This window comes from Oncorhynchus tshawytscha, linkage group LG28 (assembly GCF_018296145.1).
Source record: "Oncorhynchus tshawytscha isolate Ot180627B linkage group LG28, Otsh_v2.0, whole genome shotgun sequence".
In the NCBI taxonomy this organism is placed as follows: domain Eukaryota; kingdom Metazoa; phylum Chordata; class Actinopteri; order Salmoniformes; family Salmonidae; genus Oncorhynchus; species Oncorhynchus tshawytscha.
Genome location: NC_056456.1, coordinates 15,248,583 through 15,361,458, shown reverse-complemented (window position 1 = coordinate 15,361,458; position 112,876 = coordinate 15,248,583). Strand labels below are relative to the sequence as shown.

The 112,876-nt window shown below is 40.7% G+C and overlaps 3 protein-coding genes across 11 annotated transcripts; all 3 read right to left on the bottom strand.

Annotated features, from left to right (window-relative positions):
• Window positions 1-1,669: 1,669 nt before the first annotated feature.
• Window positions 1,670-26,626, bottom strand: LOC112226807 (protein-L-isoaspartate O-methyltransferase domain-containing protein 1). The gene is made up of 7 exons (XM_024391377.2): window positions 26,446-26,626; window positions 7,524-7,839; window positions 7,202-7,368; window positions 6,855-6,957; window positions 6,409-6,580; window positions 5,508-5,631; window positions 1,670-4,811 (listed from the first exon to the last, which is right to left on the bottom strand). The coding sequence occupies exons 2-7, from the start codon at window positions 7,661-7,663 to the stop codon at window positions 4,432-4,434; spliced, it is 1,086 nt and encodes a 361-aa protein (XP_024247145.1). The 5' UTR covers window positions 7,664-7,839; window positions 26,446-26,626; the 3' UTR covers window positions 1,670-4,431.
• Window positions 26,627-34,555: 7,929 nt separating this feature from the next.
• Window positions 34,556-75,749, bottom strand: LOC112226806 (suppression of tumorigenicity 18 protein). 7 transcript variants are annotated; one of them, XM_024391374.1, is made up of 23 exons: window positions 75,331-75,398; window positions 62,093-62,114; window positions 61,091-61,209; window positions 57,882-57,933; window positions 56,954-56,984; window positions 56,301-56,494; window positions 52,045-52,842; window positions 50,805-50,939; window positions 49,212-49,302; window positions 49,013-49,105; window positions 46,408-46,697; window positions 45,601-45,815; window positions 43,179-43,421; window positions 42,595-42,707; window positions 41,789-41,851; window positions 41,347-41,415; window positions 40,481-40,543; window positions 40,118-40,198; window positions 37,992-38,216; window positions 37,716-37,804; window positions 37,435-37,538; window positions 37,202-37,348; window positions 34,556-36,911 (listed from the first exon to the last, which is right to left on the bottom strand). In XM_024391374.1, the coding sequence occupies exons 4-23, from the start codon at window positions 57,931-57,933 to the stop codon at window positions 36,771-36,773; spliced, it is 3,237 nt and encodes a 1,078-aa protein (XP_024247142.1). In that variant the 5' UTR covers window positions 61,091-61,209; window positions 62,093-62,114; window positions 75,331-75,398; the 3' UTR covers window positions 34,556-36,770. The 7 variants fall into 7 exon arrangements, with proteins under 7 accessions (XP_024247142.1, XP_024247136.1, XP_024247137.1 ...); XM_024391368.1 differs by lacking the exon at window positions 62,093-62,114 and having other exon boundaries at window positions 75,331-75,749; XM_024391369.1 differs by lacking the exon at window positions 62,093-62,114 and having other exon boundaries at window positions 37,202-37,345; window positions 75,331-75,749.
• An 18,914-nt stretch (window positions 75,750-94,663) lies between these two features.
• On the bottom strand, window positions 94,664-112,293 carry rb1cc1 (RB1-inducible coiled-coil 1). 3 transcript variants are annotated; one of them, XM_024391365.2, is made up of 23 exons: window positions 111,932-112,293; window positions 110,546-110,678; window positions 110,280-110,406; window positions 109,911-110,081; window positions 109,507-109,709; window positions 108,728-109,133; window positions 108,326-108,496; window positions 107,966-108,150; window positions 107,586-107,772; window positions 107,308-107,389; window positions 107,129-107,193; window positions 106,920-107,023; window positions 105,810-105,942; window positions 103,772-105,696; window positions 101,723-101,915; window positions 99,789-99,897; window positions 99,065-99,380; window positions 98,419-98,473; window positions 98,280-98,327; window positions 96,410-96,468; window positions 96,143-96,270; window positions 95,754-95,842; window positions 94,664-95,576 (listed from the first exon to the last, which is right to left on the bottom strand). In XM_024391365.2, the coding sequence occupies exons 2-23, from the start codon at window positions 110,614-110,616 to the stop codon at window positions 95,499-95,501; spliced, it is 4,905 nt and encodes a 1,634-aa protein (XP_024247133.1). In that variant the 5' UTR covers window positions 110,617-110,678; window positions 111,932-112,293; the 3' UTR covers window positions 94,664-95,498. The 3 variants fall into 3 exon arrangements, with proteins under 3 accessions (XP_024247133.1, XP_024247135.1, XP_024247134.1); XM_024391367.2 differs by having other exon boundaries at window positions 95,754-95,824; XM_024391366.2 differs by lacking the exon at window positions 111,932-112,293 and adding an exon at window positions 111,478-111,565.
• Window positions 112,294-112,876: the final 583 nt, after the last annotated feature.

Here is a 112,876-nt window from a genome sequence, read left to right as displayed (position 1 = left end):
CAAGTTTTGAGGGAGCGTGCAATTGGCATGCTGACTGCAGGAATGTCCACCAGAGATGTTGCAAGAAAATCTAATGTTAATTTCTCTACCATAAGTTGCCTCCAACGTTGTTTTAGAGAATTTGGCAGTACGTCCAACCGGCCTCACAACCGCAGACCACTTGTAACCGCGCCAGCCCAGGACCTCCACATCCGGCTTCTTCACCTGCGGGATCGTCTGAGACCAGCCACCCGGATAGCTGATGAAACTGTGGGTTTGCAAAGTTTGAGTTTGAGTTTATTTTTACAGGGACAGTGCACATTAATCAACGTTTCAGTAAAAGTGCCGGTTTTAGCCAGCCAGCTAATTTTCAACCGCAGTCCCTGGGCAGGTTATTAAAAACAATTACAATATATATGACAATAGCAACATAGAACAAGCAAGACATAGCATACAGACATAGCAACATTGGACAAGCAAGACATAGCATACAGACAGAGCAACATAGGACAAGCAAGACATAGCATACAGACAGAGCAACATTGGACAAGCAAGACATAGCATACAGACAGAGCAACATAGGACAAGCAAGACATAGCATACAGACAGAGCAACATAGAACAAAAAGCAGCAAGACAAAATTCATAAAAGCAACAAAGTGTTTCCACACCTCACAAGCTACAGACAACAGACAACATGGAGAGCGGCAACACACAGCTAGGGACCATGTTCACAAATCTGATTGACCTTTAGCCATGTCTTCAAGCATTTTGTGAAAGTGTGATATGTGGTGCAGTTATGTGTGTCTGATGGCAGTGTATTCCAGACATGGGAAGCTCTCACAGAGAATGCAGATTTACTAAAGGTGCTTTTCCTTAGGGGAACTATACAGTCACCTCTCATGGCAGACCTTGTGGATCTGCTGCCATATGTCTGGGTTTTCTGTTTAACAAAAATATTGAGTGGAGGGGGAGCCAGGCCATTAAGGATCTTGAATACAAGACATGCGTCGGTGTATTGCGCAAGATTTTCCCAACTCAAGAGCTCATGCTTTCTAAGGATGTGACAATGATGATGGCTATTGGGCTTCCTATCAAGCACTTTGAGAGCCTGTTTGTAGACAGACTGAATAGGTATTTCTGCACAAACTGTCACAAACCGTCTCAGGGAAGCTCATCTGCGTGCTCGTCGTCTTCACCAGGGTCTTGACCTGACTGCAGTTCGGCGTCGTAACTTATCTCTTTCACATACCCTTTGGCTTGGAACACTTCAAAACAAGAGATTGAAGGGGTGGCTATTTAAAAAAAAAAAAAAAATTATAAAACATTTTATAACATGTGGCCGACTTGTGAATAACATTTTGATCCTAACTTGAGCTAATAGACACATTGTTTGACAGTGAAGTCAAAGATGTAAAGCCACATACCTGTGAATAATGTATTTTATGACCACAATTGACTATCTTTTGGGTTACAGTCAGTGCTGGGCTAGTGCTGGGTTAAGGCTGTTGCTATGCTACTTTTTGTAGACAGAAATTAGACAAAGATTAAACCCCGACTCACTGAGTCCTTGGCAAAGAGGAAGAATTGAAACTGAAATAGTTGGGGTGAGAAAAGCATGGCGCTACAGAAGTAGCTGTGGGACTCTATGACAGTGGGAAGGCATTAATGATTTAAACAGAGGCAAAATATGAAGTCTGTGACCTTTATTTTGTGTATGCTGAAACATGTACAGAGGGAACAACTGACACCATTTCAACAATGAACTGCCATCAATCACACTTTGAGATATCAACAAGAGCCTGATAAGGAGAGAAAAAAACAGAACAATAGTTCTGCCTTACTACAAATAAATTGAGGGCAAGACCAAAACATAGGCTTGGAATTGGGTCTTTACTGTGGGGACCATTTGGGGAACCAAACAATCCTATCAAGTATTACTGTACATATGATAACGCATCACCTCTGGTACATGGGGGTAATATGACTCCTGAACTATGTCCACCATAACTTTTCCGTTTTACCAATTGTAAACAATGATTTCAACAGTTTCATGTGTACATAATTTAGCATCTCTGCATTTTTCAGAAATTTGATTTTTCAAAATGATGACTATAAAAAAGTGTTGTTTTTGCCAATCAGAGCCATACGGTTCTGCTGCTTCTTTTTTTGTAGTTAGTCATTTATGTATTATTGCTTACAATTCAAAACGTTTTCCTGGCAATACGAACACTGCTCAGGTCATGATGGAAAAAGGTCTACAGGATCTTCACAAAATACAATAACCAATATATAGAAATCAACTAACCCCATGTTAAACCCAAATAGTATACACTACACCAGAACCAGATGGAAAGCTTTGCGCACATGCCTGTTTAGCCATAGAACTAACACAAGTGGAGTTTGGATCTACATACAAGAAGACTCCGCAGTGCCTTGTGACAGCAAGAAGGCGCTACAACAACAAACAAAGCAAACCTAATCCAAATGATTTTATAACCCAACGTATCATAACCAGCTACTGTACTGTTGTCATGTTCAGACAGCATTTCACCTCAATAATAAATCAACAACTATCATTTCAGCTATTGAAATATAAAAAATGCTTTCAAAGCCAGATCAATCAGGAATTTCCAAGTAATGTGACACAACTGTCAAATATGAATGCAAACGTGACATCTACCAATGGGTATTGAGCATGCTATTCTTTTTCAAGCATTTCTGGAATGCACTGTAGAAGCACCCCATCATTCTTAGATGCACGCCACTGTGGTCAGAATGTCCCCTTTTTACTTTGCCATAAAACAAGAATCACTTGAGAAGGAGCGGATATGATGGGGTGTTTTGGCATTTTAAAAGCCATCTCTTAAACTGGGAGCCTCACAATAAAATGGTAATTGATGCACGTACAGCTACCTGACTCAAATACCATGTGTCTTGTCATTTGCTCCAGTCCTACAGTAAAAACACATACATCAACCCAAGGATGACAACTCTCTTTTCATGATTTAGGACAACAGAATAAAGGTGCTTGCTATGTTGAATACACCAACAGTACAGAGAAAGGATGACAAAAATCTCCCATCTTTGCGATTTTGCGCTACTGCAAATAGAAAATACAGTACAATACAACGTATTGTGAGTTTTTGTGCCATGACCCGCCTCGGGTCATTCTTTGTGGTTTAAAAACACACCACCTCTTTTAATATAGAAAGTAATAGTACATCTTTGATCATGTTGGACATCACCTCCAAATGATCATGAGTGGATGTCTTGTGGGCCAAAGATGACAAACATGACCTTTAAGAGAAGCCATACCACTTATCACTGCACAATATTATTATATGACTCATATACCCCTGTGAGTTCAAAGCGGGTTCTTGTTTGTTCTGAAGTACTGTAAGTGTTAAAGGTCATGATAAAGAACTAGAGATGCTGTGCCGGGGGGAAAAATAGATTCTCGGATCAAGACATTTATGAGAAGGCCATTTTCATTCACCATTAGAGAAATGTTCATTAATTAGATTCCCCAGTAGCCTAACCACTGGCATGATGATTATAAACCCTTCTGCAAGTCAGCAAAAAAAGATGGGAAAAGAAGTCTGCCGGACAAATCACTCAAGGCCATAAAAATGTATCACCAAATGAAAATGGCTAGTCATATAAAAGCCTAATGTATGTTACTTAAGAGCAAAGTGAGATAAAATATGAGGATATAACCAATTCTAGAAGTAACACTTCTGATAGATTTACGAATGCCCTCTAGGTGAAATCACAAAGCAATCTAGTCCGAGTCCCACTGATCTCTCATCGTCACGCAGCATTAAAAAAATAAAAAAATCACTCTACTCAAACATAACAGTGTGAGGAAAGAACAATGAAAGAATTGCCCCTTCAAAGATTCATGAGAAAAATGTTTCATAAAATGTTCCATAATAGTCTTTGATTCAAATAATATGAGGTGTACATGCATTTGTCTCTGGTTCTTCCATTCAGCAATTGTACATCTTTATTCCGTAATAAGTTCTTTAAAGCTTCTAGAAAAAGTTGCAGTAAAATTATGGATCTTTTCATTATCATATTCTTAACAAATATAGTTAGCATTTTTTATTTGATACAATTTCATTTAGTGACAATTTGCTGGAATATTAACATGTGATAAAATCTACATCCTCAAAATATAATCTTTGAAAAACGTTCAGTAGGCTTTTAAATAAAGCTTTGATATACAAATCCAAAAATCCAAAACAATAGACAACATTAAAAAAAACAGATCATAGTATCCAAGACAAGCAGGAAGTCTCTCGGTCTCCATTCCAGGTTCACCTTTAAGAGAAATTAAAAATAATGCTACATCATTCTGCACTGAAAAAAAGAACACAGGAAAGTGAGGAAAAGCATCTCAGCAGGCATTGCATCCATTAGAATGGATGCCAGCAGGTTGAGCCATCAGTCATTTGTCTCGGTAGTGTAACAGATAGGCCTTCAGCGATTCAGGCAGAGGTAAAGTCATGATTTTATCTCGCAGTACATTTACTGCCTTCAGTATCTCAATGCTGCCAATGTCTCTCTCCTCCTCCTTCTCCTGCACCTCCTTGTGCTGCTCCTCCTCGATCCGTTCGTCCTCCTCGCTCTCCACGGCTTGGGGGATCAGCTGGTTGCCCACAAAGACGTAAGTGTTAATACGTCGCCGCCGGCAACGCCTGCGCTTGCGTTTCTGGGGCGCCCTCTGCACCAGGCCTTTATCAGGGCTCTCCTCATTGGTCAGATCTCGGAGGGTGCGGCGGATGTAGATGCGAGACAGGTCCTGAAGACTCCTGACCGTCACCGGGGCTGAGGAGACGAGGGGAAAAGATGGCAGGTCAAATCCCATTAACCAAAATATAATTCTCTATTACGATTCAGCACACAAGAGCTCCAGATATTGTCCGGTCATTTGGGGACAATACTTATTTAACCTTTATTTCGACAGGGAATCATGGTGAGACCAAAGTCAGGTTCTCAAAAGAGCCCTGCATTCACAACAATAAACACAAAAAAAACCAAATATAAACATCAATAATACACATCAATGCACAAACTTCATCTTCATTTACAGAAAAATAAGTAATGGAAAAATCCATTAGTGCTTGAAATTTGTAGTATTATGTATCCAACCTGCAGGGCAGTGAGGCCTCTAGAGTCAAAGCAAAGATATTATTATTATTAATTAATTTCTTTTTTGAAACATCCATCTTTTAACTTTAAATAAATTACTTTACACTTCAAAAGATAGACAGAAAAATAAACAAAGGGGGAATTGTTCTAATGTGGCTTTTCACAGGGAACAGAACAGAAAATAACAGGTTCATATTCACTAATGCACACCGTAGCAAAATGTGGCAAAGGGAAAATGAAAACAAGTAATTTTTTTTTTTGGGGGGACGAATTCAGGTACTCTGTCCCCGTTTCAGTTCTTTTCCTTTTGGTGCCTAGTGAATAAGACCCGGGGGTTAGAGTAGAGAACGGGGGATAGGGTAGAGGACTCACGCAGTTCTACTGCATCAGGCTTGCTTCCCTCAGCTCTGTTCTGCTGGACCAGAGGAGCGAACGACACAGCCAGGATATTCTTACTCTCCCAGGAACACTGACCAGTCCTGGTGATCTGGGTCAGCTGCAACAAGAGACAAAAGAGTGACAGTTACTGTATAGCGACCACGATAACAACAGCATCAGTCCATTGAGACAACAGAGAAGTTATACCAACCACAATAACACCACCATTCCACAAGCTAATGGGGAACTTATACCAGCCATGATAACAACACAGTTGATAACCATGACAGAGGGACAACATCACATGTATTATATGCATTTTTAGTTCCACACCAGAAAGGGACATTGGTGCTTTCAAATCAAATGTCTAATTGACAAAAAGCTGGTTTTGGCTGTGATGTAGAGGCGTTGATCCAGAGGAACTGTGGTGGACCTAAGCTTCTTAAGCTGCCACAGCCCTTTGGCCTCAATTTCTCCTCATCAAAACCTTGTATATCCTTATTGAGCCACCAAACCAACCTGGCAACGTAGGAGTTTCAGCCGTTTTCAGAAAAACAACATAAGCAGCTTGCCTTTTCAATTCACAGGATGGAAGACTGTGTGGGCTTCTGCAAGCCCTTAAAAATGTTTTGGGTTCCCTTCCCTGCTTGAGTGCCACACAACGTCATTCTTTTTCAAGTGTTGTTGCTATTTACCAATTTCACTTCATCTGCGTCCGAAACGGCACACTAGTGCAAATAGTGCACTTCTTTTGAACAGGGCTCTGGTCAAAAATAGTACACTACAGTGAATAAGTTGCCATTTCGGATGCAGATGAAGTGATTCCCGATGGGGGCGGCATCATCATCATCATCATCATCATCTGCAATATTCAGAGGCGTTCTCTACCGCTTACCTGATCTTCTATAGGCATCACTAGAATACCCCCCACTTTGAGCAGGATCTTCATGTAATTTTCATGATCCTTCTGCACCCCCGCACCACAGTAGATACGGTCGTATTGGCGACTGTCTGACGAGATCTCCAGACAGTTGCCCACTATGAAGATGGGTTCACAGAACTCAAACCTGACAAAAACAAAATAAAAAAGTAATACAAGTAAGCCAACTCATTTTTCTATCAGTCTGAGAAGAAATGTAAAAATAAACAAACAGATTTGAACACTTTCAAATGCATTCCATTTGCAAGACACAATCTTAAGGCGGCAATTTCCATGTCTGGGAATTGGCAGGCACATAAATACTAACTGAACTGCAGCTAGTTATTTAACTAGAGTTTGACTGCATGCACCATTACACGCTACATAACATTTGTAACACTTTGATTAAGCATCCAACTCACTTATCAAAGCTGTCATTATTCTTGATGAAGTTATCCAGTTTCTCCTTGGCGTAATCCACCACATCCCTGTGGAGCTCAACTCCATGGTTCACTCCAAATGGACCTACACATTTAAAAAAAATAATAATAATAATTTTTAAATTTCATTATCAGTAATTACATATCATTTATGAAAGAAGATGAGAGTCTGTGTTTGACTTCATATGCTGTTCATGTGTGTTATTTAAGCATAGGTTAACTCATTAGTGCTAGAGCATCAATGTATATCATCACTATATAATAATCAAATCAAGATTTCCCTGAAAGCATAGGTTAAATTTGGGGGGGGGAGACAGCAGCGTCATTACCTATGATGAGTCCCACCATGGTGCTGAGGTACCCAGTCCCACTGCCCAGGTTGAGGAAGGACAGTCCCTGCTGCAGCTTCAGCGCCTCCATCACCTCAGAGTAGATACAGGGGGCAGACAGGTGAATGTTGCCATGCTTCCAAGCCAGGTCCTTGTAGGCATTGTCCCTGCAGTATTGATAAAGTGTTAGCTTCAGGAACATCTTTACTAAGAGGCAAATCGTAACTTCCACTCATTCTTCAATGTACATCAATGCAAGTTAGGATTCTCCCCCAAGACAAAACTGAATATGCTGTGCAGAGCATTATGGGTACTGTGGTACCTGTAGCCAACCAGGTAGTAGTCCCCGCGGTCGATGGCCCTGAAGGCCTGCTCCACGTAGCCCGAACGGATGTACTGTGCCTCCTTCAGGTTGTCAATCAGATCATCGTTGTCCTCCCCGGCACTCACCGCACCCCCCATGGCGAGAAAGAAACAGTAGAACAAAAAGCGGGTGCAAAACTCTTCTTTCCACAAGTGGAGCGCTGGGTTGTTGTCTTAATGTGGCATGGAAAGATGAAGAGGACACCTGAGGGATTGTGTTCTTCTTCTTCCCTTGGGGCCACTTCACACCATTGTCATTTGAAGACAGGCTAACTCTAGAGAATTGAGAGAGAGGGAGACAATGTTGAGAGGTGGAAGATTAGAAGTATAGCAGGGGATGTCAGTCTGTGGAGAGACCCAGAAGGAATGATCCATGTAGTTACAGATGGAGACTACGCAGAGAAATGCATAGGCATCCTATTCAACTGGTCAATACCCGGAAGAAACAATCCTTTTTAAATGCACTTTTGGGACAGAACCATATGTGCATAGAGATTTATTCAAGCAATATCAAAGCTCTCTTGCTAAATGTTGATGTGGAGTGGTCCCTTTCGCTATTGAGACTGGTCGATACACAAACATTCCTCTAGATAAATGTGTCTGTACCTTTTGTAACAATGCATCCATTTTAACTGTAGAAGTGGAGGGAGAGAGAGAGACATAGCTGCATGTGAGCTCACATTATTCAACATGTTTTTTTTACAAAAAGATAGATCAACTTGGATTCTTCGGCAGGGACATATACAGGATGCTACCCTCCACAGCATAACCTTCACTCCAGGTCTAAACTGCAAAACTACAACCTCATTTTGGAAAAAATGACTTGGAATGATTAATACACCATCCAACCTGGAACTGAGACAGACCAAATACAACTTCAAATGTCGAACCCAAATCCGGAGGCCTTGAAGCCCCCCTCCTGCTGTTCAGAGATCATCTACTGTAATAAAAGCTTCTCCCAAGTGGGAGTGACACCTACTCCCGTTGCCTGCTGCACTGCTGCTTGGATTCCACCTGGTGATCTGTCCACTGTCTGCCCTGGTTGTCTCCCCCTGTCTGGTACAGGTACCCCCACCACACTCCCCCCTCTCTGCCAAGCACACAGACACTGTTGGGGCGAGTGACTCTGAACTTACAATGGCTAGCCCCAAGTCGTTATATTTTTTTTCCTTGTGCATTTTGCCTCATAACTCCTGCATGCTTTGTTGACTATGAACTATCTTGTTTACCCAACCGTGGGACAGGCGGTTCCCACACTCGGGATTCTGACTCTCAATTACACTGACCTCTTTTTCCACTGCCCTGCTACTAAGTTTCTCACTGTCTTCTTTAAGGTTGCTGCCCCTATAATCGCCAAGCCTGTATCTCCGGGGAGGTTCCCATTGTTTGGAAGGCAGCCACGGTTCATCCGAAATTTAAAAGGGGGGAGAACAAGCTGATCCTAACTATTAAAAGGCCTATTTCTATTTTGCCCTTTTTATCAAAAGTGTTGGAAAAACATGTCAATAATAAACTGACTGGCTTTCTCTCTGGTATGCAATCTGGTCTACACTCAGGTTATGGATGTGTCACTGCAACCTTAAAGGTCCTCAATGATGTCACCATCACCCTTGATTCTAAGCAATGTTGTGCTGCTATTTTTATTGACTTGGCCCAAGCTTTTGCTACGGTAGAACATTCCATTCTTGTGGGCCGGCTAAGGAGTATTGGTGTTTCTGAGGGGTCTTTGACCTGGTTTGCTAACTACCTCTCTCAAAGAGTGCAGTGTATAAAGACAGAACATCTGCGGTCTCAGCCACTGCCTGTCACCAAGGGTGTACACCAAGGCTCAAACTTACACCCCACGCTCTTCTCAATTTACAGTAACAACATAGAACAGGCAGTAGGAAGCTCTCTCATCCATTTATATGCAGATGATACAGTCTTATACTCAGCTGGCCCCTCCCCAGATTTTGTGTTAAACACTCTACAATAAAGCTTTCTTAGGGTGTGCAACAAGATGTTCTCTACCCTTAACCTTGTTCTGAACACCTCCAAAACAAAGGTCATGTGGTTTGGTAAGAAGAATGCCCCTCTCCCCACAGGTGTGATTACTACCTCTGGGGGTTTAGAGCTTGAGGTAGTCACCTCATACAACTACGTGGGAGTATGGCTAGACAGTACACTGTCCTCACAGCACATATCAAAGCCGCAGGCTAAAGTTAAATCTAGACTTGGTTTCCTCTATCGTAATCGCTCCTCTTTCACCCCAGGTGCCAAACTAACCCTGATTCAGATGACTATCCTACCCATGCTAGATTACGGAGACGTAATTAATAGATCGGCAGGTAAGGGTGCTCTTGAGCGGCTAGATGTTCTTTACCATTCGGCCATCAGATTTGCCACCAATGCTCCTTATACGACACATCAATGCATTCTGTACTCCTCTATAAACTGGTCATCTCTGTATACCTGTCGCAAGACCCACTGGTTGATGCTTATTTATAAAATCCTCTTAGGCCTCACTCCCCCTTATCTGAGATATTTACTGCAGCCCTCATCCTCCACATACAACACCCATTCTGCCAGTCACATTATGTTAAAAGTCCCCAAAGCACACACATCCCTGGGTCGCTTGTCTTTTCAGTTCGCTGCTGCTAACGACTGGAACGAGCTTCAACAAAACACTCAAACTGGACAGTTTAATCTCAATCTCTTCATTCAAAGACTCAATCATGGAACACTCTTACTGACAGTTGTGGCTGCTTTGCATGATGTATTGTTGTCTCTAACTTCTTGTGCGGTTGTCTGTGCCCAATAATGTTTGTACCCTGTTTTGTGCTGCTACCATGTGTTGTCGTCTTAGGTCTCTCTTTATGTAGTGTTGTCTCTCTTGTCGTGAAGTGTGTTTTGTCGTATATTTTTTTATTAAAAATGTATTTTTAACCCAACCCCTGTCCCCACAGGAGGCCTTTTCGCCTTTTGGTAGGCCATCATTGTAAATAAGAATTTGTTCTTAACTGACTTGCCATGTTAAATAAAATGATAAATAAAATGTATTGGAAAGCCCATGCCTTGCTTTACTGTGGGTTATACAATGACATTAGGGAATGTATTTTTCATCAGCTGCCCAGACAAAACAATCATTTTAACAGTCTAGATTAAAACAAAGTGCGGCATTTCATCAGGTAACAATACCCTTTCTTTTTAAAGTGCCTAAATATCTTTTCATCTACTGTACTTTGTTTATGCATACTGTACTTTGTTTATACATACTGTACTTTGTTTATACATACTGTACTTTGTTTATGCATACTGTACTTTGTTTATGCATACATGTGCATTGAGGTGAGTTTTACAGATGATGCCAAAGGAAATACTGTACCATGTTTGACAGATTTTTGTGTGCGTTTCAAAACCCTATTTGAGTGGTCCACAATGTGTGTGTTAACTGTATTTTGTATTGTCAATTATTGTGGAGTGACACTTATATACGTTTTTTGAACTCTACTACAATTCACATATCGTCAGTTATGTCCCTTTGGTGCTCAGTCCCTGATATCTAGTGAACTACCTCGTAAGCACATTAAACGGTAGAGGCAAAATGTATCCAAAATCCTCATGAGTTCATGCATGTTAACCACAATGAGATATTCATTCATAATACCATAAAACGTAAGTATAGTCTTATGATGAAGCATGAAAATCACTGCAGGACAGGCAGCAACTAATAATTGAAGTTATAATGCCCATTTATGAGAGATGCAGCAGAGGAAGAAGAAACGTCTTGAATTCTCTACTTGCTTTCTCAGCATCTCCACCTGACATATCCAGAGTCAGCTAATAAAGATTACATTCGGAGGTGACATTGTAGAAGTAGCAGCTAGCAGGCTAGGCCTTGTGGAGAGGTCATTTTCCATTGGCTATTCGTTCACACACTGGAAAAATAAATAATTGCTTCATTCTCACCGACGTGTGATCGTTCCATACGGTGTTACAGAAGCAGCTTTTTGTCCTTGCTCTTTAAACCCTCCCTGAAATGCATAGCCATGCAGGGTGCACCACAAAGAGTAAGAGTGGTGCTGCGCCACCTTGTGGACTGGCTGCGGAACTATGTAAACATTCAGTTGTGGACTATAACAGGTAGAAGAAGTTAATAGTCAGCTCTATTAAAATACATTTCTAAAATCGGCAAAACTCTAACATTTGCCTACATAACGTGACCCAGATTTACCGACAAATCGTGATCATTTGACATGGTTAAACAGAATGTGTGCCTGAGTTGACCTACTGGGCTTATAGTGAAGTCAAGAGAGCCAGTGGCGTCATTAGGCCTGGGCTTCAGCCCTACATGTTTTTGATTCAGCCTTGAACCTTTAAATATATAGATATATCATACATATGATAGAGATATCTCTAAGTATATAGACATCACTTCAAATGAGTGGATTTGGCTATTTCAGCCACACCGGTTGCTGACAGGTGTATAAAATAAAGCACACTGCCATGCAAATCTCCATAGACAAACATTGGCAGTAGAATGGCCTTACTGAAGAGCTCAGTGGCTTTCAAAGGGGCACCGTCATAGGATGCCACCTTTCCAACAAGTCAGTTTGTCAAATTTCCTCCCTGCTAGAGTAGGGCTGGGCGATATGGTCAAAATATCATAGAATGGTATTTTTCAAATTTGGTCTTACGTTTTGATTAATAAAAGTTCTACATTTGCTTTTAAAGTAGTGCATGACTCTAGGGTGGCAACATATATTCTAAACTATTTCAATGGGTCTTTCTCCATTCTGATTGCTTAATACTGTTCAATTCAACTTCAACCTAAAAATATTTCCTGTATTTCCATCAATTTCTGCATTTCCTGCACTCATTTCAGATAATTTCCACACTGCCAAGATATGGGCAAAAATACTAGGCTTTATTTTTTGCGATTTAGATCAAAACACTTGGGTGAACTTTTGAAATCATGGAAATAGAATGTTTATTCCGATTCTATACTTAGAATGTAAATAATAGTGGGCACTTTGAATAGTGTTATTCAATGACGAGTTATTGTGACAGGATAGGAACCAAAGTGATGTTCAGTGTTTCCTAGGGGACCCTATAATCTTTGGCTACATTAACTAGCCAGCTAACTAGCGCTGTTATTGTGAAGTGGAAACATCTAGGAGCAACAATGGCTCAGCCACGAAGTGGTAGACCACACAAGCTCACAGAATGGGACCACCGAGTGCTGAAGTGCGTAGCGCGTAAAAATCGTCTGTCCTCGGTTCCAACACTCAATACAGAGTTCCAAACTGCCTCTGGAAGCAACGTCAGCACAAGAACTGTTCATCTGGAGCTTCATGAAATGGGTTTCCATGGCCGAGCAGTCGCACACAAGCGTAACATGCTGACTAGACCGGGCGAGCATGTGGATTTTGTTCACCCACATCAGACGCGATCAGGACACGCAGGTTGAAATATCAAAACGAACTCTGAACCAGCCATATTTATATTTGTTTTATTTAACCTTTATTTAAGTCAGTCAGTTAAGAACAAATTCTTATTTACAATGACGGCCTAGGAACAGTGGGTTAACTGCCTTGTTTAGGGGACAGGTCAAAAAGCATTAAACATTTATGGCAATTTAGCTAGTTAGCTTTCTGTTGCTAGATCATTTGTCCTGGAGATATAAACATTGGGTTGTTATTTCACCTGAAATGCACAAGGTCCTCTACTCTGACAATTAAACCACAGATAGAAGGGTAAATGTTTGTTTTCTAGTAATCTCTCATCCTTCAGGTTTATTCTTCTTTGGACTTAATATGGCAGTTGGCAACAACTTTAAAAGGTGCATTACCACAACTGGAGTGTGGACCATCTTTCAAATCACCCACGTGGGTATATGCTCCTAAAAACCAATGAGGAGAAGGGAGAAGCAGGCTTAGCAGAAACAAGATCTATTTTAGCGCCTGGCTACTCAGACGCTTGTTGACATGGGCGAGCAGTGTGGGTGCAATGATTGAATAACATGTATGTGTAAAAAAAAATTGCAACACACACACACAACACAGGTGGTGTGTTCAGCATGTTAGATCACCATGTGCAATACCAAGCACCAGCTGGAGAGTTGTAAAGCCATTGTATTCTGGAGCAGTGGAAACGCGTTCTCTGGAGTGATGAATCACGCTTCACCTGCTGGTAGTCCGACAGACGAATCTGGGTTTGGCGGATGCCAGGAGAACACTACCTGCCCCATTATATAGTGCCAACTGTAAAGATTGGTGGAGAAGGAATAATGCTCTGGGGCTGTTTTTCATGGTTCGGGCTAGGCCCCTTAGTTCCAGTGAAGGGAAATCTTAACGCTACAGCATACAATTACATTCTAGACGATTTTATGCTTCCAACTTTGTGACAAGAGCTTGGAGAAGGCCCTTTCCTGTTTCAGCATGACAATGCCCCTGTGAGCAAAGCAAAGTCCATACAGAAATGGTTTGGTGAGATTGGTGTGAAAGAACTTGACAGGCCTGCAGAGCCCTGACCTCAACCCCATCGAATACCTTTGGGACGAATTGGAACACCAAACGGACCTAATCATCCATCATCAGTGCCCGACCTCACTAATGCTCTTGTGGCTGAATGGAAGCAAGTCCCCCAAGCAACATTCCAACATCTAGCGGAAAGCCTTCCCAGAAGAGTGCAGGCAGCAAAGGGGGACCAACTCCATATTAATGCCCATGATTTTGGAATGAGATGTTCTATGAGCAGGTGTCCACATGCACTACATGACCAAAAGTATGTTCCGACAGTGCCACTGTGCCCCCCTGTGGACTGAAGCTGAACTTTACCACACACACACACACACACACACACAATATTTAACCCAGTTTAAAATTAGCTATGTTGAGGTGGTAGAACTAACCAAATTAAATGAATCATAACCTATTCCATTCTACATGTAAACATGCTTGGCTCATGTCTGATATTTTTTTATATAGGCTGTCACTACTTGAGTGTTTATTTCTCTTTATTCACTTAGCTACTTACATGTTCTATTGTTTTGCATTGTCGAGAGGTTAATCTGCAAGTAAACATTTCACTGTACTATATACTCCATGTATTTATGACAAATAAACTTTGAACAGCTTTGTGGTTAGATTGTAGGTGAACAAAACATTGAAAATGCATAGTCCCTTAGAGGGGCACTTTTACATCCATTTTTGGACTTATAAATTAATGATATGTACCTATTGATTCTTGAAGAATAGCTTAGTCAGTCATGTTTGGAGTTGTGTTGTGCAGACACTTGCATTTAAAAAAAAAAAAGTTTAACCCCCTTTTCGTGGTATCCAATTGTTAGAAGTTACCATCTTGTTTCACTGCTACAACTCCCGTACGGGCTCGGGAGAGGCGAAGGTCGAAAGCCATGCGTCCTCCGAACGACAACCCAACCGCACTGCTTCTTAACACAGCGTGCATACAACCCTGAAGCCAGCCGCACCAATGTGTCGGAGGAAACACCGTGCACCTGGTGACCTGCTTAGAGTGCACTGCGCCCGGCCCGCCACAGGAGTCACTAGAGCGCAATGAGACAAGGATATTCCTACCGGCCAAACCCTCCCTAACCCGGACGACGCTAGCCCAATTGTGCGTCGCCCGACGGACCTCCCGGTCGCGGCGGGCTGCAACAGAGCCTGGGCGTGAACCCAGTCTCTGGTGGCACAGCTAGCACTGCGATGCAGTGCCCTAGACCACTGCGCCACCCGGGAGGCACCGACACTTGAATTTTTACCGTTTGAGCACACAGTAGGGCTGGGCGATATATGAACAAAATATATCACAATATTTGATATTTTATTTTGTGTTTTGGGATAATAAAAGTTCTAAAATATGTCTTATGAGTAGTTCATGACACTAGGGTAGCAACACAAAGGATATGCGATTTCAATTGGGCTTTCTCCATTTATACTGTTAAATCCCCCCCAAAAAAAAAAAAATATATATATATATATATACACACACACACACACACATACATAAAATAAAATCTGCATTCATCAATTTATGCACTTTTATTAATTGTAACACTGTGCCACGCAGCGGTCCAAAGGAATATAGCCTTAGTTAATTAGTGAACTGTTGAAATTAGAGGTCGACCGACTGATTTTTCAACGCCGATACTGATTATTGGAGGACCAAAAAAAGCCGATACCGATTAATCAACCGATTTTTTTATTTTATTTATTTGTAATAATGACAATTACAACAATACTGAATGAACACTTATTTTAACTTAATATAATACATCAATAAAAATCCATTTAGCCTCATAATAATGAAACATGTTTAATTTGGTTTAAAAAAATGCAAAAACAAAGTGTCGGAGAAGTAAAAGTGCAATATGTGCCATGTAAAAAAAGCTAACGATTGAGTTCCTTGCTCAGAACATGAGAACATATGAAAGTTGGTGGCTCCTTTTAACATGAGACTTGAGACATGAGACAATATTCCAAGGAAAGAGGTGTTAGGTTGTAGTTAATATAGTATTTATAGGACTATTTCTCTCCATACCATTTGTACTTCATATACCTTTGACTATTGGATGTTCTTATAGGCACTATAGTATTGCCAGTGTAACAGTATAGCTTCCATCCCTCTCCTCGCCCCTAACTGGGCTCGAACCAGGAACACATCAACAACAGCCACACTCGAAGCAGCGTTGCCCATGCAGAGCAAGGGGAACAACTACTCCAAGTCTCAGAGCGAGTGACGTTTGAAACGCTATTAGCGCGCACTCCGCTAACTAGCTAGCCATTTCACATCAGTTACACCAGCCATTAGGCTGATAGGCTGAAGTCATAAACAGCGCTGTGCTTGCGAAGAGCTGCTGGCATAACGCACGAAAGTGCTGTGTGAATGAATGCTTACGAGCCTGCTGCTGCCTACCATCGCTTAGTCAGACTGCTCTATCAAAGCATAGACTTAATTATAACATAACACACAGAAATACGAGCCTTTGGTCATTAATATGGTCGAATCCGGAAACTATCATTTCGAAAACAAAACATTTATTATTTCAGTGAAATACGGAACCTTTCGGTATTTTATCTAATGGGTGGCATCCCTAAGTCTAAATATTCTTGTTACATTGCACAACCTTCAATGTTATGTCATAATTACGTAAAATTCTGGCAAATTAGTTCACAATGAGCCAGGCTGCCCAAACTGTTGCATATACCCTGACTCTGCGTGCAACGAACGCAAGAGAAACGACACAATTTCACCTGGTTAATATTGCCTGCTAAAGTGGATTTCTTTTAGCTAAATAAGCAGGTTTAAAAATATATACTTCTGTGTATTGATTTTAAGAAAGGCATTGGTGTTTATGGTTAGGTACAGTCATCCAACGATTGTGCTTTTTTCGCAAATGCGCTTTTCTTAAATCATCCCACAGCGTTACATCGATTATACGCAGGACACGCTAAATAAACCAGTAATATCATCAACCATGTGTAGTTATAACGTGATTATGATTGATTGTTTTTTATAAGATAAGTTTAATGCTAGCTAGCAACTTACCGTGGCTTCTACTGCATTCGAGTAACAGGCAGGCTCCTCGTGGAGTGCAATGAGAGGCAGGTGGTTAGAGCGTTGGACTAGTTAACTGTAAGGTTGCAAGATTGGGTCCCCCGAGCAGACAAGGTGAAAATCTGTCATTCTGCCCCTGAACAAGGCAGTTAACCCACCGTTCCTAGGCCATCATTGAAAATAAGAATGTGTTCTTAACTGACTTGCCTAGTTAAAAAAAAAGGTATAAAAAAATATATACACTGCTCAAAAAAATAAAGGGAACACTAAAATAACACATCCTAGATCTGAATTAATGAAATATTCTTATTAAATACTTTTTTCTTTACATCGTTGAATGTGTTGACAACAAAATCACACAAAAATTATCAATAAAAATCCAATTTATCAACCCATGGAGGTCTGGATTTGGAGTCACACCCAAAATTAAAGTGGAAAACCACACTACAGGCTGATCCAACTTTGATATAATGTCCTTAAGTCAAAATGAAGCTCAGTAGTGTGTGTGGCCTCCACGTGCCTGTATGACCTCCCTACAACGCCTGGGCATGCTCCTGAAGAGGTGGCGGAAGGTCTCCTGAGGGATCTCTCTTCCCAGACCTGGACTAAAGCATCCGCCAACTCCTGGACAGTCTGTGGTGCAGCGAGACATGATGTCCCAGATGTGCTCAATTGGATTCAGGTCTGGGGAACGGGCGGGCCAGTCCATAGCATCAATGCCTTCCTCTTGCAGGAACTGCCGACACACTCCAGCCACATGAGGTCTAGCATTGTCTTGCATTAGGAGGAACCCAGGGCCAACCGCACCAGCATATGGTCTCACAAGGTGTCTGAGGATCTCATCTCGGTACCTAATGGCAGTCAGGCTACCTCTGGCGAGCACATGGAGGGCTGTGCGGCCCCCCAAAGAAATGCCACCCCACACCATGACTGACCCACCGCCAAACCGGTCATGCTGGAGGATGTTGCAGGCAGCAGAACGTTCTCCACGGCGTCTCATGACTGTCACATGTGCTCAGTGTGAACCTGCTTTCATCTGTGAAGAGCACAGGGCGCCAGTGACGAATTTGCCAATCTTGGTGTTCTCTGGCAAATGCCAAGCGTCCTGCACGGTGTTGGGCTGTGAGCACAACCCCCACCTGTGGACGTCGGGCCCTCATACCACCCTCATGGAGTCTGTTTCTGACCGTTTGAGCAGACACATGCACATTTGTGGCCTGCTGGAGGTCATTTTGCAGGGCTCTGGCAGTGCTCCTCCCTGCACAAAGGCGGAGGTAGCGGTCCTGCTGCTGGGTTGTTGCCCTCCTCCACGTCTCCTGATGTACTGGCCTGTCTCCTGGTAGCGCCTCCATGCTCTGGACACTACGCTGACTGACACCGCAAACCTTCTTGCCACAGCTCGCATTGATGTCCCATCCTGGATGAGCTGCACTACCTGAGCCACTTGTGTGGGTTGTAGACTCCATCTCATGCTACCACTAGAGTGAAAGCACCGCCAGCATTCAAAAGTGACCAAAGCATCAGCCAGGAAGCATATTAACTGAGAAGTGGTTTGTGGTCACCACCTGCAGAACCACTCCTTTATTGGGGGCATCTTGCTAATTGCCTATAATTTCCACCTGTTGTCTATACCATTTGCACAACAGCATGTGAAATTTATTGTCAGTGTTGCTTCCTAAGTGGACAGTTTGATTTCACAGAAGTGTGATTGACTTGGAGTTACATTGTGTTGTTTAAGTGTTCCCTTTAGTTTTTTGAGCAGTGTATGTTTTTTTTTAAATTGGCAAAATCGGCGCCCAAAAACACCGATTTCTGTTTGTTATGTAAACTTGAAATCGGCCCTAATTATTCGGCCATTCCAATTAATCGGTCAACCTCTAGTTGGAATCATGGAAATATTGATTATTCTAATTGTAGAGTTGGAATATAGCGGGCAGCACCTTCAATAGATTGTTGTTTTGACATGACAACAAAGGAATTAACCAGGGAGTAATTATTAACAGGGTATGAACCAAAGTGTTGTTCAGTGTTTCCAGGTGACACTAATTAGATGCTACACTACTATTACTTTTTTTTTTTTAACTTCATGTAGCTAGCTAGCCAACATGTTCATACTTCGCCTATTCCTCTCTGATAAGATAACATTGCTCAAACATGCGTATCTAGTTAAAAAGCAGTTAAAAAATACCAACAAAACAAAAAAAGTTAAGAATAACAAATAATTAAAGAGCAGCAGTAAATAACAATAGCGGGGCTATATACAGGTGGTACCGGTAGAGAGTCAATGTGCGGGGGCACAGGTGTTGAGGTAATATGTACATGTAGGTAGTTATTAAAGTGACTTGGCACTCGGGTATCACTTTCCGTTCGGCAGCAGAGAGAACAATCTATGACTAGGGTGTTTGGAGTCTTTGACAATTTTTAGGGACTTCCTCTGACACCGCCTGGTATAGAGGTCCTTGATGGCAGGAAGCTTGGCCCAAGTGATATACTGGGCTGTACTCACTAGATTCTGTAGTGCCTTGCGGTCGGAGGCTGAGCAGTTGCCATACCAGGCAGTGACGCAACCCGTCAGGATGCTCTCGATGGTTCAGCTGTAGAACTTTGAGGATCTGAGGACCCATGCCAAATATTTTCAGTCTCCTGAGGGGGAGTAGATTTTGTCGTGCCCTCTTCACGGTTGTCTTGGTGTGTTGGACCATGTTAGTTTGTTGGTGATGTGGAGGCCAAGGAACTTGAAGCTCTCAACCTGCTCCACTACAGACCCGTCGAAGAGAATGGGCGAGTGCTTGGTTCTCTTTTTCCTGTAGTCCACAATCATCTCCTTTGTCTTGATCATGTTGAGGTGGATGTTGTTGTCCTTGCACCACACAGTCAGGTATCTGACCTCCTCCCTATAGGCGGTCTCATCGTTGTCGGTGATCAGGCCTACTACCACTGTTGTGTCATCAGCAAACTTAATGATGGTGTTGGAGTCATGCCTGGTCGTGCAGTCATGAGTGAACAGGAGGGGACTGAGCACGCACCCCTGAGGGGCCCCCGTGTTTAGGATCAGCGTGGCGGATGTGTTGTTACCTCCCCTTACCACCTGGGGGAGGCCTGTCAGGAATACCAGGATCCAGTTGCAGAGGGAGGTGTTCAGTGTCAAGGTCCTTAGCGATGAGCTTCGAGGGCACTATGGTGTTGAACACTGAGCTGTAATCAATAAACAGCATTCTCACGTAGGTGTTCCTTTTGTACAGATGTGAAAGGGCAGTGTGGAGTGCAATAGAGATTGCATCATCTGTGGATCTGTTGGTGCGATATGGAAATTGGAGTGGGTCTAGGGTTTCTGGAATAATGGTGTTGATGTGAGCCATGACCAGCCTTTCAAAGCACTTCATGGCCTCAGATGTGAGTGCTACGGGCCGATAGTCATTTAGGCAGGTTACCTTAGTGTTCTTGGGCACAGGAACTATGGGTCTGCTTGATAAATGTTGCTATTACAGACTCAGACAGGGAGAGGTTGAAAATGTCAGTGAAGACACTTGCCAGTTGGTCAGTTCATGCTCGCAGTACACATCCTAGTAATCTGTCTGGCCCTGCAGCCTTGTGTATGTTGACCTCTTTAAAGGTCTTACATCGGCTGCGGAGAGCGTGATCACACAGTCGTCCGGAACAGCTGATACACTCATGCATGTTTCAGTGTTACTTGCCTCGAAGCGAGCATAGAAGTTAATTTGCTCGTCTGGTAGGCTTGTGTCACTGGGCAGCTCTCGGCTGTGCTTCCTTTTGTAGTCAGTAATAGTTTGCAAGCCATGCCACATCCGACGAGCGTCGGATCCGGTGTAGTATGATTCGATCTTAGTCCTGTGTTGACGCTTTTCCTGTTTGATGGTTCTTCGGGGGGCATAGCGGGGTTTCTCATAAGCTTCTGGGTTAGAGTCCCGCTCCTTGAAAGCGGCAGCTCTAACCTCTAGCTCAGTGTGAATGTTGCCTGTAATCCATGGCTTCTGGTTGGGGTATGTACGTACAGTCACTGTGGGGATGACGTCCTCGATGCACTTATTGATGAAGCCAGTGACTGATTTGGTGTACTCCTCAATGCCATTGGAAGAATCCCAGAACATATTCCAGTCTGTGCTAGCAATCCCTCATTGAGTGCGGTTTTAGTTTCAGCATCGGTCTGAGGTGGTATGTGGACCGCTACAAAAAAAATACAGATGAAAACTCTCTAGGTAGATAGTGTGGTCTCCAGTTTATCATGAGATACTCTACCTCAGGCGAGCAAAATCTTGAGACTTCCTTATAGAGATTGTGCACCAGCTGTTGTTTACATATATGCATAGGCCCCTGCCCTGTGTCTTACCAGAGGCTGCTGTTCTATCCTGCCGATAGAGTGTATAACCAGCCAGCTGTATGTTCTTAATGTTGTCATTCAGCCACGACTCGGTGAAACACAAGCCATTACAGTATTTATTGTCCCATTGGTAGGATATAAGTGCTTTCAGTTCATCCCATTTATCTTTCAGCGATTGAACGTTAGCTAGCAGGACAGAAGGCAAAGGCAGATTAGCCACTCGTCGCCTGATCCTGCCAAGGCACCCTGATCTTTTTCCTCAGTTTCCAGCGAGGATCTGGCCCCAGTCGGGTGTCTGTAGTATATCCCTCCCGTCCGACTCATTGAAGAAAAACTCTTTGTCTAACCTGAGATGAGTAATCTCAGTTCTGATGTCCAGAAGCTCTTTTCGGTCATAAGAGACGGTAGCAGAAACATTATGTACAAAACAAGTTACGAACAACGCGAAAAAACAAACAAAATAGCATGGTTGCTAAGAAAATAAACTAGCAGATTGTATATCTTACAGTCTGCAAACTAACAAATAGTGTATAGAACGCTTGTGAAATAGAGGTCGACCGATTATGATTTTTCGACGCCGATACCAATACCGATTATTGGCGGACCAAAAAAGCCGATACCGATTAATCGGCCGATGTATAATTTTTTTATTTTATATATTTGTAATAATGACAATTACAACAATACTGCTATTATCATTGCGTTTACTTGATAGCTACCTACACAAATAGCTAGCTAGAACAAAGTGTTAAGATAAATTCATTTAAAAAGATTAAAAGCTATACAAATAAACTTAATATAATACATCAATAAATCAATTTATCCTCAAGTAGATAATGAAACATGTTCAATTTGGTTTAAATAATGCAAAAACAAAGTGTTGGAGAAGAACGTAAAAGTGCAATATGTGCTATGTAAGAAAGCTAACGTTTCAGTTCCTTACTCAGAACATGAGAACATATGAAAGCTGGTGGTTCCTTTTAACATGAGTCTTCAATATTCCCAGGTGAGAAGTTTTAGGTTGTAGTTATTATAGGACTATTTCCCTCTATACCATTTGTATTTCATTAACCTTTGACTATTGGATATTCTTATAGGCACTTTAGTATTGCCAGTAGCTTCCGTCCCTCTCCTCGCTCCTCCCTGGGCTCGAACCAGCAACACAACGACAACAGCCACCACATCAAAGCAGCGTTACCCATGCAGAGCAAGGGAAACAACCACCTCAAACTCAGATCAAGTGAAGTTTGAAACCTTATTAGCGCGTGCTAACTAGCCTGCCATTTCACTTCGGTTACACGAGCCTCATCTCGGGAGTTGATAGGTTTGAAGTCATAAACAGTGCAATGCTTGACACACAACGAAGAGCTGCTGGCAAAACGCACGAAAGTGCTGTTTGAATGAATGTTTACGCGCCTGCTTCTGCCTACCACCGCTCAGTCGGATACTTGTATGCTTGTATGCTCAGTCAGATTATATGCAACACAGGACACGCTAGATAATATCTAGTAATATCATCAACCATGTGTAGTTAACTAGTGATTATGATTGATTGTTTTTTATAAGATATGTTTAATGCTAGCTAGCAACTTACATTGGCTAACTGCATTTGCGTAACAGGCAGTAAACAATTATTTATTTATTTATTTATTATTTTAAATCGGCGCCCAAAAATACAGATTTCCGATTGTTATGAAAACTTGAAATCGGCCCTAATTAATAGGCCATTACGATTAATCGGTCGACCTCTATTGTGAAATAATACAGGTCACCAAAATTATTGCAGCCATCTGACCATGCAGGGTTAAAGGCAAGAAAGTACTCGTAACTCCATGGTTGAGCAACTGCTCTCTCCTTGAGTGACAGGGGGCCGGGCTTGGTGTGGTTAGCTGCATGCAGCCGCAGGGGGGAGAGAGAGAGAGAGAGAGATGACTCAAGTAGAAAACGGAGTGAACTATAAAAACAGACATTATAAGAGACAGCGGAGGGCAGACAACAGAGGAGGGCTGACAAGAGACAGCAACAGACACAGAGAATGCGATGGAGAAAGGCAGAGGAGGGTGTATTACCTAAAGCTGCTCTATGAATTCTAATTACTTCACAGAGAGAGACTCATTGGACAGGTCAGAGTCTGTTTGAAGTTGAAGGGTTTTGGGCAATACACTGTTGATGTACAGCACATTCGGAAAGTATTCAGACCCCTTGAATTTTTCCACATTTTGTTACGTTAATGCCTTATTATAAGATGTATTAAATCGTTTTTTCCCCCTCATCAATCTATACACAACACCCCATAAGAACTTTAACCCGATTAGAAATGTTAGCAAATTTATGGCACCTTTGGCAGCGATAACAGCCTCAAGTATTCTTGGGTATGATGCTACAAGCTTGGCACACCTGTATTTGGGGAGTTTCTACCATTCTTCTCTGCAGATCCTCTCAAGCTCTGTCAGGTTGAATGGGGAGTGTCGCTGCACAGCTATTTTCAGGTCTCCCCAGAGATGTTCGATGGGTTCAAATCCTGGCTCTGGCTGGGACACTCAAGGACATTCAGAGGCTTAGACGAAGCCACTCCTACGTTGTCTTGGCTGTGTGCTTAGGGTCGTTGTCCTGTTGGAAGGTCATCCTTCACCCCAGTCTGAGGTCCTGAGCACTCTGGAGCAGGTTTTCATCAAGGATCTCTCTGCACTTTGCTCTGTTAATCTTTCCCTTGATCCTGAGTAGTCTCCCAGTCCTTTTGGCAAACTTCAAGCAGGCTGTCATGTAACTTTTACCGAGGAGTGGCTTCAGCCTGGCCACGCTACCACAAAGGCCAGATTGGTGGAGTTCTGCAGAGATGGTTGTCCTTCTGGAAGGTTTTCCCATCTCCACAGAGGAACTTTGGAGCTCTGTTATCGGGTTCTTGGTCACCTCCCTCTGACCAAGGCCCTATTCCCCCGATTGCTTAGTTTGGCCGTGTGGCCAGCTCTAGGAAGAGTCTTGGTGGTTCCAAACTTCTTCCATTTAAGAATGATGGAGGCCACTGTCTTCTTGGGGACCTTCAATGCTGCAGAATTTTTTTGGTACCCTTCCCCAGATCTGTGCCTGAACGCAATCCTGTCTCGGAGCTCTATGGACAATCCTTCAACATCATGGCTTGGTTTTTGCTCTGACATGCACTGTTCTAAAAACCTATTTTCGCTTTGTCATTATGGGGTATTGTGTAGTGTATAGATCAATGAGAGATTTTAAAAAAATATTTAAAAAATGATACATTTTAGAATAAGGCTGTAACGTAACAAAATGTGGAAAAAGTAAAGGGGTATGAATACTTTCCGAATGCACTGTATGTGTTCCAAAGTAGAGAGTGTTCCAGAGTCTCACAGTTGCTACTGTAATTGAGTATTGGCAGTGTCTGCTTTGGGAGGAGGGAAGATCTAATCTCTCAATGTTCATCTCCAAGTGCCCTAAATTCATGCATTTAGCTGTTGAAATTCATTTTTTTTCTGGGGAAGAATGCCCCCAGACCCCCCTACTGGCTTTGGGTTAAGCCCCAAATGTCTTCAAATCGAGAACCACCCCTGGAGAGAGCATGCAGTGACATGTCATTTGCCTATCTAAGAACGAGACAGGGACAACCGGCTGAGCAGGGTGATGAAACATGTAACCGATCCTGGGACAACCCAATAACATGCTCAGTGAAACTATCTATACACAATGCCATGCTCTATCTGGACGGGGCCAAGATGTAGGCTAGGCCACTAGGTTGTACAGTGTTACTGAAAGTGCGGATGGGGGAAAATAGTAAATAAATTATGATTCACAGATAAGTCAGGGGTCATTCAGGGACAGTAGACATTTAAATATACTTTTATTTCCCCTGGTACTACAGAGTAATTTGTCAATGAACACTTGACAGTAGGCTGTCCACTACCCTAATGTTAGTTTGTTCACTTAGCTCTCCAAACTAGCTATGGATTTTGCTAAAACGAATATGCCTAGCTACATCTAGAGGGGGAAAAAACTCCGCGAGTTTTTGTCAGATACATTACAATTTAGCCTCTGTATGCAGCTACTGTACAACCTAGCTACTGTAGTCTGATGATAGAATGTATTCATTGGCTAGTTCGCATCCATGACTGACATAACTATTTGAAACCAATCAGCCGCTTTCTAGTACAGACACAGGGTGAACGTTTTCTAGCCAATCATCTTACGAGTGTACCATGTTAGCTATATCTGCACTGTGTGTGGTGGGGGCGAAAAACAATAACAGGAAATGGGCAGGATATCATTTTTTATGGTTAATAACTATCACATTGATAACATTGAATTTAGCTTCATAATGTAGCCCGCCGACTATCTAAGTTGCATCTGCTAACGACGCGTTACCCAACGTTAGGTTAAACCTACTGTACGTGTTGTTGTGATGCGTTATTTTAATCATGCATGAAAGACAGACAACACATTTTAGTTACCCTAACTAACATTTCAGGTTAGTACTTGTTATGTAAGCAAAGTGTGACAAAACACATTTCACACAACGTTAGGGCCATAGCTAATATCTACCAGCATTGCAGGTTAACGTTAGAAAATGTGGACCAAATAGCATGTCACATCGTGAACGTTGCCAACGCTAGCTAGCTTGCTCGATGGCTGCTTTTCAGTCGAATGATGGCCATGATCAACTAACTTAGTTAACTAAAATAGCTAGCTAAATCTTGACGAAATAATAGGGGGAAAAAATGCATTGCGATTCATGGTGGAAGGGTTGGTTAAGTCGAGGTGACAGCTAGGCATTGTTGTAAAAAGATGTCAACAGTCTCTTGAAATTAGGTTTAGCACATTGCTAATTATGCGGGCCCAAACAAAGTCTGTGCGTCACCAACTCAGACAAAGCAGTGGTAGCTAACGAGCTAGAGCTGGTCAGCTCCCATTTTCGAGTAGCCACTTTCTAACAACATACAAAACGTTGACATTGCACTTTAGATTGGAAAATACTCACAGCGCCGAGTCAAATGAATCAACTCAGTCCCGGGGGTGGATGCACTTCAAAGGAAAAAAAAAACAAGGTCGGTTAGTTTAACGAGCTGTAGTATGTGAAGTGGTGACTAGCCTACCAGCAGGTTCTTCACTCCGAAGGAACACAGCTGAGAGGATGTAAACACATGTCACGTGCTGTAGGCAGACAGACGTGTGTTTTGCGCTGCAACAGCCTAATGATTGCCCCAAGGGGAAACTTTGAACCAGGGTAAAACATCTAAGACATATCCCCCTGAGACCCAGCAATACATTGCTGTCCTCTCTAGTGGACATTAGTTATCGGTCTTTATCTCTGAGGGCATAAAAGCCACTGTATGAAGTCCTGTTCTACCTTTGAGAGGACATTCCGGGCTTTTCAATTATACTGAACAAAAATATAAACGTAACATGTAGTTGGTCCCATGTTTCATGAGCTGAAATTAAATATCCCAGAAAGCTTATTTCTCTCAAATTTTGTACACTAATTTTTTACATCCCTGTTAGTGACCATTTCTTGTTTGCCAAGATAATCCATCCACCTGACAGGTGTGGCATATCAAGAAGGTGATTAAACAGCATGATACTTACACAGGTCCACCTTGTGCTGGGGATAATATAAAGCCACTCTAAAATGTGATTTTTTTTTCACACAACATAATGCCACAGATGTCTCAAGTTTTGAGGGAGTGTGCAATTGGCATGCTGACTGCAGGAATGTTCACCAGAGCTGTTGCCAGAGAATTTAATGTTAATTTCTCTACTATAAGACGCCAACTTTTAGAGAAGGCGGCAAACCTAATGGGCAATGTTGTCACTGGGAGAATTTCAGGTCTGTTGAGCGAAAACTTGAAAATTGTGAAAGTTCTGTGCAACTTCCAGCGCTTGTCTACTGTGGGCACTGAGGCTGTATCCGCTTTAAGTTATAGTTTTACCAGTGGCCAAGTATGTTACTGTGGCTATTTGATCCTAATGTACAGTGGATTTGGAAATTATTCAGACACCTTGACTTTTTCCACATTTTCTACACACAATACCCCATAATGACAAATCAACAACAGGTTTTTAGAAATGTCTGCTAATTTATATATATATATATATATAAAAAGGAAATATTACCTTTACATAAGTATTCATGGTGGAGGCTCAATCAAGGCTCATTAAAGCTAGCAGGCTTGATTACTTTCTTATGCCATTTTTGTTGGCACCAAAAGTTAGAGTGTTGATAGGGGTTCGGACCATCAAATAATTACAGAATTTCAGTGAGGGCGAGGATATTGGAAATTTAATCAAAGCGTACTGGATGACAACTTGTTTTTAACAAATAATTTATAACTGATATTTTCCAACATTAAACATAGGTACAGCAGGTCCTCTACTTGTATGGGACACTTTTAAATGCGCCCTTAGAGGCCATGCAATGCAATACTCATCTTTAAAACAAACAATAGGTCAATAGAGTTCATTTTAACAAAGGAAATAGAGGAACTAACAGTACAGATAGATATCAATAAAAACTGTAACATAGAGGCACAGAATAAGTTAGAGGAAAAACAAAAAGAAGAGGAATTTATTATTAAAGTGTAATAAATTATAAAAATAAAGTGAACTGGAAGGAGTATGGGGCAAAATGCACAAAAATTATCTTTTCATCTTCAACATAGAAATGCTACCATTTTTTTTTTTACAGAAACTTGTTACAAATAACAGAGTCATCCAAAACAATATTTTGAAAGAGGAAACAAAATACTTTAAGCTAATTTTGTATTTCAGTCTCATCCATCTCCACTAACAAGTGAATTGTAAGGCTTTTTCTATTAATGGTGTAAAATTAACAGCTGTACAGAAATACTAATGGGAAGGCCTAATTACAGAGGAGGAACTTCTAGATGCAATTAAGGCCTTCAAGTCCAGGATAAACTCCAGGGATGTATGGCATACCAGTTGAGGTATATCAAATCTTTTTGATGTACTCAAAGGTCCATTATTAATATATTTTAACCACTCCTAGAAATATGGTAGACTATCAGATACTCGGCAAGAATATCTGATTTCACTATTACTGAAACAGGACCCAGGTGGTAAATATACAGTTCCAGTCCACCTGAAAAACTGGATACCCCTTACACTTCAGTTTTGTGAGGCGTTATTCTAGCAAAATACATAGCGTATAGAGTTTTAAAAAGATATTGTCAGATATTTTTCATCGTAATAAAAAAAAGAACAATACATTGGAGATAATATAAGACATGTACTGGAAGCAATAGAACACTGAAAAATCTGGGAAACCAGGCCTGGTATTCATGGCTGACTTTGAAAAGGCCTTTGATAAAGTACAACTGGAATTTATACATAAATGCATGGACTATTTTAATTTAGGAGAATGAGTTAAAGTTATGTACAGTAACCCCAGGTGTAAAATAGTAAATAATGGCTACTTCTCAGAAAGTATTAAATTGTCAAGAGGAGTAAAACAAGGTTGTCCACTATCGGCATATCTATTTATTATGACCATTGAAATGTTAGCTATTAAAATTAGATTCAACAATAATATCAAGGGGCAAAAGATCCAGGACAAAGGTATCATTGTACGCTGACGATTAATGTTTTCTTTTAAATCTGCAATTTGGATCCCTGCACAGACTCATAGATTATCTAGATAATGTATCTGACCTCTCTGGATTACAACAAAATTATGATAAATGCAGTATATTACGCATTGGATAGCTAAAGAATTAAACTTTTGCATTACAGTGTAGTTTACCAATAAAATGGTCTGACGGTGAAGTGGACATACTCTGTACTCTGTACATACTCTCACTACAATACATTTTAATAGAAAGTCAGCCAAATTAGATAAAATATTGCTACCATGGAAAGGACAACACCTGTCTATATGTGAAATAATCCCCCTGATTCAGTATTTAGTCATATCCCAGTTTACCTATTTACTTATGGCCCTTGCTATACTTAACAACTTGTTTTGGTAATTATATGAGCAACAAATATTCCACTTCATTTGGAACAGCAAGCTCAACAAAATTAAACTAAACACACCTATTTATATAATAAATATGAATTTGAAGGGCAGAAATGATTAAATATTAAGCATGGAACCTCTCACGTAAGGCTTCAATCATACAAAAACTATACTTAAATCCGAACTGGTTCTCTAGAAGATTAGGAAGGATGTCTCACGCCGTGTTCAAGAATGGCCTTTTTCCCTTCATTCAGATTACAACCTCTCACTTTTGGTTATTTGAAAATGAAATAATCTCCAAAATATTACTTTTTAAAACAAGCCATAGACAGCTGGTTGCAATTTCACATTAATCCAGCAGAAAAGCCAGAACAAATATTACAACAAATATTATTTATTTTATTTATTTAAAAAATTGTATAACCGTTGAAAATTATATCAGAAATTGGACTGGTGGAGTTATGTCACACATGCAGTTAACAAAAATATATGGAAATGTGTGTTCTATCCAAAATTACAACATACTGATTGCAGCATTACCGCAAAAATAGAGGAGGCAACGTGGAAGGGGGAGAGGGTAAGGAGCGTCTGTCGGCCTTGCATTAAAACCAAAATTGTCTAAAGAAAATTGTGATAAATAAAAAAGTATACCAGCTTAATTTAAGGCCCAAAAAATGGACAATGCCACAATGCAGGTTGCAAAATAGTTGGGAGTAGATATTCGCGATATACTGATTCCATGGCACATGGTTTATGAACTGATACACAAAATGACACCCAGATTCAAAAACGTTTCAATTTAAATGATTATACAATTCTTGCAAACAATAGGATGTTATATATAGAGAGTTGAAGTCGGGGGTGGCAGCCGTTATACCGTTAAGCACGGGCGTGGCAGCATCATGTTGTGGGGGGTGCTTTGCTGCAGGAGGGACTGGTGCACTTCACAAAATAGATGGCATCATGAGGTAGGGAAATTATGTGGATATATTGAAGCAACATCTCAAGGCATCAGTCAGGAAGTTAAAGCTTGGTCGCAAATGGGTCACCCAAATGGACAATGACCCCAAGCATACTTCCAAAGTTGTGGCAAAATCGCTTAAGGACAACAAAGTCAAGGTATTGGAGTGGCCATCACAAAGCCCTGACCACAATCCTATAGAAGATATGTTGGCAGAACTGAAAAAGCGTGTGCGAGCATGGATGCCTACAAACCTGACTCAGTTACACCAGCTCTGTCAGGAGGAATGGGCTAAATTCACCCAACTTATTGTGGGAAGCTTGTGGAAGGCTACCCAAAACGTTTGACTCAAGTTAAACAATTTAAAGGCAATGCTACCAAATACTAATTGAGTGCATGTAAACTTCTGACCCACTGGGAATGTGATGAAAGAAATAAAAACGGAAATAAATCATTTTCTCTACTATTATTCTGACATTTCACATTCTTAAAGTAATGTGGTGATCCTAACTGACCTAAGAAAGGGAATTTTTACTAGGACTAAATGTCAGGAATTGTGAAAAACTGAGTTTAAATCTATTTGGCTAAGGTGTATGTAAACGTCTGACTTCAACCGTATATATACATATATATATATATATATATATATATATATAGGGGTTACCACCATCCCAGCTCTGCAGATTGTGCTGCGAAGAGACAGAATCATTAGAGAATTTTATTGGTAAACTACACGGTAATGTAAAAGTTGCATTTTTTAGCTATCCAATGTGTAATATACTGCATTTATCATAATTCGGTTGTAATCCAGAGAGGATAGATACATTATCTAGATAATCTATGAGGCTGTGCAGGGATCCAAATTGCAGATTTAAAAGAAAACATTAATCATCAGCGTACAATGACACCTTTGTCCTGGATCTTTTGCCCTGGATATTATTGTTGAATCTCATTTTAATAGCTAACATATCAATGGTCATAATAAATAGATATGCCGATAGTGGACAACCTTGTTTTACTCCTCTTGACAATTTAATACTTTCTGAGAAGTAGCCATTATTTACTATTTTACACCTGGGGTTACTGTACATAACTTTAACTCATTCTCCTAAATTAAAATAGTCCATGCATTTATGTATAAATTCCAGTTGTACTTTATCAAAGGCCTTTCAAAGTCAGCCATGAATACCAGGCCTGGTTTCCCAGATTTTTCATAGTGTTCTACTGCTTCCAGTACATGTCTTATATTATCTCCAATGTATTGTTCTTTTTTTTGATTAGGATGAAAAATATCTGACAATACCTTTTTTAAATTCTATACGCTATGTATTTTGCTAGAATAACGGCTCACAAAACTGAAGTGTAAGGGGTATCCAGTTTTTCAGGTGGACTGGAACTTTATATTTACCACCTGGGTCCTGTTTCAGTAATAGTGAAATCAGATATTCTTGCCGAGTATCTGATAGTCTACCATATTTATAGAGTGGTTAAAATATGTTAATAATGGACCTTTGAGTACATCAAAAAGATTTGATATACCTCAACTGGTATGCCATACATCCCTGGAGTTTATCCTGGACTTGAAGGCCTTAATTGCATCTAGAAGTTCCTCCTCTGTAATTAGGCCTTCCCATTAGTATTTCTGTACAGCTGTTAATTTTACACCATTAATAGAAAAAGCCTTACAATTCACTTGTTAGTGGAGATGGATGAGACTGAAATACAAAATGTGCTTAAAGTATTTTGTTTCCTCTTTCAAAATATTGTTTTGGATGACTCTGTTATTTGTAACAAGTTTCTGTAAAAAAAAAAATTGGTAGCATTTCTATGTTGAAGATGAAAAGATAATTTTTGTGCATTTTGCCCCATACTCCTTCCAGTTCACTTTATTTTTATAATTTATTACACTTTTATAATAAATTCCTCTTCTTTTTGTTTTTCCTCTAACTTATTCTGTGCCTCTATGTTACAGTTTTTATTGATATCTATCTGTACTGTTAGTTCCTCTATTTCCTTTGTTAAAATGAACTCTATTGACCTAAATTGTTTTTGTTTTAAAGATGTATTGCATTGCATGGCCTCTAAAGGCATATTTAAAAGGGTCCCATACAAGTAGAGGATCTGCTGTACCTATGTTTTATGTAGGAAAATATCAGTTATAAATTATTGGTTGAAAACAAGTTGTCATCCAGTACGCTTTGATTACATTTCCAATATCCTCGCTCTCACTGAAATTCTGTAAGAGTAATGTGTACACCAATTATTTGATGGTCCGACCACATCCTACCCCCTATCAACACTCCTCTAACTTTTGGTGCCAACAAAAATGACATAAGAAAGTAGTCAAGCCGGCTAGCTTGAATGAGCCTTGATTGAGCCTCCGCCATGAATACTTATGTAAAGGTAATATTTCCTGGTTTTTTTTGTTATAAATTAGCAGACATTTCTAAAAACCTGTTGTTGATTTGTCATTATGGGGTATTGTGTGTAGAAAATGTGGAAAAAGTCAAGGTGTCTGAATAATTTCCAAATGCACTGTACATTAGGATCAAATAGCCACAGTAATATACTTGGCCACTGGTAAAACTATAACTTAAAGCGGGTACAGCCTTAGTGCTCACAGTAGACAAGCGCTGGAAGTTGCACAGAACTTTCAAGTTTTCGCTCAACAGACCCCAAATTCTCCCAGTGACAAAAGAAATTAGAGGGAACATTGCCCACTTGGTTTGCCTCCAAAAAGACAAACTAAAAGAAAAATCCACACAAACATATGATAGAGAAGCAAAAAGAATATGCAGCAAAACAAAACTGGGGAAACACCAAAACTCAGGCTTCTTTCATACTAAAGTGGTTGAGCTGGAAATCGCACGTCAGCTGAAATGAGGTGTAGCTGGGGGCTCGTCTGGGATAAACCTACATCTATCTCAACATCAAAAGGATATGTGTAAAGCCAGTGATAAGTGTATAGAAAATATTCAGTGCAATGTCTAAAACATAAAATTATGATTTTAGCCACAGACACAGTTGAGGCAGTTTGAACTAGAACTAAAACTCTATATTTTAGTTTAAAAGCAGCAAAACAATTGTCATAATAACTAATATTCTGAGTTGTGGATATAAACACAATTACTGATATGGTTGGCATAACATAATAATACCGATGTGATAATAATGGTAATCTCAAGGATGATGGAAACCTGATGCACCTGAGCTCAATTTCGAGTCTCAAAGCAAAAGGTCTGAATACTTATGTAAATGCGGTATTTCTGTTTTTTTATTTTGAATACATTTGCAAACATTTCTAAAAACCTGTTTTCGCTTTGTCATTATGGGGTATCGTGTGTAGATTGCTGAGGATTTTTTTTCATTTAATACATTTTAGAATAAGGCTCTAATGTAACTCAATTTTAAAAAGTTAAGAGGTCTGAATACTTTCCGAAGGCACTGTAAAGTGCTTTCATGTCCAAACGCTGAAATAAAAGTTGACATTATGTACTTTGCCTAATATGAATTTAAAAAAATCTCAAATCAAATCAAAATTCTGGAGTATAGAGACAAATATCTTTTTAGGTTTTACTGTCCGAATACGTATGGAGTGGAGTGTAGCTGGCCTATACTTAGTTTTGATGAGGTGTGCTGAGATGAAAACTGCTAATCTGCTAACTATATCTGGATGTTATGTAGTTTTAGCTAGAAAGCAACCTCATCATGAGGTGACAAGTTCAAATGGGTTGATTTGTAGTGCTTTCTGCTCTTGTACTGTCTCTTTGAAATCGATCACTGTTGTAGTCCCCCGGCTGCTTGGCAAGGCCTGCTCACTCACTTTATTTGGTCTCTGGTTTCATTCTGAATGAACATACTGCTACACAATTCTATGAGGATTGTGAATTGAATGAATGGGTTTCAATTAATATACATATCAGCAACCAAATTGTCAGCAATGAACAAAGAATAGGCCTATATACCTGTATTTGCCTACTTTCTCATCTGAGATGCCTTGTCTTATTGCTACTCACCACCAGGTGGCACAGACTTGTCATCCTCAGGTATTGACTTCATGAAGCTACAGTGACAGTATGGGGAGGAAAGTGATCCAATGCACCAATATGGCAACACCAATATACTGTACTATATTAGGTCTGAGAATCACACACAACCATTTAAAAAGTTTTATTTCTACCATACACAAACTGTACAACACAGCGCATATCTGCTTATGAAATAGCAAAAGTAATACTTTCGATTTACAAACTACTTGAACTGAAAAAGCATAACATTTGAATGAAAAAGGAAAGAAAACACATTACAGTTTCATCATACTAATATCATTCCACAAAAATCCAGTTCACATTACAAAACATCAAATACTAACAGGGAAAAATAAATATTCTTCACAAAACTTCCTGAGCAAACAATGTGTGGTATATTAATTAAATATTACGAATTATAAATAAATTAACACAATTATTAAGTTAAAATGTTAAATGATTACATTTTTCAAGATTACAATTCTTTACAATGTGTTGAGTATTTGAATAAAAGAAAGTATTTTTCTCAACAAGGGTCCTTAATTTGGCTATGTTTTGCAGATATGCACCTCTTCGAATTCTTCCTCAGGACATGTGTAGTAGGCCTAGTCAAACTCCATTTATTGTAACTTGATAGGACTGTCAACCCATGCAAACTGCAAAATAATAACGTTGTACTGCGACATCAAGAGCAATGCTCACAAACAAAGAAAGCGTCATCTTTCTCTGGAACCCCAGGGCAATAGAACTCAACTGAAATACAACAGGAAAAAAAGTGAAAGTGCAACTGATTCACAACTCAATTTAAGAATAAATAAAACATAAACAATTGAAAACAAACAGTTAAGAACTAGCAATACCATTGTTTGTTTGTCCCCTTTTGCTTCAAGTAATAGTGATGAACTGAAAATCAAAATGATTGACAGTTTGCAAAATTGATTGACAGGATGAAAATACATGCTGGCCCTAAAGAACCGGCAGTGATATTTATGCCACCAAGTGCCTTTTGGGGGATATTTTGAAATTAATGTGACTACTGAAACCGAAATGCCACCGACCATCATTAAGTAATAATGAGCATACATTTTAAAAGGTGTCATAATAGTTGAACTATTAAATGTTTGTATGGTGGTGGTTCATTTCTTCTAATACCATCCACGCCATTTTGTCCCATGCTGAAAATAAGTCAAATGTTTAAAAAAGCACTAACACTTCTTAACCTGTGAAACTTCAAGACCTGACTTTGAGATTACAGCTACTGAGACGATGCTTAAATATTTGAAATGGCATATAAACAGTCATTAAGAACATGTTCACCTTTGAAAATAAGTGTACTGTATAATAAATTACACACCATCCACATAATACTGTCCTACCACAAAACAGAGAACTGTATATTTTATGTATTCATTTACATGTAGGCACATATATGCACACACAGTGTGTGCACAGAAGGCAGTTTAATATCTATATTATTTAAGAAAAAGAAAGACAATATCTTGTCAAAGTGGATTTATCAATTGTCTTAGTGCTGTCAGTTGCTCTATTCTAGCAACACACTCAACGTTGAATTTGACATTCAGTTAATTGAATGAAATAAAACAATGTTGCATTTTGCTAAGAGCCAAACGCAACTCCCCAATTGCAGTCAACTTTGAACATATTGTTGAATTATGAGTGTACAGTACAGTAGCATTGCATTTTTGAGTCTTCATTTTGTCTTACCATACATTCAGGGTTGAATATTAAATAGAAATCGAAAGCAACAATTTAAAAAAAATGTTGATTCTGGATTATTCTAGGAGAGTTCTCTACCTTCGTTGGAGATCCAAATTGTTTTATTAGAATCTGATCTGACATAAATAAACCACCACTAGACGGCAAAAGAGAGCTATGATTAAAACTGGAATGTGCATCAATGTAATATACAATTAGTCAAAGGATTTCAAATATTTAGCATTTTACAATCATAGAAATACAATTTAAAAAATGTTTAAATACATTGATGAATAAAGATGATAAATAGCAATAACATAACGAATGACAAAAACATAACAAATACAGAGTTAAATCAAGCAAACCATACAAAATAATTAAGTGCAAGGGGGGTAGAAATCTCACCAGAAATAACATGTGAATACAGAAGCTTTAAAAAACATGAAAAATTATTTTCAGCTGGTAATTGTCTCAGTGCAATGTATTCAACTGTGAAATGTTGACACATTTCCCAAAGCTTTGTCTTATACATGCAACTAAGCCAGCACTGCACTCTCCAGGAAAAACACAGTCATCCAATACCATTATCCCAACTCAAAGATACCTCCTCTTGGTGGCTTGACAGCTTAAACGTGGATTCCCTTTATAGCCTGTTTGATATTATCCAAGAGAGCCTTACACTCGGGAGAGTAGTCGTGCTCCGAGTTGTTGTACATATCTGTTAATGTGTTCACATAGGCTTCGAAATTATGCTCACTTATGGGCCCCTGGAACACAAACATGTTCTAATATTAGTTCAAAAACTGAAGCATATAGTGAGAATAGGAATTTAATACCACTATAGCGGGGTTTACCAAACTCGGTCCTCAAGGGGTGTACGTTTTGGGTTTTCCCCTAGCACTACACAGCTAATTCAAAACTGTGTAGTGTTCGGGCAAAAACCAAAACGTGCACCCCTCCCAAGAACCGAGTTTGGAAAATGCTGCACTATAGATAGAAATATGGTTAAAAAATGCTACAAGTGCAAGTGGGGAGGTTCGGATGAGGCCTACTGTACCATTTGAGGCAGTTGGATGTCTGTGAGACTGTTGATGAGAGCTTGGCTGAGGCGAGCTAACTCCTTCAGAAGGCTGTCGTTGTGCTGTTCAATCATCTTGTTCTCCTCCTCAATTGTCTTCAGGTTACATTCCATCGACGAAATCTGCTTTCAGGGAAGAGGAAAACTTGTCAACCTGAATTAAGCCTGAGTCCTTTGAAAACCATCATATCATCACAGATGTGGATATTTACCTGGGTCTGCAGTTGCATCATGTCAGCTTCTATTTTCAGGTTGGATTCATTCAGTTCCTTGATTTCATGATCCAAGTGTTGCATGTCATCGTCGTTGTCGACTCCTGTTTGAAAATGGAGAATACTCTTATGAAGTTCAAACTAAACCTGCTACTGTGCTTCAGTGAATCAACTAGGAGGGGGTCTACACATACTTTGATGGTACTAAGATGAACATTTCCATGAAATATATTATCCTGCCAAAGCATATACTGTATGTACAGTACAGCACCGAGACTTACCACTGCTGGCTTTCAGTTTAATAGTCACCATCTCCTCTCCTGACATCTTCTTCTTGATACTTTGAGCATTAAGTGGGCATCCCGACAAACTATATAGAAATAAAATTCAAATTACAAAAATATTACCAACTCACAACTGTCAATCTCAAAGCTATTTAGTTGTTCAAGGAGTGCACCTTTAATTCAGGGTCGGTGGTCAAGGATAGTAGTATCAATAGAAATTATAAACATTTCACTGGAATCGTACGGGACAAAATTGACGCAATGCAACCTCACCTTCTATGGGTGACAAACACGTTATTGGCGTGTCCAAGGCCATTGCAGCCGGGCAGGGGACAGTGGGGCAGTTCCTGTTTGCAGGCCTTATTCCAGGGGAAGGGGAGGCTATTGATGGATGACTCGTTCTGCCTCTTGGCAGTGAGGGGGCAGCTCCCTGCACTGCGGTGAGATGTGTACTTCCCCGATGTGTGGCCCTGCCCATCACAACCTATCACTGGACACCTAGAAGGGAGACAAACAAGGAGGATTTTACGTTACAAAAACATTCAGCTAGAAATGCATCGCATAGAACAGATATGATTATCTGTCAGATAGAATATGGAACAGTGTCAGGTCTATTAATTATATATCTACAGCGTTCAGAATACACCCAGGAGTCTGTTACTATCTGATGTCCTCTCCTTATACTGCTAGTGGAGAGATTCACGTTGTCACACAGACTGTTGACAATGTACGGAGTGTCGCTGTGAGAGACGTCTATTCTCATTCCGATGAGGCAGAGGAGAAAGATTATTGTCATCAGTAAGCTGTTTTTCCCTCAGAATACTTTGGCAGTTCAGGCCATTTGATATGACAGATGTTGTAAATACAGTATGATCTGAGATATGTAAATCTATCGCTGTGTAGAGTTTAGGTACAATGGAAATGTAAGTAGATCAAAATGCTGTCAACTGAGTTGCGACGACTTTACTTAACCTGTTAACCTGTTAAACCACACATAATACATACATACATACATACATACATACATACATACATACATACATACATACATACATACATACATACATACATACATACATACATACATACATACATACATACATACATACATACATACTCAAACAAATCATTTGCACAGTTCATAAATATCCCTCACTAACTAGACCGGAAGAGTTGTCAAACCATTACATTGATTAATCCAGTCAAATGCTGATTAAAAATGTAGTCAACAAAACTGACAACAGGCTCAAATAATCGTATCAGCCAAGTTGCTGATCCAGAAAAACTTTGGAATAATAAACACATTCAGATTGATATAGCCTACATATACAATACTAGGTAGGTTATTGGTGTTTGTAACCGAAAAACATAAGCACAAGTCTGGCTGAATATTATTAAGAGTTATAAGGGTAATTACATTTTTTCCAGCTCTCTTTTCTACAGGTCAGTAATGGAGTGACATGAATTACACATAATTGTCATGTATCCCGTCATGTGAAAGAATGTAATTTTGAGGGTTGCTGAACTCTTCCCTTATTGGTAAAGGTGAAAGGCAGGCTGAGATGGTACAAATGGAACACAGAGCTAGCGTGCAAACAGAGTACTACTGTAACAAAGCTTGTTGTTGCACTTCGTTGTTCAGAGTACTGCTAGCACTTAGAGGACAAAACAACCCCATTACGTCCTTCCATCCACACACCACAGATGTAAGGCACCAGGACAATAGAATCATGCCATATGGCCGACAATTTACAATCATCTAGTAACATTACAGATGCACTACATGTAGGTAGATTCGAACTAGCAACCTTTCGGTGATTGGCCCAACGCTCTTACCGCTAGGCTACCTGTCGCTCCCCCGCCCTCTCTTAATGTGTATGCGATTTATTCCAGTCTAATTCCTAAGCTCTTGGCCCTGCATTAGTAATTTAAAAAGAATGGGAAATCTGTGTCTGTCCAGATGTAGAAGTAAACAAAGTCTCATACATTTGGACTTTGGATTTAAGCAGCAGCAATCAATTAAATGTTTTTGTTTGTTTTAAAGACCAATATCAGTTTTTCCAGAGACAACTGCATCTAGAATAATTCTGCTTTACATCAGTGAATCAAAGCTTTGTACCCATACAGTAGTATACACCCATACACCTGTAATAAACAACACACCATGATAAGGAAAACACTCACAAGAGAGTGATAAGACAGATATTCTATTAAGACAACTCAAAAATATTACAGTGTTTGAAACATGTATTATACACATGTTGTTAATCATTGTAAACAATTTCCTTTTCATTTTTCTGGTATAATGACCTCTTAACCACCGGATACAAGTACTTTCATTCATTGAGACAGCAATCATGTAGTCATGAAAAACAACAATCATAAGAATAATCTCTTACTTCATTTCTTGGTCGTCTTTTTCATCTTTGTTTGGTGTAAGCTTCAAGCCTCCCTTTCTGGCACGTGGACATCCTGACAAACTACAAATGTTTAGAGACAATACGGTTTAACAATAATGAACACTAATTTAGGGCTAAAATCAAGCAAACTCTTCCATCAGTGATTCTCACAAAGCATGTCATTGAAAACAACATTCTAAAAAACAAAATCAGTTTTCAAGAATCAGTCGTCAGAATCACATCTTCTTGGATGTAAAAACAGTTTACCAACAGTCAAAGATGAATAAATTCAGAAAGATAAACAACAAGATTCAAACACATTTCTAATCAATTCAGTCATTCGTGTCATCCAGTCTAGACTACCTTCTGTGTGAAGCATAATTCCCAGTCACGTGTCCAGATCCATCACATCCAAGTGTTGGGCACCTGCAGGTGGAGAGACAGACAAAACAGGTGAAACTCTGGAACAATTATATAATATTTAAATGCATAAAAAAAAGGAAGGCAAATGACCTTTATGAGGTCAGGAGATATACAGTACATTGTTTTATGTACCCTGAGTGTACAAAACATTAGGAACACAGGCTCTTTACATGACACAGACTGAACAGGTGAAAGCTATAATCCCTTATTGATGTCACCTGTTAAATCCATTTCAATCAGTGTAGATGAAGGGGAGGAGGCAGGTTAAAGAAGGATTTCTAAGCCATTCAGAGGGTGAATGGGCAAAACAAAAGATTTAAGTGCCTTTGAACGGGGTATGGTAGTTGGTACCAGGCGCTCCGGTTCGAGTGTGTCAAGAACTGCAACGCTGCTGGGTTTTTCATGCTAAACAATTTCCCATTGTGTGTCTAGAATGGTCCACCACCCAAAGGACATCCAGCCAACGTGACACAACTGTGGAAAGAATTCAAGTCAACATCCCTATGGAACACTTTTGACACCTTGTGGAGTCCATGCCACAACGAATTGAGGCTGTCCTGAGGGCAAAAGGGGCTGCAACTCAATATTAGGAAGGTGTTCTTAATGATTTGTACACTCAGTGTATACAGCCTGATCACACAACGTGGATAAAAGCCCAGATTCAATGTAGTCAATGTATTTTATGACTAAAACAGCATGAGACCAAGTAGAATGGATAATGTAATCCAATAAAATAGCACAAAGTTGAATGAGTGGATACAAACAGGTTAGAAACAGTTGATAATGACTGACAGGACAACGCATACTTTAGTTCCTGAGAGTTGGCTGCCATCAGTGATTTGAGAGTCTTGTCAGCCAGGGGACACCCAGATACACTACAGACAGAGGATCCACACCAGAGAGTTATTACAATGAACCCTTTGATCATAGTTCAATTCAATTGAAGTCTGACAGTGATTGATATAGTGTACAGTGCAATGTGGCAGAGAGGTCATCCTCTCCCAAACCATATGATAACCATTTGCATTATCATCTTCAGTTTGTACAGTTGTTTTCTGTCCGACGTTTCAATACATTTACAAGTCCGTTGTAAATGACTTAAATTCCACAGCGACAATAAGGTTGCAAAAACAATAGTTTCCTTTTCAGCAGTGTATTAATGCTGATCAACATGAAACAATCAACAATAGTTCCTCTGAACCAGGCCTTGCGGTGTTAACTAGCTGGTGTTAACGAGTGTGTAATTACCTTCGATGTGACGCATAATTTCCTGTTACATGGCCACTACCGTCACAGCCGGGGGTAGGACAGCTGCAGAGAGCACAACACTTAGTTAAGACCATACTCTAGAATGCACGGACTTTCAACACAGTGTATTAACCTCGGTAACATGACATTGACTTGTTATTAGTGGAATTGGAAGTGTGAAGTGTTAGTGGCAGCAGGAAATCTAGTAGGACTTATTTTGCTCCCCGAACACATTCACCACAACAGCGTCTCTTGAAGGTGTTTATTTGGAGTGGCAGAAAGTTGTTCATTAAAAGGTGCTCACTTGGAAGATCTACTTGTTTTCCTGTAAACTACTCAATCGTGTCGAGCCATAAAGTGAATCAAATCCCCAGAGCCAAACTCAAGAGAACATACAGAGTCTAACTACAAAGTCAAGAGTGGTAAAGCTGAGGACATACGGACATGTAAAAACTCACTTTTAACAAGATACATTTCCTCTCCACATGAACCTGCAGACATACCAGTCACAACGATATGTAATATATAATAGGTAACAATATAAGAGCTAATAATAGGATAGATCATGTCCCGTGCATTTCACCGAGTGTGTATTCAGTCACCCCACTTATAATATACTGCCCCATTTAAAAGGTCTGGTCGGGAATTACACTTTTGTTATTAAGACTGACCATCTGTCAGCTGACCTTTTTAGAGGGAAATGCACATTATACACAGATGACTGAGCAAAGAAGCCTCAATATGTCAATTTCTCCCCTCATTGGACCCCCAGAATGAGCAGACCCGCCATGTTTAACATGATATACCTCATCAGCTCTTTCTTAGCATCTCTTAAGAGCATCTTGGTCTTGGGGCTTAACATGCTTGCGTCTCCGGAGTAGCTCTGGTTCTCCAGAGAAGCGTCGTCAAAATCCTCCTGCTGAGAGACATATGTACGCTTGAAATGGACCCTTTTCACAATATAGTGCAATACTTTTGAAGAAATAGGGTGCCATTTCGGATGCAGTCTAAATAATAAAGTGTCTTTAAAAATCTGCTTAACCTCCTGACTTCCTGTCTCAGTCTTGAGTTTTGAACATTATCAATGAAAACATCCCACTTATTACTCTTAAAACACAAGCCTAGGGGTTAGGCGGTAAGGCTGAGGTATTACGCTTAAGGATACTTACTGTAAACCACACATCTATTTAAAGTCACATTTAATCCACACGGACAGTATTTATGACGTATATACTTGTGATGTGAAACATTTACTTCTCAAAGATTCTGTGTTCAGCACCAGATGTTGTCGTCGGTGAGTTAATAACAGTACGAATGTCATGGCCTTTTAAATCAACAACAACCAGGAACACCAGCTGTGAGGAACACTCTCTTTAACAAGAGCTTGTACCTCTCTGTCGTGCATCATTTGTTGTGCTTTGCTGAAGTTGAGAGGTGTGTCCCAGGCGTCTCTCTCACACAGGGAATGGTAGAAGGCAGGGCTGATGTGCACACTGCCGGCCTGCTTGAGAGTGGACTCAGGAGGGGACAGGGCAACGTCTCCCAAAGGCACCTTGGGTGGGGCATTCACCTCCCGACTTTTCTTCATACTCAGGTCCAGAGTGCCGTTCTCATCCACCTCTATGGGCGTGTCCTTAACGAGAAGAAGTTCACAAGTCAGACTCTGTAACAGTCAGCAGGTAATGAACTTTTTGGAAATAGTCAACTGTCTTTAACAAAAACATACAGGTACGCCAGTTTCATGGGAAATAACGATATGTGGGTTATGAAGATTGAAATTCCTATATTTCCATGACATGCCTTAGCACCAACTGCCATGCTTTAAGTGTGCGCCACTCTGAAAATGACAACAATAATTCCTGCGAGAAATAACTTGAATTGCACCTCAAATACACATTTACATGAAAATAAGACGCTGAGTGATTATCTAACACCGGGGTAAAAGTGTGGTGTTAAGCCAGCATTAATTCTGTTGAACAAAATAATAATCGTTGCTTGGTGTGTAGTTTTTTTTTTTTGTGACAGCTGTGTAATCTATCTGTTTTCTAGGACATACAACTAAGATGGCAGCTGGGGGGTGCTGGTTTTAGGTCATCACCATTAAAAGAAAAATTAAAAAGCTTCATGCAGCATACGTTTTCTCACTGACAGATGTGTTACTCATTCTGTGTTATGTGAAATACTGGGCTGTGTGCTTCAGCTTTATAGGTTTTATAGTATTAAAAGTTTTCCCTCATTAAATGCCGAAATACGGCCTATAAATGAAACCAATTATTCAACGCATATGTCCCCCATTATTTTTGTAACAAAAGAGAGCCTTTCAAATTAATTAAAGGGGATCATTTTCATGGACATTGCAAGCGTGTGTGGCTGTCCATTTTAATTATGTCTGTGATGGTGACATGTCTGTAGCTAATCTCAATAGCATGAACTTTTCACATTGAGTTGTGATGCATTTTTGTTGCATTTGCATCACTGGTAACCTACAGAGATATAACAAACATATGAGTTACATGGCCCTATATAGTGTACTGTATGCTACATAAGTCCAACGCAGAAGAGCACAAATGATTAAGTTGCTAACACTGTTTTATTCATTCAGTGGGTTGGCACCTGGTACAGGACCACATTCTCAGCTCACCAAGCTGGGTTCTGTACTGTGTAGGTGTTGGAAACCTTGAATCATTTATCTATCAATATTATCTGTCATAAATTACATAATGTAGAGACAGGCCTTGTTTGGGTTTTGAGACATTCGTTGTTATGCTCAACCGTAATGCATAGGAAGGCCAAGTTTAGGTTCAGTTGAGAGTATCATGGTTTTCCACGTAGTGGACAGGGCAGTTGTTTTTTTTCCCCTCTAGAGATTATGCACAAATGGGTCAAGTTTTAAACTAAACTGGTGCACATTTAATAAATCACTGAGATTTTGGTTTTGTGTGAATAAAAGATTTCAGCTAATGAGTCCTTCAGCTGATTGGTTTAATCCACTGAACTAGTTTTATAGGCCATCTGATAGAGACACAGTTGATCCTGGATAATATATTACTAAGCAAAATATATTCCGCCATCTGCAAGACACACTTTCATACAGTTATTCATTTTTCCTTTTTTCTTTTTTTGTCCATTAATAAAATCATATGCATGACCACATGTTTTACATAAACTACAGAGTCTAGTTGTAATTGAGAAATAAGGGTGTTTGTAACCGCTAGGAAGAGTTTGTGCATGTATTATGACGTCATTTTGTGACTTTAAGGTTTCTGTTGGTTGTTCAGGCACACAAAATTGTTTCTTGAGGCAAGCCGAAGTCAGTAACCGAAGCCTATGGCCCTTCGTCAGTGATTGGTCAACAGTAGGGATTCTTCAGTAAAGTATTTGTTGTCTTTTCGATGAGAGACGACTCATTTTCATGCACATTTTTTAGTTTAGAAATACTGCACCAAACATCTTAGTTAGAGGTAAAAATTGAGCAACTAAGATCTCATCGGCAAAAAACATCAAAATGAATGACAGATTTCTTCAGTTATCTTTGATGAAATTGTGACTATTTCCATAAAAGTATAAACTACAGTCTAATTGTAATTGAGAAATAAGGCTGATAGTATTTTTTTCTTTTGATGTGATTATATAAATTTTCTTTTGTGTACATTAAAGCTTTATGGAGGGGAACCTCTTGTTTCCCTGCCACCAGAGACACGATCTCTTTGCCAAAAACAGTCCTTTTGATGTTTCTCCCTTTTTATACACAAATCAGAGTTGCTTTAAAATGACCCCATTAAATACCTTTCCAAGTGGTCTAATTTGATTACCTTTGTGGAGGATGCCAGGGGCCGGCCGGAGATGGAGATGGCCTCCATGTTGCTTCGGTAGCGGGTTGAGAGGTTGAGGATGGCGGTGGTGGCTGCGGTGTCTTGGAGCCCCTCACATCCCGGTTTGTAATGGGTGGGTGGGCTGTGCCGTCCGGGGTCAGGCGTGGGAAGGAGGTTACCAGGGGCACCCAGGAAGCCAGTGTACTGTAGAGCTGCTAGACAACAGAACACACATTCAGCAAGTTACACAGAGATACAGGAACAACTGATTATACTCACTATATTATGGTGCGTCGTGCAACCAGCTATACATTTGCTGTTACAGTGTGGTTGCAATGGCATCAGTCTGTGCTTGAATAAATAAAGTCTGTGTTGATAATACAGGTATTTCTTGATAAAATGACAATTCTCTCAGGATCTGACAGATCTGTTCAAAACAATGTTTTTTTTAAAAAACCATACTAGCACTGACTTTGCTGATAGCTACTTTGTGAAATGTTTTACTTACTACGACTAAGATACGTGGTTGTCCCGCCTAGCTACCTTAAGATGAATGCACTAACTGTAAGTTGCTCTGGATAGGACCGTCTGCTAAATGACTAAACTGTAAATGTAAGCAATATTAAACAAGCATGATTGTCTTGTTTACAGGAACCTTGTGAGTGTGTCGCATACTCATAGTTTGGATGTTGTCTGATCATGTATGGGCTGCACATTTGTGGCAGGAGATGAGCGACACATTAAATCCGTTTAATGTGGCTTGACACATGCCCCCCCCCTGAATCAAATCAAATGTGCGAAACTCACAGTCAGGGAAGTGTGAAGGAGAGATTTTTTGGTCCTGGTTGGGTGCCATCAGAGGTTGTTTGCCGAAGACCTGTGCATCAAAGCTGGCGTAATCAAAGCGGATCTTGCTGTACTTGTCCATGTCCTTGGTGAGGTTGGCTTGCAAGGCGGCGGTGACAGGATGGTGATGGGCGAACCTGTAGCTGTACTGGTTGAACTCCAACTTCTTCATGAGGGGGCCGAGAGGTCTGGTTGGAGAAGAATCCAAGAAGACGAGGTGTTGTTGTTGGATTTGATGAGGAAAGTGGCTACTGTATGTGTCAAATAAAGTCCATGTAAGGAACAGGAAATTGACACTTACAGTGGCAAGAGAAAGTATGTGAACCCTTTGGAATTACCTGGACTTCTGCATAAATTGGTCATAAAATGCAATCTGATCTTCATCTAAGTCACAACAATAGACAATCACAGTCTGCTTAAACTAATAACACACAAACAATTATACATTTTCATGTCTTTATTGAACACACCATGTAAACATTCACAGTGCAGGTTGGAAAAAAGCACGTGAACCCTTGGATTTAATAACTGGTTGACCCTCCTTTGGCAGCAATAACCCCAACCAAACGTTTTCTGTAGTTGCGGATCAGACCTGCAAGGTCAGACCTTTATGGTCAGGAGGAATTTTGGACCATTCCTCTTTCCAAAACTGTTTCAGTTCAGCAATATTATTGGGATGTCTGGTGCGAATCGCTCTTGAAGTCATACCACAGCATTTGAAATCCGGTTGAGGTCAGGACTGACTGGGCCACACCAGAAGGAGTATTTTCTTATGTTGAAGCCATTCTGTTGTTGATTTACTTCTATCTTTTGGGTCGTTGTCCTGTTGCATCACTCAACTTCTGTTGAGCTTCAATTGGCAGACAGATAGCTTTACATTCTCCTGCAAAATGTCTTGATAAACTTGGGAATTCATTTTTGTCGATGATAGCAAGCTGTCCAGGCCCTGAGGCAGCAAAGCAGCTCCAAACCATGATGCTCTCGTCACCAGACTTTACAGTTGAGATGAGGTTTTGGTGTTGGTGTGCTGTGCTGTGACTTTTTCTTCTCCACACATAGTGTTGTGTGTTCCTTCCAAACAACACAACTTTAGTTTCATCTGTCCACAGAATACTTTGCCAGTAGCGCTGTGGAACAACCAGATGCTCTTTTGCGTACTTCCGACATGCAGCAATGTTTTTTTTGGACAGCAGTGGCTTCTTCCGTGCTAACATCTCGTCAACAGAGATGTTAGCATGTTCCAGAGATTTCTGTAAGTCTTTAGCTGACACTCTAGGATTCTACTTAAACTCATTGACCATTCTGCAGTCATCTTTGCAGGATGGCCACTCCTAGGGAGAGTAGCAACAGTGCTGAACTTTCTCCATTTATAATATAATTTGTCTTACCGTGGACTGATGAACATTGAGGCTTTTAGAGATACTTTTGTAACCCTTTCCAGTTTTATGCAAGCCCACAATTCTTAAACTTGGGTCTTCTGAGATCTCTGTTGTTTGAGGCATGGTTCACATCAGGCAATGCTTCTTGTGAATAGCAAACTCAAATGTTGCTGAGTGTTTTTTTTATAGGGCAGGGCAGCTCTAACCAACATCTCCAAACTCGTCTCAATGATTGTACTCCAGGTTAGCTGACTCCTGACTCCAATGAGCTTTTGGAGAAGTCATTAGCATAGGGGATGACGTACTTTTCCCAACCTACACTGTGAATGTTTAAATGATGTATTCAATATAGACAAGAAAATGCAATGATTTGTGTGTTATCAGTTTAAGCAGACCGTGCTTGTCTGTTGTTGTGACTTAGATGAAGATCCGATCTAATTGTATGACCAATTTATGCAGAAATCCAGATCATTCCAAAGGGTTCACATACTTTTTTGCTTGCCACTGTGCCTGCACATTATGCACAACATGCATGTGGAAGAGGTGGTGGTGATTGTGGAAGTAATAGAACACTGAATAATATTGATACGAGGTGGTTGTGAAGGAATATGGACACGGTGTCGCTTGAATCCTATAATAATATCAACGTCCTCCTCCTGGATCATGGGATCTGATCTGTATTGTATGTTCACACACAGGCATGTTGCCCAACTAATTCATTTTGTATGAGTAGGCAGTCTGCCTGTCATTTCTCTTCAGGGGAACAAAGAGCTCTTATGCTCTGCATCTCTAATAGGGAGAATCCCATGGGACCTTAACCCATTGCTTAAGTACAAATGACACTGAGAAACCGTATCTGTGATGCTTTGCTAGGCGATATGTTGTCATTCCTTTTACAATACCCTGACTGGATAAACTGGACACGATACTGTAAATGTTAACCAACATAGCTCCTGATCTTATATGATATCGTCAATGAGCACAAACACTGTTTTATATCAAAAGGGACTATGCTCTCAGAATAAATGTTTTATAGTATAGTTTTCAATGTCTCATTGGTTTACTGTCATCATAATGTATGTCCACATGCGCTTCAATAATCGTCAACGGTCAAGAGTGACAATACTGCAATATTACAGCTTTAACGTGTGTTATAACAATACATTCTCAGTCCATGTGATTTTTACCTGGACAGTCGTTCTGGTGCTTGTCTGCATTTGGGGCTCTCCTCTTGAGGTTTGGGGACTTTCACTGCAGCAGCAATGGGGCAGCCTGAGAGACTGGGGGAGGAGGATGAATAGAAGGAAATCAAGCCCATTAGTCTGACATTGAACCTGTCTATGTACAGTTTGTCATTTTTTAATAGGTTAGTCCTGCAGGCTGTACCTCCGGTGGGTGCTACGATTGCTGTTTACATGGCCTCTTCCTGTGCACCCGGGAGTAGGACACTTGAGGACGTTTTCATGCATGGCCAGGACTGGGGACAGACGGGAGAGGAGAGGGCCAGTAGGTGAAACAGTAGGGTTAGTAGAAGGAGAGCTGTACTGTACATCAGTGGTGAATATACTGCATCGGTGGTGAATATACTGCATCAGTGGTGAATATACTGCATCGGTGGTGAATATACTGCATCAGTGGTGAATATACTGCATCGGTGGTGAATATACTGCATCAGTGGTGAATATACTGCATCGGTGGTGAATATACTGCATCAGTGGTGAATATACTGCATCGGTGGTGAATATACTGCATCGCTGGTGAATATACTGCATCAGTGGTGAATATACTGCATCGGTGGTGAATATACTGCATCGGTGGTGAATATACTGCATCGCTGGTGAATATACTGCATCAGTGGTGAATATACTGTATCAGTGGTGACATCATTTAGAGTAGGCATAGGAGTCATAGGGAATGCCAAGAGTTAACAGAATTAACAGACTTGAAAAGACAGGAAAAGAATCAAGTTGAAAACGATGGGCATACATTCTGCTTGTTCATTTCTTGACCATTTTATTCAATTAACACATTGCTTATGTAGTGAGATCAGACAGAAACCATGGTTATAGTGCACAGATCCTTTGAAGACACAAGCATCTCCAACTAGCACTGTTCCCATTGTCAGTGCACTGTGTGTTGGTTGCATAATATAAATACCTTAGTGGAAATAAGACTATAACAAGAAAGCACAGATATTTTTTTCATAAAACATTGTCATTGTTGGAGTTCCACTCGGTATCCCTGGAAACTTTAATTTTCTGTACATATTTTCCAATTAGTTTGCAGGTTTTGTCTATTTATTTTTTTGAATACAGAGTTAGTAACCCCTTTGATTTGCAAACACTGCCTCTGGTCTAAGAGCACATGCTTTCATAATGAACAAAATGTAATTGCTTTTTATGTTCCTTTTGTAACATCAGTGTTTAATGTTTATTATGTTACATTTAAATGACTAAATCACAGCCAATAAAAAAAAGCCTTTTCGATATTCACAAATTAGAGGTAAACTCCAACTTCCTAGGTGACAACAAGTATTATTTTTCTATTTGCATGATTCTATAAATGGAAAATGTAGAGATGCCCTTCAATCAAAGAGTTTCTGCACCTACAGGTCTTCATTTGACCACCTTGTTGCGGGAAATGTTAAACTTGCAGTGCATTTGAGGTTCAAAAATGCATCTGTAATTTCTTTCACTTTCAAATTTCAGACTTGATTTTCCCTTACAAAAAAGGCATCAACCCCTACAGAAATGGCCTTCATCATAATCCACATGTCCTGTTGTTCCAGGATTATTGTCCTGCTGTAGCAAACTGGCTCAAATTAAGATCCTACATCTGTGTTTGATAACTTCATGATTTCCTTCGAACATCAGAACTTATTTCATGATTGATCACAACATCTCATTCCATTGTATTCTATATGTGTGCGTGCTTGTGTATGTATGATGTATACAGCAGGTGTCTACGTGAGTGACTTACTCTCTGGGGGAACCCTGACTTTGTGGGGACAGCCGGACAGACTCCGGTGGTGGGGGTACAAACCAGTGACATGACCAGTTCCATCACACCCAGGGGTGGGACACCTAATGTCCTTCTTGTCTGGCCGTGGAGAGTCTGAGAGGAGACAAACAGCAGGAACTCTTTGATTTATACATAGACATATGTCACACATACTGTACATAGGCATACATAACGACACCTTTAAGAATGTTGCAGTATCCTTCTTGACATGCTTTATAACCTTCCTTACCACACAAACAAAGAGTAGAACAAAGGTAATAGTTCATTAAAAAAGTATTTTGGAAATATTGTCTTAGCTAATGAACCTAGTTTAATTTGATTCAACTTGTAGAGCTTCTCTTGAATGAATGTTCCTCGAAAATGTGTTTTAATTGAGATTCTGGGAATTGCTAAGTGGAAACGCACTTAAATACCGAAGCTACAGTGCTATAGATATACATAGATATACAGTAGCTACATAGAAACATACAGATTGCAGGACAGTATCATGCAAAGAGCTAGACACTTTTTTTGCAAAATGCTTCTTTTAATCTGTAATTTTAGTTAAGGCTTCCAGTTCAACACAGGGCATTCATTTCTTAATGCCCATCCATCGAAAGATTACATCTGGGATTACACATTAGGCTTCAGTCATTTGAAGAATCAGTGGAAAACATGAGGGGTACTTTGGGTGGATTTAAGAGTTATGGTCATGGTTAAATATCCAGTTGATTCCTATCAAAATCCAATTTTCTGAGTAGTAGCAATTCCATCAGAATATTTTTTATATTTTTTATTTTAGTCTGTTTTTGTCTATTACTTCATTTGTTGCCAAAATGTTTTTAGTACTTAAGAGGATTTTTACCCTCCTCCTCCCTCCGATTTCCCCCTCAGAATATGGTTATTTTATTATTTTTATGTTTCGAAGAGCCTCATTATTAAAATCACAAGAGGTCTGATACGTACTCGATAAACATGCATAATCATGTCTGCTGCGTACTCTTCATTACAATAAGTGCAATATTCACTGTATGTGGTTCTATTGTGCTCAAGTTTCCGAAATAGTACCCAAACAAAAGCAGAGAAAGGGCTAAAAGAAAAGGGTCCTCTCTGGCATCACGTTGATAAAGCCTGTTGTGAAAAAAACATAAACCTGATAAAATAGCAAAAATCTTGAAGTGACAAAGAAATAAGACATATTCAAATCTATTATCCATACCTTTGCATCCATGATAGCTCACCCTGGAGTTTACATCCAGTAGCCTTTGGTGCCTCCTCTCATTGGTCATCTGCTCCAGTAGGAACCTGTCCATCTCTCTGTAGGCGTTGTGGATGACATGCCTCTGCTCTGACTGCAGGACCATGGCCTGCTCCAGGAGGCTCAGGTTCACCCTCCCTCTGTCCCTGTCTCTGTCTCCTCTGTCTCGGTCCATCTCCAGGCCCAGCGGTCTCTCCATCTCTTGCAGGCCCAGCGCCCAGGCCTCCAGCTGGGGAGGCCTCTCCACCTCTGGCTCCCCCTCACTGTCCTCCTCACTGGGGTAGAGCCGCAGGGCCCCTGCCTGGAAGGGGCCTACTCTGCCCATGTTGTACCCCCTCAGGTCCGAGTCAGGATTGTCCTCTCTCATGTGTTGGTGGCCGTTCCTGCCCAATGGGTGTCCTTCTCCGGTCGTGGCTTTGGAGGGGCTGCTGATGAAGCCGTTGGAGCCATTCACCCTAGCAGAATGAGTCAGGGACAGAGGCTCCCACTCTGCTTTCCGACTGTCACCGTACGGGCTTTTACGTGGCGAGGAACTGCAAGTCATACTAATCCTGTCCTGACTTTGGTCTTCTTCTTCCTCTTCTTCTTGGTTTCGTTCCTCCACCTCTTCATCTTCCAGAGTTTCCGAGGAGGCAACCTCCTCATGGAGAGAGTCATCAGTCACCACTTCAGACCATCCAAAGGAATCATGGGGTTTTGTTATTGAGTCCTGGCAGCCATTTTGGTTGGGCACTTCATTAAGCATATCTTGGCAACCATCTAAGAAACAAAGTAGGAGCAAAGAGAATAAAGAACGAGGCTGTCAGTTTTGAATCAATTGTTCATGTTAAGGCCATGCTTTTCCGAGAACATTTGCCTGGGCAGAGAGAGTAACAACTCGTATGTCCCCATTTGAGCTTAGTTAGAATGTTTAGCAGAGACATTCAACGCACATTTCATGACAGTTTCCATATCTTGAAAACGCATGTCTTGTAGTTCAAATGACTGTTAAGAGGATTGACAAATCAAATATGTAATGAAAATAATAATAGTATGGACGGGACAGCAACTGCAAGATTATGCTGCAATTCCTCAAGTACGTCAGAGATAATACACGGGACACTTATTTTGGCTAGTTGAACATGAAACCTAGAGATAAAGACAAAGATTGTCTTCGTCTTCTTTAAAATCTCCAATCAGAATACAACAACTTGATATGGATTAAGACGGACCAGATTACGACAGAGATTTAGCCTACATCACTTATGACACTGGACATCAGTTTTAAGTAGTTATTAGGTGTAAGCTAAGCAGGGCTTTATGATTTTCTTTTAGATATTAACATGTAGTCGTTTGCATACAACTCATTTAAGAAACCATATTCATTATGTAAGCATAAGAACCAAGAAAGTGGTGAAATTGTCAGTAAAAAAAATATAAAATAAACATTCCATTGTTTTCGTCTTCCTTTCCTTTCTTTAATTTACCTTTTTTCAATATGTCATTATGTGCAGTGCACCTAGTAATTTATTTTTATATTGATTCTTTACTAAGCTTTTAAATTGTTTATCAGGGGACATTTTTATTGACATATCAAAATGTTTAATGTATCCCAAGACTGTGAGTAATGGTAAAATATTTGACAATTCATTTTCTGGTTCCCAGCTTAGTCAATTTAAGTGGAACTGACAGGAAAGCTAGGCCTCTTAGTTCCCCAAAATGCATTTTAAATGACACTTTATTTTAGTAACACCCCTGATTATATTAATATTAACTCATGGTCAATGATTAACAATGGCAAGCTATCATCTGGATTGATTCGATAAAATCTCCTTTGATCCTCCAAATCATTTAAACTTATATTCTGTGCTAAATCTCTTTGGCAAAAGGCCATAAGGGTTTTTACTTCATAAATCATAAGTAGGCTGTACTGTACTGAGTTGATCTATCCTCTTAAGTGGCTAGACGTCATGGACCAAACTAAAAGTAGCCCACAGAGAATGGAATGAGAGGGATCCAATAGGTTGATGATAGATTTGGGAATCATTTAGGATGTGTATAGGCTACGTAGGCTTGTAAGTGGATTCCACTGAGGAGGATATAGACATGATCAAACAGATACAACTCGTCATTATAGTCAGGCCACAGTACAAAACATAATCCCGCAAAAAAAGAAAAGCTGCTAAATGCAGGAAGTGTTATCTGGAAACGGACCTCTGGCAAAAAAAAAAAGAAACTGGCTTTTGTTTTGAAGCGTATGATTTTAGGTTGTGCAAATGTAGGTAAATGTATTGAGTGTAATAGAGGACAGGTCAAAACATACCAGCAGCAGAGCAAGAACTTGAACGAAATAGACTTGATGAAACTCCTTTTTTTAGATGCAACCCCACAAAAATATCAAGCTGGATTTTGCAATGCAAAACGTGGCTAATAACCTCTTTGTTGTTAGAGGCATTTCCTTTCGAAACAGAGGCATTACAAATAGCAGCCTGGCCAAAGAGTAAAAGTCAGTTATGCTTAGCTACAATTAGCAGAGCAGACAGAAAAAAGTGCTTATTTTTGCCCAGATGGATGACACACATTGAGAGAAGTGTGGTGGAAAAGAGACTGCACTTGGATCCCTCCTGTGGTTTGTGTATTGGAACAGGTGAACAGTTTGTACTCCAGAATAGCCATTACCGGCGCTCTGCAGCAGGGTTGGAGCTTGGCTGGAGCTGAACGCAATGCGGCTCGACCAAATGAGAGGCTCATTTTCCCCTCTTTTCGCTATGAAATGCAGATATGAACGGTATCCCCACTGTTACATTCTTATTGCTTGTTCTATCCACTTGAACTGTCACAATCTTTTCACATAAAATAGGCCCAGACCAGACTGTGACAAAATTATGTTGACAAATGTATGTAGATCTATGTTAACCACTCAATGTGCAGTCATTTGTTTGTGTTGCCTGACTTTTGATACATGTTCACTGTATTTTATAGGGCTTGCTGTTGGCAAGGGCCCTATTTTGATTTTTTTTAAATATACACTTTTCTTGATTAAAAGGTTATAATGCAGGAGGAAAGTAGTGGTGGCTGAATACAGACATATTAAAGCTCTGCTTGAAACGCAAACAGACCACGAGGGAGGTATATGAACAAAGAAAGTTATCCGAGGGGGGAAAAAACGGATGGCAAAGCTAGTGCAAAAAGGGTTACGATAATTGTAATGTTATATGAACCCCAGAAACAAATCAATTCCATTTCCAATGAATCTGCACAATTCATTGAGCTACTCTCTTGGTCCATTTAACTACCCACATGTGTACTATAATGAGCTGTAGACATTATGCCTAATTATGTATATTTGGACTGTGTTAGAGGGCCTAACAAAAGCTTTCGAAGGGGACAATTACGTTTGTTGCTTAGTTACATCGTTAAAAATATACCAAATAAGTGCAGATTATAGTGGGTGAGAATGCATGTGTAAACCATGGATATTGTGGCCAAAATGCTCAAAATTCAATTCATTAGGAAATAGAAATGTTTTGCTTTTGGAGGGGGACAATGTTTTTAAATGAAATAAACACAAATATTTCCTTATATCATTGAGTACGTAGCTTGGTCTTAGTATCTCCTGACAAATGAGCACCCTATGTATTCTATTCTATTGTATCAGTGACATTGGTTTTTATAAGAACATGTTTAGGCAATGCCAATGTCCTTCTTCAGAAGGGGAGCTGGTTCTTTTAAGATGCAGCGTCAGCTTGTGTCAATAATCAATCAACGAAGTGTATATTCTAAACTCAACTAAACTAACTTTACAAACAGCAACAGATGAGACTCAAAACCGAAGGCCCTCAGGCAAACACGATCATAATGTTTCAATTCTCAGTGTTTTCAACCTATTTTTGAATGGCTTTTCAGGAGAAAACAAAAACAAAAACACATCAGACAAAAAGAAAATGAGAAGTCCGAGATCTGGCCTCGTCAAAAAAGTGGGGTAAAGCCCCCCCCAAAAAAAAAAAAAAAAAATCATGAAAGATGAACTTCAATATGAGGATGTGAAACAGACACAACTTATGTAGACCCAGCAGTGTTGTCTTTCACTTCCAGTACATAATGACTATGGGGTCTGGCTGATGCCGGGCCCTAAAAGGCAATAGAGAGGGACGGAAATATGAATGCAACAGATGGGATTTTAAAATTCAGCGTCAATTGTTCATCAAAACAGACAAAACAACAGGACATCTGTCTACCTGCTGGAGTGTCAATGTTCCTCAGCTCTTCTTTGTCCTGTGACTGTGCCAGGTCCTCGTTCTCCTCCTCGCAGCACGCCTGGCTGGGGCTGTAGTGGCGGGGCCTCATCAGGAGAGACTTTCTCTTGTTGACGGGGGCGCCCTGCACCCCTTCCTGGGCGAGTCTTTTCCTAGCAGCCATAGACCCATATGTGCTGTTGTGGGGGGATGGATGAATGAAAAGAGCAACGGGGTCAACAATGTGCCATAGCCGCTACTGGGGTTCATCTGAAAAATTTGAACTGAAAGTGAACCTAAAATGTAACCTTGTCAGTTTATTCACCAATTGTATTTTGCGGGACTCAGAAAGTGCAAGTCTCATTTGTAGCTATAGTGAAAAAAGGTCAACATTAGGTTGAAGAAACTGTATTTAGCTGAGATGATGAACGAACCCCAAAAAATACCATTAAAAATGATGTACGTAGAAACAGTGAAGAGCTACGGGGACAAATGTAATTATAACCATTATTATCAAGATAAGAGCATGGCCAGCATACCACGTCTACTAACAAAGGATGCCTATTTCACTCTGTATTGTAAGGACATAGAAACCCGGGGTGAGTTAGAGGATATCTGTAAGGGTTTATTTTCAAAAAGAGGTCATGAACCCTTACCCGGGAGCCTGGGTGATGCATTCAACTGGAACTGGAAACAGAAGCAGAGGCAGAGGTATGTTAGGTAAATAGTCATGTTCACATTTCCTCTGTGGAGTGACTCAGGCTCCGCATCTGTCTACTTGGGAAACATTATCCTGGTCAAGGCTACTGATCTAGTAGCTCCACCTTTTGGATAACCAGTCGGGGAAGGAACACTGTGGCCTACTACTTACTGTACCCTCGTGGTAGTGGGGTGTTAGCCTAGCATGAATTTGGAGTGTAATTTAGCAGATTATCTATAAAAAAGAGTTAGTGTTACTTGTCAAAAAATGTGTTGCTATATTTAAATGTTTTACGATTTTAAAAAAAAAGCTTTCTAATATGAACAAAATTATCGCAAAGATTCCCTTTATATTGATAACAAATCCACTCCCCCAATCCACTGTAGATCATCCTCCTGACAGCTTTGACAACATGATCTGAAAAGGCAAATCGATTTTCCCAGAGGGCCATGCAGCACAGATGCAAATCTCATTCAGCGGTCCACCGTATTCCCATGAAGCACAACTCCATAATACATTTTCCAGATGTAATAATGGCTCTGGTGCCACCAACCAGACTTCAGAGGCTTGGAAAACTAGCATAATGGCATCGCCTGTCTAGAGGTTTTCAATCACACTATATATATGCACTCCTTAACTAATTTGAGCCACTGTTCCAATTTGATGAAGTAATTCTCCATCTGAGTAATGTAATGGCAATGCAGTGCTCTTCAAATCGGTAAGATCATTTGTAAAATTGACAGTTGTAAAGTTGGATTGTTGAACTGATATCCCCCTAGACCCCCACAGCTCTATAAGTGGAATGTGTGTGAATAGCTGAAGCGCTCGGTTACTGCTATTGATGTGCTTGCTTGAACATGGTAAGAGTTGTTGAAGCTACTCACCTTTGCCACCGTTGCATGTTTGAAGTGTGTTATCCTCTCCTTCTGAATCCATCTGTAAATAACGAACACACTATGTATCATTATGCATGTAACGCTCACTTTCTATCAAAATACACATTCTGTAAATATTGACAACCGGGACTGAAATAATGATGTTAACATTTTGTCAGCAGATGCTGGATCCATTTAATGTTTGAGAGCCCTTGACGTCAGTGGTTGAAGTTTATTTGAAATGATTTTGACCGTTCCTATCAACAATAGCCTATGTTTCCCAGAACATTGATGTAGTTACGTGCAAATGATCTGTGGCATTTAATTGGTGTAGAGTCACGAAAACACATGTAGCATGTAAAAGCAAAATACCAAGCTAAGGTGAAGTTAAAACAAAACAAAAAAACTTTGAGGTGGAGAAAAAATTGTAATAATGCAAAATAATGACATTAAAGTGCAGGTGGTAGCATACAGACAGACAGTAGTGTGTTTAGACCAAAATAGTTGTTCAAATCAATCCACTCTCCCTCGCCACCATACGTGTGGATCCCAAATAAAACCTATTAAATGTAATTATTCCTGGCTGATGGCGGTGTATAGTGGTCACAGGCCAGTGAAATCTGTGAGTCACAGGATACGCTGTTACTTTTCCTGGTAATGGGAAACATGACTCCTCTCTCTGGTTTGCTGTTGTGATTGAAGGCACTGACCTGTCATACATTTATAATGGGGGAGCAGGTGTGGCAGTGATGAACCTTAATTTCCTTTAATAAACCTTTTATGTGCCACACTCTTAATGCCACGCCGGGCCCTCGGAGGCCCTGCTCATAATAGGTTCATTACTTTTGATTACTCGGGGCCCTATTGAAACAAACAACTACCCAAACACTATAGATGACATTCTGTAACAACTAATGTACCTGATTAGTTCATTACACTTTTTCCAAAGAGACACACACACATGCAGGCAGACAAACTCACTCATTTTGTAAGTGTTTATAGATACTGTGTATGTGCTACAGTGTCTACAGTAATACAAATACACTTCATATTCAGATAGCGTAATTGCTGTATTAATTTCACAGGTTGACAAATATTTACAAATGATGCACCTCTGCATTATTGAGAAGCAACACTCACATGATGTAAATCTACTTGTTTTCAACAATGTTTCATAATTTAACCTCTTGTACCAGGACATTTAATAATGCTCCGTACATGAAACATTTGGATTCCTCTTTCTTACAAAGTCAAGCCACAATATCATGTTTAATGAAAACACTAAAAGCGTTATGGTAACAAGAATTTAATATACTAATGCTCCTATCGATATTAGATCCCTGATGACCTTGGTTCTGACACTGAGGAGTACGTACAGTATTTCACTGATCATTTGTCAGTAGATTGTTCTTTTACAAATGCAGTCAATATGTTTGTGAGCGTGTTCAATGATGTACTGTACTCCTTCAAATGCCTAGATCTAGCAAACGACCTGTATTATCGGAGGGGAGACGAAGGAACCGATCGAACCATTTATGTTCAAGCATTATAGCTTCTGCTACATGAGCAGCACAAAGGTTCTGAGAGGGTATAAAGAGGATGTGCTTTTGGCACCCATTTGACAACAGCTACCATTGGTCCTTAAACTCAAAGCTGTATAGCTGTATCTAATTCTGCAGAGGAGGAATCGGAAGTATGGTAATGGAGCAGCTCCAGTAGATGTTTAAGGGTATGAGAGAGAAGTAGAAAACTCGTGCAGACAGGGAGGGAACGCATGACGTTCAAAGAGAATTTACATGGGCAGTACAAATAGAGACATGCCATTCAAATAAGGCCTCGTTGGTATTTAATATTTACTACACTCTCAGGCTGTGATTTGTTTGTGTCATATATTCCTGACATGCCACAAAACTGTATGACATTTTAAATTATGATGGCTCTTTGGTGGTCATTGGTCAATACAACATCTGTCCCGTTTCTTCACTGTTGACACTATGAGTATTTTTAAAGAGGCTGTCCTGAAACAAAGCTGTCCGGACATTGTTATGGTTTCAGCTAGCCAATTTGGACTCGTAAACTGGGAGGCATGGTAACCTTCAGCCTACCTTAAACCTTAAGTAAGATACATTACTTATTAGTTAAGTGTTGTGGTATAACAACAAAGCAGCACATTCAGCGAAGCTGGCTACACATCCCTGCATATGTAAAAACAATATCTGAGTCTGTGATTTCACATGGGTCAAAAGGGCATTGACATGACACTGCTAAACATGCTGCTCATTCCAAAACATCCTGGCTACCACTTCCATTAGCCTTAGAAATACACAAATATATCCGTTCACAGGTAAAGTGAATTGGTAAAATATAATGTTTTTTTCCCCCCAGGACATCCAAGAGCAGCATGCTATAATATCCAAATGTATGTTACGTGAACCTATTACTAGAAAATATATACTGAATAAAATGTAAACGCAACATGTAAAGTGTTGGGCCCATATTTCATGAGCTGAAATAAAAAAAATCCCAGAAATGTTCCATACGCACAAAAAGCTTATTTCTCTCAGATGTTGTGCGCACATTTGTTGACATCCCTGTTAGTGAGCATTTCTCCTTTGCCAAGATAATCCATCCACCTGACAGGTGTGGCATATCAAGAAGCTGATTAAAAAGCATGATCATTACACAGGTGCACCTTGTGCTGGGGGACAATAAAAGTCCACTTTTGTCACACAACATAATGCCACAGATGTCTCAAGTTTTGAGAGAGCGTGCAATTGGCATGCTGACTGCAGGAATGTCCACCAGAGCTGTTGCCAGATAATTGAATCTTCATTTCTTTACCATAAGCTGCCTCCTACGGCGTTTTGGAGAATTTTGCAGTAAGTCCAATCGACCATGTATAACCATGCCAGCCCAGGACCTCCACATCCAGCTTCAACACCTGCGGGATCATCTAGGAGTGGGTGGGGAGTATTTCTGTCTGTAACAAAACCCTTTTGTGGGGAAAACCTCATTCTAATTGGGCTAAGCCCTCTCAGGCCCACCAAAGACTGTGCCCCTGCCCAGTCATGTGAAATCCATAGATTAGCACCGAATTCATTTATTTCAATTGACTGATTTCCTTACATGAACTGTAACTCAGTAAAATCTTTGAAATTGTTTGCATGTTGCGATTATATTTTTGTTCAGTATATATACAAATATATTACTATGCCTACCTTTGTTTGCAGTTTTCTGGGCAATATATATGACGTGCTGCAAGGTCCACGCAGTCCACCTTGGTTGATGTGTGCACAATTGTTGACTTGTTTCAGGATGTGAGTGAGAAATTCATTCTCTGTAAAAACAAATATATATATATATATATTTAAGCATTAAGGCACGAGGGGGTGTGGTATATGGCCATTATAACACGGCTAAGGGCTGTTCTTATGCACGACGCAAAGCGGAGCATTCAGGGCTCAAACCACCCAGTTTATAAATATATATGTATATATATATATATATATATATATATATATACCTTTAATGCAAATAAATAAAAGGATAAAACAAAAAGTGGAGTGGAAAGACACAACTTTAGAACTGGTGTGAGTTATCTCACCGAAATGCAATATTTTCAATGTTGTATAGTATCAACTTACCATAGTATATTTAAGCAATAATGCATGAGGGGTGTAGTATATGGCCAATTTACCATGACTAAGGGCTGTTCTTTTGCACGACGCAACACAGAGTGCCTGGATACAGCCCTTAGTAGTGGTATAATGGCCATATATCACAACCCCCCCGAGGTGCCTTATTGCTATTATAAACTGGTTTAAAAAGTAATTAGACCAGAAAATATAAATGTTTTGTCATACGTGTGGTATAAAGTCTGATATACCACGGATGTCAGCCAATCAGCATTCAGGGCTCAAACCACCCAGTTTATAATGGTTAATGAATTACTGATAATGATCATGCTATTCCAAGCCTCACTGCTAGCTTAAGGTTTCTGGTCATGATAGACATACATGGTGAGTAACGTGCAGTCAGTCTGAGCTGGTGGGGAGCAGGAAACATGATAAAACCTCACATTGTGGAATGAAGGAACAAGATGCAAATTGATTGCTTGACAGAGATTGAGCGCAGTCTAATTAATACAAAACATCCAAGAGGGAAAACAAGGATGAACACAATGAGTACATTAAGCCTCTTCACTTCACAGATCTTATTACCAGAATTATTTATTTCTGTTAGCTTTGAAAAAAGAAAAGAAAAGGAAAAACAGAAAACATCATCTTAATTAAGGCACTCAGAGCATTTCCCCTCTGGAAAACCAAAGGGGGGGACTCTGGGAGACATTAGCATAAGAAAAAAGAGACTCACTACTATTTGAGGCAGGCCAATGGGTTTGTCGTCTTCTGAGTCATATTCCTGCCCCTCCCAACAAAACTAGACAAATAACGTCTTGCTCTCGGAGGACTATTTGCCCATGTGTGGGGCAGATTTCTCTGGGGATACTGAGTTGCCTAATGCCTGATGCTCAGGGTTTCTATGTGATTCTCTATGTGCTAATCTGGCTGCTTTGCTTGCTGTCCTTGGGCCCAGCCCAATCCCCATCCTAACCCCATCTGCTACCTTTCCCACCACAGAGGAGAGGAGAGAATGGGACTGACTGACTGGGACTGGGACTGGGAGAGGAGAGGGCTTCTCAGTCCAAGCAGTCATGAATAACCATGGCCTCATCCACTGTTTGGAGAGGGGTTGAATGGGGACCGCTTATCCATTGGATATGTTACTTAGGATCCAACTGTGGTTTCCCCCTGCTCTAATCAAAGGGAGGTGAATAATATAACATAAATGCAATCAAGCCTATATTGTTCATAATTATTGTTCACCATAGCTGTACATACTACAAGTGGGGAATATACATGATTACAGATATGAGGTTATTTGCTTGAATTCAACTTCAAAAGGTTAGCCATTGACAAGGCAATGCAGTTTTTCCACATATTGTTGATATTGAAGGAACCACCCCTGTTGCCACTTATGCTACTATCTACAATGACTCCTACTACTTACTACGACTAGGATTACTACCATTGAGGTTGATTACTAAGACACTAACGGTACACCTGTACGTCGCCATCTACACAAGTGGTGTTGTTACTATTTTTGACCCATCCCAACAACTGCTGTACTGCTACTGATCCAACTAATAGGGATATTCATGAGTACAATAATCATCATCATTGACCTTGAGTCATTGAAATGTCCCCTTGTTCCCAGCTTATCCCTGCACTTGGGACACCCTCGTGTAATTAACATAGGCACTATTGTGATAAAGTCCAACTAAGTCAATGACACTGGCGGCAAATCATTTAAAAACCAATACAACCTTACTGTCGTGCAAGTAGTATTTCAAAGACCACGAAAATTAATTACATTGTTTACATTTTCTTCAGATTGGGGCAGAGGCAAGATGATAGCCAGGCAAATGAGATTACACCAAATAAGATGTTTGAAATGTCAGCTCCCTAACACTTCACCCAACCAACTGTTATGATTAGATTACACTTTTAACATAATTACTGTCTAAAGCTGTGTGTGGAGACAATACATAAATAACGAACGAGAGCTCTATCTGAACCGATACCTATCCTTTTTTTCCCCCCCCTCGCTGAGCCTTTTCTCTTAACCTTTCTTCAGCAGTATCATTTTGAATTATGGGGATGGGTAGATGCTCTGCACAAGGTCACTGTCTGTTCAGTTCCCCCCCACCCCCCCCCCCACCTCCTGTTTTTGTTTCCTCTTCCAGAGGCAGACTATAACGAACGAAGGGTTAAAACGGGAATGGATTTAATTATGGAATGAATGGAATTATAATGCGCCTGCAGCAAGTTTTCCTCCTTATTTATTAAAGCAGCTGATGGGCCAGGTTTGATGAGCCACTTCTGGCATAATTGAGTCATCACACAAAGAGGGTTCATCGCATTCAGAGTGGTTTTATCAGCAGCAAACAGACCTGATTACTGGCAATTACACTCTGATCTATGGGAAGGAGAGAAAAAAGGCGAAATGTGCGGTGTAACTTCTGTGATTATAGTTTATCCCAGGGAGGAAAAAAATGTCAGATTCATTTTACATGCTAAGTGTTTTCTTTTTCTGCATAATAAAGAGCGAACAGCAAGAGATCACAATTGACTTTAATATTTCCTTGTAATGAACGTCTACGTGTGTATGGCAAACGGATCATAATTGTACATGTAACATGGGTTTTTGTTATCCTCCACTGTGCATTGAATCAGCAATATGTAAAAATGTTTTTTTTTTTTTAACAAACAAAAAAAAAGGTACTCTTTACAATAATGGTGGTCGCTTGTGTGCAGAGAGTGATATAAGCCTCGTCAGTGGAGAGCCAAATTGAAACGTTATATGATGGTAAGGAACACAGAACTCCTTTCACCACCTTTCATTGACATGCAAATGAATTCATAGTGAGTTAATCAAGCCCTGCTCAGAGACTATTTTGATAAACAAGTTTTTGAAAAAAGGATTTTCTATTTGCAGTGCTGTGACCAGGCAGCCATCAGATGCCCTCTGCCTAAAAAGCTAGCAGCTGGACATTAGAATAATAGCTAAGAGACGTTTTAGGAGGGGGAGGGTGAAAGAGAGGAAGGGGGGGGGGTCTCTGATTTTCCTATTCATATCAAAGCCGGCCTTTAGAATGATAGGGACATTCTCTTTCAGATTTCATACAGATGCATTTTATAAACTCTTGAGAAAAATCGGGTAATGTTTCTATAAAATGCGGCATCTCATATTCGTTCCATATTAACAAACGGGTTCCGAGATGTTTAATTATTGCTGACTTTCTTAGGATTCAGAACCAATAAAGATATGATTGATCTAAAAACAAATGACCTCGTGAGAAACAGCTCTGTGACAACACCTGCAATTTTACTGAGAATTGTCTTCAGGACTATAGAAGTTCGAAGTATCATACACAGCAGTGGTCTTTGTAACGCTCCCAACTCATCCCATCAAAAAATCCTCACAGTATACCTCTTCCATTGAAAGATTGTATATTCAACACCATGACAAGATGACAGAAGAGTGTAGAAAGTAGAAAAAGTCAAAACAGTAGAGAAAACTGTGGACAGTGACAGCAATTAGGATAAAGAAGCTACACCGGGTACATGTAAGGTACAAATGAAGGATATTCATTTCAGCCAGTTTCAATCAGGAAAATAATCCTGCAGCAACAGGACATGTGAATTATTATGTGGATTCTAATAAATGGACATATTTGTAGGGGTTGATAGATTTTTTTTGTTAGCGCAAATCAACTCTGAAACTTCAGAGATCGAAATTGCAAACTTTAGGAGCCTTTTTAAAACTCAAATACACAACAAGTTAGCATTTTCTGCTGTGGAGGACAATTCTCAGCAATAAAAGAGCAATCACATGCAGATCCTACATCTTTACGGAAGAAACCATACCTGACTTGCCTAATTCCCCACTATTTCAGTATTGATAATGTAATATACATTCAATGAGAGAGAGAGAGAGAGAGAGAGGAAGAGAAACCGTATGAACATTTGCCAAATTGTAAAACACCAACCCATTCACATAAATAAAGTAAAAGGGAGACAGAATATCTTCTGATCAGTGGACTTTCACTTTTTACACATCAATGTCCTCATAGATGGGCGCTTCCAGACTTCTAAAAGACACTGAGACAAAATCTTGAAGACAACTGTGATTTCAGAAATAACAGTCTCCCATGCAGCCATCTTGGCCGCTAAGCAACGTGTTTGTGTCTAATGCCAAATTAGTACTTTTATACAAAATTGGCTTATTTCTTATCACTTCCCCAAGACTGAGAAGCTTCAATAAAGAGAGTGAGGCTCCCCAGAATTTTTAACAGACAATTAGGAGCCTGGCTGGCCAGCCACTATTGCTTCAATGATTTGTTATGATGGCATAACTACAGGGGAAACTCGTTATTGGAGCCAGCTAGCAAGACACCCCATAAAAGAGTCAGACGGTGACACCTGCGCTGAGGTGATTTATAAATCTTGTAATCACTTTCCAAAGTCATCCCAAAGCCTTCCCTTCTCAATTGAGCTAATCTGGACCAGGACCACACAGCCATCGTGGCACAAAGTCCAGATTGGTTCTTCTTTTTTCGCCATCAGAGAGCCAATTTCAGGTGTTTTTTTTTTACTACATTTGGGGCACCTTTGTAGTTATATTATTCTATGAAATATGGCTTTTTAGATGATTTGCAATGATCAAATATCAATCTCAATCAGAACAGAAATTTGGAAAATTCAAAAACAGCAGATTGCTTTGTTTTGTGGAATGGTTGGCTACCATGCTAGCTATAACTACCAAGATAAATAATACTCCAAATTAAATGTAGCCTACATTACAGGATTGTACCCATTTACGTTTCTTTTCCAAGGCACAATCCATTAACACAGATGTTATATTAGTTTGCATTTTTTTTTTTTTTATCATCAGTGAAGATAGATTTTTCAAAACACTAACACAGACTAATTCATTGACAGGTGTTTTGGGGGAAAAGAAGTTCCAGCCCGGGTGTCTGTCATCACTACAAAGTAATCCTGGCCATTGTTCCTGCCCAAGGAGACCCTTTTCACGCAGGAGGGTTGCCTGAATGCTACCAGGTGGTCGGCAATTTGGAGAAACGTAGTAACCGTTCAAGCTAATCCCCTTGCCACAAAAGGCAGGTCTCCCATGTCTAGAGGCCTTAGGGTTTAAGGGAAAAGTTTACATAGTACACACACACACACACACACACACACACACACACACACACACAGACACACACACATGCACCCTATACACACATGCATCCACACCATACACAAATACACACACTGTACACATCATTTGTGTGTCTGAAAGGAGCCAGGCAGTGCTGTAGCCTGATTCCTAATCAGATTGCGCTGAAGTGAACAGCTCGCATGGCAGCTGTAGTTTTCCCAGGGTTAATTACCTTTCACTGCTCTCTCTAAATGAGTCAGCTGTTCCTGTCATTAAACAACTCCACTCTATCTCTGCTCCTCTGTCCTGCCCGGTCCTGTCCTCCACACATACACAATCACACACGCATACACTCAAAACACACAAACACGCAGACACATATGTACACGCGAATAGACACACACACACAACAACAATGCAAACTCTATCCATGTCTTCTCATCCTGCACTGCCACTCACATCCAACAATGTTCTGGATATGGAGCCCAAAAAAGACTTCACTTTACTAATGAAGAGGTGGAGTCAACGGAGGCCATTATCCTTTACTTTCAGCTCCAAACAGGTATTTATGTTCATGCAGATGGGATGCTGGATTGGGATGCTGAATTGGGATGCTGAATACTAACCCCTCACCCTGTCAAAGGGGGATAATACCAATCTGTCAAGGTCTCATGTTATCTGGCTCCAACACTTACTAAGTGAGTATATACATTTAGAATGTAAATGATCCCAATAAACACAGACACAACCCACATACACATGCGCAGTTTGTGTGTGTTCAGCTCTACTCTCTGATAGAGCTGTGCTGTCATCAATTCTGAAAAATCTCCCAGCTCACTGAGCTCCATGGCTTAGGATGTTGGGGGAGTTTTAAGTGATTTTTGCCACTGTGTGATCCCCTGGCCACCTGGATTACAAACTCTAGTCCTTTAACTCATGCCAGTATAATTCCGTGTTAACTCGGATTTACCTCTGGCATATGAATTCTCAGTCTGCATAAGCTTTGTTTGGAATGAGTAGTACATTAAAAGTATTGTATGCCTTATGGAGATGCCTTATTGTAAAATTCTTATTTTGCTAGAAAAAAATGCATTAATTCTTATAAATGCAATTTAGTTATTCTAATGGGGGAAATTAAAACAATAGTTTCCATTGACCATTTTACAAATATTGTTCAAAACCAGGAATTACTACAACACCTTACGTTGACTGCACCACCTTGTGTGGTGCAGTCAACGTATACAAGTTGGTCATGTGTACTGTTAGCCAGGCTGTTTTTGCAGTTTATCATGCTTAATATCATGGTTATCGAAGCGATCGTGATATAAAAGATATGTCTGGAGCAGCCCTAGAGGATCAGAATGAAATATTATCCAACATCTATACAATCTCCTCAAACACACACACACACACACACACACACACACACACACACACACACACACACACACACACACACACACACACACACACACACACTTCTGGGATATAAGAGTTAAGCCCTGACTATAGTATTTTGTACTTAAAAGGTTAGCAGGGCTGTTTTAGAGTTTTAACCAAGCTTGCCAGATCAGCAGATGGTCCATGATTATGATTATATGCATCAATAAAATGAATAATCTTTAACAAATGTAAATTTGACTTAACTCCAGGGTTTAATAAAAAAAGATGGACTTTAACCCACTTTGCAGTCTGCCGGCCACGCATGATATTTTGATACACTTAAATGATGTAGGATACATAATATACTGACATATATGTAAACCAACCTAAAACTGTAGAGAATACTACTTCTACTGTCCTGTGAGCATAGGACAAAGTCTAAGCCAGAAATAAGTTTAAGTCAGAAAAAGAAAACTTTATGGACGTGAACTGAATACATAGACAGATATTTAGTAACTTTGTAATATTAAGAAATAGCCAAAAAGAATGCACTGAAATACACTACCATGTCCCCTTTAAAACAACCTATACAACTTTTATTTTCAGCACTTGGACAGCGCTCTAAAAGAATGAAAGCACACTTGAGTTGGACCAGAGGAGTCACGAAGAAAACACCATGATGTAATGGAGGGGGTTCCTAGCAAGCAAGGAGAGGAAACGGTCTCAACTTAATGTGGTAGCTGGGTCTCGTCCTCTATCACATTAGCCAATATGTCTGGAAGTGAAAGTCTCCTTAGAAGCTACGCTAACCTTTCATGAATCTACTAATCTGTTGAGAGCATTATTTACTCTGAAACTGAAAGCTCTGCATTCACAAAACAGACACAGATATACTCACTCACTCACACGTAGATACACAGACACACAGACACGAACATTTCCCGACAGGACAGAATTGTTCGCCTGACTTACCATGCCCCTTTTAGCCTTTGTTTTGCCTTTCATAGTAACATCAAGGAGGTGATGGTGTTGAAGGAAATCGGGGGTGGGGTGGGTGGGTGGGTAGCCAGGCTAGTCCAGTGTGACACTGCCGCGTGGTGTGTGTGTGTGTGCGGGGACACTGTGATATTCAACGGAGCAGCTAAGCTTTTTTGTAGCCTTTGTGTCATTCACTTAACAACCAATCTCATTAGCTGGCAGGCTACAATGGGCTGAATTATTTTCTGTGTAAATACACCACATGGTGACCCTCAAGGTAAGACCTCTGAAGGTCTTTTTAATCACATAAAAGATGGAATCCCCCCCAAAAATCAATGACCAAAAGAATGAACAGATTGCTCCTAAAAAAAGAATTGAATAAAACATTGTGTGGAAGATATTCAGTTTTAGGAGTGAGGTAGACCATTTCTGGTTTAAACGATCATATCATGACATGGTTTTATGTATTTAGACACATATGATTATAATTGTGTGTTGATGAAGTTCAGCATATTTAAGTATGCACTGTATGTATCTATGTATCTATGTGTATCTATGTATAGATCTGTGTATGTATCTATAGATTTATGTAGCTATCTATATACATGATCTATGCATGTGTCCATGTATGTAATGTATCTATGTACAGTATCTTTGTATCTGTGCTTTAGTTTTTTAAATATATTTTTTAAACATTGCACTTTATATAATGACTGTATAAGCTGTTACAACATTACATTTTGATTCAAATTTAAATTGAGTCCAAAACTTTTAATTCTCAAGTAGCTTACAAATCATTGACATTTAAAAAATAAATAAATATGAAGTGAAACCATGAGACAATAAATTGTCAAACAGACAAAAAGGCTGGACATTTTTGATAATGTTCTACACATTTAGCTTTTCTTTGAGCGATTTCACTGATGCTGTGTTTCTAGAGCAGCAGACCTATAATTCCTTGTAAAAATGAATTATTGTAAGTACTTGCAGTCATGACAGCTGTCTATAAGCATCAGGGACGTGTCTATTGGCCAACTTGACCCTTGTTAGAAAACAAAACAAAACACAAAAAGAGAATAGTGCCTGGGACTGCCGTGCAGGGTCACTGGAGATTTTCCAGACAAACACAGAACAGGGGAGGGGAGGGGGTAAGAATAAAAAGGACAGGCTCAGAATCTCATTTTAACAGACCGCACACAATCTGGGCTCCCACAGAACTATCTCTGCCTGACCGCTTTCTATTTATCCCTTATCAGTGTTTACCAACCGCTAGTTTTCTTTCATTCACACTGTGAGGCAGTTCTCTTACTATCAGTCAACAGCTGACACCGTGGAACAGCCTCAAAGGCAAGAGGAAGGGATCAAAACTAAACCAAAGCTGTTTAAACAATACAACAGAGGAAATAAATTCATAAATCCTAATTCTTCCCAACCCACAAGGGTACAAGCAGATCCTTTATAGTTAGGCCAACAAACAAAACCGCAGCCAATGAGGTAACATTACAATCAAGGTAATGTTAAAATATATTTTGAATAAAAAGGAGCGGAAACAAATCCCATGTAATTTTAATTAGGGACATTGCTTATAGCTCCAACATGTCAAGCATACAAAACCACTCACTAAAAACGATACATTTTACATTTATTCTCTTTTAAAAATAATACTACCTCTGTTCACTTTTCAGTTAATGTATTTATAGATAGATCATATATGAATATATCAAGTGATCTGAGTTAGGTTTTACAACATTTATAATATCAAAGTTTTATATAGTATTTCAATATTTCGTATTTATCACTAGATACTTATCTCATAGTCTGCATCAGGAAATATCTAACAACTGCTACTTCACAGCCAGGAATAAATGTATAGTCTATCCCTCTCAGATCCACAAGAGCATTTTAAACATATATAGCCTTAAGTACATTGATCTTCAGAGGATTACTACTTTATCATTATACAGAATCCATTATATATACTCAAACCATTGTGGGTTTTATATTAATTTGATATAGCCAAAGCACAAATATGGGTTACTAAACATCATATTGGCTGAAATCCTATAGATATAGATCTATAAGAAGACCTAGATGACAATAAAACCGAGTCAGTGCCTTCAAAAAGTATTCACACCCATTTACTTTTTCCACATTTTGTTGTGTTACAACCTGAATTTAAATTTAAGGGATTAATTTGAGATTTTGTTGCACTGACCAACACACAATAACCCATAATGTCAAAATGGAATTATGTTTTTAGACATTTTCAACAGTTAATAACAATCTGAAATCTGAAATGTCATGAGTCAATAAGTATTCAACCCATTTCTTATGGAAAGCCTAAATAAGTTCAGGAGGAAAATGTTCTAAACAAGTTAATAAGTTGTATGGACTGTGTTCTCTGTGTGCCATGATAGTGTTTAACATGATTTATGAATGACTACCTCATCTCTGTACCCCACACATACAATGATCTGTTAGGTCCTTCAGTCAAGCAGTGAATTTCAAACACAGATTCAACCACAAAGACCAAGGAGGCTTTCCAGTGCCTCGCAAAGGGCACCTACAGTATTGGTAGATGGGTAAAAAAAAAAAAAAGGAGACATTGAATATCCCTATGAGCATGGTGAAGTTATTCATAGAACTTTGGATGGTGCATCAATACACCCAGTCACTACAAAGATACAGGCACCCTTCCTAACTCAGTTACCGGAGAGGAGGGAAACCGCTCAGAGATTACACCATGAAGCCAATGGTGACTTTAAAACAGTTACAGAGTTGAATGGCTGTGATAGGAGAAAACTGAGGATGGATTGACAACATTGCAGTTCCTCCACAATACTAACCTAAATGATAGAGTGAAAAGAATGAAACCTGTACAGAATAAAAAATATTCCAAAACATGCATCCTGTTTGCAATTAGGCACTAAAGTAAAACTGGAAAAAATGTGTCAAAGATGTGAACTTTATGTCCTGAATACTAAGCGTTACGTTTGGAGCAAATCCAACACATCACCTCACTGAGTACCACTCTTTATATTTTCAAGCATGGTGGTGACTGCATCATGTTAGGAGTATGCTTGTCATCTGCAAGGACTAGGGAGTTTTTTTTGGGATAAAATAAACGGAATAGCAAAATCCTAAAGAAAAACCTGGTTAAGTCTGCTTTCCAACAGATATTGGGAGACTAATTCACCTTTCAGCAGGACAATAACCTAAAAGGCCAAATATACACTGGAGTTGCTTACTAAGATGACATTGAATGTTGCAGTGTGGCCTGGTCACAGTTTTGCCTTAAATTGGCTTTAAAATCTATGGCAAGACTTGAAAATGGCTGTCTAGCAATGATCAACAACCAACTCGATAGAGCTTGAATAATTTAAAAATAATAATGTGCAAATATTGTACAATCCAGGTGTGCAAAGCACTTAGAGACTTACCCAGAAAGATTCACAGCTGTAATCGCTGCCAAAGGTGATTCTAACATGTATTGACTCAGGCGTGTGAATACTTATGTAAATGAGATATTTCTGTATTTCATTTTCAATACATTTGCAAAAATGTCTAAAAACAGGTTTTCACTTTTTCATGATGGTGTATTGTGTGTAGATGGGTGTGAAAAATCATCTATTTAATCAATTTTGAATTCAGGCTGTGACATAACAAAATGTGGAATAAGTCAAGGGGTGTGAATACTTTCTGAAGGCATGAAAAATACAATTTTGGTGTGAATATCAGTTTGGCCCAAAAACCAATCACATGCAGCAAAAAGGTTAATTCAGCATTGTTATAACAAATACATACTGCTGTTGTACATTTGGGATTTCAAATTCATTCCCAATCATACACGAACATAAACCGTTTTTGTGGAATTCTGTTCAAAAGTGAAGTAATTAATTACATTTATCCTTTCACCAGCTGCTCAACAGCAGATGGAACATTTCTGAAACCTTGCTGAATTAAATCCACATAATTCATTTTCATGGATTAACTAAGTGAAGTTTGAGTGTGGTGGAAAAACAGGTAACAAAATACACATTGGATGGACACTGAACGCTGAACGTTTTCTGCAATTATTTTCTACTGTAACTATTTTCTGCCTGCAGTGTTTCACAATGCTCAACAGTTACTTTCCCTATAGTCGACTTGCTCTTCAATCTAATTTTTGAAAGGTAAAGTGTGCTCTTGTCTTGAATAACTATTTGAATCTATTTGTTGAGTTATGGAGAGATTTGTCAAGAGCAAAGTGACAAAGTTAACAAGTCACAGGAGGGCACTTGATATCCCATAGAACAATCAAATGTATTGGTCATAGAACTCAACTTAGCAAGCTTATCACAAAGAAGAGTTTTGTCATTTCACCTCCCCCCTCTGGACAACAAAGTCGTTACTCTCTAGGTACCATGGACAGCTCCTGTTGTCATACAGGAGTGCAGGCAGATCTAACTTAACCCTATTATGTAGCAACTGACTTGCTTGGAGCAGGAAGGGTGCTTCATAAAGTACAGCAAGAGTGTAGAGGGGAGATGACTGTTTACACTACAATACCATATCATCCGGAATCTTTGTGTTGTTGTAGCTGTGGTATTACAAGAGCATGTCAAGAGTGACTACATGATCATGGTCTCAGTGGTTTGTCTCAGTTATTACATATCTCTAACTTGTTTTGTTGGACATCCCGAACTTGAAAATAATTATTATGTATGACATGGCGTAATGGTCCGAATACCTCGTTGCCCTTTTAAAATATCACATGTCAAAATGGGATTCAGGGATTTGGGAGTTGATAAATAGATCATTTTGTTGTTTGTTTTTATTTAGTATGGTTTTTCAATCACAGGATACAAAATGTAATATTTGAGAGGTCTGTTCTAAACTGTTCCAACAGGAACATGCTGTTTAAATGACAAGCCGGGATGTTTCATTTATTCTGCATGCTTACTTATGCTTAACAAAACATCGTAAGGTGCAAATAGAAAACTACACAAACAAATATATACATTTTTACATCTTAAAAAAGAAGCTAACGCAAATTTACCGACTACTTTAAGGATTTTAATCCAATTAAAGTCTTCTAACCCGCACAACACGTTACGCCTGCATGTTAATTTAATCATGTGTACTAAGCAAAGGCCTGGAAAAAATCCTGAGCTACACTAGTTGTGTGTTTCTCAAGACACAACTCACTTATCAACCCACCACTTGTCTTGATAAAATCCCTACCTACAGTATGTTATGAAAAATGCATTAATCTTCTTCCAAATGATCCCTTAAAATATTCTCCGAGCTTTGCCCTTCCAAGGCACAGTCCTAAGTCTATTGATAGTTACCAGTCAATGATCAACTTTGCAACATCCATCCTTCCCACTAAATCAACAGTTTCCCTGGAGACCTTGGATTACTGTGTCTCTCCAGAGTTTGTTCAAGTGTAAGGTATGGACCATGTATGCCACCGCAAAGTCTCAATGTCACACTTATCCCTGACTATAATACAACCTTCAGAATACAACAGGATTCCAACAAACATTCATTCAACTTTTGTCTTAGGTTACCGTAGTATAAAGTCCTACTGTACATAAACTGAGTCGAAAGCCCCAAAAAATAAAAAAAATGTAAGAAACGGTTTCAACAACAAACTCCCATGTTACCGGAAAGCTAAGTCAAAGTTTAAGTGCATTACGGCTCGATAGTCGTGTGTACAGCTGTCACTGCGAAAGCCGTCCAGCACAACCTGACAATGCTTTGTCTCTACACACAATACTAACATGCGTTCTTCTAAGACCGTAGCTTATACTCTAGCTAAATTAAACACACAGCATTCGTGTAGACAGCGTCTAATGTTATCTGGATGATTAAAAAAATAGGTCATACTTCTTAAAAACCAGTTTGAGCCATATAATCTCCTCTCTAACAGTCGGAGACCTGAGCAAAAGCTGTTTTCCACTAGGTTTTCTAAGAACACAGAACCATCCTGTGCTTGGCAGAAAAATACTTTCCTGAAGTGCACAATTTATAATATTTGTGAATTCATATCATAAAACTAGTCATAGCAAACTCATTTTTAACACATCAGTAGTCATCTGTCAAATAGCTTTAAGCATGTGCATTAACTGAAAAACAGTCATAGACGGTATATAGCCCTAACCGCTTTTGATGAAGTCATGTGACAGCGTCAAACATCAAGAGGGTAAAAAACGCTCGTCTTTTCACATGCACTCACAGTCTACGATTGATGTCAACGACAAAAACAACTGACCACCAACACCAGCATAACCACTACATTGTTGTTAACGAAAATAATTTGACACAAACCTACTTCTATGATCCAGAAAGTTTGATTTCCCCCCAGTCGCTTGATGGCCGAGCTGGTGCTGTGTCTTTGAAAGGTAGTCCCCAGGAATATGACATACTGTGCCTTTGACAGCCTGGAGATAAGCACCTGCGTTCGGGTCCCTTTTTACGTCACACCTCCCCATTCACAGCCCTTCAATATGATGCACATTTGCACATCAACAGCAGACATCCCCCTCCTCATTCTACTCCCACATCCGCAAAACACACAAACAGGCGCACAAGGAGGCAGATGCATGCGTTAGCCCTCCACACACACGGTACACTACACACAATTACACACTACACACATACGCGCACACACACTGATTTATCTTCATATTTTTTTTCCCTCCTTTTTAATTTCCAACCCTTATATTAATGCTTCTAAAACTTTCACTTGCTTTGTCATAGGACTGAGTGGGGCATATGCTCACCCAAGCTTCCCATATATCACTCATCATGCAAATGAGCGGGAATGTCACTCCTCAGCAGCAGATGGCCAGGGATGATAACAATGGCTCAACAGACGAGTTTCAATGTCTGCGACTTTATCGCTACGGCAACAACAACCAAAGTATGTCATGAAAGCCTTGTCTGTTAATTTGATTTTTTTCCCCCCCCGTCTGTATCTTAGTACCTGTCTGTCTTTTTTTTCTTCTCCTATTTGAATGAATGAATACCCCTTTTGTCCTAGACCTTTTCTGTTACCGGAGAGGACTAGCTATCAGTAAAAGGCAGGGACCTGGAAGTGATGTTTGGTGACTAAGGAAGGAAGGCTAGCTGCTGCATAGCAGATATTTAAGTAATTCGGTGTAATTCCTCCCTGTAGGCCATGTCAGCCTCCTGAGTTAGCTCATGCATTAGACAGGCCTGGATAGAGAGAGAGAGAGAAGGGGGAATAAAGAGAGAGAACAAACGCAGTTCCTACAAAAGCCCCCCAGCCCCAGCGCCAGTGATGTCACCCGCATCCTGCTGACTCCTGTTAATACAAGCCCCCGTAGCAGAGAGTAAACAGTGGAAGCGTTTAGCAAACAGGGCCAGATTACAATGACAAAAGGAAGCCACACTTCTGGGTGGAGCCTGGGGCAGGAGGGGAGGGGCAGGAAGAAGGGTGGGGAGGGGAGGGGGGTAGTATGGGGGTACGGGGCCGTAGCTTAGCCTTTCAAATAAGTGATACCCGTAAGGGGCCTCTTAGAGATGCAAGCATCCCCTTCCCCAGCTGACAACAGGGGCCACCCAAACACGCTTATCTCTAGGTTGTGCCGCTCCAGTCTCTGGGGAGAGACGTGTGAACACCATGTGTAATAATAATGAATTTTCTGTGCTTTTTTGTCATCTGCGAATTTTGGTTATGCAAGGCTGGGGACTTGAGGATGGCTGGGGTATATCATTACTTAAGGTTTGGCAGTTGATCATCAACTTGTTTAATACCTCATTTGAAAGTCTAATTTTGTAACTGTATTTCAAGAGCCATTGGTACATGCTGAAAAGAGGGACTGCTAGAGTACAGTCTTGTTCCTCTTGATCTTTCTTTTGCATCACTCCTGTGAGATGGTGGTTTAAAAAAAAATATGAAAAGCATACAGCCATCACTTTAAAAATCATTTCAACCAATAAAAAGCATGTTCCTTTCTTTCTTTAGCCCTGATGCAGACAATCATAGTGAAAGAACATCATAAGCATTTGTCCAAGAAAGTACTGATTACTTCATGTCCTGAACTACTGTAAGACTGTTGTAATGTGAGAACAACACATCGACCACATAAAACCCTAAAAAGGATCAACTTGTCAACAACAATCCTGACAAAATGAAAAGCATTACAGAGGACAGTGTAGTAAGACCGGCAGTTCGGTTTTTCACAAATTCAGTGGAAGTATAACGCAAACATGCAAAAAATATGCTTTGTCCCTGATTAATCTGCAAAAAGGTTTATCCCAAAGCCTACAACATGACCCGTTAACCAGCCTATAGTGTTTTCAAAACTATTTCATCAACAGGAAATATGCACAAAACTGGGGGGGGGGGCGAGTTAGTGGAGAAATGAAAAGAGGAGTGGGTTGGAGGAAATGACATGTCAGACAAGGGTTCACATTTCAAAAGTCCTGTTCGTGTTTATAGAAAGTGTTTGATTGCATTCAGAAAAGTAATACAATTGGTCACGTCTGGGTCTAAAAGCTTTTTTGCATTCTGCTGCAAATTATGTTCGCAAAGAAGTGAAATGTCAAAGCACCCTATTGTTTTTGAGCACCATACAGGCGTTGTGTAAAACCTACAAATACACTATATATACAAAAGTATGTGGACACCTCTTCAAATGAGTGGATTCGGCTATTTCAGCCACACCAGTTGCTGACAGGTGTGTAAAATCGAGCAAACAGCCATGCAATCTCCATAGACAAACACTGGCAGTAGAATGGCCTTACTGGAGAGCTCAGTGACTTTCGATGTGACACCGTCTTAGGATGCCACCTTTCCAACAAGTCAGTTTGGCAAATTTCTGCCCCGCTTAGCCGCGAAGTGGTAGGCCACACAAGCTCACAGAACGGTGACGCCGAGTGCTGAAGCGCGTAGCGCGTAAAAATCGTCTGTCCTTGGTTACAACACTCACTACCAAGTTCCAAACTGCCTCTGGAAGCAACGTCATTACAAGAACTGTTCGTCAGAAGCTTCATGAAATTGGTTTCCATGGCTTGAGCAGCCACCCACAAGCTTAAGATCACCATGCGCAAGGCCAAGCCTCGGCTGGAGTGGTGTAAGCTCACTGCCATTGGACTCTGGAGCAGTGGAATCATGTTCTCTGGAGTGATGAATCACGCTTCACCATCTGGCAGTCCAACGGACGAATCTGGGTTTGGCAGATACCAGAAGAACGCTACCTGCCCGAAGGCAGTTATAGCAGCAAAGGGTGGACCAACTCCATATTAATGCCCATGATTTTGGAATGACGAGCAGTTGTCCCCATACTTTTGGTCATGTATTGTATAATGTTTTCCATGACTTATTTTTTTTCATGGTAAGAACCATAAATTGCCTTTATGAGGTCAGCCAACCATATCACTTTTTTTTTTTTTATCTCACTTCAAATACAGTCAACTACATGGCAAAACAGAGCTTTAGTTTTCACTCAATACAACGAAGTAGGCATTAATATTCTCCAGTCATTAACCAGATATGTTAACATCATTATATTCTAAAATAAAGTGAGGTTAATTTAAGATAAAATGCTTCATAATTGTCCTCAAATAAGATGAATAGTCAATCACCACCTCCTGGTTTATAGTGTGAACCCTGTAAACTCATCCGTCTGCCATTGTGCAACCACTTGATGCCTTGTTCATCACAGAAAGAGTCACATAAAAAGACTGGTACATTAAATAAATCAAATTTGCATATGCAAATATGGAGCAACAAAACATAAGTGCATGTTGTTGACATAGCTCCAGGATGTGTAACTATCTTTATGTTGATGTCAACAGGCAGGGAAGGTTTCTTTGAAAATAAACGACATTTTCCACGGGCATCATTATCTTCACTACTACATGTCACTACATCGCAGTTAAAGAAACGATTAGTACTACCCGACAGCACCCTTGGGGAGGACTCGTGTGCAACTGTGGGCGACCTCACGCTATATTTTAAAGACGCACACCCAATGCTTAATCGAAGCCTCGTTATATTGTGTCGAAGTTACTGCAGTACTGCAAAAGCCACATAGCATAACTGAGGGATCTGCTGCGATGGTGGAAAAAGTCTGATTGCAGACTTTTCCCGTACTTTTCACGTCTTTCTTTAAGTTGGTGTACCATGGCCTGTAGAAGCTCTGTAACAAGGGCTGTGGGCTAACTGACACTAAAATGGACCGATTCCTCATCAGACTAAGATAGTGAGAGTTAGAGTCTCAATCTCGTGGTCCTGATAATGAGACCACTAAGGGACCACATTGGTCTGGGTGTCAGTGACCAAAATGTCTGGATCTGTGACTCGGCACCCAATGTTCTGCTGTGGGTCTGGACTAATGGTTCTGGACAAGATGGTTTTAGTAGTATCTAAGTTCATGGTTAAGATATATCGCCCAATACCTCCTCTTGCCAGAGTTATGTGGCCAAGAAGGAATGATTAAACACACAAGTACCAGGACGCCTTGCTTCCCTAATGTGTGAGGAATAATATGACTTTTCTTGCTGGCTTTTTACAATGGTCTTGGTCTGGATCGCATTTCAACATTTTAAATGGTCTTGAGCTTGCCATAGTTTTAAAACACTGGGTATTGTTCTGGGTCTGAGTATAAAGAGGTTGGGTCTTGTTCTGGGTCTGAGTATAAAGAGGTTGGGCCTTGTTCTGGGTCTGAGTATAAAGAGGTTGGGCCTTGTTCTGGGTCTGAGTATAAAGAAGTTGGGTCTTGTGCTGGGTCTGAGTATAAAGAGGTTGGGTCTTGTTCTGGGTCTGAGTATAAAGAGGTGGGGCCTTGGTCTGAGTCTCAACGGGTCTTCAACAGATCTTAACTCCATGTCTGATAAGCAGACAAACAGACCCGCCTACAAAAGGCCAGGGGAGCAGTGGTTCCCCTGGGATGGCCGGGCAAAAGGATGACCACAAACTATGGCAACGGGTGTGTCTAATGGCTTCTGTAACGATGACGCTGATGAGCGGTAGACTGTCTTGATATGAGTAATAATAAGTAGCATCCGGCAATGCATAGCTCACAAATTCGCCTCCATTTTATAACCTGTGATCTTTAGCAGAATCTCTGCAGACATAGTTGGATTGCTTGTACTTGAAGGTCAGTATTATCAATGCCAAAATCATAAGTCTTAATTAATTAAACACAAGACTCTGGCACAATGTTTCACCTTGATAATTGCTGTTGACAAATCAACACTGACCCTTATTAGTAGTGCAGGGGTCCATGTTAATAACAGCCGTTTACAGCAGTTTGCAAGACAGCCACAGCTTTTCATGATGCCTACACAGAGAGAGAGATACACTTGAAAATACAAAAATACTCCCATTAATGTGGTTTACAATGTTTTGATTGCGCCCAATACAGGAAGCTTGCTGACGTGAATCAGAATGCAAATGCCCTTTTGAGCAAAACAAAGAAATTGATTATCAAGTAAGTTTCTTCAGCACAAGTAGCTTGCTTTGAGTGATTAATGGACTCGGCCATTGATTTCCTTTTGTTTAGATCTTGGTTAACTTTCTAGAGGCACAATTATAATTTGTTTCCAACAATAAACCCAATCTAGCTGGAGCAAATTAAATCTTCCAACAGGCTCTTCCCAGTTATTTTACATATTTTCAACGGGATAGTTATTATCACAAGGCACTTTTCCGTTTTTATTAATTAAATTCTTGATTACATTTTGATTTCTACAAAATATTAGACGTGAGCCTTGTGAGATTGGGAAGGGTTGTTGTTTATAGAATTATGGAATACTTGACATGTAAGGTTCCCCCATTGTGCCAATGGTTAAATCTTCATACGCTCAGTACAAAAAACTATATCACATGGTAGAACATTTCTGATGAGTTATCTACCTAGCACATATTTCAGATTGCTGTGAATGAGAGAAAGATTTCTGTATATTTTTTCAAGGGACAGCCATTGTCTAGTTTTTCTAAATAACATCACAAAGGGTATTTGATACCTTCCGAGTTCTCTCAGTACAATGTACTATCAATATTTGCAAGTCAAATGCTACTGTTCAGAGTACTTCATCAAAGGGCTTTCGCCTTATTCTTTCAGATTTAGCACTTTGAAAACTTCCACAGATTCAGACATTTATACTTCCTGATTTCTCGCATCATCTCTCCAAGATAGTGATAATACGATTTCTGTGTTTTTCGCTGTTGAGAAACAAACTGGATTATGAACAGATCACTACATAAACAGCTTTCTAAAAGGAGGCAGCTATTTTAAAAGAGGCTGAAGAAATGCAAAGAGGGATTTAAATTTTAATTTGAATTTATTCCAGCAAGTGAAAGGTTCTTTTGAGAGGGGATTTCAGCAAAGATGATGGTATTTAAAAGTGATAAACAAGCATCTAAACCTCCAGTGAAAAACAGTCATTTTGCTTCTTTCTAGTGTAGGGGAGGAATTGAGCTTTCTATGGTTACACCCCCCCCCCCAAAAAAAAAAGAAAAATAAGTAATAGTAGTAATTAAAATGTAAATTAGTAGGATACGTGGAGATATTTCAACTGATTTGTAATTGAGTGATTAAAGAAAGGTCTTGATACATCTTTGTATTCTAGTCTCTGTAGAGTACTAGGTGTACAGTACATGTGTGGGCCATGTGTACTTTGTACAAGATACTGCATTCTTTGGTTTATTTCAGTGTCATACAGTATAATATGTGTATACATGGTGACAAACTACCGTGCGTCCATAGGAAGGCCTTGGAGAAGGACATCAACAAGACGTGTGGGCTTGCAAAAAAGGGCAACGGCATTTAATAATAACTAATAAGTGTTATTCAGTAGGTGTATACTTTGATTGAGATGGATGGAGTGTGTGTTACTATGGGAGATTGCTTCCATGGACGGTTGCCCAAGGGCAAGGGTATCTCACTCTCAGCAGGTCTCTATGACCCGGTCGTTTAAAATGGCGTGTTTTAGAGACGGTCGCTTTACAATCAATTCATGTCCAATGGTAAACTACAGAAGAGACATAATCTTTTCATACACTGTATATTATATAGTGATACTTGTCTTATGGCTGAACTGCATGTTGGCTCTGTAACATCCCTGTCTACATTTTGAGCTGACCACTAAACTCATGCAGAGGAAAACCTATGCCACACAAGGAAGACAAAGAGTTACATCATTTTGTTGTACAGTTAATCCGATCATGGGCAGTGTTTGTGCATTTGCTATCTTCGGAAAATGCCAGCAAAGGCGCTAAGTAAACCCATTTTACAAGACTCCCTCACAAGGATGCAGTGCCAGTATTGGGATACAATTTCACAGAGCAACTGTGGCTCAGTCACATAACCTAAGCAGGCTTAGGAAAATAGAGCACCACCAAGTGTTGCACTTTCTCCCTTTCCCTCTTTATGATGTATGTTTATCGGCAGACATATGGCTGATTTCAGGTTTCAACATTTCAACAAGGAATAGAGAGCGAAATCTAAACTGATTACTGCTGAATGAAGTAGCAGCACAATCCCTTAGAGGTTAGGGTACTTCCTGTAGGCTGTGTAGATACGGCTCTGTGAGTTAGTGGGAATGGGAGACACTGCTAGTGTGCACCTGGCATTCTGCATTATAGCCTGGCAACAACCCTCCTTTATAATTACACTGAACACACAGTAATTCAGGGTTGGGGCTGGAATAGGAAAACTGTATGTCCCCTGAGACTGCCTGTTGTAGTGGTCGGTTATGCAGAAAAGATGCTAGAGGTGCAAGTGACAATGCTGCCTTTGATGCTATTTACGGAGTTTACACTAGAAGGGATGAATATTTTTGTAGTACAGTGGAGCCATATTGCCCTTTTCAGGAACTGAACTTGGAAAAGACAGATATGCACAGATACGTAAACGATTGAACTACATTAAACAAAAATATAAACAAAACATGTAAAGTGTTGGTCCAATGTTTCATGAACGTAAATAAAAGATCCCAGAAATGTTCCATATGCACAAAAAGCTTATTTCTCTCAAATTGTATGCATATATTTGTTTACATCCTTGTTAGTGAGCATTTCTCTTTGCCTAGATGATCCAAGAAGCTGATTAAACAACATGACCATTACACAGGTGCACCTTGTGCTGGGGACAATAAAAGGTCAATCTAAAATGTGCAGTTTTGTCACACAACATAATGCCACAGATGTCTCAAGTTTTCAGGGAGCGGGCAATAGGCATGCTGACTGCAGGAATGTCCACCAGAGCTGTTGCCAGATAACTGAATGTTCATTTCACTACCATTAGACGCCTTCAATGTCGTTTTAGAGAATTTGGCAGTATGTCCAACCTGGGCTCACAACAGCAGACCACATTTAACCACGCCAGCCCAGGACCTCCACATCCGGCTTCTTCACATGCGGGATTACCCGGACAGCTGATGAAACTGGGGGTTTGCACACCAGGGTCTTGACCTGACTGCAGCTTGGCATCGTAACCCACATCAGTGGGCAAATGTTTACCTTTGATGGCCACTGGTATGCTGGAGAAGTGTGCTCTTCCCGGATGAATCCCGGTTTCAACTGTACCAGGCAGATGGCCTCGTGTGGGCAAGCAGTTTGCTGATGTCAACGTGTGCCCCATGATGGCGGTGGGGTTATGGTATGGGCAGGCATAAGCTATGAACAATGAACACAATTGCATTTTACCGATGACAATTTGAATGCACATGCGTAACGAGATCCTGAGGCCCATTGCCGTGCCATTGTTCCGCCGCCATCACCTCGTGTTTCAGCATGATAACGCACGGCTCCATGCCGCAAGGATCTGTACACAATTCCTGGAAGCTGAACATGTCCCGGTTCTTCCATGACCTGCATAGTCACCAGACATGTTACCCATTGAGTACGTTTGGGATGCTCTGGATCGACATGTACGACAGCGTGTTCCAGTTCCCGCCAATATCCAACAACTTTGCACAGCCATTGAAGAGGAGTGGGGCAACATTCCACAGGCCACAATCAACAGTCTGATCAACTCTATACGAAGGAGACGTCACGCTGCATGAGGCAAATCGTGGTCACACCAGATACTGACTGGTTTCTGATCCACACCCCTACCTTTTATAAGGTACTGTATTTTTGACCAACAGATGCATATCTGTATTCCCAGTCATGTGAAATCCATAGATTAGGGCCTAATGAATTTATTTCAAATAACTGATTTCCTTTCATGAACTGTAACTCTGTTAAATCTTTGAAATTGTTGCATGTTGAGTTTATATTTTTGTTCAGCGTATGATGATAGATTATGATACATTTTAAAGGTAGCTATTTACTGTAAGGTTGGTGTTATGAGAGGGTAACAAAAAGGATAATTGATCAATTGGACAGAATTACGGGTCCATTAGCCAAGATGGGCTAAATGACCTGTTCGTATCATCCACATACTCCACAGTTTTTCCTCTGTCCTCATATCGGTGCATGTGTACAGAACGTGGAGCGTATCTGCCCTTTCCGGATATTTGATGCAAACTGCGTATGCTGATAAGACAAACACGTGTTAATGTAAGTGTGGAAGTAAATAGGGGTACATCAAATAGGAGTGGAAAGTCAGACCTTACTTTGAGAGAGTACCACTAAAAGGCCTGTTAATCTCCACGTCACACTGGATCGTCGTTCTTTCACCACCTGCAGCAGTTTAATACCGCATACTAATTCATGTTCAATGCATATCATAAATGATCACGTTGAATGCATGCAAGGTATCAACATGCTTCTGTTGGTATTGAAAGGAAAGAATTGAATGTAGACTCAAAGTAAAGTTTCTGCCGCATAGAGAGAGAAGTCAGATTGGAGCTACATTAGCATGTGAAAAGAATAAACAGGAGCATTCTCAGTTACACACTCCACCTGGCTGCTCACCAATGTCCTTGTCAGAAGTCCACCCACCGCACTGGCTTACACTGAAAGACCTCCTAGGGACTGCGGTGACCATTCACTGGGTTCTCTCTCAGTCCCATGCACCTGTGACTGTTTTTGTGTTTGCTATTTTTTGCTTTGTCTTTTTCCTGGCAACGCGGTATCATTGGAGACACACTTTCGCTCAAAAGGAATTCTCCTGCCCAACAATGTGGCTTGTTTGTTCACTGGCTGGATAGAGCAGGCTAGCTAGAGAGTGTCAAATTGAAAACAATGCTGCTCGTAATAATTCAAATGGCCACAAGAAAAATAAGCTGAGAGAAATAGTCATATGACTATTTGAAATAAGGAAATGAGGTACTTTTCCTCCATAGGTTGTTGGTTCCTTGCCTTTTCGCGGGGACTCACAGGTGCAGCTGCAAAGGTTCTCCTCCTTGCTTTCTTCAGGCGGCTCATCCGGCTTCTCCATGGTCCTGGACCTTTGAGAGCTGCTTTTCCATTTTCCAAAGGACTTTGCCACAATCGCTTTGTCCGCTCCTTTCATTGTTTCCTGTAAAAACACATTTACAGCATGACTTCCCAGGTTTATCCCGCTTGTGAGCCATCTGCCCTCTTTTCTGGCTCTCAATAAACCTGTGCTCATCTTTCCCAAAGCCCAAAGTAAGAGAGAATTAGGGCATTGTGTGCATAAGCATTCTCTTTCCAGAAAATGTGCTGATTGCCCTGACGTATTTTTATTTCAGAGTGCTTGGACATGGTTTCTTTGCTTGACATTTTGCCTCCATGTGTGTTGAGAGTAGAGCAGCATTGCCCGAATAAAACTGCTAAACAAAACAATACTGCGAAAAGTAAATAGTAGACTTGCAAACACTGCAAAACACATTTTCTCCTTTAATCCAACTTAACGGAAATAAAAATAGCACATTATGCCCTAATTGAGTGCTGTACAGTCCACAAATACTATTAGAAGGGCGATCAGGATTAGTGGTGGAACATACCTAGTTATCTATCCCTGGCTGCCAAGACTGCTAGCAGTGGGCAACTAAATTTCAAAAGCTGGCAAATCCAGTTGTCTCCTAAATACAGAAAGTACTTAAATCCAGAGCTAACACAAGAAAAAGACGGATAAAGGGTGCTCTGCATATCACGGCAAAAGCTTGTGCACTTTTCAGAATCACTGGCTAGGTTAAACAAATATGCTAAGTAGAGATCAAACCAATCCTTTGATCTGCAGCCTAGTTTCCAGAGGAATGGTTTGGCTGTTGTTGTAAATAACTTGTAGAAATCTGTACCATTTGCCTTCAGGTAATATAAAAAGTGCCAGGGATTCATAGTCAAATACCTTGTGGTTAGAAAATAGATCAGATTTTAAAAAATAAAATAAAATAAGCATATAAATATTTGAGCTACATAGCCTATACTCACTGTACCATCATTTATTATATTCTGGAGTTTTATGATGATTGTAGGCTACTGTACAGTACTGTAGTCTATATATTTGAGAAGTAGCTGACTATTGAATTACAATCTAGCCTGTTCTATTTTGTATTTTGGGGGAGGTCAAAAATGATCTCTTACCTCCAGCATCCCAGTCACGTCAAACACAGTGTGAAACTTGGTGTCCAAACTTCATACAAAAGAGGCTTGAAGAATTAGAATGCAGATAGCTATGCAACTTGCTGACTAACTTTACCCCTCTGTTCTGATCCAGCACACAAAGAAAAACGCTGTCCATTCAAAGCAGACAGCATAACTCTTTTCAGAGATGGGGGACCGTGAACAAACGAGGCCATGTCCTGAGCTGTGGCCAGCCACCAGCCCCTCTCCCTCCCGTCAGCAGAGCAGAGCCCGGTGAGGGCCACTGGGCCTGGGACCAGCTGACACCACACCACCACACTCAACAGGCCAACAGTGCAACTTTTGTTGCAAACTATCTTCTGGAGAGAAAAAAAAATCTCCCCTCCCAACTTGAACAGACAGTGAGCTTTTCTGTTTAGCAGCTGGCTTTGACGCTTCACCTCTACAACTTGTTTTTCTTTTTGGGGGACACAGCCATGTTTGTACTGTAGTCTCTCTATTGAGTTGTGGCAGTTGGGAAATAACAAACAAAAATAGGATGAATTATGTCAGCACATTGATTTCCATAGCTACCTCTAGTTGTGTTCAGAAGCATTCCTGTTCTGAAATTGCACATAGTTAGTTTTGCAAGGTTGTAATGTCACAAAAACATTTAAGGCTCTAAATTCAGAATTGATATATTTTCACTTCTTATAGTTTAGCCTCACAAATCATGGACAGGTGGACCACACACATTTGTCAAACACATGTTTATTGTAAGTTGATTCATGTCTTGCTTAAGTTTTTGACTTTATACAATTAGTACATTACTTTTGATGTCACTCCCCTACGTCTTACAAAAGGAATGCTGTATCAAAGATGGCACATCTCTACTGGATTTCTAATGGGGCGCAATTCCAACTGAGACTTAACCTACAGCGTTGCCAGTGTTTATGTGAATTTATAAACTGGGTGGTTCCAGCCCAGAATGCTGATAGGCTGGCAGCTGTGGTATATCAGACCGTATACCACGGGTATGACAAAACATTTATTTGTACTGCTCTAATTACATTGGTGACCAGTTTATAATAGCAATAAGGCACCTCGATGGTTGGTGGTATATGGCCAGTATACCGCGGCTAAGGTCTGTATCCAGGCTCTCCGCGATGCGTTGTGAGTAAGAACAGCCCTTAGCTGTGGTCTATTGGCCATATACCACACCCCCTTGGGCCTTATTGCTTAAGTAAGCTCTAGTGTAATTATTTTTCCAGAACTCTTTCCATCAGGAGTGTGACACTAGAATCAAGGCTTGAGGCAAACAGAATCAACAACCTCCGCATTGTCAAGACAGTTGCTTTATGAGAAGGTGCTTTGTAATGTGTTAACCGTGGAAGGTGCTAAAGGTAGACTCGGCAATAGGGTGTAGATGCTGAAAGTAAACGGCATATTGGGTCAAATTCCACAAACAACTAAGAGCGTTGAAGCGCCAGCCTCAACTTCTCCCCTGTTTTGGTGCCCTGGCTACCATGCTGTGAGCAGCGTGAAGTGAACCCATGCACATGCACAAATACTGTGTGTGTCTTTGAGAGCGAAGTCTAGCATCTCGCTCATCTCAATACTGTCTCTGCGGTGCTGCTCGTGTCAACTTCATTTAGCTGAGTCTACCTTTAAACCCACAGTTAGTCCAGAGTTAGCCATTGTTATGTAAATGCCAGCTGAAAGGTACCAGTGACGTGGCCTTGGCCCCAAGTCAGAGGAGATCCACTGAGGCCATTGCCCACTGGGACACTGAAGCCATGCCGTGGAGCTGGGAAACACAAGCCACAGTGTGTTTCACCCTCATAAGCCTTTTTGGTAAATCTCTGGTGGAAATTCGCCATAATAGTCTCCACCTACTACTGTGACTGGTTGGAGTGAACTTCCTCTGACCTTTGATACCTCCGTCATAGAACACTCTGCAATCCTTATAGTTTGTAGTTATGCATGTTCAAGACATGCGCTGGAACTTTGGCGACTACTTAAGTGTTTTCTAAACCTGCCACTTTGGGTTGGATGTGTCAATGTGTCATTCATAAATACCTATTCTATGAGCAGAATTACTGTTTTACCTCAATTAGACACAAAATCAGTCGTTTGAAAGCCCCAGTTTCTCTGGAAACTGTCCTGCAGCATTTTCCCTACATGTATCCCACGTGGGCCACAGCCTCTTAGCAATTCGAATTCTAATCAATGAGCTTCAGTCCCTCGCCATTTTGAGTGACAGCTAGTAAGATGCACACACAGAAGAGCGAGAGAGAGCAATGGCATGGTGCATACACAGTTATAGCATTTGCACATCTGAATCTCTTTAAGGAATTAAGAGGTCATTATAAGTGCATGTGAAGGGGTTTCGGCCATTGGAAAGGCACTTTTGCTACTTGTTAGGCAGTGTTTGAGGAAAAGGTCTAGTACTTATATTGACATCAGGTGTATAGTCTACAATAAATTGTCTGTAGACGTCTTACCATAGGTGGGCTACATCGTGATTCTAAATCCCCAGAATGGATTGACAACCTCCAGCTTCAGACTCTTGCTGTCATTATCTCAAACCTGGAACTGAATCACGTCCCTCTGTATTCACTTGTGAGATGGCAGTGGCTGTTGTGAAGTGAGTGGTGGTGAGAGATATGCATTATAGGAGGAAATTGTGAAGCCACATCTAGATTCCGGGTGTGATACAGTACATGTGGGAATGACTAACTCATTGCATCAGGCTGTTAGCTTTTGAAAAAAGAAAAAAGAATAACATCTACGTGTTATACTTTATCTTGTCAATCAGATGCCTGGAGAGGGAGAGGTGATTCAACTTGAATCAATCACTAATCAATATTGTACATGTTCATTAATTCATGGTAATCAATGCCTCTTTAAGATATCATGACGAGGACAATATTAAAATGATCCAACTGCTTAATTACTGTCATAATAAGCTATAATGGGTAATGTGTTTTATGGGCATGGAGAAGCTGATCACTCATGTTATTGTGGGAATCAATGGGATACTTCTACAGCTTTAGATGTGATGTGACATAGTGCCACTGATTAACCTGCCTACTTTGTCGAGAACGTAAAGTGCACATTTTCAATAATTTCATACAAAAGCATTCTAAACCATTTGGCAAATCTCAAATCTCCCTCCTGGATGAAAACGCAAACGAGGAGAGAGGAGGGAAAAAACATCTCTCTGACGACGAGAACAGAAACAGCAAGAAGTTCTAACAAGGAAAAGCCTGCCAGGTGGCGATTGGCTGCACCAGCAGAACGCACAATCTGTCTGGCTTCTCCTTCCAAACCATTGACAGCTGCCGTCACCAGCCTCGTACACTCACACTCAGTATCTCCTCAGCCTCTCTACCCATCCCTCTTTAGTGTTTCCTGCTAACCCCAGAGACAGGGTCACCTGGCCCTCATGGATGGCCGTCTGGGGGCCCTGCTGGCCCCCTGGAGACCTGCCTGTGGTTGGGTGTGGGGCCCAATGTTGGGGCCATGACTCACAGAGGGCCTGGTCCTGCATGCCCATGTTATTATATATACAAAGCAAAAGGAGGCCTTTGATCTGCAAACATAGCTTCTCCTCTAAAATGAATCACCTACAGACCAAATGAGATGCATGGTATAGAATAGATTGTTTGGTTGAATCCATGATTTAATTCAATTTCATCATGAAAACTGAATCCACAATTATCATAAATGTTTGTCCATTTTGTAAAAATGATAGAACCCCCCCAATATAGAGTGCAAGCTTAGCCATAGAGAGCACACAGGCAAAAAAATTATATACAGTTTTCCAGAAAGCTAGCATTGCAACTGGGCCTAAAAATAAAACCTTGGCAAAGTTATTCTGATCTCTTATTGGTCCCATAGTTTGATTTCACATTTAGCATTTTGCATTCCCCTCCGCGTAAACATTTCATTCTTCTCCTCCTGCGGTACAATGAGACTTGAGTGACTTTGGCAGCAGATTTTGGATCGGTGCTCCTGAATCCACCAGTGTATGTTATCAGCAGGTAAACAAGCTTTCGAACAAAGCCATAATGGAACTGCAAGCGGCATAAAGAGGCTCATCTCAAAAGCTATACAACCCATCAAAGCTGGTGTCATTTCCTCAACACTGCCATAGTTTTGTACTGCAGCTGCAGCTGGAAAACGCATGGCTGTTAGTTACAGTTTAAATGACTATCTATTTTCAGACACTCCAAAAACTATTTGTATAGATTTTTTTACTTGTCAGTTACTAAGCAGCCAGATTACCCCAATAAAACAACAGATATTTAATGTTTACTGGCTTCTTTGCTGTTTTGTTTCGGGGGAGGAGGAAATGGAAAAATGGTGTCATGCACTGAAATCAATGGGATTTAGTGTTGTGTGTGGTATTTGAATAATTATTCTCATTTGCAAATGGAATAGTTCACTCTATATTTGAGAGGATTACATACGATTCTGAACTGAATGTGGAAATTACTTAAAGAGCACGTCAAATGCATATAGTATACTTTGTTATACTTTCTGTTGCACTCAAGATAAGAAAGAAATCTCGTTAACCACAATGTTACTTACCAAACTTTGCCTCATATTTGCCTTTAGGGCACAGCACAGCTACTCAACAATAAACCTACGCACTGTCTCTTCCTAGTGAGTGCAGGAGCCCCAAAACCCCCGATTTCCTATGGTGAGTTATCTCTATGGTAGTAATTACGTATAAAACTATGCCATCAGAAGTACATTTGCAGTAACAACACAGTAAGCAGCAGTGTTGAATTCCAAAATATCCGTATTTATGTGAATATGTGTTACTAATAGTGAGTGTTTTTTCTTCATATGTGCTGGGTAGAAAATGTACGATCCAGATATTGCTGCTTACTCCCTCATATTTCTTGCTCATTTCATCAGGTATTAAATCTCTGGGTTTGTGCCTGTAGTCGAATGAAAGAAGGGACAATAAAGGAGAAGATAGGAGACATGCCTGTTTGATGATCATTCTGTTTAAGGTGAAGTTCTCTGCTTGGTCTCTCCAGTCTCTGACAGCAGATGTATAACCTAATCTCTTTCCCTAACCCCATTCTTATATCATGAATAGGTGAAAATTTGATGGCATTAAGTCTATTTACTCCTTGATTTGCAGTTTCAGCCTTCCCGATGCCACTGGTTCTTCTCCAACAGACCCTTCAGTTAGATGTTGAAAAAATAAGATTGCTATAATGCTTTCCCATTCATTTTCATTTACCCATTTTGAGTTCATGCATATATTTACTCAGTGAATAATACTTGTTTATTTGCTGCCCCTCTATCTAATTTATAGCGTCAAAGAGGCAAGAAAATCACATTCAACTTATGTATGATCTTGAAATAGAGAGATGAGTAACAAAGGTTAGAATCTAACAGTCTAAATATGACATTCATTGTGCGTGCTGTCTTTCACTTCATCTTTTTGATATGTCACTATAACTCTACAACATTAGAGTGTTTGAATCGCATCTGACGACACGTAACTAAAAGCCTGGAGGAAATAATTCTTCATATATGCCATTTCAAAGCAGGGGTAGTTGGTTATCCCTTGCATTTTACAGTTTGGAGTATCTTTGATGATTATTATTGTTCTTTCATACATGAGCAGTCAAGAGGAGATGCTTCTTTCATATCAACTTGTTGCGCTGATGGTATTAAAGAGACCAATTCAATATGACAAGCTGCTACTGTGTTATGCATAGGTAACATTCAGGGTATGATGCATCCAATCTCTAATATGACGTTTTAAAATGTTTTTTTCTTGTATGTTTTTGGAAAAACAGGTTGTACATTTACTGCAGTTGTATAATATTACAAATAACTCTCAAAGTTCCTGCATTGCAGTCATTTTCTCTTCATTCATATTGCTGTAGTAGATAGTAGATAGGCCTATTTGGGGTAATAGTTTAGCTGATGTGTTGAGACACATTTGAGAGAGGTATCAGTCAAACTGATACTGATGGAACTACACTGAACAAAAAAACTAAACACAACATGTAAAGTGTTGCTCCCATGTTTCATGAGCTGAAATAAAAGATGCAGATTTTAATTTTTTTTTTACAAAAAAATTATTTCTCTCAAATGTGTTTCCATCCCTGTTGTTGAGCATTTATCCTTTGCCAAGATAATTCATCCACCTGACAGGTCTGGCGTATCAAGAAGCTGATTGAACAGCATGATCATTACACAGGTGCACCTTGTGCCGGGGACAGTAAAAGGCCACTCTAAAATGTGCCGTTTTGTCATACAACACAATGCCACAGATGTCTCAAGTTTTGAGGGAGCGTGCAATTGGCATGCCGACTGCAGGAATGTCCACCAGAGCTGTTGCCAGAGAATGTCGTTTGAAAGAATTTGGCAGTACGTCTCACCGGCCTCACAACCTCCACATCTGGCTCCTTCACCTGCGGGATTGTCTGAGACCAGCCACCCAGACAGCTGATGATACTGTGGGCTTGCACACCCAAAGAATATCTGCATAAATTGTCAGAAGCAGTCTCGGGGAAGCACATCTGCGTGCTCGTCGTCCTCACCAGGGTCTTGACCTGACTGCAGTTCGGCGTTGTAACCTACTTTAGTGCGCAAATGCTCACCTTTGATGGACACTGGCACGCTGTGATTCTACTGCACTGTTGGAGTTAAGAACACAAGCATTTCGCTACACCCGCAATAACATCTGCTAAACATGTGTATGTGACCAATTAGAAATGGCGCTGTGTAGGCGAGCCGTTTTCTGTTCTCAACATTGTGAACAGAGTGCCCCATGGTGGCGGTGGGGTTATGGTATGGGCAGGAATAAGCTACAGACAACACAATTGTCAATAGTCATGTGAAATCCATAGATTAGGGCCTAATTTTTTTCATATGACCTGTAACTCAGTCAAATCTTTGAAGTTGTTGCATGTTGCATTCATATTTTTGTTTTTGTTCAGTGTAGTTTGAGTACAATCCTAAACCGCTGACCGTTAACATGGCAATGCTAAAATCCAATTGTGCCTGATGAGAGCGACTCCCAGCAGCTCCATGCTCAGAGGGGGGTCGTAAACATTTACACTAAGAGCCTATCCAGTGCACATGGTTGGTGCGTGCCAGGCCACCTCGGTATCATCGAATTCTGTGTGTAGAGTCACATATTTTCTCATTCAAGCCCGTCCTGAATTTTTTTTGTAGGAATCACACCATCAATTTATGAAGAAGCCGTCCAAATGTGACAACAGGCTTATGCTTAATGGAGAAAATAGAGCTAAACATTGTTAAAACACCCCTAGACCCACATGGTTAGGGAGAGCTGCGATGCACCCTACTGTGATCTGGGAAAGTGATGTTGGTGTGCTTCCTCCTCCATGAGGGCCGCACCGTTCTTCCTGATTTGAAGCCTTTTTGAAGTCTGTTTCCTGCCATAGCATGCCAACACTACAACCACATTAGCTAATGCTTCCCACAAAAGAAATTCTAAATCAAATAAGAATTATTTCTTTATAGCTTGTGCGAACTTACATGGATTTCCAAACCAACGATTTCGGAAACAACTGCTATTATCAAAATGTTACATATTTTGTTTTGTCTATTTGTACATTTTCAATTGAGCATAATGGTTGGGGGGGGGACTACACCATTCCATTAAAATAAATCAATAGCAATAAAGAGCTTTTTTCTTTGGTCTCTTTTAACATTCAATGTTTTTGGTGTAGTACAATGAAAATCTCTAATTAAATGTTCTTAGATAGTGAGCATAGATATTGGCCTACTATATTTCTTAAGGAGCCAACAAGCCTGGTTTTTAAACAGGCAGGTGGTCACGGAGCGTATTGAATGACTTGATTGTCCTTGAACTACAGAAGCAGCATTTCCTCCTATGTCCTTAATTAACAGCATTCCAAAGCCAGGCTCGGCTCAGTGACATGATTTACATAAATTAGTGTCCACTGAAATCCCCATATGCAGGTCATTGAGGTATATTCGATATATGATACTCTCTCCACTGCTGCCCTTCCGAGGTGTTGCTCATCGTGTTAAATGAATGTCATATTTTTATGAAACATCTTTTTAAACATCGGTCCTGTCTTTACATCTTATATGTGTATATTTTGTAATGGGCAAGTATGTCAGTTGTGTACCTGCTTATGTTGAAATAACTGCTATGTTGAAATAACTAAGTGCAGTAAAGTTATTTGGGATCAATCCTTTATTGTTTCAAAACTCTAAATTATTTTACAATACAGTCCTTTATTGTTACTTCCGTGATTTGAATGATGGGTAATGTACAATGTCATCCAATCATGAAACACAGTCAAAACAAGTATTCCTTTCTACATATCAATATTCTATGATAGCGGGAAGTTTTGCGCTGTTAGTTTTTTCTGTATTTATTTGATTTAATAGCACAATTCCTTCCCTTTTGAATGAACAAAAAGCATTGTTTTTGGAAAGTGCATCGTCAATGATTGCAATGATGACTGCTTGCGTCAGTCAGCCAAAATGTACATTTCAGTATTAACTGAGGGCCATAAGTAACAAACGGCATTGACTACACTTCCAACTACAACATTTACCTGGATAAGTAAAACCAAAGAAAATATATCAATATGCATGCCATGAACATTCATCCATAAACATTTACAATAAATGTATATTTTCATTTGAATTATATTGCTGATAATGATGAACTATTTTCCACAAAGAGGACAAATGCTGATAATGAATGAGAACTAAATATATAAACATTCAAATAGTTTTTGTTCAAATTAACGCACGGGTATTAATGCTTTCTGCCAGTGTTTAGGGCCATGCCCTAATAAAGAAATAGCATTTGGTCCACAACAACAAATACTCTAGTTTAAAAAGACGGGGTTGATGAGATGTTGAACTGAAGGCCAAAATAATACCATGATCATGATCTTTCTTTTCATTTTCAAGTTGATAAGAGATCTATAAATGATGTATGATGTGAGTGTTTAAAACTTTATGCAATATAAATATACATTTCAGCTCATAACTTGGCTGTACTATACTTTCTTGTTCCACGGAACAGCTTTCACCCTGTAGAACTTGGTGCCCAAAGGAACTTTGAACCGGTTTTGAGCCTAAGATGGGAAACACACCACATACGTGCTCTTAGAAAGTCATCCTTTGATTGTTCATTATTTTATTTTAATTATTGATTATTTGACCTCCTGTAATGACCATCTATATTCAGAAAAGCTACTGTGCTCTACTACTAGACTATTACAATTCATTACCTATATAGTACTATACTTTACCTTTTTCGCCTGGCAATATTCTTTCTCCATAACTTTTCCGAGAACCCACGGCCGTCTTGAGGCTCCTGATGCTGAAGTAAACATAGGATCTGTCAGTGATCGACACAATAAAACCAATGCTCAGTACACAAACTTTGACACGGGTTACTCAAAATCACTTATCTGTCCAAGTTAATAAATTCAACAGTATTTACAGCTTGTAAAGAGACACCTGCTTGTTTTTGCACATAACTTGCTCTTCAAAACCACATTACACAATAACTTAGTATAATTGTCTATTATATACAACAAAAGTTAAATTGTACATTTTTGTATATTATAACTTTATTCTATAATAACTTAATGCTTTTTAAGAATTGAGGCCTACAATTAAAAAGTGATTTTCTGACCTGGTTTGAGGTCCAGGGCCGTGAGGGACTCAGAGTGGAGGAAGTACAGGGTGGGACCCACGGTGAATAGCACATAGTTGTCATGCCTTTCATCGAGGATGATCAGAACCAAGTCACCAACCTGGAAACTGAAACGGACAAAGCGGTCAACCTTCACACAAAAATGGTGCTAGTATCTTACTTTTATTTGCTAGAGAAAACGTACAGCCACTGAGTCTATATACACTACACATCAGCACTTTTGTGTGTCAATCTTCATATGCTTACTCTCGGATGGCAATTTTCTCAGAATGCCGTGACGACACCGAGGACATGCTTTGAGACATCTACAAAGAGAGAACGGTCATGGTTGTTAAGAGTGAGACGATAATCTTCTTGACACTGCTGGCCATGGATGCGTTCCTGGCCAAAATGTATACTGACTGATCTTTGCATAGCAGCCATCAATAGTACCGTATGTTGTGCGGCGTGAAATGTACTTGCTGGAACGGATACATTTTGGCATGCATTGTTATGCTTTTGTTTAGGTATGTGAGCAATAGTGCTGCAATATGTCAAACTGCCTGTATGATTGTTTTGATTCCCCTTTATCAGAAGGCTTTTGATAGAGGATGTTACTGTTGCCGCTCAGAAAGCTCCTAGGTCTGCTGAACAGAGATTGAAGCATTGATGCTATTGCCATCTAGTGGTGGTGGGGTAAAATAGCTTGGGGTACACTGATAAAGCCTGTCAAAAGCTAAATTAATTATATCGGCCTATTCACCAAGTGTATAAAACATTAGGAACACCTTCCGAATACTGAGTTGCACCTCAGAACAGCCCTCAGAACAGCCTTGATTCGCAAGGGCATGGACTGTACAAGGTTTCGAAAGAGTTCCACAGGGATGCTAGGGACATGTTGACTCCAATGCTTCCCACAGTTGTGTGAAGTTGGCTGGTAGTGGAATCCAAATAGCTTGTTCCATCTCCTCCCACAGATACACAACTGAATTGAGATCTGGTGACTGGGCAGGCCACTGCAGGAAGCTGAATTCACTTTCATGTTCGCAGAACCATTCCTGTACAATCCTAGCGTTATGGCATGGGGCATTATCCTGTTAAAAAATAAAACATTGGCAGCTCGATTCACTGATGCCATGAAGGGATGCACATGATTAGCAATGATGTTCAGACTTCCTGTGGCTTTCAAACGTTTATCAAGGGGCCCAATGTGTGCCTTGAAATCACACCATCACACCCCCAACTTTCTGCAAAGTTGACACGCGGTATGACGGATGCATGTACTCGTGGTTTTTATATATATCCCATCAGCATGAAACAGCAGGAACGGGGACTCGTCAGACCATGTCTTTTCAATTCTCCAGTGTCCAGTGTATTCGTTCCTTGTTTTCGTTCAGCCCACTGCAAACAGTTTTTAGTTTTTTTGCTGAAAGAAGTGGAACTTTGTAAGGTCATCAGCTGCCATACCCCATTCTTGTCAAGACATGACAAGTTATGAATTATTTTATGGGTATTTGTGCACCAATGTTGTACTGGACTGTCACTGGACTAACTGTAGCCAGTGTGTTGCTCCGCACAATTCGTGACAGCCTCCTTTGTCCTCTTCCATCAATGACGGCTGGATGTCCTTTGGGTAGTGGACCATTCTTGATACACATGGGAACCTGTTGAGAGTGAAAAACCCAGCAGCGTTGCAGTTCTTGACACACTCAAACCGGTGCACCTTGGACCTACTACCATACCCCCTTCAAAGGCACTTAAATATTTTGTCTTGCTCATTCCCCCTCTGAATGGCACACAAACACAATCCATGTCTCAATTGTCTCAAGGCCTAAAAAGCCTTCTTTAAAAATCAATCTCCTCTTCAACTACACTGATTAAAGTGGATTTAACAGGTGACCTCCATAAGAGTTCTTAGCTTTCACCTGGATTTGCGTGGTCAGTCTGTCATGGAAAGAGCAGGTGTTCCTAATGTTTTATACACTCAGTGTATATCTAGAAGTAAGCAATACACATGGTAACCAAGTGAAAAACGAATGCAAAAAAACATGTTCATTTGGGGGGGCTTAAACAATCACATGATATTAAAATCAACATTTCCTCCTCTAATCAGCCATCAAAGTGAACAAAAACCTACCAGTCTTTGACTGAGGCGCTTGTTTTCTTCTTCCTTCATGTGTAAAGTCTGAAATATGGCAGAAGATGTTACAGCTCAAGTCAAATTCTACAACAATCCAACCCCAACTTCATCAGGTTCCATTTCGATGTCTACTCACCCTCTCAAGTAACAGTATCCGCTGTTTCTCCTCCGACATCATCAGGATGTTATCGCTAATAAAGAGACAAAAGGGCCAATAAGCAGACCAATTTGGCGACAGCTTTTAACACATTTGACAATCATTCCAACAAATAGTTACTCTGGGAAGAAGAAAAAAAATTCAACAAGCATGAATATGAATTTAAAGTGACTTTTGTTTGAGATGGCAATGATGATTGCTAGCCTGCATAACTGTTAGTTGACAGAAGAAAAAAACAATATAACTTACATTTCCCAATCCTAGCCTCCCTCGCTCTCTGTTATTTGTCCTCACTTTGTCCATCCTTGTCTGGCCATCTCAAACAAGCACTTTCAACATCCTTTTTTTAATCTTTTACACATTAAAACTGACAACATTCTTTAAAAGATGACAACTTATATTCATAATTTATCTTCATTATCCAATAAGGAGCACCTTCAAAGTCCTCACTACCACCAAATATGTCTCCATACTATATATATATATATGTTTAAACAATATTTTGCCGAAGTATATCTGTCAAAGCTTATTTCTATAAAATGACAGATTAACTGTGATGGGGGGGGGGCGGGGGGTTCTTCTGAATCACTGTTTATTGGATTGTTTGTGTTTGGGGGATGCTTACTGCACAGTCACCATGCTGGCCTCCACAGCCGAGTCCACTCTGTCGTCCTCTCTGGTGGAAGCCACAGAGGCCAGTCTGTCTGGGTCAGGGAAGAGCTCAGAGGAGCAGGCTCCAGCCCCAACCTCAGTCCCAGGTCCAGGACAAGCTCCAGATCCAAGTCTAGCCCCGGCTCCAGTGGGCTCTAGAGCTAAGGGGTTAGGGCTGTAGTAGGCAGAGGACACCAGGGCTGTGCTGCGCAGCCGGTTCAGATCCTCCTCCAACTGCTTCTTCTCCTGCATGACGATGGCACGGTCCTCAGACAGCATCTCTATCAGACCTGAAGACACAAAATGAACATATCAGGATTAATTTTTTTATTTGACATTTATTTAACTAGGCAGGTTAGGTAAGAACAAATTCTTATTTTCAATGACGGCCTAGGAACAGTGGGTTAACTGCCTTGTTCAGGGGCAGAACGACAGATTTCTTACCTTGCCAGCTCGGGGAAACGATCTTGCAACCTTTCGGTTACTAGTCCAACGCTCAAACCACTAGGCTACCTGCCACCCCTAATGAATGAACTGCAGCACGGCTTACTTTCAATACAATCAACAAAATAACCTCTGAAAACAATAAAAGCATAGAAAATGCTATCTAGTTACAGCACATCCAGCCCATTAAGAGTTCAAAGGGCAGAAATCATTCTGTTCTCTCAGTGTCCTAGCTGTACGTGACTGTCGGGTACCTTTGTCCTTCTCCTGCTGCTGGGTAACCTTCCGCAGCTCCTCTGTGAGCTCACTGATGATCTGTTCCTTTTTCAGCTTCTCTCTCATCAGAACAGTGTTGAAGTTAGTCTGGGGGGGAGGGAGGAGGGGGACATGAAGGCTTTCAGACACCTAGGCAATAGAGCAGCAGTAAAACACAACGAGGCAGTCACAGAGGACAAAGAACTACCAGACAGGAGACAGGTGAGGCTGAGTGAGTCAATTGAGGGTTGAGCCACAGCTCAGAACCACAGACGTCAATCAAGCCTGCTCGCTTTACCATAAGATCTTATGCTTGGAGGACCACTGGGTTTTAGGCTGGTAGCATAACCTATGATAATGCCAATTTATAGAAAAAGTAACATTGTGTAGTAAATGTTTATACACTGCTCAAAAAAATAAAGGGAACACTTAAACAACACAATGTAACTCCAAGTCAATCACACTTCTGTGAAATCAAACTGTCCACTTAGGAAGCAACACTGATTGACAATAAATGTCACATGCTGTTGTGCAAATGGAATAGACAACAGGTGGAAATTATAGGCAATTAGCAAGACACCCCCAAAAAAGGAGTGGTTCTGCAGGTGGTGACCACAGACCACTTCTCAGTTCCTATGCTTCCTGGCTGATGTTTTGGTCACTTTTGAATGATGGCGGTGCATTCACTCTAGTGGTAGCATGAGACGGAGTCTACAACCCACACAAGTAGCTCAGGTAGTGCAGCTCATCCAGGATGGCACATCAATGCGAGCTGTGGCAAGAAGGTTTGCTGTGTCTGTCAGCGTAGTGTCCAGAGCATGGAGGCGCTACCAGGAGACAGGCCAGTACATCAGGAGACGTGGAGGAGGCCGTAGGAGGGCAAAAACCCAGCAGCAGGACCGCTACCTCCGCCTTTGTGTAAGGATGAGCAGGAGGAGCACTGCCAGAGCCCTGCAAAATTACCTCCAGCAGGCCACAAATGTGCATGTGTCTGCTCAAACGGTCAGAAACAGACTCCATGAGGGTGGTATGAGGGCCCGAGACCATCCGCCACCTCATCAGGAGCATGCCCAGGCATTGTAAAGAGGTCATACAGGCACGTGGAGGCCACACACACTACTGAGCCTCATTTTGACTTGTTTTAAGGACATTATATCAAAGTTGGATCAGCCTGTAGTGTGTTTTTCCACTTTAATTTTGAGTGTGACTCCAAATCCAGACCTCCATGGGTTGATAAATTTGATTTCCATTGATAATTTGTGTGATTTTGTTGTCAGCACATTCAACTATGTAAAGAAAAAAGTATTTAATAAGAATATTTCATTCATTCAGATCTAGGATGTGTTATTTTAGTGTTCCCTTTTATTTTTTTGAGCAGTGTATTTGTGGTGCAGTTTTCAATTTGAGAGGCAAAACATTGTGTTCTAACGAACAACGTGGTTTAACCCCATTCCTCCAAGAGGGTCACATAGCCACCTGTATCCTATTCCCATTTGGACTGCTTGCTAGCAAGACAAGGTCATGAGAACACTGTGTGCTATAATATGACACACACAGTGCCTCACAGACCTGCTTTCATGTAGGGGCTGACTAAGGCTGCCTCATGGGCACATAGTGGTAGTAGTGAGGTAATGGACTATTTTTAGCATTTCAGGTGTTGGTCACTTGTAGTCAGTTTGCTTGCAGTTGCCAGTGAATCAAAATTAGACCTCCTCAAAAGAACGGTAACGGGACAAATGCTAAAAAGCTCAAACACTTAGCTAAACACTTAGCTAAAAGCTATAAAAGAAAATGTAGGAAAACGAACTACAGTACAAAGTATAGGAAGTACATTGCAGTGTATCTCGATATGGTTCTGCTCCTAGATTCAGTGCCGGTCAATATTGACAGAAGAACCCTCTGAATAGGATGTGAGGACTATTCCAACACGGACCTGTTGTTCTGCAATGAGGGAGGTCTTGAGGTTCTGCATCTCCTCGTCCTTCCTCCTCTCCAGGAGCTCCAGCTGGGTGTGCAGGGAGGCCGTCTCCTGCTGCAGACGCTCCTGCAAGGCAGAGTCCAGGGAGAGAGGAGCTCCTGCTTCGGATGCCCGACCCTCTGTCTGCACCTTTGACAACCCCGCCTCTCTGTAGCACACACACACAGAGATAGAAAGAGACATAAGTAACAGAGACAAGTCACACACCGTAGACATCAGGTAGGTCAACAGGTCAAATGAAATACTCTACACAAGTTAGTGTCGTGAGGAGTTCCTAGTGAGTTTTTGTCTCGTCTCAGTGCCCATCATTTTATGTTCCCTTTAAATATCCGATAGCCTGCAAGCTTGACAAAGCACGCAGTACATGTTATGGTTCCCTTAAGTGTTCACTTCTGGGCCTTTTTCAGGATGTAAACCTTAAACACAGCTATGTAACACAAGAAAATATCTATTTTCAGTGTATACTAAAGCTAATTGGAGTCTACACGAGTTTGTGTAATCTTAACTCAGCCGGGGTCTGAACTTACTGTTGAGTTAGAATACACAAGGGAACATTTCTAAATTTGATTGTGTATCAGTTTTCCCTCTTATGTTAGGTCTCCACCCAATTGGCAACCAATTTTCAGTCAAATTTTCCCAAATCTAGTGGGCAAAATCTAATTTTCAACTGGGCTGGAATAATACATCATGGCCTCTCTCTTGCATTTCAAAGACAGTACAAAGATAATCCTTTGTATTATCTTTGACCAGATCTATTGTGTTATATTCTCCTACATTCATTTCACATTTCCACAAACTTCAAAGTCTTTCATTTCAAAATGGTACCAATAATATGCATATCCTTGCTTCAGGGACTGAGTTAGAGGCAGTTAGATCTGGGTGTCATTTTAGGCAACAACAAAAAAATATTTTAAAAGGGGGGGCGGATGCTAAAGGGGTTAAGTTTGAATAAAAATCTAAAAGTTAAATGTGTTTCCACCGCATTTTAAACTCTACCGGTTGTTTTGTCTTTGCGTTAAATAGCAAATGTGCCTACTCTGGTCGCAGGTGCTGTGCGGGTAGGCTCGTCTACGTGATGCGTTTACTATGGATATTTTTATTTGACAAATGGCAGGCAAGCATCGATCATCATGTCATCAGAATAAGACCCTCGATCATTTTTTTTTTTTTTTTGAAGGAGCATCAAGTTCATCACCATACACTTTCACCACCCTGTGAAGTTTGTCATAACTTATTCCATCTGTAGCCTAATAAACTGCATTTCCCAAGTCGTAGTGGGAGGATCACACACCATATCATAGACCCCCCAAGTTGACCTCGAGATGATGGTTATTATATCAATATTTGCACATAAAGGCTTTTCCACTGCCATTTCTGGCATAATTAATTTGACAGACAAATAGATCCCACCATGTCGAACAAATAAATTATCTGTCGGCATTTAGAAAATTGTACCGAAACTTCCTGTTTCCATCACAGCTGATTTTTTACATTTTTATATACAGTGTGACTTTACTCGCATAAAAACTGTGGATGAAAACACGGTTAGTGACAGTCACTCAATTAGCCCATGTCAGCTAACATTTTGTATATTGGTAAATTAGTCTAGCCAGCTATTTAAACTTGTAGTAATCATGGACGAATCATCGACCTCCATTGATTTGTTAGTCACTCTCACTCAGATATCCTATATAAAAAAACTGTAAACATCTCTCTCCACCCTATGGCAAAATGTGTAGAATTACTGGAAATTAGCTGTAAAACAGCACATTTTTCACTCCAGCGTATGGGAAAATGTGTAGAATTGACTGAAATGATCTATACCATTGCTAAATCATCTCTCTCAGCCCAATGGCAAAATGTGTAGAATTTCAGCAAACTTGCAAAATTGTAGGGAACGAACTCTAAAACTAGTCATCTTGTTCATTACAAGGCTGATTAAATGTTTATTACAAATCACAGTTATCGGTTACCTGGTAACAGTGGTACATGCGTCTCTCTTACCTTTCTGAGGATTGTCTTTCCCGAAGCTCATTTTCAAGTTGTCTAATTTTGTCTAGAAGTCTTTTCTCCATCTCCTCCTTTTGTTGCTCAAAGTCTTTGAAGGCATCTGGTACTGCAGCCTTCAAGGACTCCTCTTTCTCCAAACGTTCCTGGGCTGCTTGGGTGTCCTGCTCTAATCTTTTGGTGAGCAGATCATTTTCTGTCTGCAAATCGCAGATAACAGTCCTCAAGTGTTGCTCCTGCTCCTCAAAACTCCTCTGCTGCACTTCCTTATCGTTGCGCAGTGCTGCCGTCTGCAGGTCGAGGTCTAGTTGGAGGTTCTGCAGCTGTTCTGCGTGGCTCCTTCCTGCGTCCTGGGCCTGCTGCTGCAAGGCGGTCAGCTCGCTGCGGCGCTGGTTCCTCTCTTCCTCGTGCCTGCCCACCAGCTCCGAGATGCACTGGTCTTTCTCCATGAGCATCAGCGTCCGGAGCTCGGCCAGGCCCTTCTCGTACTCTTCGTTCTTAGCATGCAGCTGCCCGTTGACCTGAACTAGCTGTTCGTTGAGGGACTGGGTCTCTGCCTCTACAGTAGCCTTCCTCACGTTGGCTTCCTGCTGCCCCTGCTTGGCCTCCTCGTAGAGAAGCCTCACAACCTCCATCTCTGACTCCTTCAGGGCCAGCTCCACCTCCAGCTTGCAGCGTAGGTCAGCCAGCTCAGTTGCCCGGGACTCCAGGTCCCTCAGCTGGCCGTCCCTCTCTGTCAGAGAGGCGGCGTGGCGGTCTGCGACCTCACTCAGCTTGACCCTGTTCACCATTGCCAGGCACTCCATGGCCTCCTGGTTCTCCCGGGCCAGGGTGTCTAGCTGGGTCTGGTGCTGCTGCCTCATCCTCTCCTCCAGTTCCTGCAGGTGGACCTGCTCTGCCCCCTCCAGCTCCTGGCGGATCTTCTGCTGGCCGCGCTCGATCTCAATGTGGAGTGTCTCCAACTGGCTGTACAGGGAGTCTCTGGAGGCAGCCACAGTCAGCACATCTTGGGCCTGATCGCTGATTTTCTGCTCCAGGACACTGAGGCTCTGAGTGTGTCCGCTCTCCGCCTCGGTCCAGCACTGCCTCTCAGCCTCGAGCTGGGTCAGCTCCTTCTCCTTGCGCTCCAGCAACCCCTCCAGCTCCAGCATGGCCCGCTGCACGTCTTTCACGATGTTCCGGTTGACCCGGTTCTCCTCCGTCAGGGTCTGAAGTTGCTTCTCGTGGTCCTGCTGCACAGAGAGGAGCTCGGCCTGGTGCTGCTCCCTCAGCTCCTCCTCCTCCCTCTTACGGATGGTGTCCACCATGTTGCGCACCTCAATGGTCATGGTCTTCAGGGCGAAGCCAAAGTCTCGCTGCTCCTTCAGCACCAGGCCTCTGAAGCGGTACAGGTCATCCTTGACGCTCCGCAAGTTGGCCTGGGACTCCTCGGCAGCAGAGCGGTACTTCTCGATGCTCAGATTCAGCGTAGCCAACTTGGAGTTTTCCCTCTCTAATGTGGTGGTGTCATGCATGCGCTTGCTGTCAATGGCGTTGATGACCGACGAGTACAGCGACTCCACCATCATCTCTGGGCTGGTGGGGTCGCTGATGGGGGTGGGCGAGTTTTCGATCACAAACTCGTTGACCGCCGACAAGAAGTCTGACTCGGGGCTCTCAGCCAGGGAGTCCAGGTCCAGGGAGCCGGCCTGCTGCAGGACGGGGTCCATGTTGGGGTGGCCAATTGTCTCGAAGTCAAAGGTTTGGGCATCGATGCTGTCCGGGGACAGGTCCTCCAGGGCGGTGGGGCCAGGGAGGGGCTGGCAGGGGGGCCCCGGGAGACTGAGAGAGGAGGGGGTCTTGGGGGAGGAAGTCCCTGGGGTGCTGTCGGACTGTGGGGTCACCGCTGCCGTGGATCTCTGAGCACTCTGGCTGCACGACCCCTGGAGGAACAGAAATAAGAAGGGGAGTGAGTGGAGAATATGCACTAAAGGGACAGTGTTTACTGTGCTTTTAGATAGCTGCCATTCCATATTCCACTGTAATTTGTCATTACCCTTTGTTCGCTGAGTAAATCGGTGATAGTTTGAGACATCTCATCCACACTTGCAGCTTGAGAAGCAAGGACCAACTGTTGAAGCATCTCCACATGCAGATGCAAAGGCTCAAAATCACACAGTGTTGGAACCCTAAGGGAAAGAAACATGGGACTAACTTTACTCCAATACAAAATGGACAGTCTCCCAGGGCTATTGCACTGAATATTGCAACAGAGAATACAGCCAAGTGTTCACAAGTAAACTAATCATACAGGTAGTAGGCCTGTAATAAGTAGGGATGAACACTGGAAATTATTATATTACTCAAATAATATCCTGACATTTTTTCAGATATCCGGATAGTAGAAATGCGAGAAAAACGATTTTTGGGCTATTGACTCATAACGAAGCAAATGCACATGGCACCATGTCATCTTGTAACTGTACATCAAACGGTGATCATAAACGTTGACAATGTCCATGACATGAGTTTTTGATATGGAAATACCAAGTGCACATTTGGACTCAGTGTTTGGCTTGCTTGTATGACATCAAAGCAGTATTTACTATAATCCTCAATGTCTCCTCTTTCAAAATACACAGTCCTCTTCATTTACAGCATTTCCAAAATCAAGACAACAAAACAATTGCTAAAGTTGCCCAATTAGCGGGAGGGATGGAGGCCTTCTTGTCTCGCGAGGTGCTCAAGTTCAGAAAGCCTGTCAGTCAAAGTCCATACAGCGCTGTGAAGTGCAGAGCTCTGAAGTCATGTGACGCATGTTACTGTTCAGCCACTGAGTTCCAATTTAGGCGTTTATCAAAGTACAAATCTGCCATTTTCAATATGTATAGGGGTACGAGTGTAAAGGTTTAAAAGAAGTTTGTTTTATTAAATGTACAATGTAAAATGTCATGGTATATCCTTGTCGGTAAAAATGTCACACGGATTATTTCATCTAGACAAAGTTTTTTGATGTTATAATAGGCCTACAGTCGTTTTTCTCCAAAAAAAGAACACTCGCTCAAGTAATTGAATACCAACGTCCGTTAGGATATTCGATTAACCGTGCCAAGTTACAAGACATGGTTATTTCTTTACTATGCACGTGAGGGGAACCACGGCCTACCTGAGGAAAGGCTGCACCTCTGTAGGACAACAGGTCTTTAAGTACTGCAGGTCACCAAGGGAAATATCGGGAAGCTCAAAGTCAAACTTTCTGGGCTTTCTTGTCTACACAATAAGAGACAACAAAAACAAGAGAGAAATGGGTTGGATTATAACATTTTGGAAATGAAATAGACGTTCATAGAACACGGTAAGTGACTGACTACTTACGCAAAATGAAGTGGGGGGCCACGAGTCAAGTCCTCTAAACAACCGATTTCGGAGAAAACATTTCCCTGCAAAGAGGATCAAAGCTCAGCTGTTGGGTTTGAATTAATGGATGTTCATTTCAGAGGGGATACTTGTAAAAAAAAAAAATCAGCAAATAGGACTTTTAAAAAGGAACTTACTAAACAACTTGCCAAACGTTTCCCTTTTATACTTCTCGGTCTCATACAGATGCTTTCCATCCTTCACGAGAGCACAGGCCCACTGAGAAGAGAGATAACAGAAGAGCACAATTTACACCGTTTTTCATCCAATTGTTTGAGTTCCTAGCATATCTGTAGGCCTGGCCGGAGGTTGAGGCTCGTGTTACAGTAGGTCTGCAAGTAGGGACTGAAGAGAGACGTGGGCTGGCCTTGGGTTTTGAAAAGGGGCCGTGAGTGGGTCCTGTGCTCTGACTGACCTCTCTGTAGTGGCCGATGAAGAGCTTCCTGCGAACCACCTCCACCACGGCCAGGCAGTACATCTGAGGCACGGTGCTGAGGGCGTCCACCACCCGGACTCTCTCCATCAGCTCGGTCAACAGCCTCAGCAGGGCCTGCAGCTTCTCCCCATCCTGGTCCGCGTGCAGCATCACGTAGCAGCACCATCTACATTCACAATGGTTAGGGTCAGTGTTAGCTTGGCTTGCATATATAGAAAAGTGATTTACATGGCTTGCACATGATCACTTATGGTGTATTTATTGGAGTGATTTTGGTTTGCTGCATTGCTCAAAAGGAATAAAGATGCACCAAAAGAGAGACAGAAAAAATAAATGAGAGGAATTAACAGATGCCTTACTTGAGACGAACTTGTAGGTTGTTCGCCAGCTCCTGTTTGGCAGTGGTGCACTTCTGTTTGATGTCCAGAAGCTTCCTGTGGTTGGTCAGCATGATCATCAGCTGATTGGCGTGACTGAGACACAGGTCAGGCAGCACGGACGTATCCTTCAGGTTCTCAGCACGCTTCTGATTGGCCAGAAAGCCCTAACAGCCAACAGATAGACAAGTGACTTTAGTTTTACATATTTCATTCACACGTTTTCAGCTGGATTGCATTATACAGTACATCATACAGTATGTGAATGAATAGGCACATTTTATACAGTGCGTTATTCACCATTGATATTACATAATTTAGATCACACCTTATTTTGCATACCTGAGCAAGTTCCTTCTGTTCATTGACCAACTTTTTACAGCTCGCTATCATTTGGTCTAGAGCGTATAACCTGTCCTCAAGTCCTTTGATGGCTTTCATGTTCTGATTATCCAGTTTGGCAATCGTGTCTCGACATTCCGCTAAGAATGGTTGAATGACCCGTGGGTCGAGCTGAAATAGAAAGGACATTTACATTATGGTTCCATTTTGTCTGTGTTTCTTTGCATTTTACAACCAAGACACATCACTGAATAGACTCTCATAAATGAATTTACACCCAATGTTGATTCATTTAGTAGTCATGGCAAGACCACTCCACTGACAGAGACCAATTCAGCCACACAGAAACAAAGAGACAAACATAACAGAAAAAACAGACAGAAACATACAACAGCGACTCACCCTATTGATGGAGTCAAAGCATTTCCTCACGACTGATTCCACGTCATTGGGCCGGTCTTGAACATTTATCCAGTCCAGCAATGTGACGTTGAAGGACAGGGGGTTGGCCCTCTCTGGAGAGTCTGCCTCTTGCAGGGCTGCCCTCAGCCCACTACTGTCCGTCATCTCACTGCTTTCCTGGGCTTCGGCGGTGTCTGGCGAGTCCCCCGCCCCCGGAGCAGAGAACGATGCAGGTAGCTTGGTGGGGGAGGGGCAGAGCACCGAGTCAGTGGACTTCTCCTCCTCGGTCTCGTCAGAGTCCTTGTTTGGAGTAGAGCAGGACTTCTCTATGCATTCTTTGTAGCTGTGGCGGGTCAGACACTCCAGCAGGGGGATATTGGCCATGACTGAAACTGCTGTCCCCAGTCTAAAAATGTACATGTTAAATGTCAGTTCACACCCATAGAATTTAGATCTTTGGATACAGGTCACAAGTGGCACGGTCTTTGGATACAGATTAATTAAGGCAAGTGTGGCACAGCAGAGAGGGACATGGGAAACGTACTTAGCTGATGATTCCACATGTGCCAGTGTGGTATGCCACACACCTGCAAAAATCTAACCTTAAAAGGCACATTCTCTGTGAGAAATATGTATTTAACCTGAATAATTAATTGAAATTTAACCTATTGACTATACTGTCACAGCAGGACAATCCTTCCATATATTTGTTTCATTCATACCCCACCCACCCCTTTCAAATTGCATTGAACTTAATTTTATGCAGGGGGGTCACTTACTTTGTCAGTTTCAATTTGATATCCTCAAATTCTTGTTGATAATTAATGTACGCCGTGTCAAATTTCCACAGTAGCTTCTGATAAGACAGGGTGCAGTCATCCAGGTTTGCCATGATAGCAGCCCAACCTTGGTGTTGGAGGTGTTCATCATGAACCAGGCGTTCGCAGAAAGAGCAAAGTTTCTTGGCGACTTCAAACATTTCCTGGAGAAGCAAAAGAAAATTAGAACACACTAGAAATTACAAAACAATCATAAGTTCCATTAGCTTTCCTGACTCGAATATTGAGAAGATTACATTTTCATATCTGATTTTAATGTTGTAGCATGGTGAAACAAGGGACAGCAACATTGGTGGCTTATTTTGAGAAAGTAGTATCTGCGCCAGAACAAACAAAACATTTACCACAGCAAGTTGTGTTCGTGAGGCAACGGTGTGAAAGACTGCTGGCATCATTAGTGACTCCTCCACCTTGAGCTCCATCTCATTCTCAATAGAGAAGGTGGTTTTAGGGATCGTCGGAGCCCGGTCACACAAAATCATCTCTTTGTTGAACAGGAATATGGGGTTGGTGTCCTGTGCAAAAAAAAAGCACAATCTGTCAAGACACTTGAACTGAACACGTCTAGAATAATAACGTTTTCTTCAATTCAACATCTTGCACAGCGGCTTCAGAAAACTGTCACCAAATGTTGTTTACGTCAAAACTAGCTCCTTTATGCAACATAATTGTTATAAAAAAACAAACAATGATTCCAAATGGTGCAAACTTACAGTGCCGGCACTGTAGCTGCAGACTCTCCTCTCTGCAACCATACACTCCCCTCCATTGACAACCAGAACTTGATGCTGGGTTGCAATCTTGTATTTGACCTGGATGGCATGTTTGAGGTCCAACACACTGCAAGACATGAGGGCCATATGATCAAATTCAGACAACTTTTTTTGATTTAAGCATACATTACATTTTCTGTTTTGACTGAGATAAATTGAAAATGGATGTAGGTCATCTGAAAGATTTTTCTTTAAATGGCTCTTACGTTTGGACAGCGAGCTCTGTGTCAAATGCCAGAGTGCTTCCATTGTTGACCTGGAACACATACAACTTCATGTCGAATCCTCCAGCGATCGTCACACTCCTTTATCTTGATCATTTAGTCATTCAACACCACCCTGTGTAAGACAAAAAAAGGTCCAATAAGTATTGACTTTTGGTTGCGACTGTATACTATTCATTACTGGAAGCTACAAGGTCCACCAAATACATTTATTGACACATAAACTACATAATCTAACGTTAGTTGGCCTGTATCACATAAGGCTTATCCAAAACATATAAATGAAATACGAACAAAAGACTTTACAAAAGACTTTGGAATAATTTGCCATTTCCCTCACGAACATGTAACTTCTAGCTACATGCGATTGCATACACGTGTTTTAGCAATGTATTTCGATATTTTCAAAGGTGAGAACTGAAAAGCAGCCACAGACGTGGGGCTTCTAGCCTAAACTTGAACTCGACCATATACGTTTTGCTAGTTGTAACATTAATATATAGACGTTGCTGCTTTGCCCAGCAAAATTTCTCTCATGAGAAATGTTAATGGACACACACACTATATTATATAGGCAGTCAAGTGCTGTAGCTAACGTTACAGGCTGAGTCATGTTGGCTATTAAATTAGCTAGGTTAGGTAACAAGCTAGCAAAAGCTACCATCGGCGAACTAGCATTCTAAGTTGGCTATTCACGTTGTAAACAAGATAACGCCTGTCTCACCTTGACACTTGGCTAGACACTATCACAATGGCTAGTTGACAGCTAAATTAGATAACTTAATGGCATTCTGCTGTGGTTTGGTCGGCCCCAACACAACACACGTAAAAGTATTGGGGAAATACGCCCTGGGTCAATGAATGCGCTGTAGCAATCTAACGTTCGTTGGCTAGTTACCGAAAGTGGCAAGTACCTGCGGGGAAAGCTATGGCTCTCCGACGATCAGCTACGAGGCCTTGCTTGACACAGTCGGTGGCTAGAAAGCTTTAGTTCGTTAGTACTTTATGCGCGTGCGTAACTTAACAGACCATTAGCTAGCTAGTAGCTAGCTAACGTTAGCTAGATGGACAAAGGAAAGACGACAAAGGGACATGCAAATATAACATACATTGATTACTATCGACATAACTAGCTGGTTAACGAATTAACTAATACATGTCTGGTTTAAATCATTTAGTTTCCTCTGACGGTTTTAATAGCTGGCTAGATTAACGCCATTTCTCATCAACTTAGGTAACGTTAGCTAGGTTAGCTAACATTGGCTAACTAGCCATATCTTTCTTTTAAGTTTACACCCATGACAGTGAAGCGGTCGGTATGTAATTTTATATGACTGACATGTCTAGCAATGAGAAACCTATTCTTACCGTTGTTGTTTACTCCAATCCTTTCCCCCGCCTTGGCGAGCTAGCTGGCTAACTTGGTTTAGCTTGAATGGCATAGCGCTAACGCTAGCTAGTTTTAGAAAACTAGCCGAAAATGTTGTTAGTTAGCTATGAGGTATGATTATCTAGTCTTTAATGTAGCTGACTCAATCTTAGTTTTTACGGTCGATTCATATTGCTATGTACACATTTTTATGGTTTCTCATTTCGCTTGTCACTGATCTATTTTCTTCGCCATGGGTTGTGTAACACCAGCTAATGTTTATTTCAAGTAGCTAGCAAGCTAACACCCTATTCTGCAGCTAGCTGTGTTTTGTTGTTGTGCTCATCGTCACTGCACAGCGAGGTGCATTCTGGGAGAAGAACAAGTAATGGCTGTGTTTTGGTGCAACATGAAAGGGGTGTGGTTTGTCCAATTGCAGTAGAGAAGTGTAGGTGACCAATACAATTGGATTGGATTTGAACACATGGCATTGAATGTAGAGAGAAATTGATGCACTCACTCTCTAACTCTACTTGAAACCAGACATCCATGATAAAAAATGCATCACTGGAGTATAATTGCAATCAACATTTCAAGTAGTAAAGCATTGGCTTTCAGAATCAGAATTACCTTCATTCACCAATGGGCCTATGCACCAAGAATTTGACCTGGTGAAATGGTGCTGACTACAACAATTATAATTTACTGACAGAATATATAGACAAAGAATTTTCACAGCACATACACATACTAAAAATACAGAAGAATCTGAAGAAGTGCACACAATTTAAAGAAATATAATAAATAAATTAACCCATCCTCTTCGCATGTATGGCGTCGTGTGGGCGAGCGGTGTCAACGTTTGCTGATGTCAACGTTGTGAACAGAGGGCCCCATGGTGACGGGGGGGGGGTTATGGTATGGGCAGGCATAAGCGATGGACA

Coding starts and splice junctions, on each gene's coding strand:
- LOC112226807 (XM_024391377.2), bottom strand. CDS start 7,663: ATGGGGGGTGCGGTGAGTGCCGGGGAGGACAACGATGATCTGATTGAC. Junction 5,632..6,408: donor TGATGCCTATAGAAGATCAG/GTAAGCGGTAGA, acceptor CTCTTGTTGCAG/CTGACCCAGATCACCAGGAC. Junction 4,812..5,507: donor GCCTGATGCAGTAGAACTGC/GTGAGTCCTCTA, acceptor TCGTCTCCTCAG/CCCCGGTGACGGTCAGGAGT.
- LOC112226806 (XM_024391368.1), bottom strand. CDS start 75,490: ATGGGGAGGTGTGACGTAAAAAGGGACCCGAACGCAGGTGCTTATCTC. Junction 45,816..46,407: donor TCCTTCACACTTCCCTGACT/GTGAGTTTCGCA, acceptor TCTGTTGTCTAG/CAGCTCTACAGTACACTGGC. Junction 37,539..37,715: donor TAAACTGAAAGCCAGCAGTG/GTAAGTCTCGGT, acceptor ATTTTCAAACAG/GAGTCGACAACGACGATGAC.
- rb1cc1 (XM_024391365.2), bottom strand. CDS start 110,616: ATGAAGTTGTATGTGTTCCAGGTCAACAATGGAAGCACTCTGGCATTT. Junction 108,497..108,727: donor GCTTTGACTCCATCAATAGG/GTGAGTCGCTGT, acceptor TTTCTATTTCAG/CTCGACCCACGGGTCATTCA. Junction 107,024..107,128: donor GGCCCCCCACTTCATTTTGC/GTAAGTAGTCAG, acceptor CTTATTGTGTAG/ACAAGAAAGCCCAGAAAGTT.